Source organism: Coregonus lavaretus (genome assembly GCF_964263955.1).
Source record: "Coregonus lavaretus genome assembly, chromosome: 33".
Taxonomy (NCBI): Eukaryota; Metazoa; Chordata; class Actinopteri; order Salmoniformes; family Salmonidae; genus Coregonus; species Coregonus lavaretus.
The window spans coordinates 19,171,018-19,315,196 of record NC_140020.1 but is presented as its reverse complement, the minus strand read 5'-3'; the positions used below and the strand labels follow the sequence as shown (position 1 = coordinate 19,315,196).

General features: G+C 43.9%; 2 protein-coding genes across 2 annotated transcripts; one reads left to right on the top strand and one right to left on the bottom strand.

Moving 5' to 3' along the window:
• Positions 1 to 55,577: 55,577 nt before the first annotated feature.
• spats1 (spermatogenesis associated serine rich 1) lies at positions 55,578 to 63,840 on the bottom strand (the record flags this gene model as incomplete). The annotated part of the gene is made up of 6 exons (XM_084150840.1): positions 55,578 to 55,695; positions 55,894 to 55,953; positions 58,028 to 58,133; positions 58,556 to 58,723; positions 62,817 to 62,941; positions 63,728 to 63,840. The coding sequence occupies 6 exons, from the start codon at positions 63,838 to 63,840 to the stop codon at positions 55,578 to 55,580; spliced, it is 690 nt and encodes a 229-aa protein (XP_084006966.1).
• A 3,140-nt stretch (positions 63,841 to 66,980) lies between these two features.
• LOC311108172 (protein cornichon homolog 3-like) lies at positions 66,981 to 121,887 on the top strand (the record flags this gene model as incomplete). The annotated part of the gene is made up of 7 exons (XM_084150790.1): positions 66,981 to 67,543; positions 73,075 to 73,143; positions 82,930 to 82,977; positions 109,804 to 109,916; positions 114,212 to 114,355; positions 119,430 to 119,445; positions 121,861 to 121,887. Exons 1-7 carry the CDS (start codon positions 67,466 to 67,468, stop codon positions 121,885 to 121,887), a joined length of 495 nt encoding a protein of 164 aa, XP_084006916.1. The 5' UTR covers positions 66,981 to 67,465.
• Positions 121,888 to 144,179: the final 22,292 nt, after the last annotated feature.

Here is a 144,179-nt window from a genome sequence, read left to right as displayed (position 1 = left end):
TCCTGTTAAGGCAAGGGCTGATTTCAAGGTTTTACTGTTAACCTATAAAGCGTTACATGGGCTTGCTCCTACCTATCTTTCCGAGTTGGTCCTGCCGTACATACCAATACGTACGCTACGGTCACAAGACGCAGGCCTCCTAATTGTCCCTAGAATTTCTAAGCAAACAGCGGGAGGCAGGGCTTTCTCCTATAGATCTCCATTTTTATGGAACAGTCTGCCTACCCATGTGAGAGACGCAGACTCGGTCTCAACCTTTAAGTCTTTACTGAAGACTTATCTCTTCAGTAGGTCATATGATTGAGTGTAGTCTGGCCCAGGAGTGTGAAGGTGAACGGAAAGGCTGGAGCAACGAACAGCCCTTGCTGTCTCTGCCAGGCCGGTTCCCCTCTCCACTGGGGTTCTCTGCCTCTAACCCTGTTGCAGGGGCTGAGTCACTGGCTTGCTGGTGCTCTTTCATGCCGTCCCTGGGAGGGGTGCGTCACTTGAGTGGGTTGAGTTACTGACGTGATCTTCCTGTCTGGGTTGGCGCCCCCCCCTTGGTTTGTGCTGTGGTGGAGACCTCTGTGGGCTATACTCGGCCTTGTCTCAGGATTGTAAGTTGGTGGTTGGGGATATCCCTCTAGTGGTGCGGGGGCTGTGCTTTGGCGGAGTGGGTGGGGTTATATCCTTCCTGTTTGGCCCTGTCCGGGGGTTTCTTCGGATGGGGCCACAGTGTCTCCGGACCGCTCCTGTCTCAGCCTCCAGTATTTATGCTGCAGTAGTTTATGTGTCGGGGGGCTGGGGTTAGTTGGTTATACCTGGAGTACTTCTCCTGTCTTATCCAGTGTCCTGTGTGAATTTAAGTATGCTCTCTCTAATTCTCTCGTTCTCTCTTTCTCTCTGAGAACCTGAGCCCTAGGACCATACGTCAGGACTACCGGGCATGATGACACCTTGCTGTCCCCAGTCCGCCTGGCCTTGCTGCTATTCCAGTTTCAACTGTTCTGCCTGCGGCTACGAAACCCCTACCTGTCCCAGACCTGCTGTTTTCAACTCTAAATGATCGGCTATGAAAAGCCAACTGAGAGACCTGAGCCCTAGGACCATACGTCGGGACTACCGGCCGTGGTGACTCCTTGCTGTCCCCAGTCCGCCTGGCCTTGCTGCTATTCCAGTTTAAACTGTTCTGCCTGCGGTTATGGAACCCCTACCTGTCCCAGACCTGCTGTTTTAAACTCTAATGATCGGCTATGAAAAGCCAACTGAGATTTATTCCTGATTATTATTTGACCATGCTTGTCACTTATGAACATTTTTGAACATCTTGGCATGGTTCTGTTATAATCTCCACCCGGCACAGCCAGAAGAGGACTGGCCACCCCTCATAGCCTGGTTCCTCTCTAGGTTTCTTCCTAGGTTTTGCCTTTCTAGGGAGTTTTTCCTAGCCACCGTGCTTCTACACCTGCATTACTAGCTGTTTGGGGTTTTAGGCTGGGTTTCTGTACAGCACTTCGAGATATTAGCTGATGTAAGAAGGGCTATATAAAATAAAATTGATTGATTGATTGATTGAAATCAATGGACAGATGAGACCAGGAACGCTGAGGCACGGGAAGGGGAAGGAGTTTTCCTGCTGGAGCGTGCTGGCGAGATTTAGATTGAGTACATACTGAGCATGAGTTGACATAGTGTGCAACGTCCTGCGCCAAAGTGGGCCACCAGTATTTCTCAGAAGGGGATTGAGTGGTGCAGGTGATACCTGGGTGTCCAGCGGTGAGGGATGTGTGTGCCCAGGTCAGCAACCAATCTCTGACCCCCGTGGGGTCGTAGATGCGCTCCGGAGGGCAGGTGGCAGGAGCGGGTTATCTCTCCAGAGCCTGGCGGATGTCCACATCTATGTCCCAAAACACGGGGCCAACGATATGGGAGGACCGATTGATGGGCTGGCGGACACTCACAGGGCCCTCCACCGACGTGGAATCACAGGGTGCTGGAAAGCAGGTCCTCTGACATCCTGGTCCCCAAGCAGTAATCCTCCTCTCTGACCAGGAGATGGTGGGATTATGGAGTTGGAGCCACGGGAGGCCAAGGATGACTTTGTGCACGGGTGTGGAGGTGATGAGGAAGGAAAGGCTTTCCTGGTGCTTGGGTCCCACGGTGAGGGTGAGTGGAGCTGTGACGTGCGTAATAGTGCCCAATGATCGCATATCCAACGCTTGGACCGGAAATGGAGAGGAGAGCGGGTTTGAGGTGTTGTGCAGGGAGGAGGCAAGGACCTGGTCAATAAAATTCCCCTCGGCACCGGAATCCACTAGAGCTGTAGAAACAATAGATGAGGGACAACCAGCTAGTGAAATGGATACAAAAAAATGTTTGGCGGAAAGTGATGATGGAGTATTCAAGCTTAACCCAGGAGATGGATGATCACGGGGCCGTCACTCTGTTCTCGTGGATTCCAGGTTGGGATGTACCGAACACCGTTGAAGCTGGTGCCCCTCCTGGCCGCAATAGGAACAGAGCCGTAACTGTCTCCGAAGGCGTCGCTCAGCCGCAGGGAGGCATGTGGCCCCTACCTCCATGGGTTCAGGCTGACTCAGAACGGTCAACGAAGGAGAGAGAGAGGCGATGGGGGTGCCAACACTCCCGAAGAAGGTTATCCAGACAGATGGCCATCGCGATGAGTGTGTCCAAGGTTAGATTGTCGTCTCGGCACGCCAACTCCGTCTGGACCTCTACGCGCAATCCTCTTCTGAATAGGGTGCAGTGCGCTGGCTCCTTCCATCTGCTGGATGCTTCCACTGTCCGAAAGGTGAGCACGTACTCCGCCGTGGTCTGGCCATCCTGCTGTAGTTGCAGTAGGCGCTCACCCCCTTCTCTGCCCTCCGGTGGATGGTCAAAGACCCCCCTGAACAGAGCCATGAACACCTCATAGGAACCCAGCTCCTCCTCTACTCTCTCCCAGACGGCCGTAGCCCACTCCAACGCCCGTCCGGTCAGCAGGGAAATAACCGTGGCAACCTTGGACCTTTCCGTGGTGGGGGCTCCCATCTGATGAGTGAAATAGAGGGAGCACTGGAGTAGGAAGCCACGGCATTTGGAGGGAGATCCATCATATTTGTCCGGGAGGGACAAACGGGCATCGCTGACCTGGGCGGACTGTTGGATGGGCTGGGGTGCTGGCTCGCTGCGTCGACTTGTGGCAGAGAATCCTCCGCTTGTTGGCTGTGACGCCCCTTGGGAAATGTCGAGACGCTGAAGAACGCAGAGGAACGCAGAGGACCTCATCCATAGCCGACCCAGTTGTGCCAGCTGGTCGTGGTGTTGGCAAAGTAGGTGTCCCTGTTCGCTGACCATCTGGGAGATGTCCTGATTAACTGCTGCTTCAATTTGGTGAGGCAGTATTTTGTAACGTCGACGCAGGAAGTCAGGAAGCAGGTGCAGTTACTGTGTTTAATATAAACGAACATAGAACGATACAAAAACAAGAGAAACGTCTGACAAGGACACATAACCAATACTGCCTGATAACTGATAACAAAAGAGTGCTATATAAAGGGTAAGTAATCAGGGAGTAATGAAGTCCAGGTGTGACTGATGATGAGACGCAGGTGTGCGTAAAGATGGGTTGCCAGGATGGAGAATAGTAGACCTGGCGACGTCGAGCGCCGGAGAGGGGGAGCGGGAGTAGATGTGACACAACCACTTTGAATAGAAGGTTGATGACATCCACTCCTCATTCACTCAGCCTATTGAGTCCACTGGTCCCACTCACACAGAACTACCCTACGGTTTGACATCTTTCTCCCCTCTCTCTCCAGATGAAGTCCTGCGACTAGTGAGGTCCAGCCGCCAGGACAACTTGCCCGCTCAACCCCATCCCCTCCTCCATTCTCCAGATAATCCCATTCCTCACTTCCCTTATCAACTTATCCCTAACCACTGGCTGCATCCCCACTGACTACAAAATGGCCAGAGTCGCTCCCCTCCTCAAGAAACCAACACTCGACCCCTCTGATGTCAAAAACTACAGACTGGTATCCCTTCTTTCTTTTCTTTCCAAAACACTTCAGCATGCTGTCTCTGACCAACTCTCTCGCTATCTCTCTCAGAACAATCTTCTTGACCCTAACCAGTCAGACGGGTCACTCAACCAAGGCTGCTCTCCTCTGTGTCATGGAGGCTGTCCACGCTGTCAAAGCTGTCTCTCTCTCCTCTGTTCTCTTCCTCCTAGATCTATCTGCTGCCTTCGACACCGTGAACCATCAGATCCTCTTCTCCACCCTCTCAGGGCTGGGCATCTCAGACTCTGTTCACTCTTGGAGTGCATCCTACCTGGCAGGCCGCTCCTACCAGGTGACTTGGAGTGGATCTGTGTCTGCACCACGTACTCTAACTACTGGTGTCCCCCAGGGCTCAGTTCTAAACCTGTCCTCTTTTCTCTATACACCAAGTCACTCGGCTCCATCATATCCTCACATGGTCTCTCCTATCATTGCTACGTGGATGATACTCAACTACTTTTTTCCTTCCCCCCTTCTGACACTCAGGTGGCGACACGCATCTCTGCGTGCCTAGCAGATTTCTCAGCTTGGATGTCGGCCCACCACCTCCATCTCAACCTTGACAAGACGGAGCTGCTCTTCTTCCCAGGGAAGGCCTGCCTGCTCCAAGACCTCTCCATCACGGTTGACAACTCCACGGTGTCCCCCTCCCAGAATGCAAAGAACCTTGATATGGCCCTGGACAACACCCTGTCGTTCTCTGCAAACATCAGAGCAGTGACTTGCTCCTGCAGGTTCATGCTCTTCAACATCTGTAGAGTACGACCTTACCTCACACAGAAAGCAGTGCAGGTCCTAATCCAGGCACTTGTCATCTCCCGTCTGGACTACTACAACTCGCTGTTGGCTGGGTTTCCCAAACCCCTGCAACTTATCCAGAACGAAGTTCTCCCATGTCAGCCTGCTCCTCCGTACACTCAGTTGGTTTCTAGTCGAAACTCGCATTCACTACAAGACCACGGGACTTGCCTACGGAGCTTCAAGAGGAACTGCCCCTCCCTATATTCAGGCTATGCTCAAACCCTATAACCCAATCTGAGTACTCCATTCTGCCACCTCTGGTCTCTTGGCCCTCCCACCCCTACCCAATGGTGGAATCAGCTTCCCCCTAAAGCTAGGACATCAGAGTCCCTGCCCATCTTCCAAAAACACTATTATAGTAAATAAAATAGAACACATATAAATAGAGAGGATTAAATGAGGTGTAAGTAAAGGGAAATGAGGAGGTACAGGGGGGCAGAAAGTAATGGACGTTGTTGTTAAGAAAAACCACAAGATATAATAAATCTCCCCTGAAGAATCATTTGTTATTCTGGTAACTTCTTACATAAGAGAAGACCAGAGACTTGGATGGTAGTTACACGTACACAACAACTGTAGGTTGTTCCTATTCCATATTGGACTGTATCAGAAACAAGCCAGAGCATATACCTGATTTAATATTATGATCCAGACCTAAATGAGCCCATTTTATGTTTCTTGGCTTAATTACATTGATATGTTTTTTCAGCCAATCCACATCCTGTGATCTTTCCTCAGGTCACGTTGAGGTCAAGCAGAAGTAGCCCATAGCAACTGCCGGACAGAACACTCCCCTGGAGACTCCCATCAGTTCTGGAGCCGTTTCTAACTTCCATATGGCTCATTTCATCACACAATCTGAAGAGAGACAATTTAGAGAAATTGGGAGGATTAAGTGAATATATAAACTTTGGGAAATATGGTTATAGGAGGATATCAGCAGCATCAGTTTTTTAACATTGCCAAGCTTCCACCCACACTAGTGTTCTGAATATATCAAAGGGAATGGGAGAGCGGTGACTTCCTCCATGGATATGGGGGAGGGGGGGGGGGGTTGGGAATGTTGTCCTTATGTACAGGAGCGAGCAGTGGAGATGCGAAGTGGTTTGGGTACCTTGAAGCACAGTTTTTTTTTCTATCAAAACATCATTAACATTTGCTGCATAGCCATTTGTAAGGTCCATCACGAAGACACAACTTTGTTCCGTTTTTTTTGGTTTAATGATAAACATGATATCGATTTTGTTGCCATGGATCCCCAGAGAGGAATTACACATTAAATCTGAGGGGATGTTTCTGCTGCTACCAGAGAGCAGGGACCTACAGAAAGGTTAAGTCTCAAAGACGTTTTAATTAGGAGCACTAATGAGGGAGCAGAATGATATGGGTAAACATTAACTACAGATATACAGTGCAGCCCAAATTCTAACCACCAGTGTCAACACCAGAGGGCCTATTGGTTTCTATCCTTTTTTCCCTATGGTACAGTATATTTGCAACTTCTATTAATTCATATTGCCAATACAATCTATTCCAAATTACCTCTTTTTTCTTTTCTTTTTTTTCTGTTCTGTCCTATCAGAGCTGTTGCTCTCATTTTCTCTGTCTTCTAGCCGCCTAGACGTTTCACCATAATGTTCTATAAGGAGAGGACAGAGTTACTAAAAATGACTCGTCGGCATCCATTTCTGTCAGCCAAGCATGTCATACATAATAAATTACGCTTAGCGTGTATGGAATGGGTTTCCGGACAGGAGAGTCTCTCTCCCAGCCCAGTGAAAGTCTGTGCAGACTGCAGCAGACAGCCAGTGTTACTATCAGGGATGAGTAATTCCCTGGTGGTAATAGTATTCCTCCATTCCTCCATCCCAGCCCATTCTCCTCCAGTCACATCTAGTCATATACATCACATCACCATGCATCCATCTGCTTCGTCTGCTGCCTGCATGGCTGTAGGGGTCTGCCTGCCTGGCAGTGTGAACGAACCAGAGAGAGGAAAAAGTGACAAATTGAGATTCAATGTTGATGGTGGTGAGAAGAACAAATTGTGAAGAGTATAACTGTGGTGGGTTTAGGGGTGGATGTCTTGTGAATGCCAAATGAAAGCTGTGCAGTGTGCAGTATGGCAGAGTGGCCAGTGTTCAACGAGGCATGGGTGTCATTCCACGTTGGCAGAGTTGGGTCCCTGGGCGCCTTGTGTCACGACCTTTTTACACTTCTACAAGATCTGTGCCTTTCCTCTCAGTGGAACAGGTGACAGCTGAGATATACAGTAGTGAAGAACCTGCAGTAAGCTATGCTTCAGTGATTCATTTCATATTGTAACTGTACCCATCTCTCTGCACATGGCTACTGTACATGATGATGTATATGATATAAATCCAATCCAATCAAATCAAGAACAAAAAATGTCACATGCGCCGAATACAACAGGTGTAGACCTTACAGTGAAATGCTTACTTACAAACCCTTAACCAACAATGCAGTTTTAAGAAAAATAAGTGTTAAGTAAAAATAGATAAGTAAAAAATAAAAAATAAAAAATAAGTAAGAGCAGCAGTAAAAAGGTAGAGTTAAAGTGACTATGCATAGATAATAAACAGAGAGTAGCAGCAGCGTAAAAAAGTGTTAAACAGATCAAAATATATTTAATATTTGGGGGGCGCTGTTGGAAGCCAAGGATGTAGCACGCGTCTCCCTATCGCTCCTGAGTTAGTGACCAAATTTATATATTTAACTTTGCAAAACTGCATACATTTCTGTTTGCCCAGGCGTCTGAAGAGACCCATAAACAACTCAGTTCAAGTTTAACAAATTTAAATTCGTAATGACATCAACCCGACCAAAAACAGAGTCTGCAAGAGCAGGCCGCAACAAGCCTGCAACTTCTCCCGACTCACCCCCGCCACCGAACGCTACCAATGCCGGCCCCACGGAAACACTGACTGTGGAGATGCTACAATCCGTGATAGGCACCCTCAAAGCCGACATTTTCGGAAAAATTGACTGTCTCTCTACCAACCTCAGGTCAGAGATATCAACGATCAAAGACGAGCTTAAAAAATCTATCGAGAGTATACAGAATAAGCTCGACGCACATGGGGTGACTTTATCGGATTTGGAGCGAGGGGCTACAGACCACAGCACTCGCATTAGCGAGCTAGAGGCTAACGTCGGCTCATTGACAACTAGGGTGGCATTCCTCGATAATAGATGCGAAGATATGGAAAGTAGAATGCGGAGGAACAACATTCGTCTACTGGGAATACCGGAGGGAGTGGAGGGCCCAAGACCCACGGAGTACATGGCCCAGCTACTTCAGGAGCTGCTCGGGCTAGAGGAGAAGCCACTGCTAGACCGGGCTCACCGCACTCTGCGTAGCCGACCCAGGGATGGAGAACCCCCACGACCATTTGTCATCAGGGTGCATTTCTTTCACGTCCGCAACGACATACTGAGAAGATCGGGAGAAGCATCCCCTCTTCTACATAAGGGTAAAAGAGTCTCGATATTTGCGGACTACACAACAGCTGTGGCTAAGAGGCGGGCTAGCTTTGGAGCTGTGAAACGCCAACTACACACCTGCCCGGGCGTGAAGTTCGGCCTCATCTACCCTGCGGTTTTGAGACTGACTTTACCGGACGGCTCCATGCACAGATTCGAGGACCCGGCTATAGCGGCAGATTTCATCAACAAGAACGTGAAAGCGGCTGTTGTACCGCATGGTTTGTAACAAATGGTTGGCTAGCTGGTCTTCCTAGCAGGCTAGTTAGCAGGCCGAATGGGTGACTAACGAAGCCATCTCTGCTGGGTTCATCGACATATGAATGTCATTCTCTTCTTTATCTCTTTATTTCCAGCCCAGGTTTGCCGCCTCTAATGCCAATATCTGGGGGTCTGCATGGCTGTTTCAGTCTGATCATTTATCATCTGCGTCGAGGTTAAACCTCTCTTAATCGAGGATAGTTTTCCTTAGACTCTATTGGGGACCATTCTATTCATGTTTGGCTTACTCTAGTTAAATGGTCACTAATCTTAGGTAGCACAGAGTAAGAGTTATCATGCTTAGCTCTAAACTTTCTTCGTATTTAGGGTTTTGCTTGCATCTCATTTGGGGAGATGCTTCGGCAAGGGCGGGTGTGAGGGAAGGGTTTGTTCACTCTCTATTTGTATATAGTTTGTATATGTTTTTTGTGCCTCTTCGTTTGTCTTTGTTTTTTACATTTGCGTTTTTAGGTTCAACTAAGATCTTCAGTTTACATTGTACCTTGTCCTTTACACATCCTCTCTCTCTCTTAAGATATGACTCAGCCTAGTGTAGCCCATACTGCTGGAGGGAATGGCTTTAATTTTCTTACTTGGAACTGCAGGGGCATAAATAACCCAGTTAAACGTAGTAAGGTGCTACACCATCTTCATCATTTGAAAGCTCACATCATCTTTCTCCAAGAAACTCATCTGAAGGTATCACAACACTCAAGTCTTAGGTGCAGATGGGTGGGTCAGGTGTTCCATTCCTCATTTCAGAGTAAGGCGAGAGGGGTGGCTATTTTACTTCACAGATCGGTACCTTTTACATGTTCTAAGGTGATCGCAGATCCCCATGGTAGATATATAATTGTCAGTGGTAGGCTGCTCAATACAAAGGTTCTTCTTGTTAATATCTATGCTCCTAATTGGGACAATGGTGATTTTTTCAAATCGGTTTTCTCTACACTCCCAGATATGTCCACCCATATGTTGATTTTAGGAGGTGACTTTAACTGTTGGTTAGACCCACAATTGGATCGATCCTCCACTAAACCTACCACCCTATCAACCTCAGCTAGAGTTGTTCGAACCTTTATGTCTGAATTCGCAGTCTCAGATCCTTGGAGAATGGTTAAACCAGCTGGGAAAGCATACTCTTTTTTCTCATCGGTTCACCACACTTTTACGCGCATAGACTACTTCCTTGTTGATGACCGGCTCCTCCACTCCATAACTTCATGTTCATATAACCCAATTGTTGTATCTGACCACGCCCCTGTTACTATGGAAGTAGCTTTTCAAAATGTTGACAATCAGCGACCGCCTTGGCGACTAAAAACTCAACTGCTCAGTAATGAACACTTTGTCAATTTTGTTTTGAGTCAAATCGACTTTTTCATGATTACAAATAGAACCCCAAACATCTCTGCGTCTACTCTCTGGGAAACTTTGAAAGCTTATATCAGAGGTGAAATTATCTCCTACACCGCACATGAGAACAAATTGAAAAGGAATAGGTTATCTATGCTAACACGCTGTATTGCCCAATTAGATGACATTTATGCCGTTTCACCATCCCCGGATATTTATAAGGAACGTTTAACTCTGCAAGCAGAATTTGACACACTATTAACAGACCAGGTTACTGAAATGCTTGTCAAGTCTAGGAGCACTTACCATGAACAAGGAGAGAAAGCCAGTAAATTATTAGCTCACAAGTTACGTCAACAATCATCATCATCTCAGATTACAAAAATTCGTACATCATCTGGGATATCATTAGATCCTGGGGGGATCAATGAGGAGTTCAAGAGATTTTACCAGTCTCTATATACCTCTGAAAGTAAAGCGGATACACTGGAATTGGATAATTTCTTCCACTCACTATCTGTGCCTTCGGTCGGCCGGGACTTGGTAAAAAAATTAGAGCAGCCGATCACTGTTGAAGAACTGTCTAACGCTGTCAAATCCCTTCAATCTGGGAGAAGCCCAGGACCTGATGGCTACCCGACAGAGTTTTATAAAAAGTGTATCACCAAAATAGCCCCTATTCTAATTGAAATGTACAATGATGCATTTGTAAATGGTGCTCTCCCACATACTCTCACTCAAGCAACCATTTGTGTTATTCTTAAAAAAAACAAAGACCCTCTTGACTGTGCATCATACCGTCCAATTAGCCTGCTAAATGTGGACTATAAAATTCTAGCCAAAATTCTGGCAACGCGGCTAGAAACAGTCCTCCCATCAATTATCTCTCCGGATCAAACAGGATTTATAAAAAATAGACACTCATTCTTCAATCTCCGAAGATTATTTAATATTATATACAATCCTTCTGTCGACAATACCTCTGAAGCCATTATATCCCTGGACGCGGAGAAAGCGTTTGATCGGGTGGAATGGAAATACCTTTTTTACACTCTAAATAAATTTGGCTTTGGCTCCAAATTCATGACCTGGATAAAACTTCTGTACTCATCCCCCCAAGCCTCTGTCAGGACTAATAACACTCAATCAGATCGCTTCCCTTTGCAAAGATCGACACGTCAGGGTTGCCCTTTAAGTCCCTTACTGTTTGCCCTCGCCATAGAGCCACTTGCAATAGCACTTCGCTCCAACCCCCTCATCAAAGGCATAGTCAGATACGGGCACGAACACAAACTGTCTTTATATGCAGATTATTTATTAATATACACATCCAATCTTTCTGTCTCTGTCCCTGCTGCCCTTGCCACTTTCGCATCCTTCGGTCACATATCAGGGTATAAACTAAATCTCAGTAAAAGTGAATTGATGCCACTTAACATGGCTGCAAAAAAATCCCCTTTACATAACTTGCCATTTAAAATAGCTCACAGTAGTTTTATTTATCTCGGGGTACATGTCACAATTAGGTTTGAAAACCTTTTTCAAGCCAACTTTGCTCCTCTCTTAACCCGTACTAAGGACGATTTGGAACGGTGGTCTTTGCTACACCTCTCCTTAGTTGCTAGAATTAACTCTATTAAAATGAATACTCTCCCTAAATTCTTATACCTCTATCAGTGCCTTCCAATATTTCTACCCAATACATTTTTCAAAAAGATCGACGGCCTAATTCTACCCTTTATATGGGACAAAAAGCCTCCTAGGATGCGAAAACAGCTCTTGCAGAGGCCCAAACCAGACGGCGGTCTAGCTCTACCAGATTTCAGATTCTATTATTGGGCCGCTAACCTTAGGATCATTCAGTACTGGTTGCAGAGCAGAGTAATATTCCCACCCCCAACTTGGCTGGAGATGGAGGCTGCCTCGTCTACACCGGCATCACTGTCTTCCCTCGCTCACTCCTCTATTACAGGCCCTTACTCCTCCTTCACCAATAATACATGTGTCAAAACAACATTGAAGATCTGGAATCAATTTAGGCGCCACTTTGGGTTTCAAACAACCTCTTCCTTGGCTCCGGTAGCCTCAAACCCAGCTTTTCCCCCATCTATGATTGATGGTGCTTTCTCAACATGGTCTAATCTCGGTATTAAAAGATTCAGAGATCTGTATACTAACAATACATTTAGTACGTTTCAACAACTATCAGCTAAATTTGGTCTCCCCAGACATCATTTTTTTAGGTTCTTACAAGTCCGGAGTTACATCCGCAGCATAGATCCAGGATTCCCCAACCTTTCTAGTGGAACACAGTTCGACACATTTCTCACCCCACTTCCTAATCAGAAAGGCACATTGTCAATAATCTATAGTCAAATTTGCTCACTACAAGCCATCTCATTAAACAATATCAAATCCTCTTGGGAGGAGGAACTGGGTGAGGAAATATCTGATGAACTATGGGAAGGGGCACTCAAAAGGGTACATAGCTCTTCTATTTGCGCTCGACACGGCCTCATCCAATGCAAACTCATTCATAGGGCCCACTGGACCAAAGCAAGACTATCAAAAATTTACAAGGATGTGAACCCTAATTGTGTTCGATGTAACCAGTCCCCTGCTAATCATGTGCACATGTTTTGGTGCTGCCCATCTCTTGTTGGTTTCTGGAAAGACATCTTTAACACACTCTCAGAATTAAGCGGCACACAGATCGAGCCAGACCCTCTCATTGCATTATTTGGAGTTTCCTTACCCACAATACAATTGACCAAAATGAATAAGGATGTAATTGCCTTTGTCACGTTGTTAGCGAGACGATTAATTTTACTTAGATGGAAATCCTCTGCAGCCCCTTCTCATGCTCTTTGGATTAAATCTATTTTGAATTGCATAAAGTTGGAGAAAATAAAACAGACACTCAATGGGTCTGTAGACAAATTTTATGCAAAGTGGGCTCCCTTCTTTTCTTATGTTAAAAGAATACATTTCCCTGCAGTTCCAGAGTGATGTATATTTATATATTGGTGATGTAAGAAACCTGGTATGTGCATATACGACATCTCGGATGTTAAGGACGGTAATAACTGTGCTAGCTGACCTATAACAACTGGATCAAAACAGATATTCTTCCTTTTATTTATTTTTATTTTTTTTATTTATTTTTTATTATTTTTTTATTTTTTTTGTGTTTTATCTTATTTATGTACTTAATGTCTATTTTTTCTTTCATGTCTGTCTCTCCATGTTTTGCTGTATCGTTGTCTTCAAATTGTTGTTCCATATTCATACCAAATAACTTTCAAGTGCAATTATTTACTAAATGCTGGTACTGAAAATTCAATAAACAAAGTATATAAAAAAAAAATATATATATTTAATATTTGAAATTTTTCCAATAGCCATCCTTTGCCTTTTTATTTTATTTATTTTTATTTCACCTTTATTTAACCAGGTAAACCAGTTGAGAACAAGTTCTCATTTACAACTGCGACCTGGCCAAGATAAAGCAAAGCAGTGCGATAAAAACAACAACACAGAGTTACATATGGGGTAAAACAAAACAAAGTAAAAAATACAACAGAAATACATATATATATACACAGTGTGTGCAAATGTAGCAAGTTATGGAGGTAAGGCAATAAATAGGCTATAGTGCAAAATAATTACAATTAGTATTAACACTGGAATGATAGATGTGCAAGAGATGATGTGCAAATAGAGATACTGGGGTACAAATGAGCAAAATAAATAACAATATAGGGATGAGGTAGTTGGGCGGGCTAATTTCAGATGGGCTGTGTACAGGTGCAGTGATCGGTAAGGTGCTCTGACAACTGATGCTTAAAGTTAGTGAGGGAAATAAGTGTCTCCAGCTTCAGAGATTTTTGCAATTTGTTCCAGTCATTGGCAGCAGAGAACTGGAAGGAATTGCGGCCAAAGGAGGTGTTGGCTTTGGGGATGACCAGTGAGATATACCTGCTGGAGCGCAGACTACGGGTGGGTGTTGCTATGGTGACCAATGAGCTAAGATAAGGCTGGGATTTGCCTAGCAGTGATTTATAGATGGCCTGGAGCCAGTGGGTTTGGCGACGAATATGTAGTGAGGACCAGCCAACAAGAGCGTACAGGTCACAGTGGTGGGTATTATATGGGGCTTTGGAGACAAAACGGATGGCACTGTGATAGACTACATCCAATTTGCTGAGTAGAGTGTTGGAGGCTATTTTGTAAATGACATCGCCGAAGTCAAGGATCGGTAGGATAGTAAGTTTTACGAGGGCCTGTTTGGCAGCATGAGTGAAGGAGGCTTTGTTGCGAAATAGGAAACCGATTCTAGATTTAACTTTGGATTGGAGATTCTTAATGTGAGTCTGGAAGGAGAGTTTACAGTCTAACCAGACACCTAGATATTTGTAGTTGTCCACATACTCTAGGTCAGACCCGTCGAGAGTAGTGATTCTAGTCGGGTGGGCGGGTGCAAGCAGCGTTCGGTTTAAGAGCATGCATTTAGTTTTACTAGTGTTTAAGAGCAGTTGGAGGCTACTGAAGGAGTGTTGTATGGCATTGAAGCTCGTTTGGAGGTTTGTTAACACAGTGTCCAATGAAGGGCCAGATGTATACAAAATGGTGTCGTCTGCGTAGAGGTGGATCTGAGAGTCACCAGCAGCAAGAGCGACGTCATTGATATACACAGAGAAAAGAGTCGGCCCAAGAATTGAACCCTGTGGCACCCCCATAGAGACTGCCATAGGTCCAGACAACAGGCCCTCCGATTTGACACATTGAACTCTATCTGAGAAGTAGTTGGTGAACCAGGCGAGGCAGTCATTTGAGAAACCAAGGCTATTTAGTCTGCCAATAAGAATGCGGTGGTTGACAGAGTCGAAAGCCTTGGCCAGGTCAATGAAAACGGCTGCACAGTACTGTCTATTATCGATCGCGGTTATAATATCGTTTAGGACCTTGAGCGTGGCTGAAGTGCACCCATGACCAGCTCGGAAACCGGATTGCATAGCGGAGAAGGTACGGTGGGATTCGAAATGGTCGGTGATCTGTTAGTTGACTTGGCTTTCAAAAACTTTTGAAAGGCAGGGCAGGATGGATATGGGTCTGTAACAGTTTGGATCTAGAGTGTCACCCCCTTTGAAGAGGGGGATGACCGCGCCTTGATGACAGGTTTGCACACTCTTGGCATTCTCTCAACCAGCTTCACCTGGAATGCTTTTCCAAGGGTCTTGAAGGAGTTCCCACATATGCTGAGCACTTGTTGGCTGCTTTTCCTTCACTCTGCGGTCCGACTTATCCCAAACCATCTCAATTGGGTTGAGGCTGGGGGATTGTGGAGACCATCTGATGCAGCACTCCATCACTCTCCTTCTTGGTCAAATAGCCCTTACACAGCCTGGAGGTGTGTTGGGTCATTGTCCTGTTGAAAAACAAATTATAGTCCCACAAAGCCCAAACCAGGTGCAGAATGCTGTGGTCGCCATGCTGTTTAAGTGTGCCTTGAATTCTAAATAAATCACAGACAGTGTCACCAGCAAAGCACCCCCACACCATAACACCTCCTCCTCCATGCTTTACGGTGGTAAATACACATGCAGAGATCATCTGTTCACCCACACCGCGTCTCACAAAGACACAGCGGTTGGAACCAAAAATCTCAAATTTGGACTCCAGACCAAAGGACAAATTTCCACCGGTCTAATGTCCATTGCTCGAGTTTCTTGGCCCAAGCAAGTCTCTTCTTATTATTGGTGTCCTTTAGTAGTTTCTTTGCAGCAATTCGACCATGAAGGCCTGATTCACACAGTCCTCTCTGATCAGTCTGTTACTTGAACTCTGAAGCATTTATTTGGGCTGCAATTTCTGAGGCTGGTAACTCTAATGAACTTATCCTCTGCAGCAGAGGTAACTATGGGTCTTCCGTTCCTGTGGCGGTCCTCATGAGAGCCCGTTTCATCATAGCGCTTGATGGTTTTTGCGACTGCACTTGAAGAAACGTTCAAAGTTCTTGAAATGTTCCGTATTGACTGACCTTCGTGTCTTAAAGTAATGATGGACTGTCATTTCTCTTTGCATATTTGAGCTGTTCTTGCCATAATATGGACTTGGTCATTTACCAAATAGGGCTATATTTTGTATACCCCCCCCCCCCCCCCCCCAAATTCCACAAATTAACTTTTAAGAAGGCACACCTGTTAATTGAATGCATTCCAGGTGACTACCTCATGAAGCTGGTTGATAGAAAGCCAAGAGTGTGCAAAGCTGTCATCAAGGTAAATGGTGGCTATTTGAAGAATCTCAAATATAAAATATATTTGTTTAACACTTTTTTGGTTACTACATGATTCCATATGTGTTATTTCATAGTTTTGATGTCTTCACTTATATTCTACAATGTAGAAAATAGTAAAAATTAAGAAAAACCCTTGAATGAGTATGTGTGTCCAAACTTTCGACTGGTACTGTGTGTCTCAACAAAGCAATAGAAATCTGCATGGCTCTCTCCATTTAAATCCTGCTCTCATTTCCTGGTTCTGCTGCTCTCTAACGTCCCTGGATGTTTCTGTATTACCTGGTTAGAAAGAAGTCTCTTTTTTAGATTAACACAGGTTTCATAGCATTAGATGGTTGCCTGATAATGAGGTCAGGGAAAGAAAGGGAACGGAAGAGAGGGTTATGGTTTGCATAACGCTGCAACAACACTGTGATAAAATACACTTTCCTCAACAGTGGGGTACTCTTTCATTATCTCGCTTTTCCAACAAGGCGGAATTATTTAGGGAATTAGAATCATAGGAACTGTGTCACTGAGTCATTTTTCAGGGGAATGTTTGGTTGGTAGTCATTTCATAAAGTGCCTCTCATTATTTGAACTATAGTGACGTAAAGATTAGCCACATGTGAGGGCTGGCCATCTGGACAGCGTTGGCATCACTTATGACATCATGGAGGTTAATAGTTAATCGTCCAGGAGAAACACCTCTGATTCAAGCACATTGATTCAAACCTGAGTAGGGTTTCAACTGGGAATTCTGGAATTTTGTGAAAGTTACTTATTTAAGTTATTTTGCAACCCTAAACCTGAGCAAATATCATGATATTTGTTGAGTGGCAAAACTACAGTTAGTGGTGTGGAGGAAGATACCTGCAGGGCATTAGTGTCTGGTATCCATGATTGGGGTTAACCTGGATGACATAGCTAGGGGCCCTGAGTTCTTCCTGATCCTGACTACATGAGCTGATCAGAGGAACTCATGCCCCTACAATAGCCCACCTGGTTCTGTGTATCTGACTATGTCCCCAAAGGAGTCTGATTGTGTCCCCGTCAGTAACCACAGAGTCCCCACACATCTGGCAGGGTGTAACGGCAGTGGATTTAACTGCAGTGTTTATTGAGTGGCCCAGAGGTGCCCGGAGCATTCAGTGAGTCACACATGAAGGTCAGAGTTGATGACCCGGCTCAATCTGGGTCCTGCAGAAGAGGGAGGGATCTGGGAGCCACTGCAGGGCATGTTGATCTTGTCAATATGATCTCACAAATTATTTGAAACATTTTCATATTGTGTTTTGTTCAAGATATGGCCTAAGAGTGTGTATTCAGAAATACAGGTCTTGAACACTGACAACCTGAATTCTACTTCACTAATAAGACTAAACTGAAACACTCCTTTGAGACCAGTTTTAGGGGTGAAACAGAAGTTTCTCAATGTCATTTAAAACCAGCCTACAACACAACCTCTGCTGAGGTGAAGAAAGCCAAGGCCCAGACAATCAGTCCAATAGCGCTGCAGAGCACACTCAGTAATGAGAACAGGGTTGAGGAACTGGCAACAATGGGACTCTTAATAAACTCAATCCCCGGCCTGCATCTAAAGCAGCAATCCTTTGGATCCTATTGTTGTGTGTATAATGTACAGTATTGATTAGCTGTGCATTTACATCAAAGTGAACTCTAGGGACGTTGCTATGTGGACACCAGTTTAGTTTGTCTGACTGGCTAACAATCACATCCTTCTCTGGGATATTTACCAGGCTGATTTAAATGATGCTGACTTCACTGCCCACTAAAGTTAAATTAAAAAGCAGAGCCCTTCTGATTGAATGGCAGGCAAAACTCTTAGTGAAATGATAAAAGAGATAGACAGTGGAAGAGAGACGAGGAGAGGAGAGGAGAGGAGGTGCTAGGTCCAGAGAATAGAGTGGGTTAGAACAAAGCGCTGATCCAGCACACCATGTCCTACACAGATAGGCTGATGCTCGCTGGCAAATTTAGAAAGGCATGCAGGCAGGCATTGTTGCTTATTCCTCAGTGTGCAGAATCACTCTCAGCCAGACTGCTTTGACTTTGCAGCATTCTCTCATTGAGCCAGTGCAGCACAGCGGGCAGCTCTCTCTCTATCTCTTTCATCTCTTCATCAGTCAGGCCTGATGGAGTTCCCTAGACTGACGCATGGTGGCTATTCACAATCAACATCACAGAGCAAAATAGATGAAGTTGAACCTTTACTGAGGAACATTGAGAATCATCCATACTGTAGGCTTCTGTATGTCTTTCAACTGTATACTATGTCCGTTGCAGCAAGAACTCATGCACTGTATATGACTTTGAAAGTGGTCAATTGTTTGTGTAAAATAATTACATTTATTTATTTATTACTTTGCTTTATCTTGGCCAAGTCGCAGTTGTAAATGAGAACTTTTTCTAAACTGGCTTAGGTGGTTAAATAAAGGTTAAATAAACAAACAAAAAAATCAAGTTTTAAAAAGAAAACTATAATTTATACTGGACTGGAGGCATGATAAGATACAACTCCATAAAGGCAGATGGAGAGGAAAGAGGAAAGAAACGAAACACTATCCTCTAGTGGCTTGTCTTTGCAGCACAGTACCAATAGGAATTTAACATGTGTAAATAATTGCATGAACATAACAAGATTCAACAACTGAGACATAAACTGAACAAGTTCCAGAGACATGTGACTAACAGAAATTGAATAATGTGTCCCTGAACAAAGGGTGGGTCAAAATCTAAAGCAACAGTCAGTATCTGGTGTGGCCACCAGCTGCATTAAGTACTGCAGTGCATCTCCTCCTCATGGACTGCACCAGATTTGCCCGTTCTTGCTGTGAGATGTTACCCCACTCTTCCACCAAGGCACCTGCAAGTTCCCAGACATTTCTGGGGGGAATGGCCCTAGTCCTCACCCTCCGATCCAACAGGTCCCAGAAGTGCTCAATGGGATTGAGATCCGGGCTCTTCGCTGGCCATGGCAGAACACTGACATTCCTGTCTTGCAGGAAATCACGCACAGAATGAGCAGTATGGCTGGTGGCATTGTCATGCTGGAGGGACATGTCAGGATGAGCCTGCAGGAAGGGTACCACATGAGGGAGGAGGATGTCTTCCCACCAGCATGACAATAGCATTGAGATTACCTGCAATGACAACAAGCTCAGTCCGATGATGCTGTGACACACCGCCCCAGACCATGACGGAACGCTCATTCCTTCGACGATAAACGCGAATCCGACCATCACCCCTGGTGAGACAAAACCGCGACTCGTCCGTGAAGAGCACTTTTTGCCAGTCCTGTCTGGTCCAGCGACGGTGGGTTTGTGCTCATAGGCGACGTTGTTGTCTGTGACGTCTGGTGAGGACCTGCCTTACAACAGGCCTACAAGCCTATTGCGGACAGTCTGAGTACTGATGGAGGGATTGTGCGTTCCTGGTGTAACTCGGGCAGTTGTTGTTGACATCCTGTACCTGTCCCGCAGGTGTGACGTTCGGATGTACCGATCCTGTGCAGGTGTTGTTACACGTGGTCTGCCACTGCGAGGACGATCAGATGTCCGTCCTGTCTCCCTGTAGCGCTGTCTTAGGTGTCTCACAGTACGGACATTGCAATTTATTGCCCTGGCCACATCTGCAGTCCTCATGCCTCCTTGCAGCATGCCTAAGGCATGTTCACGCAGATGAGCATGGCATCTTTCTTTTGGTGTTTTTCAGAGTCAGTAGAAAGGCCTCTTTAGTGTCCTAAGTTTTCATAACTCTGACCTTAATTGCCTACCGTCTGTAAGCTGTTAGTGTCTTAACGACCGTTCCACAGGCGCATGTTCATTAATTGTTTATGGTTAATTGAACAAGCATGGGAAACAGTGTTTAAACCCTTTACAATGAAGATCTGTGAACTTATTTGGATTTTTACGAATTATCTTTGAAAGACAGGGTCCTGAAAAAGGGACGTTTCTTTTTTTGCTGAGTTTATGTGCTATAGCACACACCATATTTCAGTTTAGCCAGTTGTGTGACAGAGAGTTACTGTACAACCTCAGCGACCCGCTCTACCCCCAAGCCATAAGACGGCTGAACAATTAATGAAATGGCCACCTGGACTATTTACATTGACCCCCCCTCCCCTTTGTTTTTACACTGCTGCTACTCGCTGTTTATTATCTATGCATAGTCACTTTACCCCTACCTACATGTACAAATTACCTCGACTAACCTGTACCCCCGCACATTGACTCGGTACCGGTACCCCCTGTATATAGTCTCGTTATTTTATTGTGTTACTTTATATTTTATTTTTTACTTTATTTTATTTAGTAAATATTTTCTTAAATCTATTTCTTGAACTGCATTGTTGGTTAAGGGCTTGTAAGTAAGCATTTCACGGTAAGGTCTACACCTGTTGTATTCGGCGCATGTGACAAATACAATTTGATTTGATTTGATTTGAATGATGTACTATACATTACCAGTAGGCTACAGTACATTTTCACACAGGTTTGTACTGTGGTTTATTAATTCCTTATAGACTGTATAATCTATTCCATTGTTGTGTGGATGGAGGGACAAAGCACAACTTGGTGCAAGAGGGATGATTAATAAGCAACTTGTCAGGGACGTTCACGTCCCAAGGTCGCTGAGGTTGTACAGTAACTCTCTATCACACAACTGGCTAGACTGAAATATGGTGTGTGACATAGCACATATAAAATGGTGTCCACACATTGACTCGTTTTGCAATAAAACTTCCTGTACATAATTTGCTATGGTTCCTATGCATAGTTGAAAAAGAAAAGGAGAATCGTACACAGTAGGAGCTCAGATGCAATAATGTAATCACCTGATAACCAATGTTTTGACAGAGAAGCTGTCTTCATCAGGGTATAATGACAAACACTGCGGGTCACTAGTTTATATAGTTTCAAAGGACACACACAGGTGTCTGTAATTATGGCCGGGTGTGGCTTGATATCATTGGTTAATTTACAGATATAAATAGAACATATAAAAAACATAAATGGATAGCATATGATCATAGATACAATTTGGAAACTTAGGCCTACAAACATTTACAATGAATAGCAAAATCACAAGAATGGCTTCAGATCGCTTTAACAATAAATTGTCGAGGTCACCCCCTCTCCTAGGGAGGGTGACGTGTTCGATGCCGATATAAAGTATGGACGAAATTGAGCGGTTCGCTTCCAAAAAGTGGTCCTATACATAGTTACCCGCAAAATGCTAAGTAATGCGTATTCACAAGTAAGTACACATCCATTATTCTAAATCTAGATTACTGATTATTGATTTATCTCAAGTGATTGATAAAGCTTTAATGTTCAGGTCTCACCAGTGTGATTCAATATAGGCCTTTAGAGATAAGACTTGAATGGGCTCAGAGAATGATAACCTATTGAATCATACATCATATCGTATTGGGGTGATATCTCACTTCCAAATCAAATCAAATGTTATTCATCACATGCTTCGTAAACAACACATGTAGACTAACAGTGAAATGCTTACTTACGGGCTCTTCCCAACAATGCAGAGAGAAAGAAAATAGAGAAATAATAGAAAATAAAAACACGTAATAATAAAAGTAATAATACATTTACAAGGAGTAACGATAACTTGGCTATATACACCGGGTACTAGTACCGAGTTGATGTGCAGGGGTAAGGTAGATATGTACATATAACTGGGAATAAAGTGACAGATAATAAACAGTAGCAGTTACAGTACCTGTGGGTAAATGTCTAGAATGCATCAAACTCGTCCATACAAAATACATCAGAGTGTTGGGTCATGTAGATACCACCTAGAGATAAGGCCTCTCCACAGGGCAGACTCTCCTGTGAAATGAAAAATGGCAAGAGATTACCATGGATAATAAGTCAGTGTGCAGAATAGATCTAATCTTTTTAACGTAGCCTCCCTGGTTGTGTACAAAACTGCCCTTGGATATTGCCTGAGAACACAGTTGTGAGTAAATTAGCAGCATAAGAGGATGGTTGTGTATGGAGACTCTCTTTGCTCAAGAACCCTATACAAATACTTGGAGAGTGCCCCAGAAAATGAAATCAAAATACTTAAATGCCCAGTGCAGTCAAAAATGTGATTTTCCTGTGTTTTATATGTATTTCGACACTATGAAATTTGAATAATACTGTGAAATTGTGAAAATGATGATAATGCCCTTGTAGTGTAAGAGCTGTTTGAAAAGACCGCCTGAAATTTCAGCCTGTTTTGGTGGGATGAAATTTAGGTGGGATTAAATTTTGATTAGTTAATAGACCAATAAGAAAGAGAGTTCAAAACCTCTCTGCCAATAGCTTTCAGTTGTCCCTCCCCACTAAGACCACTCCCAGACAGTCCTAGCAAAATTCTTGCTTGAGAAATTGACCTTTGCTAAGAAGCTATTTTTGTTTCTTTTTGACCATTTTAATTGAAAACAATCATAGTAAGGTATCTAATTGTTACCCAGAAATTATTTGATATTGAGATAAAAATGGCTGTGTTGGACCTTTAAGGCCTAGTTTATCTTTGTGGCATATTGACAAATTTGGAGTTACTGTCACGCCCTGACTCAGGGGACTCTTATATGTTGAGTCAGGGTGTGTAGATTCTTTGTGGTGTTTATTCAGTATAAATAAACATGTATGCATATCACGCTGCGCCTTGGTCTGACCCGTCATTCAACGAACGTGACAGAAGATCCCACCAAACGAGGACCAAGCAGCGTGTCCAGGCGGAGCGGATGGCCATGTCACAGGTGGCCAATTTGTGGTCATGGGAGGAGATATTCGCGGGGAAAGGACCATGGGCTAAGGTAGATGCCCAGGCAGGAGAGGAGCAACGGCAACACGGAGGAGGCCGGTCGAGGAGGAAGCCCGAGAAGCAGTCCCAAGAAAAACAAATTTGGGGGCACACGGGGTGGTTGGCGGAGCCTAGGGTTAGAGCAGAGCCAACTCCCCGTACTCACGCGAAGAGGCGTATGACTGGGCAAGCTCCGTGTTATGCGGAGCTACGTACTGTGTCGCCAGTGCGCCGGCACAGACCAGTACGTCCTGTGCTTGCACCACGCACGTGCCGTGCGAAGATGGGCATCCAGCTAGGACGGGGTGTGCCGGCTCAACGCTCCTGGTCTATAATACGCCTCCTCGGTCCCGCATATCCTGCGCCAGTTCTACGAATTGTATCGCCAGTGCGCGTGCACAGCCCAGTGCGTCCTGTACCAGCACCCCGCACGTGTAGTGTGAAAGTGGGCAGCCAGCCAGGACGGGTTGTGCCAGCTCTCCGCTCCAGACCTCCAGTCCGCTTTCACAGTCCGGTCCGGCCCGTTCCTGCTCCTCGCACCAATCCAGTGGTGCGCGTCGCCAATTCCGGCCCGGCCTGTTCCTGCTCCTCGCACCAAGCCAGTGGTGCGCGTCGCCAGCCCGGCCCGGCCTGTTCCTGCTCCTCGCACCAAGCCAGTGGTGTGCGTCGCCAGTCCGGCCCGGCCCGTTCCTGCCCCTCGCACCAGACCAGTGGTGCGTGTTCCTAGTCCGGCACGGCCCGTGCCCGTTCCACCGGTGCCTGGTCCGGCACCGGTCAGCTGCTCCACTCCGGAGCCAGAGCAGTCCGCTCCACCGGTGCCTGATTCAGTTCCGGTCAGCTGTTCCACTCCGGAGCCAGAGCAGTCCGCTCCACCGGTGCCTGATCCAGCTCCGGTCAGCTGCTCCACTCCGGAGTCAGAGCAGTCCGCTCCACCGGTGCCTGATCCAGCTCCGGTCAGCTGCTCCACTCCGGAGCCAGAGCAGTCCGCTCCACCGGGGTCCAGTCTAGCTCCGGTCAGCGGCTCCACTCCGGAGCCAGAGCAGTCCGCTCCACCGGTGCCTGATCCAGCTCCAGTCAGCGGCTCCACTCCGGAGCCAGAGCAGTCCGCTCCACCGGTGCCCAGTCCAGCTCCGGTCAGCGGCTCCAGTCCAGACCATGATGTCAGCCCTTCTCCAGGTTCGGGGTCTCCCACACCAGGGTCCAGACAGGGCCTGGCGTATCGTGGGAGGAAGGAGAGGGGAAGCAGCGCGCCGAGGTCCAGACCAGACCAGGGGCGCAACAAGGAGGCGGAGAGTGAGAGGCCGTCACGCCCCGAGCCGGTTCCGCCTCCGAGGCGGAATGCCCACCCGGCCCCTACCCTGTTATGTTTATGTTGTGCAGTCGGAGTCCGCACCTTTGGGGGGGGGGGGGGGGGGTACTGTCACGCCCTGACTCAGGGGACTCTTATATGTTGAGTCAGGGTGTGTAGATTCTTTGTGGTGTTTATTCAGTATAAAAAAACATGTATGCATATCACGCTGCGCCTTGGTCTGACCCGTCATTCAACGAGCGTGACAGTTGAGGGCTGAGAGGGGACATAATGGAAAATGTATGCACTCACTAACTGTAAGTCGCTCTGGATAAGAGCATCTGCTAAATTACTAAAATGTAAAAAAAAAAAAATCTGGTAAAAGCATGCTTAACACACTGCACTTAACTTAAATATGAGCCCTGTATGTCAGTGTCAGTGGATACATACAGTACAGGAGGGTCCCCTTCTATTTGTCTGTGATGGGGTGTATACCACAAGACTAAAGGCCACTTGAAGAAAAAAGCAGTCCAGTTAATAATGTGAGGGTACAGCAGTCCCCCATGCAGTCTGAAACAGATCCATACAGAGTGCTGTGTAGGGTGTTTCTCTGATCAATGTGTGATAATGTGTTAATCAATATGCCCCGAGGCCAAACATACCGGTGCAATAAAAGTAAAACCAAGACTGAGAACTGGAATTGTACTGCCAGTCACATCACTGTGTCATTAGAAATCCGGCCTTGCAAAAATGTGGATACTATAAGGGACATTCTGTATCAAACTAAATTTTATTTGTCACATACACATGTTTAGCAGATGTTATTGCGAGTGTAGGTAGCTTAGTGGTTAAGAGCGTTGTGCCAGTAACCGAAAGGTCGCTGGTTCTAATCCCCGAGCCAACTAAGTGAAAAATCTGTCGATGTGCCCTTGAGCAAGGCACTTAACCCTAATTGCTCCTGTAAGTCGCTCTGGATAAGAGCGTCTGCTAAATGACGTAAATGTGTAGCGAAATGCTTGTGCTTCTAGCTCCGACAGTGCAGTAATATCTAACAATTTCACAACATATACCCAATACACACAAATCTAGTAAGGAATGGAATATATACATACAGTGAGGGAAAAAGTATTTGATCCCCTGCTGATTTTGTACTGTCACGCCCTGACCTATATAACTCTAGTTAGTTTGGTCAGGGTGTGCATGTTTAGTTCGATGTGATGGTAGATCTATGTTTAGATCTAGGTTTTGTGTGTCTATGTTTGGCCGGGTGTGATTCCCAATCAGAAGCAGCTGTCGCTCGTTGTCTCTGATTGGGGATCATACTTAGGCAGCCAGTTTTCCTGCCTGTGTTGTGGGATCTTGTTTGTGTTCCGTGTATAGGCTTGTATTGTGTTTAGCCTGAGGACTTCACGTTACGTTGTTTTGTTGTTTTTGTTTGTGTGTTTATCTTTATAATAAACATGTATGCATTTCACGATGCGCCTTGGTCTGACCCGTCCTTCAACGTCGTGACAGAAGATCCCACCAAAAATGGACCAAGCAGCGTGCCCAGGAGCAGACACCCTGGACACAGGTGGGGATGGATCCCCGTCCTTGGGAGGAGACAGTGGAGGCCCGGGTTAGAGAGGAGCAACTGCAACACAGAAGGCGCCGGCCGAGGAGGAAGCCCAAGAAGCAGCCCCAAGAAAATGTTGAGGGGGGACGAGAGGCAGCAGGAGGCCGGGAAAGGGCTGACGAGAGAGGAGGAGGACGCTATTTTAGAGGTCTTCCAAGACCTGCGGATCGAGAGAGAGGAGCCCCGACCACTGCACCCGGTGGGGTTCCAGTTGGAGTCCCTACGACCATGGGAACAGGAATGGGAACAGTTTTACACTGGGGAGTCGGAGGATGACGACGACGATGAGTTTCTGTTCCCTAACTCGTGGGGGCTCCCGGAGGAGTCCTCACTGGAGGAGGATTGGGTGCTGAGAGAGAAGGACTGAAACGGTCGTACATATTCAACGGCAGTTCCCAGTCCGGCACGGCCCGTGCCTGCTCCTCGCACCAAGCCAGTGGCGTGTGTTCCCAGTTCGGCACGGCCCGTGCCTGCTCCCCGCACCAAGCCAGTGGTGCGTGTTCCCAGTCCGGCACAACCAGTTCCAGGACAGAAACACGCACCTAAAATGGAGACAGCAGGTACAGTCGGACCGTCCAAATCTTGGGAGGAACGTATCCAACGGCAGGCGAGCAGGATCCAGGTGCTCGGTAGCGCAATGGTGCGCATGGTGAGTACATTGGAGCGATGGGAGAGAGGTGGAGTTTCTACACCTCCTCCAACCACACAACTCACCCGACCTCCAGCGACGGTCCCAAGCAGGGAGCTCCTAAACGTGTTGGTGCCCAGTCTGGGGCCGGCAACCAGTCCTATTACAGGGCTGGAATTTTCCTCTGCATCGGTGCCCAGGCTGGGCACGGCGTTTAGTCCTGCTCCAGAGATGGGGATGGATACGGGTCCGGAAGTTTGCTCCACTCCGGAGCCAGAGCAGTCCGCTCCACCGGTGCCCAGTCCAGCTCCGGTCAGCGGTTCCAGTCCGGAGCCAGAGTAGTCCGCTCCACTGGTGCGTGTATCCAGTCCGGCACGGCCTATTCCTGCTCCTCGCCCCAGACCTGTGGTGCGTGTCGCCAGTCCGGCCCGGCCCGTTCCTGCACCTCGCACCAAGCCTGTGGTGCGTGTTCCCAGTCCGGTACGGCCCGTGCCTGCTCCCCGCACCAAGCCAGTGGTGCGTGTCACCAGTCCGTCCCGGCCTGTTCCTGCTCCTCGCACCAGACCAGGGGTGCGTGTTCCCAGTCCAGCCCGGCCCGTTCCTGCTCCTCGCACCAAGCCTGTGGTGCGTGTTCCCAGTCCGGTACGGCCCGTGCCTGCTCCCCGCACCAAGCCAGTGGTGCATGTCGCTAGTCCGGCCTGGCCCGTTCCTGCTCCTCGCACCAGACCAGGGGTGCGTGTTCCCAGTCCGGCCCGGCTCGTTCCTGCTCCTCGCACCAGACCAGTGGTGCGTGTTCCCAGTCCGGTCCGGCCCGTGCCTGCTCCCCGCACCAAGCCAGTGGTGCATGTCGCCAGTCCGGCCAGGCCCGTTCCTGCTCCTCGCACCAGACCAGGGGTGCGTGTTCCCAGTCCGGCCCGGCCCGTTCCTGCTCCTCGCACCAAGCCTGTGGTGCGTGTTCCCAGTCCAGTACGGCCCGTGCCTAATCCCCGCACCAAGCCAGTGGTGCATGTCGCTAGTCCGGCCAGGCCCGTACCTGCTCCTCGCACCAGACCAGGGGTGCGCGTTCCCAGTCCGGCCCGGCCCATTCCTGCTCCTCGCACCAAGCCTGTGGTGCGTGTTCCCAGTCCGGTACGGCCGGTGCCTGCTCCCCGCACCAAGCCAGTGGTGCATGTCGCTATTCCGGCCAGGCCCGTCTTGCTCCTCGCACCAGACCAGGGGTGCGCGTTCCCAGTCCGGCCCGGCTCGTTCCTGCTCCTCGCACCAGACCAGTGGTGCGTGTTCCCAGTCCGGTCCGGCCCGTGCCTGCTCCTCGCACCAGACCAGTGGTGCGTGTTCCCAGTCCGGCACGGACCGTGCCCGCTCCACCGGTGCCTGGTCCAGCACAGGTCAGCTGCTCCACTCCGGAGCCAGAGCAGTCCGCTCCACCGGTGCCCAGTCCAGCTCCGGTCAGCAGCTCCACTCCGGAGCCAGAGTAGTCCGCTCCACCGGTGCCCAGTCCAGCTCCGGTCAACGGTTCCACTCCGGAGCCAGAGCAGTCCGCTCCAATGGTGCCGAGTCCAGCTCCGGTCAATAGTTCCACTCCGGAGCCAAAGCAGTCGGCTACACCGGTGCATAGTCCAGCCTCGGTCAGCGGCTCCACTCCGGAGCCAGAGTAGTCCGCTCCCCCGGTACCCAGTCCAGCTCCGGTCAGCGGCTCCACTCCGGAGCCAGAGCAGTCCGCTCCACCGGTGCCTAGTCCAGCTCCGGTCAGCGGATCCACTCCGGAGCCAGAGCAGTCCGCTCCACCGGGGTCTAGTTCAGCTCCGGTCAGCAGCTCCAGTCCAGACCCAGACGTCAGCCCCTCTCCAGGTTCGGGGTCTCCCACACCAGGGTCCAAGGTGGGAGGAAGGTGAGGGGAAGCAGCGCGCCGAGGTCCAGACCAGACCAGGGGCGCAACGGGGAGGTTGAGAGAATGAGGTCGTCACGCCCCCAGAGCCGGATCCGCCTCCGAGGCGGAATGCCCACCCGGACCCTCCCCTGTTAAGTAAGGTTTGTGTGGCCGGAGTCCGCACCTTTGGGGGGGGGGGGGGGGGTACTGTCACGCCCTGACCTATATAACTCTAGTTAGTTTGGTCAGGGTGTGCATGTTTAGTTCGATGTGATGGTAGATCTATGTTTAGATCTAGGTTTTGTATGTCTATGTTTGGCCGGGTGTGATTCCCAATCAGAAGCAGCTGTCGCTCGTTGTCTCTGATTGGGGATCATACTTAGGCAGCCAGTTTTCCTGCCTGTGTTGTGGGATCTTGTTTGTGTTCCGTGTATAGGCTTGTATTGTGTTTAGCCTGAGGACTTCACGTTACGTTGTTTTGTTAGTGTGTTTATCTTTATAATAAACATGTATGCGGTTCACGCTGCGCCTTGGTCTGACCCGTCCTTCAACGTCCGTGACATGTACGTTTGCCCACTGACAAAGAAATGATCAGTCTATAATTTTAATGGTAGGTTTATTTGAACAGTGAGAGACAGAATAACAACAAAACCCCCAGAAAACGCATGTCAAAAATGTTATAAATTGATTTGCATTTTAATGAGGGAAATAAGTATTTGACCCCCTCTCAATCAGAAAGATTTCTGGCTCCCAGGTGTCTTTTATACAGGTAATGAGCTGAGATTAGGAGCACACTTTTAAAGGGAGTCGCACCAGACCTTCTCAGCTTGTTACCTGTATAAAAGACACCTGTCCACAGAAGCAATCCATCAATCAGATTCCAAACTCTCCACCATGGACAAGACCAAAGAGCTCTCCAAGGATGTCAGGGACAAGATTGTAGACCTACACAAGGCTGGAATGGGCTACAAGACCATCGCCAAGCAGCTTGGTGAGAAGGTGACAACAGTTGGTGCGATTATTTGCAAATGGAAGAAACACAAAAGACCTGTCAATCTCCCTCGGCCTGGGGCTCCATGCAAGATCTCACCTCGTGGAGTTACAATGATCATGAGAACGGTGAGGAATCAGCCCAGAAATAGTTGTGTAGCCATGATTAGCAGTTCATGAGTCTTATGGCTTGGGGGTAGAAGCTGTTGAGAAGTCTTTTGGACCTAAACTTGGCACTCCGGTACCGCTTGCCATGCGGTAGCAGAGAGAACAGTCTATGACTAGGGTGGCTGGAGTCTTTTTTGAAGGCCTTCCTCTGACACCGCCTGGTATAGAGGTCCTGGATGGCAGGAAGCTTGGCCCCAGTGATGTACTGGGCCGTACGCACTACCCTCTGTAGTGCCTTGCGGTCGGAGGCTGAGAAGTTGCCCTACCAGGCGGTGATGCAACCAGTCAGGATGCTCTCGATGGTGCAGCTGTACAATTTTTTGACGATCTGAGGACCCATGCCAAATCTTTTCAGTCTCCTGAGGGGGAATAGGCTTCGTCGTGCCCTCTTCACGACTGTCTTGGTGTGTTTGGACCATGATAGTTTGTTGGTGATGTGGACACCAAGGAACTTGAAGCTCTCAACCTGTTCCACTACAGCCCCGTCGATGAGAATGGGGGCATGCTCAGTCCTCTTTTTTTTCTGTAGTCCACAATCATCTCCTTTGTCTTGGTCACGTTGAGGGAGAGGTTGTTATCCTGGCACCACACGGCCAGGTCTCTGACCTCCTCCCTATAGGCTGTCTCATCGTTGTCGGTGATCAGGCCTACCACTGTTGTGTCGTCAGCAAACTTAATGATGGTGTTGGAATCGTGCCTGGCCATGCAGTCATGGGTGAACAGGGAGTACAGGAGGGGACTGAGCACGCACCCCTGAGGGGCCCCCGTGTTGAAGATCAGTGTGGCAGATGTGTTGTTACCTACCCTTACCACCTGGGGGCGGCCCGTCAGGAAGTCCAGGATCCAGTTGCAGAGGGAGGTGTTTAGTCCCAGGATCCTTAGCTTAGTGATGAGCTTTAAGGGCACTATGGTGTTGAATGCTGAGCTGTAGTCAATGAATAGCATTCTCACGTAGGTGTTCCTCTTGTCCAGGTGGGAAAGGGCAGTGTGGAGTGCAATAGAGATTGCATCATCTGTGGATCTGTTGGGGCGGTATGCAAATTGGAGTGGGTCTAGGGTTTCTGGGATAATGGTGTTGATGTGATCCATGACCAGCCTTTCAAAGCACTTCATGGCTACAGACGTCAGTGCTACGGGTCGGTAGTCATTTAGGCAGGTTATCTTAGTGTCCTTGGGCACGGGGACTATGGTGGTCTGCTTGAAACATGTTGGTATTACAGACTCAGTCAGGGACATGTTGAAAATGTCAGTGAAGACACTTGCCAGTTGGTCAGCACATGCTCGGAGTACAAGTCCTGGTAATCCGTCTGGCCCTGCGGCCTTGTGAATGTTGACCTGCTTAAAAGTCTTACTCACATTGGCTACGGAGAGCGTGATCACATAGTCATCTGGAACAGCTGGTGCTCTCATGCATGCTTCAGTGTTGCTTGCCTCAAAGCGAGCATAGAAGTGGTTTAGCTCGTCTGGAAGTCTTGTGTCACTGGGCAGCTCGCGGCTGTGCTTCCCTTTGTAGTCTGTAATTGTTTTCAAGCCCTGCCACATCCAACGAGCGTCAGAGCCAGTGTAGTACGATTCAATCTTAGTCCTGTACTGACTCTTTGCCTGTTTGATGGTTCGTCTGAGGGCATAGCGGGATTTCTTATAAGCGTCCGGGTTAGAGTCCTGCTCCTTGAAAGCGGAAGCTCTACCCTTTAGCTCAGTGCGGATGTTGCCTGTAATCCATGGCTTCTGGTTGGAGTATGTACGTACGGTCACTGTGGGGACGACTTCATCGATGCACTTATTGATGAAGCCAGTGACTGATGTGGTGTACTCCTCAATGCTATCTGAAGAATCCCGGAACATGTTCCAGTCTGTGCTAGCAAAACTGTCCTGTAGCTTAGCACCTGCCTCATCTGACCACATTTTTATTAACCGAGTCACTGGTGCTTCCTGCTTTAGTTTTTGCTTATAAGCAGGAATCAGGAAGATAGAGTTATGGTCAGATTTGCCAAATGGAGGGCGAGGGAGAGCTTTGTATGTGTCTCTGTGTGTGGAGTAAAGGTGGTCTAGAGTTTTTCTTCCTCTGGTTGCACATTTAACATGCTGGTAGAAATTAGGTAGAACTGATTTAAGTTTCCCTGCATTAAAGTCCCCGGCCACTAGGAGCGCTGCCTCTGGATGAGCGTTTTCCTGTTCACTTATGGCCTTATACAGCTCATTCAGTGCAATCTTAATGGCAGCATTGGTTTGTGGTGGTAAATAGACAGCTATGAAAAATATAGATGAAAACTCTCTTGGTAAATAGTGTGGTCTACAGCTTATCATAAGATACCTCGAGACTTCCTTAGTATTTGATTTTGTGCACCAGCTGTTGTTTACAAATATACACAGACCGCCACCCCTTGTCTTACCGGAGTCAGCCGTTCTATCCTGCCGATGTAGCGTATAGCCCGCTAGCTGTATGTTATCCATGTCGTCGTTCAGCCACGACTCGGTGAAACATAATATATTACAGTTTTTAATGTCCCGTTGGTAGGATAACCGTAATCTTAGGTCATCTAATTTATTTTCGAATGATTGAACATTGGCTAATAGGATTGATGGAAGAGGCAGTTAACTCGCTCGCCGTCGGATCCTTACAAGGCACCCCGACCTACTGTCCACGATATCTCTGTCTCTTTCTCATGTGAATGCGGTAAGCAAATTGAAGTGGGTCTAGGGTGACAGGTAAGGTAGAGGTGATATGATCCTTGACTAGTCTCTCAAAGCACTTCATGATGACAGAGGTGAGTGCTACGGGGCGATAGTTTCGTTCAGTTACCTTTGCTTTCTTGGGTACAGGAACAATGGTGGCCATCTTGAATCATGTGGGAACAGCAGACTGGGAAAGGGAGAGATTGAATATGTCCGTAAACACACCAGCCAGCTGGTCTGCGCATGCTCTGAGGACGCAGCTAGGGATGCCGTCTGGGCCGGCAGCCTTGCGGGGGTTAACATGCTTAAATGTCTTACTCACATCGGCCACGGAGAAGGAGAGGCCACAGTCCTTGGTAGTGGGCCTCGTCGGTGGCACTGTGTTATCCTCAAAGCGGGCGAAGAAGATGTTTAGCTTGTCTGGAAGTGAGACGTCGGTGTCGGTGACGTGGCTGGTTTTCCTTTTGTAGTCCGTGATTGTCTGTAGACCCTGCCACATACGTCTGGTGTCTGAGCCTTTGAATTGCGACTCCACTTTGTCTCTATACTGTTGTTTTGCCAGTTAGTTGCCTATGTAAATGAGAGCCAAAAAAAACAACTTCAAAGGTAATTTACAGTATGCTAAATTTGGGTTGCAGTGCATACCATTCCATTAATTTATTATAAAAACCCACCCTAGCCTTTGAAAGGGAAGCTGAACGTTTTCTCTTCTGTTAAGAACAAAGCTGTGTCCTACAGTATATCAGCCACTTGCCCACTTGCCAATTCTTACCATGAGAGGACGATGGTGATCTGCTTTTCTTCAGCCTATTGTGTGCCAAGGATTTGTCATTGGAGCAGTGACACAAATGTTTTAAAGGTAATCCTCAAAGCTTTGTAATTCTTGACTGAGCATGGCATTCTTCTTAATGAATGTCAGGGGTGTTAAATGTTCCGTCATGAACAAGGCCGCTGCTTTAAATGTCAACATGCACTTTCCCTATCAAAGAATACCCAGTGTTTCTTCAGTTCTACAATACACCTCCATACAGAAAATACACAGCCAACATGCAATACAGGTCAAAATAAATCATATTATCAAAGGAAATAGAGGGACTAACAGTACAGATAGATAGCAATAAAAAACTGTACCATAGAGGCACAGAATACGTTAGAGAAAAGAAAAAAAAATGGAAGAACTTATTCAAGAAAGATCAAGTGTAATATATTATAAAAAAATTAAGCGAACTGGACGGAATATGGGAAAAATGCACCAAATTAATTTTTTATCTTCAACATAGAAATGCTACCAAAATAATTTACTGAAACTTGATTCAAATGACGGAGTCTCCCATGATTCATCAAACTATATTTTGAAAGAGGAAGCAAAGAACTTTAAACATATGTTTTCGTTTCAGTCTCCTCCATCTCCACTAACCAAAGTTAATTGTAAAGATTGTTTTCCTATTAAAAATGTAAAATTAACAGCTGTACAGAAAGACTCATGTCAAGGCTAAATTACATATGAGGAACTTCTTGATACAATTAAAGCATTTAAATCCGGGAAAACTCCAGGGCTGGATGGCATACCAGTTGAGGTACACCAAATCTTGTTTGATGTACTCAAGGGCCGTTATTAGCATGTTTTAACCACTCCTATCATTTTAACCACTCCTATAAAAATAGTAGATTATGAGATACTCAACAAGAAGGTCTGATTTAATTATTACTGAAACAGGACCCACGTTGTAAATATAAAGATCCAGTTAAAAAAAATTGGAGGCCCCTTACACTTCAGTGTTGTGATCATTGACGTCACCAGACCCGGGCTTTCGGGGCTTTAGCCCCGAATTGTTTTGTCTCAGCCCCGAGTATTTTGCCCTGCTGGGATGGTGTAAAACAAACTAGGCTACACTGCATTACACACTTCAATGAATACTCCAAACATGAGCCCTGGCCTGCCCTGCCTTTTTAGTGCTGACTAAAACCAGCATTTCTGTGTACGGTGGCACTTTAGGAGGCAGAGTCAAAGTGGTTTTCCAAAGTCATTTTGATTCGTCCAAAACAATTATATTTTGGTGCGGGCAGGTGACTGTTCATTCTCTGAGGGATAAAGTGTAAAGATAAGAAGGAGAGCCAGAGGTAAACTTTGTTAGCTTGCTATTACTATAGAACATTTTGTTAGCCCATGATGATGTTATTCAGAGTTATCGACCTCACAGTAAACCAGATTTGAGTAACTTACATTTCAACATGTTGACTCAAAAGCTGCACTGACAGATAACGTTAAGCTAACTAACTAACGTGAGGGACTACCCAGTCTAGCTAGCAGTGCTGCTTCATTAGCAACCTAGCACATTTTATGAGCAGGTTTTTGACAGTACAGTTATTGATTAGCTATCTGGACACTGAATCCAACTGTTCACCACCCGACAAAGTATCACTAACTAACCAATTACTGTCTAATCAAGTACTGTCCAAATATTCTAAAAATTACTAATAAAGATAGCTAGCTAACTTAAGGCTAACATGACGTTAGCTACTTTTGGTAACGTCAGCTCAATTAGATAGCTTTCTGTTGAAAAAACAGTGCTGGATAACTGAGTTAACCAATTTCTAGAAGATGGGCATACGGAATTGAAGGTGCAGCTCAGCAAACACAGAGACGGTTGTTGTATTTGCAGTAGTAAGTGAATACATGTGCGTGTGTGTTTACAATTCAATTATTTAGCATCTAGCTACATAGATGGGTTGGCTGACAACATCATGAAAACGATGTGCGCGCTACCATGGGGCAGAAGTCAGCCTGTTGTGACTGGATGGCCAGATTGCTAGCAAGAATGACACTGCCATGTGGGGAATCATAAGCAGCTTTTTTCAGCATGTTTCATAATGTTATTGATACCATGTCTTGTTTTGAGGTGTTTTGACTTATTTCATGTCAATGCAAATATGGCTAAAATTCGCTACCTAGCTAACCAACAACTGTAACGATGTGTTTGAAACAAGTGGTCATTGTGCGAATGTATTTGTTTTCAATAAACATTGGAGACGAAATATAGCTTACATGTTAATAATCTAAGCCTGTTTTGCCCCATGGTTGCACGTATTTCGATTTTGTTGCTAAAGCGTCATAGAGAGAACACAGGTTTTGTGGTTAGTGAAGGGTAAGACAGTTGAATGTTAATCAGGTTTAAGATTGAGTGTACTGCTAATATCATTAAGGAACAGAAATGAACCCGTAGCTCAATTCAGGTAAGCATTATTTGCGCGTATATTGTGTGTGTGTGTGTGTATATTGCTTCTGTGTGCGTTTGTGTCACGATCGTCTTGACGTGAAGGAGTAGACCAAGGCGCAGCGTGTGAAACGAACATGACTTTAATTAGTAAAGCACAAGTACAAAACAAAACACGATCGTGAAGTCCACAGTAACACTGACTGAACACGGAACAAAAACCCACAAACACAAGGTGAAAACAGACAGTTTAAATATGGCTCCCAATCAGAGACAACGAGCCAACAGCTGACACTCGTTACCTCTGATTGGGAGTCACTCATCCAAACAAAGAAATACAACCACATAGAACAACCCAACCAAACAGAACACCACGAAACGAACACACCCTGGCTCAACATACAAAGTCCCGGAGCCAGAGCGTGACAGTTTGTCTGTTCAGAATACTCCATACTGCTACGGCACTGATACTATGCCGTCTCTGTAATAATATAGGAGATCCAGGAAAGCAGAACTTCAGACAGCAAGGAAGAGAGGGGAGCAGACAGGACAGAGCGAGAACACAGGAGAACAAAGAGAGAGGGGAGGCCCACACAAGACAAACTTGGCATATTCCTCTCAAGCCAGAGGAAGTAGTCCTTGCTAAACATAACCTCTCAAAAAAAGAAAGATGCCACTTCTGACATGTCCTGTGTGTATAAATTGTTAGACCCTGATATGTTCCCATTACTGAAGGTAATCATACAGGCCACGCTGACCATCGCAGTTAGCAGCTGTGAGAGATCTTTTAGTGCATTAAGACGTCTACATACCTGGCTTAGGAGCCCAATGACCCAAGATAGAATGCATCTCTACAATTGACAAAAATATACAGTTGAAGTCGGAAGTTTACATACACTTAGGTTGGAGTCATTAAAACTCGTTTTTCAACCACTCCACAAATGTATTGTTAACAAACTATAGTTTTGGCAAGTCAGTTAGGACATCTACTTTGTGCATGACACAAGTAATTTTTCCAACAATTGTTTACAGACAGATTATTTCACTTATAATTCACTGTATCACAATTCCAGTGGGTCAGAAGTTTACATACACTAAGTTGACTGTGCCTTTAAACAGCTTGGAAAATTCCAGAAAATGATGTCATGGCTTTAGAAGCTTCTGATAGGCTAATTGACATCATTTGAGTCAATTGGAGGTGTACCTGTGGATGTATTTCAAGGCCTACCTTCAAACTCAGTGCCTCTTTGCTTGACATCATGGGAAAATCCAAAGAACAATTGTAGACTTCCACAAGTCTGGTTAAACCTTGGGAGCAATTTCCAAATGCCTGAAGGTACCACATTCATCTGTACAAACAATAGTATGCAAGTATAAACACCATGGGACCACGCAGCCGTCATACCGCTCAGGAAGGAGACGCGTACTGTCCCCTAGAGATGAACGTACTTTGGTGTGAAAAGTGCAAATCAATCCCAGAACAACAGCAAAAGACCTTGTGAAGATGCTGGAGGAAACAGGTACAAAAGTATCTATTTCCACAGTAAAACAAGTCCTATATCGACATAACCTGAAAGGCCGCTTAGCAAGGAAGAAGCCACTGCTCCAAAACCGCCATAAAAAAGCCAGACTACGGTTTGCAACTGCACATGGGGACAAAGATCGTACTTTTTGGAGAAATGTCCTCTGGTCTGATGAAACAAAAATATAACTGTTTGGCCATAATGACCATCGTTATGTTTCGAGGAAAAAGGGGGTGCCTTGCAAGCAGAAGAACACCATCCCAACCGTGAAGCACGGGGGTGGCAGCATCATGCTGTGGGGGTGCTTTGCTGCAGGAGGGACTGGTGCACTTCACAACATAGATGGCATCATGAGGACGGAAAATTATGTGGATATATTGAAGCAACATCTCAAGACATCAGTCAGGAAGTTAAAGCTTGGTCGCAAAAGGGTCTTCCAAATGGACAATGACCACAAACATACTTCCAAAGTTGTGGCAAAATGGCTTAAGGACAACAAAGTCAAGGTATTGGAGTGGCCATCATAAAGCCCTGACCTCAATCCTATAGAAAATGTGTGGGCAGAACTGAAAAAGCGTGTGCGAGCAAGGAGGCCTACAAACCTGACTCAGTTACACCAGCTCTGTCAGGAGGAATGGGCCAAAATTCACCCAACTTATTGTGGGAAGCTTGTGGAAGGCTACCCAAAACGTTTGACCCAAGTTAAACAATTTAAAGGCAATGCTACCAAATACTAATTGTGTGTATGTAAACTTCTGACCCACTGGGAATGTGATGAAAGAAATAAAAGCTTAAATAAATCATTCTCTCTACTATTATTCTGACATTTAACATTCTTAAAGTGGTGATCCTAACTGACCTAAGACAGGGAATTCTTACTCTGATTAAATGTCAGGAATTGTGAAAAACTGAGTTTAGATGTATTTGGCTAAAGTGTTTGTAAACTTCCGACTTCAACTGTACATACTAACACATAGTCATAGACAGGTTTGCACCTACAGTTTCATTTTGTTTAATTTCTAATCTTTATGGATGGACATCCTAGTACTGTGTAATATAACTCGCAAACATTGTGAATATTTAGTTGGAAAAAGGATTGTATGCTGGTATGTACATGTGTGTAAAATGATGAAGTGTTGTTACTACAGGGGTGTTGGAGGGGGTGTATTTGTGTAATTAATTAGGTATAAATATTGTCCTGTAGCTAATTGACCTTGGAATCTGTGATGTATTACCACAAATACAGTGGGGAGAACAAGTATTTGATACACTGCCGATTTTGCAGGTTTTCCTACTTACAAAGCATGTAGAGGTCTGTAATTTTTATCATAGGTACACTTCAACTGTGAGAGAGAATCTAAAACAAAAATCCAGAAAATCACATTGTATGATTTTTAAGTAATTAATTTGCATTTTATTGCATGACATAAGTATTTGATACATCAGAAAAGCAGAACTTAATATTTGGTACAGAAACCTTTGTTTGCAATTACAGAGATCATACGTTTCCTGTGGGTCTTGACCAGGTTTGCACACACTGCAGCAGGGATTTTGGCCCACTCCTCCATACAGACCTTCTCCAGATCCTTCAGGTTTCGGGGCTGTCGCTGGGCAATACGGACTTTCAGCTCCCTCCAAAGATTTTCTATTGGGTTCAGGTCTGGAGACTGGCTAGGCCACTCCAGGACCTTGAGATGCTTCTTACGGAGCCACTCCTTAGTTGCCCTGGCTGTGTGTTTCGGGTCGTTGTCATGCTGGAAGACCCAGCCACGACCCATCTTCAATGCTCTTACTGAGGGAAGTAGGTTGTTGGCCAAGATCTCGCGATATATGGCCCCATCCATCCTCCCCTCAATACGGTGCAGTCGTCCTGTCCCCTTTGCAGAAAAGCATCCCCAAAGAATGATGTTTCCACCTCCATGCTTCATGGTTGGGATGGTGTTCTTGGGGTTGTATTCATCCTTCTTCTTCCTCCAAACACGGCGAGTGGAGTTTAGACCAAAAAGCTCTATATTTGTCTCATCAGACCACATGACCTTCTCCCATTCCTCCTCTGGATCATCCAGATGGTCATTGGCAAACTTCAGACGGGCCTGGACATGCGCTGGCTTGAGCAGGGGGACCTTGCGTGCGCTGCAGGATTTTAATCCATGACGGCGTAGTGTGTTACTAATGGTTTTCTTTGAGACTGTGGTCCCAGCTCTCTTCAGGTCATTGACCAGGTCCTGCCGTGTAGTTCTGGGCTGATCCCTCACCTTCCTCATGATCATTGATGCCCCACGAGGTGAGATCTTGCATGGAGCCCCAGACCGAGGATGATTGATCGTCATCTTGAACTTCTTCCATTTTCTAATAATTGCGCCAACAGTTGTTGCCTTCTCACCAAGCTGCTTGCCTATTGTCCTGTAGCCCATTCCAGCCTTGTGCAGGTCTACAATTTTATCCCTGATGTCCTTACACAGCTCTCTGGTCTTGGCCATTGTGGAGAGGTTGGAGTCTGTTTGATTGAGTGTGTGGACAGGTGTCTTTTATACACGTAACGAGTTCAAACAGGTGCAGTTAATACAGGTAATGAGTGGAGAACAGGAGGGCTTCTTAAAGAAAAACTAACAGGTCTGTGAGAGCCGGAATTCTTACTGGTTGGTAGGTGATCAAATACTTATGTCATGCAATAAAATGCAAATTAATTACTTAAAAATCATACAATGTGATTTTCTGGATTTTTGTTTTAGATTCCGTCTCTCACAGTTGAAGTGTACCTATGAAAAAAAATTACAAACCTCTACTTGCTTTGTAAGTAGGAAAACCTGCAAAATCGGCAGTGTATCAAACACTTGTTCTCCCCACTGTATGATAAAATCATGATTTTCAAGCGTGTTTGTTGCCTGCATTTGTACATATTATTTGCAAAAGTTGTGTCCCCCCCACTCACAACTCTACAGTTCGAATACAAGCCTACTGTTAATGTGAGTTTGAGCAGTTCCAACATAATCCATACTTAAAAATTCATGCACACATGACTGTAAGTCGCTTTGGATAAAAGCGTCTGCTAAATGGCACATTTATTTATTTATTTATTTTTATAAATCAAAGGATGGCAGCCTGAAATCCCAATCCTGCTATATTGCACGTAACTACAAAATGTTTTCATGCAAAACATTAATTAGTGGTTTAGGCTGCCACCACTTGGATTATTTTGGAACTGCACAGTGCGCGCAGCATGACTAGCTCACATTAGTTAGCAGTGTTTTATTGCCAATCAAATATAGGACATGGTTTATGAAAACATTGCAAGAAAATGCTAAATAATGTTTTCAAAAAAAATTCTACATGGAAAATTACGATATAGATATGCACTTGTCATTTGTACTTGCTAATAGATTTTTTACAAATATTATTGACACCATATTCCATGGGTTTACTGACCACAATCCATTTAATTAATATTAAGAAGTGTTAATTATTTGGCTTCAGGAGATCACAGTGCATGGAAGAAAGCAGTGTGACATTGCGTTTCTGCAAAATGTTCACTGCTAGCGTGTGGGGCGCTTCATTTCGGTCGTGCAATGCTGACCGGTGGCGGTCAGCGTTGGCCTTCTGGCGACACACAGCGCGCTGTAGGTGAACGTGGGCAGCGTTCCACGTCTCCTCCGCGTTTCCCGAAACCAGTCATCCACCGCAGGAGCTTCGTTCTGGCTCTAATGCCACGGTGCCAGGACCGGCTGATAACCTTAAACACATTGAAATGGAGATAGGTTAGTGGCGGAGAGAGTTCTGGGCATATTTGGCCCATGGCAAGAACACCGACCCCTCCCCCGGCCGGTCCTGGCCATTAGATTCGGGGTGTAACCCAGAGGTCAGGCTGACCGAGACCCCCAGACGTTCCATGAACGCCTTCCAGACCCTGGACATAAACTGGGGACCCTGGTCAGACACTATGTCCTCTGGAGTGCCGGAAGACGTGAGTAAACAGGGCTTCCGCAGTTTGCAGGGCCGTGGGGAGACCGGGCAGAGGAAGGAGGCGGCAGGCTTTAGAAAAGTGGTCCACAACGACCAGGATGGTGGTGTTACCCTGAGAGAGGGGAAGATCAGTTAGGAAGTCAATTGATAAGTGGGACCATGGCCGTTGTGGAGCTGGTAAGGGATGTAACTTACCCGCTGGAAGGTGCCTAGGTGCCATACTCTGGGCGCACACCGAGCAGGAGGAGACATACACCCTCACGTCCTTAGCCAAGGTAGGCCACCAGTACTTCCCGGTCAGGCAGCGCACTGTACGGCCGATGCCTGGGTGACCAGAGGAGGGGGACGTGTGTGCCCAATAGATAAGAAGATCACGGACAATAGATGGCACGTACCGCAGCCCAGCTGGGCACTGAGGTGGAGATGGCTCTGTGTGTAACGCCCGCTCTATGTCCGTGTCCACTGCCCACACTACCGGAGCCACAATGCAGGAGGCCGGGAGTATGGGGGTGTTGTCTATGGGCCTCTCCTCTCCTCTGTGTCGTACAGCCGTGACAGTGCATCTGCCTTCACGTTCTTTGTGCCTGGTATGTAGGACCGCGTGAAGTCAAACCGGGTGAACAACAAGGCCCACCTGGCCTGCCGAGGGTTGAGTCTCCTCGCTGCCCGGATGTACTCCAGGTTACGGTGGTCAGTCCAGATGAGGAAAGGGTGTTTCGCCCCCTCGAGCCAGTGCCTCCACGCAGTCAGGGCTCTGACAACAGCCAACAGCTCCCAATCAGCAACGTCGTAGTTCTGCTCCGCCGGGCTGAGCTTCTTAGAGAAGAAGGCACAGGGGCGGAGCTTGGGTGACCGGCCCGAGCATTGGGATAGGACAGCTCCTACCCCTACCTCGGACGCGTCCACCTCCACTACAAACGGCAATGATGGATCGGGATGGGCCAGTACCGGGGCTGAGGTGAACAGAGCCCTCAGGTTACTGAAAGCCCTGTCAGCCTCAGCAGACCAGCGGAGCCAGGACGGCCCACCCTTCAACAGAGAGGTGATGGGAGCTGCGACCTTGCCAAAGCCCCGAGCAATGCGTAAAACACTACAGTGCGGTATAACGGCGCACAGGTGAATATCCCAGCGATACAAATATATAAAGCTCCACCGATGTATCGTCACCACCACAATAAACAATCACACACAAAGACATGGGGGGCATAGGGAATACATACACAGGTACTGATGAGGGGATATGAACCAGGTGTGTGTAAAAACAAGACAAAACAAATGGAATGATGAGATGAGGAGCGGCAGTGGCTAGAAGGCCGGTGACGACGAGCGCCGAAGCCTGCCCGAACAAGGAGAGGAGGCAGCTTCGGAGGAAGTTGTGACAACCATGTAGTTTACCAATAACATGGTCTGACAGTGAAGTGGACATACTCAGTATTCATATCCCAAAAGAAAGACATTATCTCACCACAATAAATGTTAATAGAAAGTTAGCAAAAATATATAAGATCTTGCTACCATGGAAAGGAAAATACCTGTCTATTTGTTTTAAAATCACCCTGATTAACTCTTTAGTTATATCCCAGTTTCCCTATTTGCTTATGGCCTTGCCTACACCTAGCGATTCGTTTTTAAAATATATGAGCAAAAAATATTCCATTTTATTTGGAACGGCAAGCCAGACATTATTAAACAGGCCTATTTATATAATGAAATTATTAAATATTAAAGCATTAGACCTCTCACTAAAGGCTTCAGTCATACAAAAGTTATACTTAAATCCGAACTGGTTCTCTAGCAGATTAGTAAGATTGTCTCACCCCATGTTCAAGAATGGCCTTTTTCCCTTTATTCAGATTACAACCTCTCACTTTCGGTTATTTGAAAATAAAATGATCTCCAAAATATTGCTATTTTTAAAACAACCCATAGAAAGTTGGTTGCAATTTCAGTTTAATCCACCAGAAAAGACAAAACAAATATTACAAGTATTATGGTTAAACTAAATATACAAATTGATTTTTTTGTAAACTATATTTTTGGATGTTTGATGTTTAAAAACAGTATAATCTTTGGAAATTATATCATAAATAGGACTGGTGGAGTTATGTCACACATGCCGCTAACAAAACATTTATGGAAATGTCTGCTCTCCTCAAAATTAAAACCAACTAATTGCAGCATTACCGTAAAATGGAAGAGGCAAGTGGAAGGAGGAGAAAGTAAGGAACTTGTCTGTGGGCCCTGCATTAAAGAACAAAATTGGTTAAAGGAAATTGTGATAAATAAAAAAGTATACTAGTTTCATTTAAGGACCAAAACATTTACAGCTGTGCCATATAGATTGCAAAATAGTTGGGAAGAGATTTTCGATGTACCGTTTCCATGGCACATGGTTTTTGAACTTATACACAAAATGACGCTCGATTCAAGTTTTTTTATTTAAATTATTATACAAAATTCTTGCAACCAATAGAATGTTATATACAGTATCTCACAAAAGTGAGTACACCCCTCACATTTTTGTAAATATTTGAGTATATCTTTTCATGTGACAACACTGAAGAAATGACACTTTGCTACAATGTAAAGTACAGCTTTGTATAACAGTGAGTGTACAGCTTGAATAACAGTGTAAATTTGCTGTCCCCTCAAAATAACTCAACACACAGCCATTAATGTCTAAACCGCTGGCAACAAAAGTGAGTACACCCCTAAATGAAAATGTCAAAATTGGGCCCAATTAGCCATTTTCCCTCCCCGGTGTCATGTGACTCGTTAGTGTTACAAGGTCTCAGGTGTGAATGGGGAGCAGGTGTGTTAAATTTGGTGTCATCGCTCTCACACTCCCTCATACTGGTCACTGGAAGTTCAACATGGCACCTAATGGCAAAGAACTCTCTGAGGATCTGAAAAAAATTATTGTTGCTCTACATAAAGATGGCCTGGGCTATAAGAAGATTGCCAAGACCCTGAAACTGAGCTGCAGCACGGTGACCAAGACCATACAGCGGTTTAACAGGACAGGTTCCACTCAGAACAGGCCTCGCCATGTTCGACCAAAGATGTTGAGTGCACGTGCTCAGCGTCATATCCAGAGGTTGTCTTTGGGAAATAGACGTATGAGTGCTGCCAGCATTGCTGCAGAGGTTGAAGGGGTGGGGGGTCAGCCTGTCAGTGCTCAGACCATACGCCGCACACTGCATCAAATTGGTCTGCATGGCTGTCGTCCCAGAAGGAAGCCTCTTCTAAAGATGATGCACAAGAAAGCCCGCAAACAGTTTGCTGAAGACAAGCAGACTAAGGACATGGATTACTGGAACCATGTCCTGTGGTCTGATGAGATCAAGATAAACTTATTTGGTTCAGATGATGTGAAGCGTGTGTGGCGGCAACCAGGTGTACAAAGACAAGTGTCTTGCCTACAGTCAAGCATGGTGGTGGGAGTGTCATGGTCTGGGGCTGCATGAGTGCTGCCGGCACTGGGGAGCTACATTTCATTGAGGGAACCATGAATGCCAACATGTACTGTGACATACTGAAGCAGAGCATGATCCCCTCCCTTCGGAGACTGGGCCGCAGGGCAGTATTCCAACATGATAACGACCCCAAACACACCTCCAAGACGACCACTACCTTGCTAAAGAAGCTGAAGGTAAAGTTGATGGACTGGCCAAGCATGTCTCCAGACCTAAACCCTATTGAGCATCTGTGGGGCATCCTCAAACGGAAGGTGGAGGAGTGCAAGGTCTCTAACATCCACCAGCTCCATGATGTCGTCATGGAGTAGTGGAAGAGGACTCCAGTGGCAACCTGTGAAGCTCTAGTGAACTCCATGCCCAAGAGGGTTAAGGCAGTGCTGGAAAATGATGGTGGCCACACAAAATATTGACACTTTGGGCCAATTTGGACATTTTCACTTAGGGGTGTACTGACTTTTGTTGCCAGCGGTTTAGACATTAATGGCTGTGTGTTGTGTTATTTTGAAGGGACAGCAAATTTACACTGTTATACAAGCTGTACACTCACTACATTACATTGTAGCAAAGTGTCATTTCTTCAGTGTTGTCACATGAAAAGATATACTCAAATATTTACAGAAATGTGAGGGGTGTACTCACTTTTGTGAGATACTGTATATGGGGGACACAACCATCCCAGCTCTGCAGATTTTGCTGCGAAGAGACAGAATCATTAGATCATTTGTTTTGGTACTGTCCATATGTAGCTTGTTTTTGGTCGCAGGTTCAGGAATGGCTGAAGAATTGCAACATTTACCTGGAGCTAACTCTGCAAATAGCACTGCTGTGTGATTTAAAACGTCATAGTCAATCGATCAATAATATAATAATACTCTTAGCAGAAATGTTTATCTTTAACTTACAATATGTAGAATCTATGAGAATAGAAAGGTTTAGAACTTTTGTGAAACATCACAGCACAGTTGAAAAATTTATGGCAAATAGAAATCAAAACTGGATGGTGTTCAGAGATAGATGGGAGGGTTTGAGTGGAGCTGAGGGATGGGACTAAAAACAAACAAAAGATAACTATTGTAAAATATATTTTACACAAAAAATAAATAAATATATATATATATATATATATATTTCATATATTTTCCTTTATTATTTCCCCCTAACTCTACCACCACTTCCCCTATTGGAGTAAACTAATGGACATGTCACGCTCTGGCTCCGGGACTCTGTATGTTGAGCCAGGGTGTGTTCGTTTCTTTGTGTTCTGTTTCTTGGTTGGGTTGTTCTAGGTTGTTGTATTTCTTTGTTTGAGTGACTCCCAATCAGAGGTAACGAGTGTCAGCTGTTGGCTCGTTGTCTCTGATTGGGAGCCATATTTAAACTGTCTGTTTTCACCTTGTGTTTGTGGGTTTTTGTTCCTTGTCAGTCATTGTCACTGTGGACTTCACGAATCGTTATTTGTTTTGTTGTTTCGTGTTTCGCTTTAATTAAATAAAGCATCATGTTCGTGCAACACGCTGCGCTTTGGTCTACTCCTTTCCAAGACGATCGTGACAGAAAAACCCACCAACACAGGACCAAGCAGCGTGTCCAGGAACAGGCAGCCTGGACGTGGGAGCAGCGTCGGAGGGTCGAGAGGCAACCCCAAAAATTTTTTAGGGGGGGGCACACGGCAGGGGCGACTGGGCAGCAGGAGGCTGCCACAGGGCGATTAGGTGAGGAGGCCACCAGGTTAAGGGAGCTACTGGCGAAGAGGGAGCAGGAGTTAATGTTGCAGAGGATGGAGCTATTAGAGGCGATTAGGGAAAGGGTGAGAAATGAGGCACGGCGAGAGGAACTCGGTAGGCAGCTGAGGGAGCGGAAGGTTATGATGAAACCCAGTCCCGCTCCTCACACCAAGCAAGTGGTGTGCGTCACCAGTCCGGTCCGGCCCGTTCCTGCTTCCCGCACTAAGTGTACGGTGCACGTCGCCAGCCCGGCCCGGCTCGTTCCTGCTTCCCGCACTAAGTGTACGGTGCGCGTCGCCAGCCCAGCCCGGCCTGTTCCTGCTCCTCGCACTAAGCCTACGGTGTGCGTCGCCAGCTCTGCCCGGCCTGTTCCTGCTCCTCGCACTAAGCCTACGGTGTGCGTCGCCAGCTCTGCCCGGCCTGTTCCTGCTCCTCGCACTAAGCCTACGGTGCGCGTCGCCAGCCCAGCCCGGCCTGTTCCTGCCTCTCGCACCAAGCCTACGGTGTGCGTCGCCAGCCCTGCCCGGCCTGTTCCTGCTCCTCGCACTAAGCCTACGGTGTGCGTCGCCAGCTCTGCCCGGCCTGTTCCTGCTCCTCGCACTAAGCCTACGGTGTGCGTCGCCAGCCCAGCCCGGCCTGTTCCACGCACAAAGCCTACGGTGTGCGTCGCCAGCCCAGCCCGGCCTGTTCCTGCTCCACGCACCAAACCTACGGGGTGCGTCGCCAGCCCAGCCCGGCCTGTTCCTGCTCCTCGCACTAAGCCTACGGTGTGCGTCGCCAGCCCAGCCCGGCCTGTTCCTGCTCCACGCACCAAGCCTACGGGGTGCGTCGCCAGCCCAGCCCGGCCTGTTCCTGCTCCACGCACCAAGCCTACGGGGTGCGTCGCCAGCCCAGCCCGGCCTGTTCCTGCTCCACGCACCAAGCCTACGGGGTGCGTCGCCAGCCCAGCCCGGCCTGTTCCTGTTCCACGCACAAAGCCTACGGTGTGCGTCGCCAGCCCAGCCCGGCCTGTTCCTGCTCCACGCACCAAACCTACGGGGTGCGTCGCCAGCCCAGCCCGGCCTGTCCCTGCTCCACGCACAAAGCCTACGGTGTGCGTCGCCAGCCCAGCCCGGCCCGTTCCTGCTACTCGCACCAAGCCAGGGGTGCGAGTCGTCAGCCTGGTCCAGCCCGTTCCTGCTACTCGCACCAAGCCAGGGGTGCGAGTCGTCAGCCTGGTCCAGCCCGTTCCTGCTACTCGCACCAAGCCAGGGATGCGAGTCGTCAGTCCGATGAGGCCCGTTCCGGCTCCACGCACAAAACCAGGGGTGCGAGTCGTCAGTCCGGTGAGGCCCGTTCCGGCTCCACGCACCAAGCCAGGGGTGCGTATCGTCAGCCCGGTCCGGTCCGTTGCTGCTCCACGCACCAAGCCAGGGGTTCGCATCGTCAGCCAGGTCCGGTCAGTTCCTGCCTCACGCGCCAAGCCAGGGGTGCGCGTCGTCAGTCCGGTGCCTGATCAGGTACCGGGCAGCTGCTCCACAACGGAGCTTGAGCAATCCGCTCCGTCGATGTCCGGTCCAGATCCAGCCAGTGGGGTCAGACCGGACCGGGGGCGCTACGGGGGAATTGTGGAAGGGTGGTGGTCAAGCCCGGAGCCGGAGCCGCCTCCGAGGAGGAATGCCCACCCAGCCCTCCCCTGTTTGGGTTTTGTTAAGGCGCGGTCGCAGTCCGCGCCTTTAGGGGGGGGTACTGTCACGCTCTGGCTCCGGGACTCTGTATGTTGAGCCAGGGTGTGTTCGTTTCTTTGTGTTCTGTTTCTTGGTTGGGTTGTTCTAGGTTGTTGTATTTCTTTGTTTGAGTGACTCCCAATCAGAGGTAACGAGTGTCAGCTGTTGGCTCGTTGTCTCTGATTGGGAGCCATATTTAAACTGTCTGTTTTCACCTTGTGTTTGTGGGTTTTTGTTCCTTGTCAGTCATTGTCACTGTGGACTTCACGAATCGTTATTTGTTTTGTTGTTTCGTGTTTCGCTTTAATTAAATAAAGCATCTTGTTCGTGCAACACGCTGCGCTTTGGTCTACTCCTTTCCAAGACGATCGTGACAGGACAATAACACTTAGGCATCTACTTCCAGCGTATACATACTATATATACAGTTGAAGTCTGAAGTTTACATACACCTTAGCCAAATACATTTAAACTCAGTTTTTCACAATTCCTGACATTTAATCCTAGTAACAATTTCCTGTCTTAGGTAAGTTAGGAACACCACTTTATTTTAAGAATGTGAAATGTCAGAATAATAGTAGAGAGAATGATTTATTTCAGCTTTTATTTCTTTCATCACATTCCCAGTGGGTCAGAAGTTTACATACACTCAATTAGTATTTGGTAGCATTACCTTTAAATTGTTTAACTTGGGTCAAACGTTTCGGGTAGCCTTCCACAAGCTTCCCACAATAAGTTGGGTGAATTTTGGCCCATTCCTCCTGAGAGAGCTGGTGTAGCTGAGTCAGGTTTGTAGGCCTCCTTGCTCGCACACGCTTTTTCAGTTCTGCCCACAAATGTTCTATAGGATTGAGGTCAGGGCTTTGTGATGGCCACTCCAATACCTTGACTTTGTTGTTCTTAAGTCATTTTGCCCTAACTTTGGAAGTATGCTTGGGGTCATTGTCCATTTGGAAGACCATTTGCGACCAAACTTTAACTTCCTGACTGATGTCTTGAGATGTTGTTTCAATAAATCCACATCATTTTCCTTCCTCATGATGCCATCTATTTTGTGAAGTGCACCAGTCCCTCCTGCAGCAAAGCACCCCCACAGCATGATTCTGCCACCCTTGGGATGGTGTTCTTCGGCTTGCAAGCAACCCACTTTTTCCTCCAAACATAACGATGGAGACCAGAGGACATTTCTCCAAAAAGTAAGATCTTTGTCCCCATGTGCAGTTGCAAACCGTAGTCTGGCTTTTTTATGGTGGTTTTGGAGCAGTGGCTTCTTCCTTGCTGAGTGGCCTTTCAGGTTATGTTGATATATGACTTGTTTTACTTTGGATACAGGTACTTTTGTACCTGTTTCCTTCAGCATCTTCACAAGGTCTTTTGCTGTTGTTCTGGGATTGATTTGCACTTTTCGCACCAAAGTACATTCATCTCTAGGAGACAGAACCTGTCACCTTCCTGAGCAGTATGACGGCTGCGTGGTCCCATGGTGTTTATACTTGCATACTATTGTTTGTACAGATGAACGTGGTACCTTCAGGCAGTTGGAAATTTCTCCCAAGGATGAACCAGACTTGGCTGATTTCTTTTCATTTTCCCATGATGTCAAGCAAAGAGGCACTGAGTTTGAAGGTAGGCCTTGAAATACATCCACAGGTACACCTCCAATTGACTCAAATGATGTCAATTAGCCTATCAGAAGCTTCTAAAGCCATGACATCATTTTCTGGAATTTTCCAAGCTGTTTAAAGGCACAGTCAACTTAGTGTATGTAAACTTCTGACCCACTGGATTTGTGATACAGTTAATTTTAAGTGAAATAATTTTTCTGTAAACAATTGTTGGAAAAATTACTTGTGTCATGAACAAAGTAGATGTCCTAACCGATTTGCCAAAACTATAGTTTGTTAACAAGAAATTTGTGGAGTGGTTGAAAAACGAGTTTTAATGACTTCAACCTAAGTGTATTTAAACTTCCGACTTCAACTGTATCTATGAAAAATGATCTGCAGTTTGCATAACAATGCAGTTGTAAAGCAGTCATTTGTATCCACATTACAAATGATGTGCTGACAACACAGTTTGTCAGTAACTCGAAATGGGAGGCTTTCACATTCAGCCCATTGAAAACAGTAAAAGATGGATCCGTTTTTAGGAGCCATGAATGGCAGGCTTTCTTTCTGTGATTAAATCCTAATCAATACAACAACAACAAATTCTAATGGGAAACCTTGGGAATTAGGCCTACGTTGTTGTTACATTACATTCTTGCCTTTTTTATATATAGTAGTTGTGTAGGGTACTTATTAGCAAATTCTCTGAAAGACACTCTCTGGCAAACCGATTTCCAGAGCATGTTGGTGTTTTGGAAAAGGTAAACGTGTTTATCGTCTTGGTCTTATGGGCAGGCGGGCAGTAAGCATTTTTTGTTTTATTCACAAAATAATTGTAGGCCGAGACACGCGCCGACAGAAAGACGCATCAATCTCAGATAAAGCATCCGAGCGTGCCAAACAGTCTGGACAAAAAGAGTATGGCATGTCATACTTTTTCTGGCCAGATGGCATGAGACACATGGGCTACATATAGTAAGACAGAGAGGGGTGCTGTTTCCCTCGCTAGTTTCAGCAGAGAGGAAGTGGTGAAGCCAGAGGGCTCACTCTCAGAGACATGAGCATCTTGTCATTATATACAGATCTCTGGTTTCAGCCACTTGCGAATTAAAATAAAAGTTGACGGGTGCACAGTTTGGATGCTGGCTTCCCCTAAAGTAAATTGAGGTTTTGCCAAAATTATATAATTACTTCTGTCTAAATAAAATAATTCAAAATACTTTACCAGAGAGCTTGAGTTAGCCACAGAGGATCATTACGTTATTTAAGAAATAAAAAAATAGCTGTGGATTGTTTCAAATCACAAGTGCAAAGGCCTATGCCTATTTGGGAAGCCAACAATTTGGGCAGTGCGCGTGGCAATAGGCCTAGCTGATTATTGAGTTGCAACTGTCAGTGAAAAGTCTCTAAAATGTGTGAAGATAATGTGTCTCGAGTATAATTTAAAATATTGAGACAAGAAGAAGGGGAGGGGTGTGTGGAGAATACAGTGCATTCGGAAAGTATTCAGACCCCTTGACTTTTTTCACATTTTGTTACGTTGCAGCCTTATTCTAAAACTTGATTGGAGTCCACCTGTGGTAAATTCAATTGATTGGACATGATTTGGAAAGGCACACACCTGTCTATATAAGGTCCCACAGTTGACAGTGCACGTCAGAGCAAAAACCAAGTCATGAGGTCGAAGGAATTGTCCGTAGAGCTCCGAGACAGTATTGTGTCAAGGCGCAGATCTGGGGAAGGCTACCAAAAAATGTCTGCAGCATTAAAGGTCCCCAAGAACACAGTGGCCTCCATCATTCTTAAATGGAAGAAGTTTGGAACCACCAAGACTCTTCCTAGAGCTGGCCACCCGGCCAAACTGAGCAATCGGGGAGAAGGGCCTTGGTCAGATGGTGACCAAGAACCTGATGGTCACTCTGACAGAGCTCCAGAGTTCCTCTGTGTAGATGGGAGAACCTTCCAGAAGGACAACCATCTCTGCAGCACTCCACCAATCAGGCCTTTATGGTAGAGTGGCCAAACGGAAGCCACTCCTCAGTAAAAGGCACATGACAGCCCGCTTGGAGTTTGCCAAAAGGCACCTAAAGGACTGACCATAAGAAACAAGATTCTCTGATCTGATGAAACCAATATTGATCTCTTTGGCATGAATGCAAAGCGTCACGTCTGGAGGAAACCTAGCACCATCCCTACGGTGAAGCATGGTGGTGGCAGCGTCATGCTGTGGGGATGTTTTTCAGCGGCAGGGACTGGGAGACTAGTCAGGATCGAGAGAAAGATGAACGGAGCAAAGTACAGAGAGGGCTCTGACATGCACTGTCAACTGTGGGACCATATATAGACAGGTGTGTGCCTTTCCAAATCATGTCCAATCAATTGAATTTACCACAGGTGGACTCCAAGCAAGTTGTAGAAACATCTCAAGGATGATTAATGGAAACAGGATGCACCTGGCGCTCAATTTCGAGTCTCATAGCGAAGGATACTTATGTAAATAAGGTATTTCTGTTTTCTGTTTTCCGAGTGGTGCAGTGGTCTAAGGCACTGCATCGCAGTGCTAGCTGTGCCACTAGAGATCCTGGTTTGAATCCAGGCTCTGTCGTAGCCAGCCGCGACCGGGAGACCCATGGGGGGCGCACAATTGGCCCAGCATCGTCTAGGGTAGGGGAGGGAATGGCCGGCAGGGGATGTAGCTCAGTTCGTAGAGCATGGCGTTTGCAACGCCAGGGTTGTGGGTTCGTTTCTCACGGGGGATATAAAACATTAATAAAAAATAAAATAAAAAAAGTAATGTAGGCACTAACTGTAAGTCGCTCTGGATAAGAACGTCTGCTAAATGACTCAAATGTAAATGTGATACATTTGCAAAAATTTCTAAAAACCTGTCTTCGCTTTGTCATTATAAGGTATTGTGTGTAGATTGATGAGGAAAATGTTTTATTTAATCCATTTTAGAATAAGGCTGTAACGTAACAAAAGTCAAGGGGTCTGAATACTTTCTGTTTATTGTCACACTAATAAATTGTTGTATTTCATCTTAAATTATGTAATAATATTCCAACCTTGTTAATCCTTATTTAGTGCAAATATGGCATGATTTCACTATTTGTATCCGTTTGCTTCACTTTCAATGAGGGACTTTGATTTTGTAGGCGAAACGCAAATTCCCCTATTGTGGCTAATCCTTATTGTGGCTAGCTTCACATACGTAGTACAAGTGGGTACAAATGATGTATATAAACCCTGGATTGCTGATGCTATTTATTGGCCATTGAGAGGCTTTGAAGGCACCGGTCGGCCGTATTGGCACTCCCCAGTAGGAGCAGCCCTCCATAGGAATGAATGGAATTCTACAGTATTTCAATTAAATGGACAAAATTACATGTATATATACAGGTAAAAGTCAGTAAATTAGAATATTTTGAAAAACTTGATTTATTTCAGTAATTGCATTCAAAAGGTGTAACTTGTACATTATATTTATTCATTGCACACAGACTGATGCATTCAAATGTTTATTTCATTTAATTTTGATGATTTGAAGTGGCAACAAATGAAAATCCAAAATTCCGTGTGTCACAAAATTAGAATATTGTGTAAGGGTTACATTTTGAAGACACCTGGTGCCACAAAATAATCAGCTGATTAACTCAAAACACCTGCAAAGGGCTTTAAATGGTCTCTCAGTCCAGTTCTGAAGCCTACACAAACATGGGGAAGACTTCAGATTTGACAGCTGTCCAAAAGGCGACCATCGACACATTGCACAAGGAGGGAAAGACACAAAAGGTTATTGCAGAAGAGGCTGGCTGTTCTCAGAGCTCTGTGTCCAAACACATTAATAGAGAGGCAAAGGGAAGGAAAAACTGTGGTCAGAAAAAGTGTACAAGCGATAGGGATCACCGCGCCCTAGTCAAGATTGTGAAAAAAAAACCATTCAAAAATGTGGGGGAGATTCACAAGGAGTGGACAGCTGCTGGAGTCAGGGCTTCAAGATCCACCACCAAGAGACGCTTGAAAGACATGGGTTTCAACTGCCGCATACCTCGTGTCAAGCCACTGTTGACCAAGAAACAGCGCGAAAAGCGTCTCACCTGGGCTAAGGAAAAAAAGAGCTGGACTGCTGCTGAGTGGTCTAAAGTCATGTTTTCTGACGAAAGCAAATTTTGCATTTCCTTTGGAAATCGAGGTCCCAGAGTCTGGAGGAAGACAGGAGAGGCACAGGATCCACGTTGCCTGAAGTCTAGTGTAAAGTTTCCACCATCAGTGATGGTTTGGGGTGCCATGTCATCTGCTGGTGTCGGTCCACTCTGTTTCCTGAGATCAAGGGTCAACGCAGCCGTCTACCAGCAAGTTTTAGAGCACTTCATGCTTCCTGCTGCTGACCTGCTCTATGGAGATGGAGATTTCAGGTTCCAACAGGACTTGGCGCCTGCACACAGCGCAAAATCTACCCGTGCCTGGTTTACGGACCATGGTATTTCTGTTCTAAATTGGCCAGCCAACTCCCCTGACCTTAGCCCCATAGAAAATCTGTGGGGTATTGTGAAAAGGAAGATGCAGAATGCCAGACCCAACAACGCAGAAGAGTTGAAGGCCACTATCAGAGCAACCTGGGCTCTCATAACACCTGAGCAGTGCCAGAAACTCATCGACTCCATGCCACGCCAACCAAGTATTGAGTATTGTACATGCTCATATTTTTCATTTTCATACTTTTCAGTTGGCCAACATTTCTAAAAAATCCCTTTTTTGTATTAGCCTTAAGTAATATTCTAATTTTGTGACACACGGAATTTTGGATTTTCATTTGTTGCCACTTCAAATCATCAAAATTAAATGAAATAAACATTTGAATGCATCAGTCTGTGTGCAATGAATAAATATAATGTACAAGTTACACCTTTTGAATGCAATTACTGAAATAAATCAAGTTTTTCAAAATATTCTAATTTACTGACTTTTACCTGTATATATTTTTTTGTTTGTTTGTTTGTTTTGTTTGTTTGTTTTTGTGGGACAGTAACATTAGTAATCTCAAAAAAATTATACTGTAAAGAATGTAAAATATTTTTCCATGTTTTATTTTATTTGTATGTTTAACTCACATAGCATCATTTAAAAGTATGCATTAAGGTGTCTGTAATAGAATAAATGTGGCAAAAACGAATGTAGACATTAATAAATGCTTTTCTATAGCTTCCATATTTTGCCCAGGCAAACCCACTGAGCTATACGAACCCCGCTCTGCCTATCGCTTGTCTGTCTGGAAAGCCTCCACAAATGAAAACGTACCTTAACACATATGCTGCATTCATCACAAGCCGGAAACTCCAAACCTCAGAATTAAAATTAATGCAAGTTATTTGTGTGGAGCTTCCTATTGGTTGATTCTGATACTTTCCAATTGGGAAGCTCGGGTAGGCCTACCGCCTATCATCTTTCTACAATGAGTTTCCATGTCATAAAATTCTGAGTTTCCTTGATCCAACATGTCATGAATGCATAGACACAAGGGACCATTATTAAAAACTTGTACACCCCCCCCCCTCCCCCTTCCTAACCTTGAGGCATCCTGAAGTGACTAAGCAGATATAAATGGCCGCCCTAGTTGTCCCGGTCTATCCTGAACGGGATCAGCAGTGTTGTTTTGCTGAATGAGGGATTGAGCCCACCACTTATCTTCCCCTGGGAATTAAGGAAGTCTATGTGATGCACCTCTGCCAGACTATAAGGCAAAACAGAGGTCAGGTTATTAACTGTTGCTGACCTAATGGCTTTTGCAACTCAGCAAAGTCATGCCACCTGGGAACTGTTTTTCCCTGCTTGAAATTGTATTGTTGTTTATTTCCCCTCAGCAAATTACATAACCCAATTGCTAAAATGTGCATAGTGATGATGTCAAAAGCTCAAAACGATTTCATGACAATTAGTCGGACTTTATTACATCTTCGACCCCCCCCCCCCAAACTTCAAAATGATCATAATATACAGTTTGGAATTGTAATCCATTTCTCCTCATTCATCCAAAAAACATTTTGACATGTCAGTTGTCCAGCACAGTTTTGAATATGACTGGTGCAGGCCTCCATTTACTCAGCTTCTTCACTTCCAGGATGTCTGCCTCCCTGTCCTCCATCCTCTTCCTCGCTACATATGGAATACTGTGGAAAGACATCACACACACCAGCCACAAATAAATGGCAAAACATACTATACATCTGGAATGCCTCTTCATCTAAACCTTGCATCAATCATGTACATATGCATAAATAATATAACTTGTTAAATACAATTCTACTTCCCCAGGTCTCCAGAAGTGCAGTAGTTTAAAAGTGATCTTAATTGGTTTTATGTCTCACCATGTCTTTTTTGGAGGTGGCTGAAGAGGAACAAATGTGTCTGCACTGAAGGTCAGTGACCTACAGAGGAGGACAATTTCACTGTGAGTATGAAACCACTATCACACATCACTGAGCATGCTGATACGCATCTTTTCACAAATGTGAAACTGTGGTTGTCTCAATTATCTCTCCTTCCTCCCAAAGTGTGCACTTGTCCGCTCCACTTCAATGATTTGAAAGGATATCACTGAAATATGGTGGAAACAGCCACTGCCCCATGACTCCACCAACCTACTGCTTTTATATTGGTTGGAAGTAGTGAACGACTGTACACTTCAGGAGAAAGGAGAGATTATTGGGATGCCCACTATGTGCTAAATGGTTGTACACTTGCTGGTTGTTCATTGAAACTGGGCAATATAAAGACCAATAGCACCATCTGTTAGCCATCTGTAGTACTTCATGTCTGAAAAGAAGACAGAGCTACTGTGTATAGTGCATTCGGAAAGTATTCAGACCCCTAAGACTTTTTCCACATTTTGTTACGTTACAGCCTTATTCTAAAATGTATTAAATTGTTTTATTTTCTCATCAATCTACACACAATACCCCATAATGACAAAGAAAAAACAGTTTTTTAGAAATTTTATCAAATGTATAAAAAAAGAAAAATGGAAATATCACATTTACATAAGTATTCAGACCCTTTACTCAGTACTTTGTTGAAGCACCTTTGGCAGCGATTACAGCCTCAAGTCTTCTTGGGTATGACGCTACAAGCTTGGCACACCTGTATTTGGGGAGTTTCTCCCATTCTTCTCTGCAGATCCTATCAAGCTCTGTCAGGTTGGACGAGGAGCGTTGCTGCACAGCTATTTTCAAGTCTCTTCAGAGATGTTCGATCGGGTTCAAGTCCGGGCGCTGGCTGGGCCACTCAAGGACATTCAGAGACTTGTCCCGAAGCCACTCCTGCGTTGTCTTGGCTGTGTGCTTAGGGTCATTATCCTGTTGGAAGGTGAACCTTCACCCCAGTCTGAGGTCCTGAGCAGGTTTTCATCAAGGATCTCTCTGTACTTTGCTCCGTTCATCTTTCCTTCGATCCTGACTAGTCTCCCAGTCCCTGCCACTGAAAAACATCCCCACAGCATGATGCTGCCACCACCATGCTTCACCGTAGGGATGGTGCCAGGTTTCCTCCAGAATTGACACTTGGCATTCAGTCCAAAGAGTTCAATCTTGGTTTCATCAGACCAGATAATCTTTTTTCTCATGGTCGGAGAGTCCTTCAGGTGTCTTTTGGCAAACTCCAAGCGGGCTGTCATGTGCCTTTTACTGAGGAGTGGCTTCGTTTGGCCACTCTACCATAAAGGCCTGATTGGTGGAGTGCTGCAGAGATGGTTGTCCTTCTGGAAGGTTCTCCCATCTCCACAGAGGAACTCTGAGCTCTGTCAGAGTGACCATCGGGTTCTTGGTCACCTCCCTGACCAAGGCCCTTCTCCCCCGATTGCTCAGTTTGGCCGGGTGGCCAGCTCTAGGAAGAGTCTTGGTGGTTCCAAACTTCTTCCATTTAAGAATGATGGAGGCCACTGTGTTCTTGGGGACCTTCAATGATGCAGACATTTTTTTGGTACCCTTCCCCAGATCTGTGCCTCGACACAATCCTGTCTCGGAGCTCTACGGACAATTCCTTTGACCTCATGGCTTGGTTTTTGCTCTGACATGCACTGTCACCTGTGGGACAGGTGTGTGCCTTTCCAAATAATGTACAATCAATGGAATGTATCACATGTGGACTCCAATCAAGTTGTAGAAACATCAAGGATGATCAATGGAAACAGGATGCACCTGAGCTCAATTTTGAGTCTCATAGCAAAGGGTCTGAATACTTATGTAAATACGTTTTTGTTTTCTACAACAATTTCTTAAAACCTGTTTTCGCTTTGTCATTATGGGGTATTGCGTGTAGATTGATTAGGAACATTTTAATTTAATCCATTTTAGAATAAGCCTGTAACAAAACAAAATGTGGAAAAAGTCAAGTGGTCTGAATACTTTCTGAATGCACTGCATCTACTGCACTGGAGCCTACTGTATATATCGTATTTCAATCCAATTTAATATCAACACAGCTGAGGGAAAACAAAAACCTCACCCAAAATGTGTTGTTGGTAATGTTGATCCAAACTTGTGAAAGTCAGGACTGTACTCAGGTGTTAGATAGGGTCTAGAACCAGGTGCAGAATGGCAGGTAAACTTGACTGGAATGGAGGAACAAGCGGTTACATTATGATTCATTTATTCTCTCGTGGACAGACTTCGTAAACGTAATCGAGCATCTGACCAAATTATGCACGATTTTAGATCTGGGTTAACCGAGATTATGATACATTTAACACTGAGCATAATCTTGGTTAACCCAGAAATAAAATTGTGTGTAATTTTATGTTTACTTAGTCTGTCCACAAGAGATTACACCGAGCATAGCAGAGCTAGAATGTATTCTTCTATTAACCTAAATCATGCATTCCAATTTAACATCAGATAGCCTAAACATAACCGCAGATAATCATAAACTACTTATCAACTTTAACACGATAGCCTTCATCGGATAATCATGTTTCAATAATAATTTGGCAAAACGTATGAGTCTTCACTACTACAGAATATTTGCTGTACATACCTTGTTTTTTCCTCCCGATGGTGGCCTCCAGAGTTCTCTCTGAAGAGCACCGTATGGTCCTATAATGGTGACCTCCCTCCAGCAAACAGCGTTTGCCAACATGGAAGGTTCTGGGCTGACCAAAGTTGGGATAAAACGTCCACTCAGTCTGGGACACCATGTTGGCCTCTACAAAAATAGATAAAGAGGGTAAAATAAATGTAAATACAGAGGTTTGCAAAACATCAGAGTTAGTGATCTAATAATGAATGACGTCACACAGTTATATTTATGATGTAGTACTGTACATTCAATAGGGGTTACTGACGTGGTACCGTTTCTGTCAGATTAATGGCACTTTATACACGGAGTGTACAAAACATTAACAAAACATTAAGAAACCCCTTTTTGACCTCAGAACAGCCTCAATTCGTCGGGGCATGGACTCTACAAGGTGTTTGTATTTTGTATTTATTAAGGATCCCCATTAGCTGCTGCCTCTTCCTGGGGTCCAGCAACATTAAGGCAGTTATATACAATTTAAAATATTACATGACATTACATTTCATAACACATTAAGTGTGTTTCCTCAGGCCACTACTCTACTATCACATATCTACAATACAAAATCCATGTGTACGTGTGTGTAGAGTGCGTGTCTTATCATGTGAATGTGTGTCTGTGCCTGTGTGTGTGTCTCTTCACAGTCCCCGCCGTTCCACAAAATGCCTTTTTATCTGTTTTTAAAAAATCTGATTCTACTGCTTGCATCAGTTACCTGGTGTGTAATAGAGTTCCATGTAGCCATGTCTCTATGTAGAACTGTGCACCTCCCATAGTCTGTTCTTGACTTGGGGATTGTGAAGAGACCTTTGGTGGCATGTCTTGTGGGGTATGCATGGGTGTCCGAGCTGTGTGCTAGTAGTTTAAAACAGACACCATGGTGCATCCAGCATGTCAACACTTCTTACAAAAACAAGTAGTGATGAAGTCAATCTCTCCTCTACTTTGAGCTATGAGAGATTTACATGCATATTATTAATGTTAGCTCTCTGTGTACATTTAAGGGCCAGCCGTGCTGCCCTGTTCTGGGCCAATTGTAATTTTCCGAGGTCCCTCTTTGTGGCACCTGACCACACGACTGAACAGACAAAACTAAAGCCTGTTGGACCTGCCTTTTTGATAGTGTTGTTAAAAAGGCAGAGACTGCGCTTTATTATGGAGAGACTTCTCCCCATCTTAGCTACTGTTGTATCAACATGTTTTGACCATGACAGTTTACAATCCAGGGTTACTCCAAGAAGTTTAGTCACCTCAACCTGATCAATTTCCACATTATTTATTACAAGATTTAGTTGAGGTTTAGGGTTTAGTGAATTATTTATCCCAAATACAATGCTTTTAGTTATTGAAATATTTAGGACTAACTTATTCCTTGCCACCCATTCTGAAACTAACTGCAGCTCTTAAGTGCTGCAGTGATTTCACTCGCTGTAGTAGCTGATGTGTATAGTGTTGAGTCATCCGCATACATGGACACACTGGCTTTACTCAAGGCCAGTGGCATGTCATTAGTAAAGATTTAAAAAAGTAAGGGGCCTAGACAGCTGCCCTGGGGAATTCCTGATTCTACCTGGATTATGTTGGAGAGGCTTCCATTAAAGAACACCCTCTGTGTTCTGTTTGACAGGTAACTCTTTATCCACAATATAGCAGGGGGTGTAAAGCCATAACACATACATTTTCAATCAGTTGACTATGATCGATAATGTCAAAAGCTGCACTGAAGTCTAACAAAACAGCTCCCACAATATTTTTATTATCAATTTCTCTCAGCCAATCATCAGTCATTTGTGTAAGTGCCGTGCTTGTTGAATGTCCTTCCCTATAAACGTGCTGAAAGTCTGTTGTCAATTTGTTTACAGTAAAATATCATTATATCTGGTCAAACACCATTTTTTCCAAAAGCTTACTAAGGGTTGGTAACAGGCTGATTGGTCGGCTATTTGAGCCAGTAAAGGGGGCTTTACTATTCTTGGGTAACGGAATAACTTTTGCTTCCCTCCAAGCCTTGGGGCACACACTTTCTAGTAGGCTTAAATTGAATATATGGCAAATAGGAGTGGCAATATCTTCCGCTATTATCCTCAGTAATTTTCCATCCAAGTTGTCAGACCCCGGTGGCTTGTCATTGTTGATAGACAACAATTATTTTTTTCACCTCTTCCACACTCACTTTATGGAATTCCACAGGGAGCATTCCACAGGGATGCTGGCCCATGTTGACTCCAATGCTTCCCACAGTTGTGTCAAGTTGGCTGAATGTCCTTTGGGTGGTGGACCATTCTTGATACACACTGGAAACTGTTGAGCGTGAAATACCCAGCAGCGTTGCAGTGCGCCTGGCACCTACTACCGTACCCCGTTCAAAGGCACTTAAATATTTTGTCTTGCCCAATCACCCGCTGAATGGCAAACATACACAATCCATGTCTCAATTGTCTCAAGGCTTAAAAATCCTTATTTAACCTGTCTCCTCCCCTTCATCTACACTGATTGAAGTGGATTTAACAAGTGACCTCAATAAGGGATCATAGCTTTCACCTGGATTCACCTGGTCAGTCTATGTCATGGAAAGAGCAAGAGTTCTTAATGATTTGTACACTCAGTGTATGTTGAGAATCCAAAGAAATGTGTAGGCTAACATCAAACAACAAATCATCTGTAGATGTACATGTACAGTGAGGGAAAAAAGTATTTGATCCACTGCTGATTTTGTATGTTTGCCCACTGACAAAGAAATGATCAGTCTATCATTTTAATGGTAGGTTTATTTGAACAGTGAGAGACATAATAACAACAACAAAATCCAGAAAAACGCATGTACATTTTTTTATAAATTGATTTGCATTTTAATGAGGGAAATAAGTATTTGACCCCCTCTCAATCAGAAAGATTTCTGGCTCCCAGGTGTCTTTTATACAGGTAACAAACTGAGATTAGGAGCACACTCTTAAAGTGCTCCTAATCTCAGCTTGTTACCTGTATAAAAGACACCTGTCCACAGAAGCAATCAATCAGATTCCAAACTCTCCACCATGGCCAAGACCAAAGAGCTCTCCAAGGATGTCAGGGACAAGATTGTAGACCTACACAAGGCTGGAATGGGCTACAAGACCATCGCCAAGCAGCTTGGTGAGAAGGTGACAACAGTTGGTGCGATTATTTGCAAATGGAAGTAACACAAAATAACTGTCAATCTCCCTCGGCCTGGGGCTCCATGCAAGATCTCACCTCGTGGAGTTACAATGATCATGAGAACGGTGAGGAATCAGCCCAGAACTACACGGGAGGATCTTGTCAATGATCTCAAGGAAGCTGGGACCATAGTCACCAAGAAAACAATTGGTAACACACTACGCCGTGAAGGACTGAAATCCTGCAGCGCCCGCAAGGTCCCCCTGCTCAAGAAAGCACATATACAGGGCCGTCTGAAGTTTGCCAATGAAGATCTGAATGATTTGGAGGAGGAGGAATGCTGCCTATGACCCCAAGAACACCATCCCCACCGTCAAACATGGAGGTGGAAACATTATGCTTTGGGGGTGTTTTTCTGCTAAGGGGACAGGACAACTTTACCGCATCAAAGGGACGATGGACGGGTCCATGTACTGTCAAATCTTGGGTGAGAACCTCCTTCCCTCAGCCAGGGCATTGAAAATGGGTTGTGAATGGGTATTCCAGCATGACAAGGACCCAAAACACACGGCCAAGGCAACAAAGGAGTGGCTCAAGAAGAAGCACATTAAGGTCCTGGAGTGGCCTAGCCAGTCTCCAGACCTTAATCCCATAGAAAATCTGTGGAGGGAGCTGAAGGTTCGAGTTGCCAAACATCAGCCTCGAAACCTTAATGACTTGGAGAAGATCTGCAAAGAGGAGTGGAACAAAATCCCTCCTGAGATGTGTGCAAACCTGGTGGCCAACTACAAGAAACGTCTGACCTCTGTGATTGCCAACAAGGGTTTTGCCACCAAGTACTAAGTCATGTTTTGCAGAGGGGTCAAATACTTATTTCCCTCATTAAAATGCAAATCAATTTATAACATTTTTGACATTGTTTTTCTGGATTTTTTTGTTGTAATTCTGTCTCTCACTGTTCAAATAAACCTACCATTAAAATTATAGACTGATCATGTCTTTGTCAGTGGGCAAACTTACAAAATCAGCAGGGGATCAAATACTTTTTTCCCTCACTGTACATGATCTAAGCCCAGTGACTCACGTGGGAAGGACCTCAGCAGTCTGGTCTCCTCAGGGAACTTGATCAGTTTGATGTGAGGGAGTGGAGCATCACTGTAGCGAGGCGCAGGCAGCCACCGCAGACCAGAGCTCCAGTCAAGGTCACACCTGGAGAAGTACCTATCAGTACCCAGTCACCAATCCGTGTGCTGGACAGCTACTTGGTGTGCAGGCTTTTATTCCAGCTCAGCACTTACACACCTGACAGAGTTTATCAGCTAATCATCAACTAAGTATCAACTAACAATCAATACCTTGATTAGCTGTCTTAGGTTAAGGGTAAGGTGCCGTAAACATTTGGCATCATGAAATTGGATTTAAAAAATATATATTGCAGATAAGGAGAGAGGTAGGCTGAGCTGCGGTGTAGAAGTAGCACTGCAGGATTACTGGTTGCTGGCTTGCTGCAGCTTCGTCTGCTCTGACATTGTGACATAGCTAATGATGAGTCAGACAGCCCTGTCAGAATGCCATTGTGTCAAGCCAGTTCCAGAGACATGTGAGTGGTGTGAGTAATCACTTTCTCACTTTGTCTTTGTGTTCATCCTACAGTAACTCTGTCATTGACGTATCTTGGTATGTCAATGAATGAATGAAGTTAAATTATAAAGGAATGCTATTGCCTACAGTCTGGTGTTCTTAGATCTGGACTTAGCTTGCAACGGTCACTGTGCCTGCTCTGTATCTTAGCTACCCTACAAACAAACAGTGTAGAAAAAGATAAAGCACAGAAAATAAAGTGATTGGTAGGGTGCAAAGCTTTAACCTCTAGACTATACATTCAGTTGTTTGTAAAGTAACCCTTTATCCCTGTACACTTCTTAAAGATGAATACCCTTTAACAACTTTGTTGATGTTCATACAGTGTATACAATAGTCTAGACGATCACTTACTCTGTCAGGTTGGGCACTCTGTGCCGAATGTGCGGTCTGTATTTTTTCTCTCCTCCATGTGAATAGTGTCTGCCGTGGGGTCCGAGCTTGTCCAAAGCGCCAAAAGAACACATGCTGGATGGGAACCACCTTGTGCACGAGTTTATTGCTTCATATTTCAAGGAAGCGTATCCTGACAGCGATTTTACGTTGACCCTGGTTGGCAGCGATCATTCATGTTATCTAGACCAAGTTTAATGCGTCTCGTCCAAAAAAGTTGTTGGAAACAACAGGCCTGTGAGAAAAGCTTGTAGCCTATTGGTTATAAGGACTCTACACTCATCAAATGTACAAGCTGTTGCTAGGAGAGAATTACAAACTTCTCTGAGAGGGGTGGGTCGTTCCACCAATTAGGTGCCTTTTGGGGAGTGTTACTTGGTGAGAAAAAATAACGTTTTATTTCTCCTAATTTTAACATTCTGTCATAAAGAGCAAATAAAACTTAATAAACAACATGTTTTCCCTTCTCAAGAGGTTAAATAAAATATTTACTAAAGTAAGTGCCTATTATATTTACATTTAAGTCATTTAGCAGATGCTCTTATCCAGAGCAACTTATAGGAGCAATTAGGGTTAAGTGCTCAAGGGCACATTGACAGATAACAGGGTTGACCGTGAAGGCGTCCGCATACATAGGTTTGGTTTGCTTCTAGCAAAACACAGCTAGGCGAAACGAACATCTGTGCTTGCATACTCCCTAAAGCCCTTCGCTTGAAAAACAGAGGCAATATTGCTGTTGTTTGTCCCTCTTGAGCCACCGTAGCAACAACATAGTCAGAAACACTTCCACAAAATAGTCAGAATTAATCAATAAAATCTGTCATTCATTTCAACGTTTTTGCCAAGGAAGCTTAGTAGCGCAATTTTACATCTAACTACAATGTTTGGTGCAATATTTCTCAAGTGAAAAAATGTCCATTAAAACTAATCTCTCATTGAATGACAACAAACACTTAATGTTCCCACTCCTACTAGGAGTAGTACTTTTGACCAATCACTGACGAAGGGGCGTAGACTTCGACTTCGACTTGCGCTCAAAACAGTCGAAAACAAACCTGCCGAACACCAAAATGAACAAAAACGTCACAAAATTTCGTCATAATATATGTGCAGTTTTGGAAGCATTGGTAAGCTTTACAGGGTTGACGATTTCATCTTAAATCCAAAAAAAAATTCTAGCCTGTCTATCTATGGGTAACAGGGTTGATGTGTTATGAAAATTGCCAAAAATAGTAGAACCAGCTCACTTGCTTTTACACTACGATTTGACTATTAGATGTTCAATGTTTCTTTAGATGTTTTTTTTAAAGGAATAGTTTCACCATATTAAAACAAGTGTTCAGTTCACGTAACAGGGTTGACCTTAAAATGTGGGATAAATTGTTGTTTTTTTTACCTTAAAATGAATCACATGAAATAAATAATAATCTTGAGAAATGAGGGCTTTACAATGATGGTGAAAGCTTGGAGAAATGTTGGTGTTAAGTGGGTTAAAATCTTCCTGGAAGTCACCCGAGGAACATTTCAAAATGCTGAATTTTGGCACTTCAGCAAGTCTTTATTCATTTTAAAAATCAGATTGGTTGACTTGTCAGTGCGTCAATCTAATTACATAATTTTCAAAATCCCCATCAAAATCCATCTGTTTAAACTAGAGATAGCTGTTTTTTTTCAAGGAACATTATTATTTTCTTTGAAATAATTTATCCTGTCTTATGTTTGACAAGGTGGAGGCAAATAGTGCAAATAGCTCAGCTTCAAAATGTTAGTGTTCAATTTAGTGATAGCCGAGCCCTGCCCGTACCCTAGTTATTAATGAAAAACAGCCCTGACCCAGCCCTAACCCAATATATGTCGGGCCTGTCAGGCTAGGGTCCGGTAGCAGAGCTCTAACCCCACCACCCCAAAGGCTTAGACTTTGAGGTGTTAAAGGAAACTTCATTTAATTTAACAGGATTTTAAAATGTAATATTTGTGCACAATTTCTACTTAAAATATCATAGGCACTCATTTCGTGGAACGACCCAGATATGAAAATGAGAGGTGATGGGAGGGTTACTTGTGCAAAGCATGGAAGGGTTAGGCCTATAACACATTGACAAAGTGTCAGATGTATGACCTGTTATAATAACACATTTTAGTATGAATTTGCTTATAGATCATTTGTGAAGGATCTATGTAGGCATTGTAAAGGTTTTCTGAAGACAAATTTCGAAATTTGGTAGTGCATCAGCAGTTTTCCACTTATTTTGTCAGTCACTGACAGTCACTCAATTAGCCCATGTCAGCTAAAAAAATATATATTGCAAAGTAAGGTAGTCTAGCCAGCCATCCAATAGTACTGTTGACCAAGTGCCTTTTACAAATGTAGACCTATTTTGTAGGCTACTATTTTAAAACGGCATAATTTGAAGCGAGATTTGGTTGTTAGCTGACATGGGCTAAAAATGTTAGCTGACATGGGTTAATTGAGTGACTGTCAGTGACTAAAATAACAAGTGGAAAACTGCTGATGCATTACCAAATTTAGAAATTGCACCTTGTGTATTCTAATTTTCTAACTCTCAGCAGTAAATTGAGTCCCCGAGTGAGTTCCAAAAAAAAAAAAAAAACGGGCAGATTATGGTGTCATTATCTGTCACAACAATTTATCAGTGTCATGTTTTTTTGTATGTTCAGACAAGTAGGCTATACTATGTAGGCATATGTCACTAGATGGCGCCATCCGATCATTTACCAAGCCTATGCGTGGATACTAAACGTTTTATCTAGTCAAGACCTAAACTTGACTTTCTCATAATGGTGCCCTGATGTGCCCTAGTCTAGATACATATGTCAAAGGCTTTGGCAGAGTAAATTGCAATTTGTAATGCTATCCCAATAAATGTATCGGAGCCACACTCAAAATGTAAATAATCTGTGGCATCCTTTTACTTAGGTGTACTTTGATTTTTAAACCCTCTCTATGTAGCCTAAATGTAGAATGTGTCTTATTATTTGGGATAATCTGTCGACTCTTCACTTGCTTGAAAACAATAGATTACATAAATTTATATTTGCTAAAACTACAAAATCCTAAAAAGCATTTGCTTTTGAATGGGAATTTGGAATATATATTAGATAAATACTACTGCTTGAACGCTGGCCCTTTAAATCCACCTGTTGGGGCGCAAGACTCTGCGCCTTCGGTATCGTGGAGCTATAGGTTAACTGTGATTTGAAGACGCCGTTTATTACGAGTGCCAGGAGTGTTGCGGAGCTCCTATTTTAATACGGTCATATGGTAGCCAAACAGATTCTCTTTAGTCGCTCTATGGATTACATTTGCCTGTCCAAAGCATCTTCCTATCCGGGATGTTTTAGCGCATAATTTGGATCTCTTGATATCCATTTCAAGACATCGCTTGGATTTATATGATTTTTATTCTTATTGAGTAATCTCTGCATTGAAATGTCTGTCGTTTTCATAATGTCTAGGCCACTGGTCTAATTTCCAATTAAGAAATTGCGCCCCAAAACGTTTAGACTTCAAAGTCAGACCGTGGATGCGCGTTTTGTTGGAGACGTTCTGCAACAATTTGTTGCAAACATTCAGAGCAAAGTGATGGTGTCGTTATCACCTCGGTTTGCCATGACACCATAATCATTTAGTTTTTTTAAATGTAATTCATCCGAGTCCTCTTTTCGTGTTATTCAATTATGTTCACTTTCGCTGCCTTTTGCTATATGCTGTCACTCGTCCTCTGTGCTTCCCTGATCTTCTTTGCGATATGGCATGTAAGTGGGTGTTTTATTACTTGTTTTTGTTGGGGTTATACGTTTTTGAAGTTGCAAAATTTGCTTTTTATATGATTATGAATTATTTTAGTTATGGACAATATTCCATAATGGTGCGTAATAGCCTAGTCTATTTACCTGCTCACAACCCCTTTGCCTTGTGCGCAAGATAATTCATACAGTATTCGATGTATGCAAAGGTGCAGTTTCAATGCCCAACCTTTCACTTGAATTATAATGTTATTAAGATCCCCATTAGCTGATTCCACCAGCTCTAACGGGTAGAAAAACAATGTACATCCCAAAATTGACAGATGCGCACCTGTATCTTGGACGTTTAGCCTAAAACACCACTCTTGGCTTGCATTTCCACTTCATTGTACTAAATGGTCATATCGGTTTTATTTTGTTATTGCAGATTTTTTTGCTATGGTTTCATTGACTGGGCATCATGCACCTCTGTGCAATCGATTGGGAAATATGTTAGAGACGTTGGACACACTGTTCTAACCCACTGAGACGAATTCTCCCCCCACACAGTTTTATCTGTGTGTTATTGTCTTTATTCAAACCAACCGGGTACGCCAATAAGAACGCATTACAATATTTTGATAATATAATGATTTACTCTGAAAGCCCTTGCGCCCTCCTGCGGAACTTTATGTAAAGGAATATTTGGGTCTGGTCACACAGCACTTGGCCCCCGGCGACCGTCGCGCCTTTGCATAGCAATAGACCTGAGACTGAAGGGGAGCTTCAGGTTGACTTCTGAGCCCAGGCTTACTGGAGGCATGGTATATGTCTGTCTGTCTGTCTGTCAGGCCCATGTGGTGTACAGAGCATTGGACAGATCCCATCTAGTCTATAAGGAGACTGCCTACAACTCAGGAATAGAATAACATAGGGCTTATGCCATTCATTCTGTTGATATTACTGTAATATACTGTAATGGGGTAATTTCACACACACACTGTTATCCAAAATAACTTACAGCTCATACATACAGTACATTCAATATATCTGGCCCAACTGTGGTCTTGTAAAGCACCATGTTCCAACCAACTGAGACTTATGGGAACCGCAATGCTTCTGATGGCAGGGTGGCGATATCTCTAGCAGCCTGATTTTCATTCACAAAGACAGGCAAAAGCTACAGAAACAGCTACAGAACTCACTGTAAGTGAGCATACTCAGAATAGCCTGTTATGCAGTCTACATGGCATGAGGGCACATGCATAGTCAAATAAATGGGTTTTAATTACCAGCCCTTTTCACATGACAGCATGCCTGTCATCCAGACATCATCTGAGTAATTGTAATACATGATCCCATACACTCTGACATTGAAATGTGCCCATACATGCTACAGTAAATATCCATCCCACTGGGCAAAAACTGGTTAAATCAAAGTTGTTTCCAAATAATTTCAACCAAAAATGTCAATGTGATGATGTTGAATCAATGTGGAAAACTGATTGGATTTGCAAAAAGTCATTAACATAAGGGAATGTAGTATTTTATTCACCCAGCCTTTAACCTAAATCCAATGACATGGTGACATTTGTTATTGATTTCACATTGAATTCACAGTTAGTTGACAACTCAACCAAATGTAAATCAAAACTAGACGTTGAACTGACGTCTGTGCCCAGTGGGATTTTATTAATTATCTTACATCTAATTCTCCTGCCAATTATCTTCTCCCTCTACTTGACAGGTGTATGACAGTTCTGCTTTTTCTTTGTGGACCTGTCTGGTGTAACATGCCCTGTAACATGTAACGGCAGGTACCCCGGCAGGTAGGAGCATTGGGCCAGTAACCGAAAGGTTGCTAGATTGAATCCCGGAGCTGACAAGGTACAAATCTGTCATTCTGAGCAAGGCAGTTAACCCACTGTTCCCCTGGCGTCGATGATGTGGATGTCATTTAAGGCAGCCCCCCACACCTCTCTGATTCAGAGGGGTTGGGTTAAATGTGGAAGACACAGTTCATTTGAATGCATTCAGTTGTACAACTGATTAGGAATCCCCTTTCCTTACATATCTTCCTATTTACTCTCCTGACAAGCTTGAAATTCCTCTGTCTAAGCTCTCATATTTAAACTGTATGTGTCCCTCAGAGAGGAAGGTAGTCAGACGGAATGACGTTTGGAATATCAGGACATGTCTTGTCATTAATCACTGCCTGTTAACAGGTGGCCTCATCTCTCACAGGGCATGTACTGTACTATGGGCTGACTGATGAGAACCCTATCAGACACTACATTGACTGATGGATATGATTGGTTGAGCTGTCGTTTCAGTGATGATGCTTCTTTACATGTCCAGACCGCACAGCACTCCCCCTTCTGGGCTTTGGGGGACTCTGAAAGGTTGTATCTATAGCAGTGAAAGATACTTTTATGTTAGTGACAAAGACAAGCTGACGTTCAGTCGTCAAGTTCATTGACTAAGCTGAAACCCTCGACTCTATCTAGCTTAACACATGTTCAAGGTTGATCAATGACAAGATAATCTCATTCAATGCGCTTAAAAGTCACTCTGTCTGTGGAAGGAAAATCCCACCTCACTGGTTAGCTATCTAGCTTCTGTCCAGATTGAATGATCAGTAATCAATGATGTAATCTCGGTTACACCATCACTCCTGGGACTGCTTGTAACTGATTAGGGGGCATTTAAATTAACATACCAGATGAACTGTGTTCTCCTGCGCTCTGCTCAGCTCCTCACTCACCGACACAAAATGGTTGAGTGATTTCCCTCCATGTAGCAGAGCCCCTAATGTATTATGAGTTTCATTATCGCGATGTGAAGGACTCCTGTGAATCCAGTGATTTATGGGAAAACCCCCCATGCCCATATGATATGTAGAGAGAGTCCCATTGGCAAAGAGGGCATATGTTAAGTTAACATCATTCACTTTCATTGTGGCTATACAGTATATTGTTGTTTTAGTTTTTCTGATGCTTTTAGTGGATGGCGGTTACATTACAGTAAGCATAGTAGGAAACTATGAAGGAGTCATATGTATGCATGGTTTCTGTCCTGCTGCTTTAATGTGTGCCTCATGCTGGTTCCTCCAGCAAATACAGAACATTCACAGGTCTAATGATCCTTCACACTGACTCCCATGCTCCTCCACTCAATGCTACTGTCCTCAGAGCATGCTATTATGTGTCTCCTGAGTGGCGCAGTGGTCTAAGGCACTGCATCGCAGTGATAGCTGTGCCACTAGAGATCCTGGTTCGAATCCAGGCTCTGTCGTAGCCGGCCGTGACCGGGAGACCCATGGGGCGGCGCGCAATTGGCCCAGCGTCGTCCAGGGTAGGGGAGGGAATGGCCGGCAGGGATGTAGCTCAGTTGATAGAGCATGGCGTTTGCAACGCCAGGGTTGTGGGTTCGATTCCCACAGGGGGTATGAAAAAAAATAATGTAAGTCGCTCTGGATAAGAGCGTCTGCTAAATGACGTAAATGTAAATGTTGAAAGGACATCTTGCTCCAAATTTCAATCTATGTGCAGTTTAAGAACATTTCTCTTGATCTTTGAGGCTGTGAGTAACATAAGACATAAGAGTCAGCTTGGGTTTAGTTCAGTTGGGCTGCGCTTAAACAGGTAGCCGAATTCTGATATCTTTTTCACTAACTAGTCTTTTGACCAATCAGATGAGCTCTGAAAAAGATCTGATGAGAAAAGATCTGATGTGATTGGTCAAAAGACCAATTAGTGGAAAAAAGATCAGAATTGGGCTGCCTGTGTAAACTCAGCCTTGGTGGTTGGTTGCACATAGTCCCACACGTTCATTAATCCCTCATAGGTTGTTCATCCATCAATGTGACATCAATTACATTAAGTTACATTGTTTCTCACTGTATGTTATATTGCCTTGTATATATGAAATTGTTGTGATTATGAAACCCATTTTCCTGGCAAGAGGAGGTGGGGTTTTGTTGTTCTTAGCCAGGGGGAAAAAACTAAAATGTTACTTGCCATGCTGGTCTTTGGAGATATACTGTAGGCCTATACAGATGTGAGCATGTTTTTAAGGCCAGTCAACCATGAAGAAGCAGAAACGTCCAGTCCCACATATGGAGCCAATGCCATAAAAAAAAAAAATCTTGATAGGAATCTTCAGGAAATAAATAAAAACACACAGTATAAAGTGCATTTCCCTCATGTAGTTCTGCTGCCTGCAGCCACTTCAAAAAGAGCAGCAATCCCCAAATGGGCAATCTCCACCCACCGAGGAACCGTTTGTGAAGCTTCCAAGCGGTTGCACTGGGCACGTCAGACATTTTGTTGGTATTCAGTTTAGTGAGTTGATTTGGGGCATCAGCCTGCAATGAATGTGACTGTGAGCAGACCAGACCAGACCTGTCAGTCCATGATTTCCTTTCCAGTCATAGAGATGTACTGCACCCAATTATCAACCCATTTAACTTTATTCTGCACAGGGTTGATGAGAAAATTAACCCATCTCAGGCGGTTAAAAATCCTCCTGAATAATTAACCATAGCTGCTCAATTATTAACATTGAACTTGTAGTCTTTTTCATCAGAATTGATGTTCTCCGCATCGAGGTTGAGGTGTTATTTTTAATGTAATTATTTCTATATGAATGCCTAAAGTAGAATGGCAGTGACGTAAGGTAGGGAATGTGTTCAAAGAGGGTTAGGGTCTTCCACAAACAAGCAGATAACAGTTGAGTTGCCAGTCGACCATAGTGTCTGTGGACCAAGCGTGGCCAGCCATGCTTGCCATGTATGAATGTATGTTTACACCTGGTCAGCAGAAAGTGTTACTGTGCCAGTTTAGTCAACATTGAATTCAAAGAGTTTTGAAACCAGCCAAAGGTGGCATGATGTCAACCGTGTGCTTACAGGACGTCACCTCATATGATGAGGATGATAAGCATGAATATATAGCGTGGATTTCCAGAATATTCCATCCCTTCATCACACCCCACTGCCCCAGGTGATTACAAACAGTCCATCCATGTTGTTTGCCATCGGCCCGTGAAGAATTGAGGGAGCATCAACACACAGTAGAGCCTGCCAGAATCACACCACAGGGAGATATGGCTGGCTGGCTGTGTGTGTGTTTTTGTATCACCAAAAATATATAAATACACATGATCCTAAGGACTTACATACATGCAAACACATCCACTCTCTGCCTCTGCTGTGCCGCTGTATGGTCACAGGGAATAGACATGTAATGACAGCTGTAGGACAATACCCTCCTATGCGATTACTAGCACTGCTTCTAGTCCTAGTCCTAATGCAGCTCTGTCTGTCTGATTGATCCGGTTTGTCATGCTGTGCTGTGATCGCTGTACTAGCTTCCAGACAGCCTATACAACCACTGACACAGCTACATCCACTGACACAGCCACAGCCACTGTGAGTGATAAACACTGATGCAGGCAGAGAACTAAAACCATTTTTATTTCTCTCTCTCTCTCTCTCTCTCTCTCTCTCTCTCTCTCTCTCTCTCTCTCTCTCTCTCTCTCTCTCTCTCTCTCTCTCTCAGATAACAGCCTTTGATGAGCTGCAGGCAGACTTTAAGGTCCCCATCGATCAGGGCAATCCACTCCATGCGGTACGTATGTTTCTCTGCTGTGCTAGTACCCTTACATATTCCTCATGTATTACTGTCAAACATGCTCTCTCACTCCAGTAGTATGTTCATTGTGGCGAATGTGTCTGGAACATGTGAGCGTGTGGTGACTGTAGGATGTGCTCGTGGTGAATTAGTGTATGATGTGTCATGAGTGTGGTATCTGGAATATGCATGTGTAACCAGTGTGTTTAGAGCATGTGAGTGTGTGTGCTGATTGTTTTGGGCATATATGTGGTGCGTGTGTGTCGGCGTGCCTGATGCGTGTTGCTCTGCGTGTGTGTGTGTGTCTGTGTGTGTGTGTGGGGGAAGGGCTTGGCAGAGGTGTGTAATCAGTACCAGGGGCCGCAGCCAGATGTGGTGTCCAGCTTGCTGCTCCAGAAGATCTCCCTCAGTCATCTGCATCTCTGCATTAATAATGCAGGAACCTGCTGGCTGCATGGTGTTCACTTCCTCCTTTCCTCCTCCTCTGGACTTGGACTGAGTGACTAACAGGCATCTCACATCACAGGTTTAAAGGCCACAAAACCCTGACTATGTCTGAAATATAGTGCACTACTTTTGACCAGGGCCCACATACTGTGTAGTGCCATTTCAGGTGCACACTCTGTATCAATTATGTCCCATTCATCAGAGAAGAGATGGGACAGTGAGGTTGATAAAGGACAGGTTCCGCTCCTTGAATGCCCTCTGGGGTTTCTCGGTTTTTATTCCCTCTGGGGTTTCTCGGTTTTTATTCCCTCTGGGGTTTCTCGGTTTTTATTCCCTCTGGGGTTTCTCGGTTTTTATTCCCTCTGGGATTTCTCGGTTTTTATTCCCTCTGACTCCTTAATAGAGTATAATGATTTGAGCAGTTTAGGTATGATGTCCCTGGGACAACATAGTTTAGAGGTGACTTTGACTGTACTGTCGCAGCACTTGAATGTTGACAGCTGTTTGTCCTTTGGGATGACTAGAGAGAAAAGGTGGATGGAGAGGCAGCGTATTCGAGGAACAGGATTGCTGAGCAGTTTCAAATGCAAATGGATTAATTACTTTTTTCAAAGTCATTGTCGTAGCTTTGAAAATGATCTCAAAGTACAGCGACACTTATTTTTTGTTGCATTTGCTTTGCATGTAATTATGAACAGCACCTGGATACTAAACTTGATGCTAATCCATCTGATCTCAGAGAGAGAGAGAAAGAGGCTGAATGTTCAGTCTTTGCCACTTAAACAAAAGGTGTCGTTATCACTGTGCAGCTTTTTTTTTCCAAAGCCATTTTAGGTGTCACACTAGCTGTTCGGTAAAAACAGATTCCCAAATCATGAGAATTTGTCAGGCTATGCAGACGTTGCCTCCCTCCGAGGCACATGTTGCTAGGCAACCCCCTTGGACTTGCCCAGGCAGGCTCTGGCTCAAGCCAGTTTGAAAGACTTGCTAGCAAACATTTGTGCTATGAAACTAAATAAATACTGCGCTCTGACCACAAAACTGAATTTGCTAGATTCATTCATAGTGTTTTTATTAAAGCAATGAAAGTGAACTTTAAAACGTGGTGTAGTTTTATTGAGATTTGCAGCTGTTGTTGGTAAGAAGTGAATCTTCTAGCTTCTGATATTACTTACTCAACCTTTAAATACTTTGAAATAAAAATGTATTTAGTAAAATCCACTGCACTACTTTATAGTCTCTCACTCCCCATGGCCTCCATCCTCTATCTGTCCCTTCCACTGTGACATGGATACCACCCTCCCTTTTTCTCTCCCTCCATCTCTCTTCTTCCCACCCTCTCTCCCTCCCTCTCTCCACCTCGACCACCTCATGAGTCCTGATTGGAGATTGATGGCTTCCTTCCTGGGCACCACCCTGCTCCCCTGCCACCCTTGCCACCTCTGCCACCAGAGGTGTCATGCCCACAGGGAGCACAGGGGCATGTGCCCCCTCAGATTTGTTTTTAAAGATAATTGTTTATCTTTAAAACTACTAGCCATCTAGCAATTTTATGAAGTTGGCTTTAGCTAGCCCAGATACTGTAGGTTCCCAATCTCCCAACCTCATAACTAGCTACCAAGAAGCCATTTCAGGCTATCAATCAAGTTGGAGTAGCTATCGTAGCTTGCATGTCTGCTGGCAAGGTTGGCAGACTTTAGAAAAGCAAGCAATAACTAAATGTACTGAATAAGACTCCCAATCCTCTCAATCTTTTACCCAGATTTTAGCAGAGATGCAGAGAAGCATATTTAGTTTATTTAATAAAGAACCACCAGTCAGGAGGATACAGACAGCTCAAGAGGTATGCTTAGATGGGGCGGCAGGTAGCTTAGTGGTTAAGAGCGTTGTGCCAGTAACCGAAAGGTCGCTGGTTCTAATCCCCGAGCCGACTAGGTGAAAAATCTGTCGATGTGCCCTTGAGCAAGGCACTTAACCCTAATTGCTCCTGTAAGTCGCTCTGGATAAGAGCGTCTGCTAAATGACTAAAATGTAAATGTAATAAATATATATATACTTGTTTTTTTACATAGAATTAAGCATCATGATTATGGCTCTAGAGTGCAGGAACAAGCTGTTTCAGGTGTTTGAAAAATGCAAAATTCTCCACCCCCAGCCATCCTCACGGACTTTGTGCCCCCTCAGATTTTTGGAGTGCATGACACCCCTGTCTGCTACATCAGCCTCACACCCAGGCAGCAGGCTAATTAGTGGCTGACTGTCATCTGCCCCTCCCCGAGGGGGCTCTCTGGGAGTCAGGGCTCACCCTAGAGCAACCGCCGTAGGGATCCACAGACACACAAACACGCACACAGAATCCAACACACACGCACATATAGAATCAAACACGCACACACAAACATACACACACAGCTGTGAGTCTCTGGTTCTGTGGCTACAGGCACAGATATAAAGACAGGGCTTATTATCATAGGGAGGAATGCCAACACAGAGAACAGTGGGCTGAAAAAAGTAGGTTTATTCCTAGAAAGTGTGTGTTCGAGAAGGGGGTGGACATGTGTGTGTGTGTGGTTGTGTGTGTGTGTGGTTGTGTGTGTGTGTGAATGTGTGTGTGCGTGCGAGCCTGTGTGTGTAGTGTATAAGTCCTCTGGGTCTATGGGGAGGTACACTCAGGCCCAGATGTATTTCAGCACTGCCAATGTTGTTTATTTTGAGGAGATCAGTGCCTATCTGCCTGTCTCTTCTGAGACTCTCAGATGACACACCATTGCAGAGCCTGATGAGAATACATTATGCTTTAATACTTTATTCCCCACAGTGCTTAGGGCCCTGCTTGTCCTTTGTGATGCTGATGGCATCTGTTGCTTCTCCGACTCTGAACTAAGGTTCTATCAGCTAGGGATGGCCTGAAGCAAAGAATATCATCTTACTCTTGCATTAAAAATCAGCTGATAAAACAGTGAATAAATTAATGGAAGGAAAGGGAAGGAGTTACCATAGTTTAATTATATTGCAGAGAGAGGGGTATTACTTGTGTTATGATTTTATTTCCCTAGACTGATCATGGAATTGCATACTACCCATGTGCTCATACTACTGTATAGGTTACATTTTAGTTAGATCTCTAGTAAATTAGTACTATAAGTTCTATGTCAGTGTACCTCCAAAGGGTGAATTGGCGAATTGGCATAATACTGGGTCCTGGCTAAAAACATTGTTGTTGTTGTTGTTACAAGAATACTCAGAAAGCTTTACAGTAGGCCCATGTAATCGGCCAGATATCAAACCTGGGATGACGGCTCACTGGGTAAACCCTAGGTATTAGCTCTGGGAGCCTGAGATCTCAGGCAAGGTAAGTCATAATATAAAGCCAGCTTGGAGAACAATCTGCACTATACTGACAGTACATCAGCCTCCACTACTGGATTGTCACATTTCTCCTCTCATTATGAAAAGTATTGACGTCAAACGGGAGGACCAAGGACACGGGTGGTTCCTAATGTTGTGAGATTCTCGTTAGTGTTGACACAACAACTGGTTCTGAGAGATTATGATCAGGACTTGCAATTGTAACAGTAAGCAACTGTAACAAAATGGATGACTGCAGTGTAGCCGTTATTATGAGTACATATTCCAAATCAAATCTAATTTTATTTGTCACATGCATCGAATACAACATGTGTAGACTTTACCATAAAATGCTTACTTACGAGCCCTTTCCCAACAATGAAGAGTTAAAAAGTAAGAAAGATGTGCAATAAAAAGAAGGAAATAGTAACACAATAAAATAACAATAACGAGACTATATACAAGGAGTACCGGTACCGAATCAATGTGCAGGGGTACGAGGTAGTTGAGGTAATATGTACATGTAGGTAGAGGTAAAAGTGACTAGGCAATCAGGATAGATAATAAACAGAGTAGCAGCAGCATATGTGAAGAGTGTGAAAGTGTGTCTATTTTTGTGTGTGTGTGTGTGTCTGTGTCTGTGTCTCTGTGTGTGTGGACATGTTTAACTATTCTTGTGGGGACCAGAAGTACCCACAAGAATATTAAGCAAACAAAAATGTGAACAACTGGGGACATTTTGTTAGTCCCCACAAGGTCAAATGCTAGTTCTAGGGGGTTTAGGGTTAAGTTTAGAATTAGTGTTAGGGTTAGAATTATAATTTTGTCGTCGATATGCATGTATGTGTGTGATTTGTGTGTGTGTGAGTATGTAGTCTATGTGTGTGTATGTGTGTGTTGGAGTGTAAGTGTACAGTGCCTTCAGAAAGTATTCACACCCTTTGACTTTTCCCACATTTTATTGTGTTACAGCCTACATTTCAAATTGATTAAATTGAGATTTTATGTCACTGGCCTACACACAATACCCCATAATGTCAAAGTGGAATTATGTTTTTAGACATTTTTACAAATTAATTAAAAATGAAAAACCTGTGTCAAAAAGTATTCAACCCCTTTGTTTTGGCAAGCCTAAATAAGTTCAGGAGTAAAAATGTGCGTAACAAATCACATAATAACTTGCATGGACTCACTGTGTGCAATAATAGGGTTTAACATAATTGTTTTACGACTACCTCATCTCTGGACCCCACACACAATTATCTGTAAGGTCCCTCAGTCGAGCAATGAATTTCAAACACAGATTCAACCACAAAGTACAGGGAGGTTTTCCAATGCCTCACAAATAAGGGTACCTATTGGTAGATGGGTAAAAAAAAAAAGCAGACATTGAATATCCCTTTGAGCATGGTGAAGTTACTTCACAATACTAACCTAAATGACAGAGTGAAAAGAAGGACGCCTGTACAGAATACAAAATATTCCAAAACATGCATCCTGTTTGCAATAAGGCACTAAAGTAAAACTGAAAAATATGTTGCAAAGAAATAAACTTTCTCCTCATATTTTCAAGCATGGTGGTGGCTGCATCATGTTATTGGTATGCTTGTCATCGGCAAGGACTAGGGAGTTTTTCAGGAACGGAATAGAGCTAAGGAAAAATCCTAGAGGAAAACGTGGTTCAGTCTGATTTCCTACAGACACTGGGAGATAAATTCACCTTTCAGTAGGACAATAACCTAAAACACAAGGCCAAACACTGGAGTTGCTTACCAAACGACATTGAACGTTCCTGAGTGGCCTAGTTACAGTTTTGACTTAAATTGGCTTGAGAATCTATGGCAAGACTTTAAAATGTCTGTTTAGCAATGATAGAGCTTGAATAATTTTTTAAAGAATAATGTGCAAATATTGTACAATCCAGGTGTACAAAGCTCTTATAGACCCAGAAAGACTCACAGTTGTAATTTCTGCCAAAGGTGATTCTAACATGTATTGACTCAGAGGTGTATATACAGTACTTACGTAAATGAGATATTTCTGTATTTAATTTCAATACATTTGCAAACATTTCTAAATACATGTTTTCACTTTGTCATTATGGGGTATTGTGTGTAGATGGGTGAGAAAAAATAAACATTTAATCCATTTTGAATAGTGGCTGTAACACAACACAATGTGGAATAAGTCATAGGGTATGAATACTTTCTGAAGGCACTGTAGTATGTGGGAGTGTGTGGGTAGGGTGCAGTGAGTATGCATAGAGCCAGTGCAAAAGGCATAAGAATATGAAAGTGTGTATTCTTATTTTACATTTATGTAGTTCTGTACCTGTCTATTAATGCTATGTAGTTCTCTACCTGTCTATTAATGTTATGTATTATGTCATTGTATGTGGTTCTGTCCTTTAGCTGTAATTGTCTATTCATGTGTTGTATTTTGTCATGTTTTGTGTGGACCCCAGGCAGAGTAGCTGCAGCTTTGGCTGTAGCTAATGGGGATCCTAATAAAATATTATCTCCAGAAAGTGAACTAGTAATTAGCCCATATTCATTCACTCCTCCGACAAACCACTGTGTGTACTGTGTACTCTACACAGTGAAGGTATACACTCCAGAGAAGGCCTTCTCACCCGTCAAACACTCCTCTTCTTCTCTCAACAGTTCCTTGACCTCTCCAGCTCTCCTCTCTATTCTCAGCCTGAGCCTCAGTTTACTTTTGTGTACAGTGCTTTGCAAAAGTATTCATCCCCCTTGGCATTTTCCTATTTTGTTGCATTACAACCTGTAATTTAAATGGATTTTTATTTGGATTTCATGTAATGGACATACACAAAATAGTCCAAATTGGTGAAGTGAAATGAATAGAATTACTTATTTCAAATAATTCTAAAAAATAAAAACGGAAAAGTGGTGCGTGCATATGTATTCACCCCCTTTGCTATGAAGCCCCTAAATAAGATCTGGTGCAACCAATTACCTTCAGAAGTCACATAATTAGTTAAATAAAGTCCACCTGTGTGCAATCTAAGTGTCAAATGATCTGTCACATGATCTCAGTAATATACACCTGTTCTGAAAGGCCCCAGAGTCTGCAACACCACTAAGCAAGGGGCACCACCCAAACTCAAGGACCAGGCAAGGAGGGCATTAATCAGAGAGGCAAAAAAGAGACCAAAGATAACCCTGAAGGAGCTGCAAAGCTCCACATCGGAGTTTGGAGTATCTGTCCATAGGACCACTTTAAGCCGTACACGCCACAGAGCTGGGCTTTACGGAAGAGTGGCCAGAAAAAAGCCATTGCTTAAAGAAAAAAATAAGCAAACACGTTTGGTGTTCGCCAAAAGCCATTTGGGAGACTCCCCAAACATATGGAAGAAGGTACTCTGTTCAGATGAGACTAAAATTGAGCTTTTTGGCCATCAAGGAAAACGCTATGTCTGGTGCAAACCCAACACCTCTCATCACCCCAGGAACACCATCCCATGGAGGTGGCAGCATCATGCTGTGGGGATGTTTTTCATCTGCAGGGACTGGGAAACTGCTCAGAATTGAAGGAATGATGGATGGTGCTAAATACAGGGAAATCCTTGAGGGAAACCTGTTTCAGTCTTCCAGAGATTTGAGACTGGGACGGAGGTTCACCTTCCAGCAGGACAATGACCCTAAGCATACTGCTAAAGCAACACTCGAGTGGTTTAAGGGGAAACATTTAAATGTATTGGAATGGCCTAGTCAAAGCCCAGACCTCAATCCAATTGAGAATCTGTGGTATGACTTAAAGATTGCTGTACACCAGCGGAACCCATCCAACTTGAAGGAGCTGGAGCAGTAATGCCTTGAAGAATGGGCAAAAATCCAGTGGCTAGATGTGCCAAGCTTATAGAGACATACACCAAGAGACTTGCAGCTGTAATTTCTGCAAAAGGTGGCTCTACAAAGTATTGACTTTGGGGGGGTGAATAGTTATGCATGCTCAAGTTTTCTGTTTTTTTGTCTTAATTCTTGTTTGTTTCACAAAAAACAAAAACATTTTGCATCTTCAAAGTGGTAGGCATGTTGTGTAAATCAAATGAAACAATCCCCCCAAAAATCCATTTTAATTACAAGTTGTAAGGCAACAAAATAGGAAAAATGCCAAGGGGGGGTGAATACTTTCGCAAGCCACTGTATATTATTTACAGTACCCCAGCACACTTGCTTGTCAAGCAAATTCTCACTGAGTAACATTTCAAAGCGAGCCCTGTCTAATTGCTTGCTAATGAGAAGTGTTGATACGTCGGCAGTTATCTGGCGTCTCCATGGCTACCACTGGAATATATTAGCATGGCCTCGTTCATACTCCTCAAGATGAGAGAGGAGAGGAAAACGTGTAGAGGCAAATTCAGTTTCGTCCAAATTAGGTGCTGCAGTCCCAAAATAGGGCTAATTTATGGTAACTTGTCATAGATGTTGTGGTTTCTTATGTTGATGTACTGCAGTGGGTCGTGAGAGGACATGGGGAGGAGGACGCGACGCAAAATGTGCTTGGACATGAATATTCTGCAGATTTGAGTTCATGTATGTATATGAGACTATCTGCAGCTCAATTTCACGTCTCCTCAACCCCAACCTCTTTCCTACCTCTACTCCTAATATAATAGCACATTTCCCTCAGTGGCAGGGGACTTAATTAAAGTGAAACTTTCAAGTGCATTTAAAACATGTCAATACACTTTGCACTTTTAAAATAGAAAAACAGTACAGTAAAAGGAGGTAATTTAAGACATTTTCCACCGTCTTTACCCAGAACAATTCAAAGCGGACTGATGTGTAGATTATGTGTTGTATCAGATTTTGAGATGAGAGATAAAAACGGCAAAGAAAAACTATCTGATGCTCAAATGGAGATTAGCCACCAGACTGCACATTTCCACCACAGAGCCTGTAGAACCGTTACAATGGTCTTAGTTCCAAAGTACGCTAGACTGGCTTTCTACAGTAGTGTTACCTCAGATTACATTATTTAGAGGCGTACAGGCGACTCCATGATTAATTATACATCCCATCAGAGGAAGTTCTTCTGTAGTGTTTTTTTCTCTCCAAAATACTAATCAAATATGTATGTTTAGTTTTGATGAATGCAGCTTTTGGGAAATAACATTCAACCCCCCCTCCCTGTTTTAGGGTACTTTTCACTAGCACTCTGCAGAGTAAGATAAGCCTGTTTGGGTGTCATTCATATATAATTTATCCTCAAGATAGCACATCAGTCCAAGTACGACAATTTCGCACATCAATCAAGTCAATTTGGTCTGATAGAGACACGTATACAGACTGTGACTCTCAGGGCGAGGTATCCATCCACAACAGGCATAGAAACAAGCACTGCCCAAGATAGGGAACGTTTCTATGTAATCGCCATATGCCATGCTGCTCACATGCGCCATTCAAGAAATGGTGTCCGCCTCCTCACCTCGCCTGGCATTGGTTTTTCTAAATATGGCTCTTGATGTCCTCGCCAGTTTCTGGTTACACTGTAATTCTGCAGAGAGAGGAGTGCTGGGCCAAGAAGTGGGGGGTAGACAAGTGCTATAGGCAGTGCTGGGTTGACTCCACAAAGCCCCATCACCACACACAGACAGACACAGGCAGAGGAAGATGCAGAGTCTGCTTATAGCTCAGCAGAGGTGGGAAGGAAGGAACCAGTATCATCCATGTCTCACTGTCGGCCTACACAGTGCAAATCCAGCTTCACAGGCCAGTGGCATCATGCTACCCAAAACACTCCTGTATACCTTACACACTCCTGAAACATTCCTGTTTCTCCACAGCTTGTTACAAGTGTACTACGGGCCTTAGTGACTAGACAGTTGTACTTACTACTAGTCACTAAGGCTTGTAAAATACCCCTATTTGTGGACTGCTGCACCTCATCAGAAAAACTGTTGTGTTTCCATATGTATATTTAATGCAGGGGATGTAACTGTTTCCTGTTTGGCTCCAACAGAGAGAGCGACTCCGGAACATTGAGAGGATTTGCTGCCTGCTGAGAAAGGTAAATAGCCACTGAACACTGTCCTATTTAAAACATTTCCTTTATTACTCATTTGCATATGTCATTTAGCCTATATTTTAAAGCCAGCAAATGATCACAATCTTCTATATATAGACTGGTGGCCCGCTAGTTTGTGAGAGTTAGAATAGTAGAATACACCAGGTGCAATTTTGAAATGTGGTTGTGCATCAGCAGTCCTGTTATGTCAGTCACTGACAGTCACTCAATTAGCCCATGTCAGCAAAATTGTTTTAGATTGGTAAGTTAGTCTAGCTAGCTATTTAAACTTGTAGTTATCATGGTCAAATTACCGACCAGGGGGCCCCACATTGATTTTGTTAGTCACTCTCACTCAGATATCATATAAAAAAACATTTATCTCATTCTAAAACTAACTGGAGCTCTATGTTAAGGGTGTCAGTTATTTATTTTACTGTCGTAGCCGACGGGTATACTGTTGAGTCGTCAGCATACATAGACACACAGGCTTTATTCAAGGTAAGTGGAAGGTCATTAGTAAAAACAGAAAACATTAATGGCCCAAGCCAGCTGCCCTGCGATACACCACACTCAACCAAATTTGCATTAGAGAGGCTTCCATTAAAGAAAACCCTCTGTTCTATTTAGGGTGACCACTTATCCTGAATTGTGCGGGACAGTCCCGCACTTTGGCCCATTGTCCCCTGTCCCGCAAACAAACAATCATGTCCCACATTTCTATCAACAAATTCAAACACCACTAATTTAGAAAAAAAAGGTTGATTTGTCCCGTATTTCAGTCAGACATTCCAACCTGTCTCTTGCGGTCACGTTGCACTTATGAAAAGATATACACTATATACAGTATACATAAATATGTGGACAACCCTTCAAATTAGTGGATTCGGCTATTTCAGCAACACCCGTTGCTGACAGGTGTATAAAATTGAGCACACAGCCATGCAATCTCCATAGAAAAACATTGGCAGTAGAATGGCCTTACTGAAGAGCTCAGTGACTTTCAATGTTGCACCGTCATAGGATGCCACCTTTCCAACAAGTCAAAAATAATCGTCTGTCCTCGGTTGCAACACTCACTACCGAGGTCCAAACTGCCTCTGGAAGCAACGTCAGCATAAGAACTGTCTGTTGAGAGCTTCATGAAAAGGGTTTCTATGGCCGAGCAGCCGCATACAAGCCTAACATCACCATGCGCAATGTCAAGCGTCGGCTGGAGTGTTGTAAAGCTCGCCGCCATTGGACTCTGGAGCAGTGGGAACGCGTTCTCTGGAGTGATGAATCATGCTTCACCATCTGGCAGTCCGACAGACATATCTGGGATTGGCGGGTGCCAGGAGCTACTGCTCGAATGCCCAGTGCCAACTGTAAAGTTTGGTGGAGGAGGAATAATGGTCTGGGGCTGTTTTTCATGGTTCGGCCTAGGCCCCTTAGTTCCAGTGAAGGGAAATATTAATGATACAGCATAAAATGACATTCTAGACGATTCTGTGCTTCCAACTTTGTGGCAACAGTTTGGGGAAGGCCGTTTCCTGTTTCAGCATGACAATGCCCCTATGCACAAAGCGAGGTCTATACAGAAATGGCTTGTCGAGATCGGTGTGGAAGAACTTGACTGGCCTGCACAGAGCCCTGACCTCAACCCCATCGAACACCTTTGAGATGAATTGGAACGCCGACTGCGAGCCAGGCCTAATCATCCAACATCAGTGCCCGACCTCACTAATGCTCATGTGGCTGAATGGAAGCAAGTCCCCGCAGCAATGTTCCAACATCTAGTGGAAAGCCTTCCCAGAAGTGTGGAGGCTGTTATAGCAGCAAAGGGGGGTAATTAAGGTAATTTCGTCATACTTGTGAGGCTCTCCATGCTCATTAGTTTCTCATTCAACATATTTGCTGCTACTTCACTCAATCTCAATCCCGCTTGAAAAGCCTCCCTTCCTAACTGTTTTACTAAAACCAACCAGAAATGTTTCCTTGGCCAAATATTCCCAGATTTTCATAAAACGGCCACACATGTGGTCTCTCGTTTCTGCATCACCAAGTTTTGCGCAAGGCAAGAATTAGAGTAGTATAGTTGCGCCTAGGGCTCTGCAGTGCGGGTGTAGTGCAGCACTTCTCTCAATGGTGCTCGTTCAGTAAAGTTAGATCAAAGCTAAATCAAGGTCTTGGAAGATCACATAATGATTCATTAGTATTCTACATAACATAACCAATTATATTAGCTTAGTATAATGTTGCTGTTACATCAAAAACACCACCTAATTTCTTATGAGATTTTAGGATGGTTAGCTGAATAGTCCCCCAAAAAATCTCACACAGCCAAATTCTCAAAACAGTGCGCCACTAGGCAGAATATGCTTTGATTGAAACAAAACACAGGAAGGCTCTATAGTTTGTTAACACCATCTGCTCTAATTTGCTCACGAAACAGTAATTCAAGAAGATGTAAATGCATATTCCCATGAAACTGATTGATATCAAATTATTGGCATGCAGACACAGTTTGGACATTTTCACTGGGCTAAAATGTGAAGAATTGTCATTCAGGATTTACAGTGATGATGCTATGGCCTATTTTGAAATGGTGTTTGAGGGTATTAAAAATAGAAACATTTCTTGAGACAATATGTGTGGGCATAGGAAGACGTTGCAATTGGAGGATGCATTTTATGCATATTTTATCATGATATTCAATAGGGTACATCTGTCGGTACAAACTTTGAGAAATTATGAAATAATTTACATTTTGATTGCTCTCCGGCACTTAACAAATTTGCACTACACCATGAGCGGGATTTGTGTGTGTCCCACGAATGTCCAGCAAAACCATCCTGTTGTCCCACATTTGGGTATTTTAATGTGGTCACTCTAGTTCTATTAGATAGGTAACTCTCAATCCATGAAAAGGAAGAGGATGTAAATCCATAACACCTATGTTTTTTCAGCAATAGGTTATGCTCAATGATATCAAAAGCTGCATTGAAGTCTAACAAAACAGCTCCCACAATCTTCTTGTTATCAATTTCTTTCAGCCAAACATCAGTCATTTGTGTCAGTGCTGAGCATGTTGAGTGTTCTTCCCTATAAGTATGTTGAAAGTCCATTGCCAATTTGTTTTCTGTAAAATAACATTGTATTTGGTCAAACACTGTTTTTTCCAAACGTTTGCTAAGTGCAGGTAACAGGTTGATTGGTCGCCTGTTTAATGGTTTAAAGGGTGCTTTGCTATTCTTAGGCAGCGGAATGACCTTTGCCTCCCTCCAGGCCTGAGAGAACACACCGTCTTCTAGGATTAAATTGAAGATGTGGAAAACAGGAGTCGCAATGTATTCTGCTTCCAACCTCAGGAATTTACCACCCAGGTTGTCAGTTTGATTTATAGATAGCAACAAAAAAAATCTCCTCTTTCACACCAACTTTGCGGAACTCAAAGCTACAGTGCTTCTCTTTCATTATTTGGTCCGATATGCATGAATATGAAGGCTCAGCATTTGTTGTTTGCATGTCATGCCTAAGTTTGCTAATCTTATCAACAAAAAAGTTATAAAAGTGGTTGGCAATAATTAAAGGGTTTTGTTAAGAACAAGCCATCTGCCACAATGAAGGATGGAGCTGAGTTCACTTTTTTGCCTAGAACTTCTTTTAAGGTACTCCAGAGATTTTTACTATCATTCATTATATAATTTATCTTTGTTCCATAATATAGTTTCTTCTTCTTTTTGTTTAGTTTAGTTATGTGATTTCTCAATTTACTGTATGTTTGCCAATCTGCTGTGTTCTCAGACTTATTTGCTATTCCCTCATCCTTCTCAGCCATACAGTTTTCCAATTCATCATCTATCCATGAGGATTTGGTAGTTCTAACAGTCAGTTTCTTGATGGGCGTATGCCTATCAGTAACCGGAAGAAGTGATTTCATAAATGCTGCAAGTTCGGCATCGGACCAAAAACTATTTCTCACAACTTTGACATAGGAATCATTGCAAAACCTCTTGTATGATCGCTTATACACAATTTTAGGTCCAGTCTTTGGAACTTTGTTTTTTCTATATTATGATCACTACAACAAAATTTCACTTAGGGCTAGGGCCGGCTCTGACTGCATATGTGGGTATAGATGTGTGTACGCAGACCCGCCATTGTGCTAACGCTAGTTAGCATTGGCTCGCGGAACTACCTCTAACTTCCTTCATATTGGACGCAGAGACATACAAATTGTATCCATGAGTTCATCTGACTCTGGGGAAGTAGATCAATTTCCACAATCTCTCACTTTCCTTTAAAATTCCTGTTTTGTCAACTGACATTATGAATGAGGAAACTTTACATTTTTGGTAAGGATTAAAGCTTGCCCTTGCATTCAGAAAGCTGTCTTGTCTTTATAATAGACTGTGTCTGTCCAATGTCTGTGGTATGTGAGCCTGTTACTGTCGGGGACTCGGAGACAAAAGGCTTCTCTTTCAATTTCTTTCTCAGTATGACATCTGTTTCAGTGGCCGTTGAGGCTTCACTCTACCTCTGCTCTGCTACTAGAAGGATTGTGCATGTGTACGCCTCGGGCTGGTGGAGTGGAGGCCGTTGTTGTTCTTTATCTGTGTTGTCAACACTGCCTGAGGCTCATCTGTCACTCCTGGGGACTACTGTGTCCTTGAGGTACTGACCCAGTGAGAGTGTTGAGCTACACCAACACCACATCAGAATTTAATTTCCTACCCTGCCTGGAGTCATAGAGCTTATTCATTAGATGTCATTGTTTCTCGAAGATCTTCAGCAGTACATGCAGTGGCGGCTCCTGAAAAAATCCTCAGGGGGGGCAATTTTTCTGATGATTTAGGTGACCTACACACATTTTTAAAAAGATATGTCCAGCAACAACATGAAGACAGGGGCAGCATATAAGTCAATACCAGAAGCATTTATTGACTGATCTCAAAAGTGTTGGCTTACAAAATCAAAATAAGTTATCACAGTAAAAATAATCAAGGGTGTTCTTTCACATTCCTCAACACTGCATAAACAATATGCATTTCCATAAACAAATGAAATATCAGCTGAAAATACAGCATCTTGGTATTTGTTCAGATTGCAGGATCAACAAGAGCTTTTACCACATTTTTTGCCTCATGGTTGAATTGGAAATATGTGCACCTGAGCATAATTCACAACAAGCAAGCAGGAGCTTTTGATAGAGGCTACTGAAAACATTGATGCAAGTTATTGGTAATAAGACATTTTTATAGACTTCCATATTCTGCCCTCTTGTATAGATTTGTGAAAATGAACAGTGATAGACATTTTGCCTGAAAACAGAATTTGAAAGTAATTTCTAGAAAAGGTAAACACAGCTATCTGTATGGCTTTGTAAAAATGAACAACCATATTCTGGCCAATTGTATAGATTTGTAAATATGAACAACCATATTCTGGCCAATTGTATAGATTTGTAAAAATGAACATGAACAGATTATATATTTTTTTACTTTTTTTTAAATGAAAAATAACTATTTTAAACAACATCAACTGTGAACTGATTTGGGCGTGTGTGTGTTAAAGAGACAGACAGGGAGGGACAAAGAGAGAGAGAGGCTACATTACTTGTACTGAAACTGTTCTCTTCTCTGTTTCAATACAGCAAAGCGTTCAATGACTTTCTCATTGAAATCAGGCATGCTGAGGACTAGTTCCCTCTCCATGGAAAGCATGGCCAGTGCATTCAGACGTTCCTGGCCCATTGAATTTCGCAGGAATGTCTTAACTCGTGTCAAAGTTGAGAAACATCTCTCAGCTTCAGCTGTTGTCATGGGAGTAGTTATGAGGATGTTCAACAGAGTCACAGTCTCAGAGAACGTCTCCTGGAGGTTGTAGCTCATGAGAACCTGGTACAGTGCCAGTGCACCACAGCATCCCTTGAATTCAGGATTCTCATAGATCAGAGATAGTTCTGTCTTGAGCTTTGCCTTGCTCAGCATGGGGTATGCATTCACAGTGGCATTCAGAGCCTCATCAGGAAATGAATGGCAGTACCTTTCAAACATGTCTGCTTGCAGTAAGGTAGCACTCACAAGGTGGCCAGAGAAAGAGAACCTTTCTTTGGTGTGATCCAGGATGGTGTTGCAGACCTCTTCAGACAGCCTCTGCTTCTCCTCTTCTCTCAAAGCTGTTCTGGGTCTTTTGGCTCCTGTTGCTTCTTGCAGCTGCTGTTGAGAGGAGTCCCTGAAGGCAAACAGACCAATGTGTTTGTTGGCTTTGTACAGTATTGTTGTCTATGTGATGCACAGGTATATGCAATGTATCCATGTATAGTACAAATACTTCAGTTCCACTTAAAATGGGCAGGGATGCATAAAGTCTTTAGTGTTTAAGTTAGCCTTTGTGTCTCACATAGCCTGGACGTTCAGCACAGTATACAGTGGTGCTCATAAGCTTATGATCCCATGCTAAAGTTGACTAAAAAGAGGAATAAAAAAGAAAAGAAAATTGGTGTCCTTAAAGATTGGATTTTCCAACTTTTTTAATTAAGTCATTAAGATCAATTTCCAAAAGATGATTTTTTTATTTTTTTATTCCTATTTTTAGTCAACTTTAGAATGTGTTCATACACTTATGAGCACCACTGTACAGTACACATAGTATATAAAATAAGCTAGATTACACCACTGGCCATATATAATGAGAATAATGTAATTTCAAACACAAATGCAGTCTCCTTTCATGCATACATTTTCAAATAAAGCTCTGCTTTGAGAAAGATCGAATGATATTGTTTAATCTTACCTTATGGCCTGCACACTGCTTGTGAAGCTGTCGAGGGCACGTTTGATAAAGACAGCATCGATGTCCTTCTTCTGTAGCTTCTGGTACAGAATGTCGACGTGGGGCATGATTTTGTGAAAAAGCCGCAGGAAACAAATAAAATCTTCATCATGTAGCATCCTCACGTAGCCAGATGCCTCTCTCACGGTGGGCTGGTCAAATGAACCCAATGAACCCGTCCGAATGGCTTCAAAACATTCTATGAGGTCGTCTCGATTCTCGTAGACAGTGTTCACGACTCTGCTTAGTAGAAACCTGTTGAATTATTAAATTTGGTCTGGGAGGTCCTAATTGTTTCGTTGCCAATTTATCTTGATTTGTTCGCCGACAAAAAGGAACTTCTTTCAAAGAGACAATCGAGTTGCACTGAAGGCTAGCCATTTTGACAGTAGTAGTGAATTGATTGATGAGGCTACCCGCTCTTTTCTTAGTTACGTTCATGGTTATGTTACGTATGACGAAAGCGTGTAAGTGCAAGCCCTCAGAAACCCATAGAGATTGTATTGAAAGCTCTGATATTTGAAAAAAATTGATTTTACATTAGAGGCTATGAGAGACTTCTGGGCGATTTTCAACCTGACTGAAATCGCCCCAAAACGGGCGGGGACATTTGAAGCACGACTTTAGCCTGATTGGACATTTAGTGGCAGATCAGACGTCTAGATTAGAACACTGATAACTACTGTTGCCGTGATATAATTGATTAGAAAAAAAATCCCTTCCTTTTCCCGTTTGGCAGTGCGTCGCCCATATCGCCCTAATGAACACACCGCCCCTGAGTACATGGACTATGTTACTGTAGAAATTGTTATTGTGTGTTCCTTGTCTGTTCCAAATGCATTCTCTCAGTATTTGCGGATGTGAATCACCCCATACAATATTACACAGAAAATTATCTTCATCTTGTTTTTGATAGATTGTGGGGTTTGTGTTATGGCAGCAGGTGCTGTACATTGCAAGCCAGTCACAGAGGAGCACTAGCTGGTGGTTTTATTTCTCCCGCCCAGTTCGGTTTGGGAGTGCAAAACGGCGGTGTTGTCACAGCAACAGAACCAACCATGGAGTGCTGCTCATCTATCTTTTTTGTTGTTGGTCCCATTCTCCCTACCCAGTCCCCACACACCTCTGGAAGTACAGCAGCAGAAGCACAGAGGCAGCTAGGCCAGCGTGTTCATTTCCAAGGCAGTGGAGCCTGCATCCCTGCTCCATTCCTTCTCCTAAAATACACAGGAGTTCCATTTTCTCCCTCCCCTATCATTTGAAGGGAGATAGAGAGAGAGAGAAACAGTAGATGAGAGAGAGAGGCGGAGAGATAGGAAGAGATGGAGAGAGATGTGGGAGGTCTGCTGCTGCGCTCCGGTGATTCAGAGCCAATCAGAGCATTTCTGTATGCTGTTGAGTCATGGAGGATTCCACTCCCCCCCACGGTGCCTGGCTGGACCCACGCCATGCCACAATGTCTGACTATACAGACAGCCTCCAGTCTTTCAGGCTGCACTCCCACAGACAGAACAGACAGCCTCCAGTCCCAACTCTCCAGACTGCACTACCACGCACCGTTTAGCTCAGCAAACTAGACTTCTCACAACACTTCAACATGTTGTTTGGCAATGGATGGGGAGTGTTATCCTGACCTGCTGTATTACACTCAGGCACAGTTCAGCTCATGGAGAGTTAACAGAACACCTCGTATGCTGTTTCCCAATGTAAGGGGTTATGAAGTGATAAGGAGTGTAATCCTTCTATATTACCACCAGGCACAGTTTAGCTCATCAAGCTATACACTGAGTGTACAAAACATTAGGAACACCTGCTCTTTCCATGATATAGACTGACCATGTGAATCCAGGTGAAAGCTATGATCCCTTATTGATGTCACCTGTTAAATCCACGTCAATCACTGTAGATGAAGGGAAGGAGACAGGTTAAAGAAGGATTTGTAAGCCTTGAGACATTGGAGACATGGATTGTGTATGTGTGCCATTCAGAGGATGAATGGGCAAGACAAAAGATTTGTCCCTTTGAATGGGGTATGGTAGTAGGTGCCAGGCACGCCAGTTTGTGTCAAGAACTGCAACGCTGCTGGGTTTTTCACGCTCAACATTTTCCCGTGGTATCAAGAATGGTCCACCACCCAAAGGACATCCAGCCAACTTGACACAACTGTGGGAAACATTGGAGTCAACATGGGCCAGCATCCCTGTGGAACGCTTTCGACACCTTGTATAGTCCATTCCCCGACGAATTGAGGCTGTTCTGAGGGCAAAAGAGGGTGCAACTCAATATTAGGAAGGTGTTACTAATGTTTTGTACACTCAGTGTCGTTTGCACTGCTGTTTCCCAATCAAAGTCAAAGCATACATCCTCTTTGTGTGTGTGTGCATGTTTCAGTGTTTACTATTAATGGAGCACAGTTGTACTGTATGTCGCACACAGATATGATGATGAAATATGAATGTAAATGATGACACAACCAAGGAAGAGAGGATTACCATGGATTAACATTAGAGTGTCTTAGTAGATAGCTGTGTGTGTGGATCTGTCTTCACAGGATATTGAAAATGGATTTGTACCTGATATTCCTAGATCTCTCATGCTTGACTGTACTATAGTCCCTTGTCTTTCTAACAGCTCATCCCAGTTCCTAGCCCCACATAATTACACTACAGAAGGAGATATAAAAATAAGTCAATAAAAAAAAACACCTCTTCCTCACGTCCTGCATGTGGAAATGCATCATCCTGACAGAACAAACAACAAATCCTTGTGAGCTCAGCACTGATAAGGAATAAGACTGAGTGTATCCTCAACTCCCTCGCTCCCTCACCCAGGTGCGTGAAATTGCCAACTTCTCCCCTCGCCAGAATATTTAGAGCTTAGGCAGTGGGAGAGAGGAAAATAACACTCAACTGGCGATTGACAGCCACCGCTAAGCAATTGGAATTAATATTAATCATGCCAGTGCAGTGTGTTTGCCATTGGAAATTGAACTGGGAATTGAGGAGTAGGGAACATAGTGTTATTTAAATGTTGTGGTTGTTGTATACTTGCAATGAAGTGATTGTACATTATAACAGTAGCATGAGTTTTGCATTCATCTAATAATTAATTGAAAGACTCATATTGTACGTTTAATCTTGGATCGATTCATTCATGTTTGCATTGATTATTTCTTTAAGTCATTCATTGATTTGGGTAACTTATGCAGGAGTTGCTCATGTAGCCTCCAGTATTTTGATTGGGGCACTGCTTTAGTGCTACTCTACTCCTCTGCTTTGATGCTCAGGCTGTCGAAGAATAAAAACTTCCCAGCAGGAAGACTTGGATACCTGCCTTGACCTCCCTCTCATCCCTTGTTCATTCCTCCTTTCCGCCCTAATCAAGTAGGGTTAATGTCCCAGTCGCACAAAACCTCCTGGATGAAGAAGCATTTTTATTGATTATTTTCAATGTGAGTGTCAAGGTGAATCTCCCTCACAGCCAATCACTGCCCAGCGAGCAGAGGAGCACACAGAACAGTCCCCGGTGGTTTCCGTAGCGCCTCGTGTTTATTCTTCAAACGAGGAGCTACTTTTGATGTTTCAGTACAGAGGTTTCTGTCCTCTCCATCACACCGACTCACGCCGCATTCATCTCTCCAAAGCCATTTGCATAGGATTTTCAGTTAGCAGAGAAGCTGGGAGGGAGGTAGGGCGGGTTGGGCTTGACAGATGAGATGAGTGCTTCACGTTGGGAAAGTAGATGGTACCAGGGTACAGACACAAGCGTCTGGTGGTGTAGTCAGATGATATAGCTACAGTGTCTGATGTAGGCCACAGAGGAGCTGCTGGTTTGATGAAGCTCCTATAAGGACTGTTGATGTGGAGCAGGAGGTACAACATGGTTAGGTACACTGCACTGAGGCCCTGGTGCTATACTATACTGTGATTATGGGCTTGCTTGTCACACTGGGACCTTATGTTGGGTTATTTCAAGTGTATGATGTCCAAACTGTTGCTGCTTTGATGTTATGGTTGGATAGTGAGATGCATGTTCACTCTCACGGTAACGCATATACATTAAGATATTTGCCCAATTGAGTTACTATAAAAAATACATACTTGTAAAGGACCTGGAGCTGCATATACTGTATACCAAATTAGGCTACTTCATTTACAATGTACTGATAGAGACAGGCACATAGACATCGTTAGACAGAGCGAGACAGTCTTTCTGGAAATCCCCCAAATCATTAGTTCAGACTGTAGAGCCCGTTAACTTACTTTGGTGGATATTGTGACCTCTGCATAAAATCCATGTTCATCTCACTATCATTACCCTGTGCATGATTTGAGTGTGCAAAGAGCAGCACTCGCTCAACATCAGTACAGTATAACGAAGGAATTCCCTTCAAGACAGGAATGATATTTGTTAGTCTGAAACCCTGCAGTAATTCATTAAAGTTTCCTGTTTTATTTGTCACATGCACAAGTACAGTGACATGCTTAACTTGCAAGCCCTTCCCAACAATTCAATATCAAAAGTGTAATTTTTTACAATAAAATATAAATAAGAAATAAGAAAGGAAGAATAAAAGCAACAGGATAGTGTAAGCTATATACAGGGTCAGTGCCAGTACCAAATGTACAGTGTGCAGGAATATTGGAGTAGTTGATGTAGCTAGAGAGTAGATATGTACAGGCAGGGATTAGGAGAAAGAGACTAGTAGCAGGATAAATAATAATAATAACAACAGCTGGTAGCAGGAATATATAAATACTATTTTATATATATATATATATATATATATATATATATATATAAATAATTATAATATATAATTATAATATAAATGGTAATATACACATGTAAACATTAGTAATATTGACCAGTAGCAGGATAAATAGATTGATACTAATGGTAAAGGCAATCAATAATCAATTAACAGCAGCCTAATGGTAGTAATAAATCTAATCAATAATCATTTTAGCAGCAGCATATGTGTGAGGGGCTTTGCCTGTGGGTCTAAGTGTGTGGGGTCAGTAATGAGTGTGTGAGCGGGTGTGTGTGTGTGAGTAAGAGTGGCAGTGAAGGTGTGTATGTCTGAGTGGGTAGAGACCTGTGGATGGGCATCGAGTCAGTGTGGATAGTCTGTGAGAGAGGGAGAGCAGTAGTTATTAGCCATTTAACAGTCTTATGGCCAGGGGATTGAAGCTGTTTGGGAGTCTGTTGGTCTGAGCCTTGATGCACCGGTACCGCCTGCCGGACGGGAGCATGGAGAACAGTCCATGTCTCGGGTGGCTGGAGTCTTTGGCAATTTTTCGGGCCTTTCTCAGACACCGCTTGGCATGTATGTCCTGGATGGCTGGGAGCTCACCCCCTGGGATGCGCTGGGCCGTCCGTACCACCCTCTATAGGGCCTTCAGGTCGAGGGCGGTGCAATTGCCATACCAGACGGTGATACAACCACTCAGGATGCTCTCAATGGTGCAGCTGTAAAAGTCCCCCCCCGTTTCCTGTAGTCCACGCTCAGCTCCTTAGACTTGCTGACGTTGAGGAAGATGTTGCAATTCATTCCAGTTGTAATGGTGCTGTGCAGGCACTGATGTACTGTAGGGAGACTAGTGAATCAAGTTGAGTTTATGTTTGCACCGTATACACTACAAACTCTCTGTATCGCCTTACTACCGTACTACAGGGCCACAGAGAGGACCTTTACTTTCCTCAGGCACTGTGTCACAGCAGCAGTGAGCTGCTTGTGTTGTCTCAGAGAAACCTGATCTACACCTTCTGTGCTGTAATTCACTGTGAAGGAACAACCAGTACTGCCTGGAGCCTTTTGCCTTTAAAGTGCCGTGGCCAAGGAAGAGAGGAGGAGAGAAGGAGGGGAGAGTCTCTCTCTCTCTCTCTCTCTCTCTCTCTCTCTCTCTGTCTATCTCTCAGTCTATCTCTCTCAGATGCTGGGATGAGTCCCGGATAGGCATCAGGCAGTTTGGCAGGCCACTGCTGAGTTGGACTATTGTGAATATGCATGAGCAGCCACGACGTACAGCTGGGAAAACAATGAGAAACAGCATGGTAGACCAACATTAGTGGCTTTTTAGCTGTACATGTAATGCTAAACTGGCTTTACCCAAATTTGAGACATAAAAAATAAAGCAACTCTTATACCTTAGTGTTTAAATTCCCCTTCTAGCTCTCTGTCATAGAAAAATACATTCTCGAATCTCTATGCTTTTAAAAATAGAATAGGAGTGTATGCAGGATGTAATCAGCTGATATGTCTTGCCAAGGCCTGATGCGGCTGGGTTAGTGTTGGGTGCGTGGCGGGGGCTGGACTGAGCCATTAGTGTGTCACGCGTCGAGTCAATGTGCAGCCAGTCGAGGTGTGAGATCGCCTCGCAGGACTACTGCATGTTATCATTAGTTAGCACCGAGCTGAAACACACTGTTCTACATCTAGCCTGTGTCTTGATCAATACGATCCTCTAGTACACAGTAGTCTACCCATTATCTCCTCACTTTGCCCCTGCTTTTTCTGTCATTGTATCTTGTTCTACCTCTCTTAGTAGGCTATAAGAGTGAGTAAGGCATGTCTGAACTCTGTGTTCATGATCCCATTACTCTTCCAGACGGGGTGTGTGGAGCAGAGCAGGTCCCTGCAGATTTCTGCTATGTCCCTGGACACTAGATCAAAGGGGGCTAGCAGCAGCATTCTGCAGCAGCATACTGCCTAGATACCTGCACTTCATTAACAAGAGTGTTGAGATGTCCCTGGATACTCAGGATCAAAGGTCTAGTAGCAAAATATTGCAGAGATACCAGTCTCCTACTTTATTGTCAAGTGTCATCTGAAGTCACTCTAGCTCCTGCTATATGGACACTTGGAGAGTGGCCATGGCTTTCACTGGAATGGATTGGAATGGATGTACAGTATACACTCACTAACTGTAAGTCGCTCTGGATAAGAGTGTCAGCTAAATGACTAAAATGTCAATGTAAAATGAATGGAATTCAAAACCCAATACATTTATTATTTTCATGTGTAAAAACAAGAATGGTCAGCAGACTTTTATCTTCAGAACATTAACAATGTTTAACCTGATTAGAAATAGGTTTTCCTGATTAACTCTATCTTCAAGCATGTCAAATATCAGAGTCTGCAGAAATGTTTTCAGACAAGACTTTGGAGCTACTGTATGACTATCAAAGGAGTAGCAATTCTGTATGCTTGTAATGAAATTACACCTTTCTGTGAAGTCAGTTGGAAATAAATGTATGTGAAGAACATAAAGAACAGAGCATATACAAACGTGTAGCCTAATATTCTACAGAGGCCTTCCAGTCCAGCCTTTGGGGCCAACTTTTCATCTATCCACAAAGTTTGACGAACTAAATGTACTGTGGACTCATGTGCTATTGGGTCTCAGAGGAATAAGTATATTTTAAAGAGAAAATATGTATAATTATTTGCTGCACTTAATTATTGTTGCTGCTGTAACGAGAGAGAGAGTAATTGGAGAGTAGGAGCTCTTTTGATCTCTGGTGGCAGCAGAGGAAATTTGCTGCTGCTAAAATGAGAGCGATATCCAGATTAGTCACGAACACAAATGAGCGAGGCGGAGAACAGTATTGCATACGTGATTGCATATATGTTACAGGCGTTTCATATGATGAGCGCCTGGAGAGGCCACTGGTTTTGCTCGACCAGATAAACCAGTTAGTTTCAAGCCCTTTTCTGCTTCAAGTTAATTCAAATAATTTAATGATTCCTTCTATAATGGACAAATGCTAATGTATAATTATAAACTTACTGTACCATAGCCATTAATGGCAGCAACACTTGGCACTGTCATGGCACTTGTAGAGAGATGGATTTGCTGGGTTGGTGCTATGGTTGCAGACAGTTAGTAAATATAGTTTACTTTTCATACCATTTGATCCTCTGGTTCCATTGTATTGGGAGTGTACTGAAGGCTACATATACTCCCCTCCCCTCCCCTAACCTCCCCTCCCCTCCCCTCCCCTCCCCTCCCCTCCACTCCACTCTCCTCCACTCTCCTCCACTCCCCTCCCCTCCACGTATTTGGACAGTGAAGCATTTTTTTTTACATTTGGCTCTATACTCCAGAAATTTGGATTTGAAATAAAATGTGTCATATGAGGCTACAGTACATAATGTCACCTTTTATTTGAGGGTATTTTCATACATATCTGTTTTACCATTTAGAAATGAAGGCACTTTATGTATCTAGTCTCCACATTTTGAAGAAATTATGTTTATTTGGACAAATGCACTTATAGTGTATTAAAGTAGTCAAAAGTGTAGTATTTGGTCCCATATTCCTAGCACGCAATGATTACATCAAGCTTGTGACTCTACAAAGTCATTGGATGCATTTACAGTTTGTTTTGGTTGTGTTTCGAATTATATTTATATTATAGGAACTGAATGGGGAATGATGACTGCAGTCATTTTCTTTCTAATTGAGTAGATAAGATGTTTCCAAACACTTCTAAATTAATCCTGATTATGCCATGATTAAGACAAATCATGAATGAATCATGAATAATGATGAGTGAGAAAGTTACGGTCTACAACAAAGCATGCTAACCTCTAACCATTACCAATAACCGGGGAGGTTAACATTTTTGGGAGGGTATGATCTTTGTTCCTCTGTAACTTTCCCACTCATCTCATCGATGAGTCCATGTACCGTGGAGAGGTCGACCGGCTTGTGTCCTGGTGCAGTCGCAATAACCTGAAACTCAACACAGACAAAATCGTGGATATGGTGTTTGACTTCAGGAAACGCCCCCCCACCATCTCTCCCATCGAGATTGATGGCTCAGCTGTTGGCACAGCTGAATCATTCAAATTCCTGGGGACCATCATCTCCGACAGTATCAAGTGAGAGGACAACATCACATCGGTCACCAAGAAGGCACACCAGAATGTACTACTTTGAAGAGTCACAAGCTAGCATTAGTCAATGAGCGCAAGGAATATGAGAACAAATACTAAACATTTGACTACTTTACTACACTATAATTGAATTTTTCCAAATACTTATGACTTCCTCAAATGGGGGGACTAACTTAATACTTAATATGCCATTTAGCAGACGCTTTTATCCAAAGCGACTTACAGTCATGCGTGCATACATTTTTTGTGTATGGGTGGTCCCGGGGATCGAACCCACTACCTTGGCGTTACAAGCGCCGTGCTCTACCAGCTGAGCTACAGAGGACCACATAGGACCACAGAGGACTAGATACATAAAGTGCCTTAATTTCTAAACGTTAGAACAGATATGTATGAAAATACCCTCAAGTAAAATGTGACATTCTGTACTGTTGCCTCATGAAACGTTTTATCTCCAATCCAAAATGCTGGAGTATAGAGCCACATTTAAAATGTTAGCTTCACTGTCAAAAGATATATGGAGGGGAGTGCATGTCTTAAGGGCCTTTGTCCTGTTGAGGGCTGTATCACTGTTAAGTGGTGTTAATTGGCTGTTGCAAGCGATCCGACATCGAGCGGCAGAGAAGGAGTGAAGGACTGTCGAGGAGAGAGATAGAGGAAGAATGGAGGGAGTGGAGTAGAGGAGAGTGGGCTATTGCTCTGTAGATCACCAGAGTGGAGTAGAGGGGAGTGGGCTATAGCTCTGTAGATCACCAGAGTGGAGTAGAGGAGAGTGGGCTATAGCTCTGTAGATCACCAGAGTGGAGTAGAGGAGAGTGGGCTATAGCTCTGTAGATCACCAGAGTGGAGTAGAGGGGAGTGGGCTATAGCTCTGTAGATCACCAGAGTGGAGTAGAGGAGAGTGGGCTATAGCTCTGTAGATCACCAGAGTGGAGTAGAGGGGAGTGGGCTATAGCTCTGTAGATCACCAGAGTGGAGTAGAGGGGAGTGGGCTATAGCTCTGTAGATCACCAGAGTGGAGTAGAGGAGAGTGGGCTATAGCTCTGTAGATCACCAGAGTGGAGTAGAGGAGAGTGGGCTATTGCTCTGTAGATCACCAGAGTGGAGTAGAGGAGAGTGGGCTATAGCTCTGTAGATCACCAGAGTGGAGTAGAGGGGAGTGGGCTATAGCTCTGTAGATCACCAGAGTGGAGTAGAGGGGAGTGGGCTATTGCTCTGTAGATCACCAGAGTGGAGTAGAGGAGAGTGGGCTATAGCTCTGTAGATCACCAGAGTGGAGTAGAGGGGAGTGGGCTATAGCTCTGTAGATCACCAGAGTGGAGTAGAGGGGAGTGGGCTATAGCTCTGTAGATCACCAGAGTGGAGTAGAGGAGAGTGGGCTATTGCTCTGTAGATCACCAGAGTGGAGTAGAGGAGAGTGGGCTATAGCTCTGTAGATCACCAGAGTGGAGTAGAGGAGAGTGGGCTATAGCTCTGTAGATCACCAGAGTGGAGTAGAGGAGAGTGGGCTATAGCTCTGTAGATCACCAGAGTGGAGTAGAGGAGAGTGGGCTATAGCTCTGTAGATCACCAGAGTGGAGTAGAGGAGAGTGGGCTATAGCTCTGTAGATCACCAGAGTGGAGTAGAGGAGAGTGGGCTATAGCTCTGTAGATCACCAGAGTGGAGTAGAGGAGAGTGGGCTATTGCTCTGTAGATCACCAGAGTGGAGTAGAGGAGAGTGGGCTATTGCTCTGTAGATCACCAGAGTGGAGTAGAGGAGAGTGGGCTATAGCTCTGTAGATCACCAGAGTGGAGTAGAGGAGAGTGGGCTATAGCTCTGTAGATCACCAGAGTGGAGTAGAGGAGAGTGGGCTATAGCTCTGTAGATCACCAGAGTGGAGTAGAGGAGAGTGGGCTATAGCTCTGTAGATCACCAGAGTGGAGTAGAGGAGAGTGGGCTATAGCTCTGTAGATCACCAGAGTGGAGTAGAGGAGAGTGGGCTATAGCTCTGTAGATCACCAGAGTGGAGTAGAGGAGAGTGGGCTATAGCTCTGTAGATCACCAGAGTGGAGTAGAGGAGAGTGGGCTATAGCTCTGTAGATCACCAGATTGGAGTAGAGGAGAGTGGGCTATAGCTCTGTAGATCACCAGAGTGGAGTAGAGGAGAGTGGGCTATAGCTCTGTAGATCACCAGAGTGGAGTAGAGGAGAGGCAGTCGCTCTGCAGCAGCAGTCCTCTCTCATTAGCTCTGTGCTGTGGCTGCCTCTCCTCTACTCCACTCGAGCCTGGCTCCACGTGTTGCTCTGCTCTACCTCCCAGGGGGCTGCCTCAAGTCACACTTGAAAAGCACTTTGACACTCAAGCCTCTTAAACTGTGGCTGAGTGGGGCCCTCGCAGGAGTCCGCTCTAATTGGCCGACAGGTTGAGCCCTGCCTCGCCACCGGCTGGCGTGTGTGTATGTGTGCCCTGGGGTGGTCAGATGTGGAAGACAGGGAGGGAGGAACCCTTCAGGGCTCAGAGCCCAGAGACAGATCCCTGATCCTAGCCTCGCCCGGCCCAGATGAGCCCCGAGCTCCACACAGCTGGATCAATCCTATACCCTCAATCAACACAGTGCATCAGTGTTACTCTCCCCTCGTTGTTAGGCCTACAGTATCATGTAGCTTTGTTGCTCTGTGTGCCTCTGCCTCGCAACCAAACCCTTTGTCTTACATCATGTCACTGTTTTAGTCATGGTTGGTGTGATGACTACTACTAATTTATGTGCTCACAATGCATTTTAGGTTGTAGGTTGAATTTACACTGCTCAAAAAAAATTAAGGGAACACTTAAACAACACATCTTAGATCTGAATGAATGAAATAATCTTATTAAATACTTTTTTCTTTACATAGTTGAATGTGCTGACAACAAAATCACACAAAAATTATCAATGGAAATCAAATGTATCAACCCATGGAGGTCTGGATTTGGAGTCACACTCAAAATTAAAGTGGAAAACCACACTACAGGCTGATCCAACTTTGATGTAATGTCCTTAAAACAAGTCAAAATGAGGCTCAGTAGTGTGTGTGGCCTCCACGTGCCTGTATGACCTCCCTACAATGCCTGGGCCTGACCGTTTGAGCAGACACATGCACATTTGTGGCCTGCTTGAGGTCATTTTGCAGGGCTCTGGCAGTGCTCCTCCTGCTCCTCCTTGCACAAAGGCGGAGGTAGCGGTCCTGCTGTTGGGTTGTTGCCCTCCTACGGCCTCCTCCACGTCTCCTGATGTACTGGCCTGTCTCCTGGTAGCGCCTCCATGCTCTGGACACTACGCTGACAGACACAGCAAACCTTCTTGCCACAGCTCGCATTGATGTGCCATCCTGGATGAGCTGCACTACCTGAGCCACTTGTGTGGGTTGTAGACTCCGTCTCATGCTACCACTAGAGTGAAAGCACCGCCAGCATTCAAAAGTGACCAAAACATCAGCCAGGAAGCATAGGAACTGAGAGGTCTGTGGTCACCACCTGCAGAACCACTTCTTTATTGGGGGTGTCTTGCTAATTGCCTATAATTTCCACATGTTGTCTATTCCATTTGCACAACAGCATGTGAAATGTATTGTCAATCAGTGTTGCTTCCTAAGTGGACAGTTTGATTTCACAGAAGTGTGATTGACTTGGAGTTACATTGTGTTGTTTAAGTGTTCCCTTTATTTTTTTGAGCAGTGTAGTTATGCAGAAGCCTGGTACAGTAGCATAGGAGTGGTTCATAATGTTTGTCTGCATTCAGCAGGAGTTTAGCCAGTGACAGCAAGGGTAGGATTGGGACTTGATGGAAGGGGGGCTGAGAATAAGTAGGGGTAATAAAAAGTTTAGCGTGACTATTTGTATTTTAATGAGCATGGCGCAGTGTTGTGTTTGTATATAGATCTGTTTGAGCAGCAGTTTCTCCATCACCTGCTGTTAAGGAGCTTCTCCCCTGTGATCCAATGTGTGTTTATGTTATTAGGGAGAATGTAGCACTGTGAATAATGTATAATAGAGCAAATGCACATCGTGTACAAGTCCAGGTGTTTCAGACAAGGCTCCAGTTGTGCCTTTAGCTTGTTAAATATACATGAACGTGTGGAGGGCTTCGGGAATAGCATTAAGCATACATACAGTAGTTTAACTTGGCCTGTGCTTCTCTCCTTCTGCATCTCTGAAAGCTTTTTTTATTTTTAAATGGTTACATATTTTTGAGTTTTCAACAGGGTACATATGTGCCGCTAAGGAGCACAGATCCTGGTATTGTTGGTATTGCCTAGGATAAAACCTTCTGAATGAGTCAAACATAATAACCTAAAACCCATTTCAGGTATATCTCACTGGTCATCCCCAAAGCCAACACCTCCTTTGGCCGCCATTCCTTCCAGTTCTCTGCTGCCAATGACTGGAACGAACTGCAAAAATCTCTGAAGCTGGAGACTCTTATCTCCCTCACTAACTTTAAGCATCAGTTGTCAGAGCACCTTACCGATCACTGCACCTGTACACAGCCCATCTGAAATTAGCCCACCCAACTACCTCATCCCCATATTGTTATTTATTTTGCTCATTTGCACCCCAGTATCTCTATTTGCACATAATCTCTTGCACATCTATCATTCCAGTGTTAATACTAATTGTAATTATTTTGCACCATAGCCTATTTATTGCCTTACCTCCATAACTTGCTACATTTGCACACACTGTATATATATTTTCTGTTGTATTTTTGACTTTATGTTTTGTTTTACCCCATATGTAACTCTGTGTTGTTGTTTTTATCGCACTGCTTTGCTTTATCTTGGCCAGGTCGCAGTTGTAAATGAGAACTTGTTCTCAACTGGCTTACCTGGTTAAATTCAGTGTGTTTACACAGACACAGAGCTGGAAACAGGGCTTACACTGCGAGCATTCAGGACTCAAGACATTGTATTTATTTTACATTTTTAGTCATTTAGCAGACGCTCTTATCCAGAGCGACTTACAGTTAGTGAATACATATTATTATTTTATTTTTTTATACTGGTCCCCCGTTGGGAATTGAACCCACAACCCTGGCGTTGCAAACGCCATGCTCTATCAACTGAGCTACATCCCTGCCGGCCATTCCCTCCCCTACCCTGGACGACGCTGGGCCAATTGTGCGCCGCCCCATGGGTCTCCCGGTCGCGGCCGGCTGCGACAGAGCCTGGATTCGAACCAGGATCTCTAGTGGCACAGTTAGCACTGCGATGCAGTGCCTTAGACCACTGCGCCACTCAGGAGTTTTATTTATCAGCACTGTGGTGGCAATCGCATTGAATTTCAGGTTGAATACACACATGAATACAACTACTAATCCTGCTGTATTACCGTATGGATATCCTAAGTCTTCCACCATTATGTGCCAATATAATCAATGGGATACCCTAATGGCTAACACACCTGACTCGTACCATAATCATATCCACAAAGTTATTTAAAAACTATTCAGAGCAGACGCAAGTTAAACTAAGGCTTTCATTTTTGACTTGACGCATTAATGTTTATTGGGTAGGCTCCAAACGGCCTCCAAATGTTTTATTTCACACAGCGTTAATTTCACCACATGAAAGATGAGGCTTGGCTTTGCGCTGACGCTGTACAGTGAGGGAAAAAAGTATTTGATCCCCTGCTGATTTTGTACGTTTGCCCACTGACAAAGACATGATCAGTCTATAATTTTAATGGTAGGTTTATTTGAACAGTGAGAGACAGAATAACAACAACAAAATCCAGAAAAACGCATGTCAAAAATGTTATAAATTGATTTGCATTTTAATGAGGGAAATAAGTATTTGACCCCTCTGCAAAACATGATTTAGTACTTGGTGGTAAAACCCTTGTTGGCAATCACAATGGTCAGACGTTTCTTGTAGTTGGCCACCAGGTTTGCACACATCTCAGGAGGGATTTTGTCCCACTCCTCTTTGCAGATCTTCTCCAAGTCATTAAGGTTTCGAGGCTGACGTTTGGCAACTCAAACCTTCAGCTCCCTTCACAGATTTTCTATGGGATTAAGGTCTGGAGACTGGCTAGGCCACTCCAGGACCTTAATGTGCTTCTTCTTGAGCCACTCCTTTGTTGCCTTGGCCGTGTGTTTTGGGTCATTGTCATGCTGGAATACCCATCCACGACCCATTTTTAATGCCCTGGCTGAGGGAAGGAGGTTCTCACCCAAGATTTGATGGTACATGGCCCCGTCCATCGTCCCTTTGATGCGGTGAAGTTGTCTTGTCCCCTTAGCAGAAAAACACCCCCAAAGCATAATGTTTCCACCTCCATGTTTGACGGTGGGGATGGTGTTCTTGGGGTCATAGGCAGCATTCCTCCTCCTTCAAACACGGCGAGTTGAGTAGATGCCAAAGAGCTCCATTTTGGTCTCATCTGACCAGAACACTTTCACCCAGTTCTCCTCTGAATCATTCAGATGTTCATTGGCAAACTTCAGACGGCCCTGTATATGTGCTTTCTTGAGCAGGGGGACCTTGCGGGTGTTGCAGGATTTCAGTCCTTCACGGCGTAGTGTGTTACCAATTGTTGTCTTGGTGACTATGGTCCCAGCTGCCTTGAGATCATTAACAAGATCCTCCCATGTAGTTCTGGGCTGATTCCTCAATGTTCTCATGAACTCCACGAGGTGAGATCTTGCATGGAGCCCCAGGCCGAGGGAGATTGACAGTTCTTTTGTGTTTCTTCCATTTGTGAATAATTGCACCAACTGTTGTCACCTTCTTACCAAGCTGCTTGGCGAAGGTCTTGTAGCCCATTCCAGCCTTGTGTAGGTCTACAATCTTGTCCCTGACATCCTTGGAGAGCTCTTTGGTCTTGGCCATGGTGGAGAGTTTGTAATCTGATTGATTGATTGCTTCTGTGGACAGGTGTCTTTTATACAGTTAACAAACGGAGATTAAGAGCACTCTCTTTAAGAGTGTGCTCCTACTCTCAGCTCGTTACCTGTATAAAAGACACCTGGGAGCCAGAAATCTTTCTGATTGAGAGGGGGTCAAATACTTATTTCCTTCATTAAAATGCAAATCAATTTCTAACATTTTTTACATGCGTTTTTCTGGATTTTTGTTGTTGTTATTCTGTCTCTCACTGTTCAAATAAACCTACCATTAAAATTATAGACTGATCATTTCTTTGTCAGTGGGCAAACGTACAAAATCAGCAGGGGATCAAATACTTTTTTCCCTCACTGTATGTGGCGCAGCTAGTGCTAGTGACTACTCTGTAATCTCGGTACTCACTCTTTGGAAGACTCTAACCATGTTTGGAGCTCTGCTCTGATGACTAGTAGCTGCTGATGATGGATTCATTAAAGTGACTGATGGCAGTTTGCCACTATGTGTTTGACCCCACTCAATTTGAAAAGCTTATGTACAGTAATGCTATCAAACACATGACATGGCACAAGATCAGTGTGTAACATTTATGATAATTGCCGATGTATTTACAGGCTAGCCAGTTGCTCCATGACATTGTGAAGCCCTGTGGGTAATTGTTTGGAGCTATCTATGATTGACGTATTTTACTGAGTTACAGTTCATATAAGGAAATCAGTCAATTGAAATAAATTAATAACGCCCTAATTTATGGATTTCGTATTACTGGGAATACAGATAAGCATCTGTTGGTCACAGATACCTTAAAAAATAAAAAGGGGTGTGGATCAGAAAACCAGTCAGTATCTGGTGTGATCACCATTTGCCTCAAGCAGCGCAACACATTTATTTTGCAAAGAATTGATCAGGCTGTTGATTGTGGCCTGTGGAATGTTGTCCCACTCCTCTTCAATGACTGTGCGAAGTTGCTGGAACTGGAACACACTGTCGTACACGTCGATCCAGAGCATCCCAAACATGCCCAATGGGTGACATGTCTGGTGAGTATGCAGGCCATGGACGAACTGGGAAATGTTCAGCTTCCAGGAATTGTGTAAACGGGGCCTTGCATTATCATGCTGAAACATGAGCTGATGGCAGCAGATGAATGGCACTACAATGGGCCTAAGGATCTCGTCACAGTATCTCTGTGCATTTAAATTGCCATCAATAAAATGCAATTCTGTTCATTGTCCGTAGCTTATGCCTGCCCATACCATAACCCCACCGCCACCATGTGGCACTCTGTTCACAACGTTGACATCAGCAAACCGCTCGCCCACACAAAGCCATACACGCTGTCTGCCATCTGCACGGTACAGTTGAAGCCAGGATTCATCCGTGAAGAGCACACTTTTCCAGTGTGCCAGTGGCCATTGAAGGTGAGCATTTGCCCACTGAAATCGATTATGATGCCGAACTGCAGTCAAGTCAAGACCCTGGTGAGGGCGATGAGCACGCAGATGAGCTTCCCTGAGACGGTTTCTGACAGTTTTTGCAAATATTGTTTGGTTGTGCAAACCCACAGTTTCAGCTGTCCGGGTGGCTGGTCTCAGACGATTCCGCAGGTGAAGAAGCCGGATGTGGATGTCCTGGGCTGGCGTGGTTACACGTGGTCTGCGGTTGTGAGGTCGGTTGGACGTACTGCCAAATTCTCTAAAATGACGTTGGAGGTGACTTATGGTAGAGAAATTAACATTAAATTATCTGGCAACAGCTCTGGTGGACATTCCTGCAGTCAGCATGCCAATTGCATGCTCCCTCAAAACTTGAGACATCTGTGGCATTGAGACAAAACTGCACATTTTAGTATGGCCTTTTATTGTACCAAGCACAAGGTGCACCTGTGTATTGATCATGCTATTTAATCATCTTCTTGATATGCCACACCTGTCAGTTGGATGGATTATCTTGGCAAAGGAGAAATGCTCACTAACAGGGATGTAAACAAATTTGAGCACAACATTTGAGAGAAATAAGCTTTTTGTGTGTATGGAACATTTCTGGGATCTTTTATTTCAGCTCATGAAATATGGGACAAACACTTTATTATTTTTTTCTGTGTATATTTAGGGCTCTGTTTTAACAAACCTAACGCAATGGTAAATCTAAGCGCACGCGGTAGCACTATAGGTTCAGGGGTGTGTCAGAAATAATTTTGCTATTTTCACTGTCACAATTATCGGCACACTTGCTGGTTCTGGCGGAAAAGGGCTGGGTTTTTATGAATAAACAAGTTGTGGGTGTGTTGAGGCTTGGCCCCTCTCTGGTCGATCAGGACGTGCTCCATGGTGAAATATATGGTTGCTTCAGGTTGTGTATTTACGGTATTTTATGTATTGCCTTGGAATCAACTCCAATTTCAATGTTAGTCCGTAATAGTTTATCAAATGGCTTACAGAAACGAAATACGAAACGACCTATCCCACCTTTGCTAAATAGGTTAACTTGAACCCATTTGCAGTCCACATTGTTCTAAGTAATTGCATTGCTTCAATAGCATTCACACTGATATAGGGGCTAGGCCTACTGTAAATTGCATTATGGCTGAGCATGGACATGCCAAACATTGTCAATAAGCAAGATTACATTCATTATTGATAAGGCCTAAAAAGAGAACGAATAATTCGAATCAAATTCTAAACAAAACGAAACAACAACTTGTTTTAAATAGGCTATGTCACACTTACAGCCAGGCACTATCATTTCTCCCCGTGGGCATATAATATTAAAACAACTCAGACTATGGAGGATTTTATGCACATCCAAAACGGGACCTGCATGGCTAAAATAATGTGGTCCTGCCTACAATGCATAGATAAAAATGGAATGTTAGCTCACTGTTTCACTCCTCTTAAACTTTATATTTTAATAAAGCTTTGATGATTAAGATGTATTTCCAAGCAGCCTCAGGAGCCAAACCCTTTATTGACAGTCTTGACTATTTCGCGATTGCACCAATTCACATTAGGCTTCTCTTGTTCCATGCGCATATGGGCAGTGTGCGTCACGGCTGAATAGGCTGCGTTTCTGCTGTCAAAATTCATGACATAACCAACTGCGTTACGGCTAAAACCAGCTTTTGGTTGGTCTTAAATATTCCTATCAGCGCTGCCTGAAATTAGCACTTTGGATCATGTTTTTAAGGACACACGTCAAATATTTCCACCCCGCCCATCTGAGCGCAAGCGAGCTGATATAAGACAGGGAAATTGGCGAACCTGACGTTAGGGCGGGAAAATGCGAGTGGGCCAGTTTTTGCCTTTCGAAAGTATTTGAAAGCCAAGTTAACAAACAGATCACCGACCATTTCGAATTCCACCGTACCTTCTCCGCTATGCAAACCGGTTTCCGAGCTGGTCATGGGTGAATTCTGCCACGCTCAAGGTCCTAAACGATATTATAACCGTGATCAATAATAGACAGTACTGTGCAGCCGGCTTCCGACTCTGTCAACCACCGCATTCTTATTGGCAGACTAAATAGCCTTGGTTTCTCAAATGACTGCCTCGCCTGGTTCACCAACTACTTCTCAGATAGAGTTCAATGTGTCAAATTGGAGGGCCTGTTGTCTGGACCTATGGCAGTCTCTATGGGGGTGCCACAGGGTTCAATTATTGGGCCGACTCTTTTCTCCTTTTATATCAATGATGTCGCTCTTGCTGCTGGTGACTCTCAGATCCACCTCTACGTAGACGACACCATTTTGTATACATCTGGCCCTTCATTGGACACTGTGTTAACAAACCTCCAAACGAGCTTCAATGGCATACAACACTCCTTCAGTAGCCTCCAACTGCTCTTAAACACTAGTAAAACTAAATGCATGCTCTTCAATCGAACGCTGCTGGCACCCGCCCACCTGACTAGAATCACCACTCTCGACGGGTCTGACCTAGAGTATGTGGACAACTACAAATACCTAGGTGTCTGGTTAGACTGTAAACTCTCCTTCCAGACTCACATTAAGAATCTCCAATCCAAAGTTAAATCTAGAATCGGCTTCCTATTTCGCAACAAAGCCTCCTTCACTCATGCTGCCAAACATGCCCTCGTAAAACTGACTATCCTACCGATCCTTGACTTCGGCGATGTCATTTACAAAATAGCCTCTCTCAAGAGCATTTCTCTTTCACTTTACATCTTCTCCCCCCCTCCCCCCCTTGCTCTCTTTCCCTCCCTCCCTCCCTCCTTCTCTCCCTGCCAGTTGGTGCTTCCAGAGTACTCTATCCATGGGCTGTTCTGTATCATGTTCCTGTGTGCCCAGGAGTGGCTGACAGTAGGCCTCAACATCCCGCTCTTCTTCTACAATACATGGAGGTAACTATCGAAGCTGGACTAGTCCATCTTTGTCTTTCATTTTATAAGATGTCATGAATTCATTATGGTGCCCAGAAGATAAGCACTGATATTAAAATATTCACATGGACATTCATTGGGTGTAATAAGAGTACACAAACAAAGGCCAACATAAAACATTGACATACATTTTGCTGAGGAAGTGCAGTACAGTCTGCAGTGATTGTAAATATGATAACAGATGGTTTTGTCTCCATTCAACAAAGGGACAAACACTCTTTCAAGACCTTGCCTTGTGGTTTGAACTCCTTTGTAATTTTTTGTTTAAAAAAATCAAAGGAGCTTTTCAAAAGATACCACAATAAAGAAAAAGTAGGTATTTATTTAATGACTTGAGCATTTGTAATGTGGCAGACAGGCTGTGTGTGACTTTGGTTATGATACCCTGAAATCCCACCCTGAAAATTGGTCACCTGTCAAGGCTTCCTCCCATTAATATGTTGTTTTCTCCCTTCTTTGGGATTGTTGTTGTTTCGTTATTGGATGTGAATCACTTGCAGAACTCTGTGATTGTTTTGCTCAGGCGGTTGAAGTTACACAGCAGCACTCACTGTCTCATTAATTGCAGACTCTGCCAGATGCCCAGTGGCTATAGATGCTGTTCTCTTTACACAGCTGAGGGGAGACAGGGAGAGAGGGAGAGAGAAAGAAAGAGAGGCACAGAGAAAACAACAGAAGGATGAAGACATAGAGAGAGAGATACAGAGATATGGGGGAGGGTGACCCACAGCAGCCACAGATCTGTCCATTTCTGTTTTCCTTCCCAGTGAGCACAGCTGATGCCTGATGTCTTCAGCTCGTCCCCCTCCTCTCCTCTCAATCAGCCCCCACTGGCTCTGCCTCTCTGCCAGCCTCTCCTCCCCACGTCCACATGCAGCAGGGGCTCAGTGAAACACAGGATACTAGAGAGGTTTAGATGTAGGTTTAGCAGCAGCAACACGGTGGAACGGAGCACCACTTCCTGTGTAGAGCAGATACATACTGTACATGCCGATGTAAAGCAGTGGCTACATTTCTGAGAAAGACGTCTCAGTTTAAGGCCAATTCCATAGCCTCATCAAAAGAGGAGCATCGCGCTCTCCCAAAAATTTGGTTGGCTTCCATTGCCTCCAAAATGTGCCAGTGAACAGTCACCTTCTCTTCTCAGAGCCAAGCATAGTGCCTCGATAGTCAGACTGAGCTGGTCCTCTCTCCCTCCCCAAACCCCCAGTGTACCCATCTCCAGTCTCTGCTACCTGGAGGGCAATGAAGCTGGGTCAACTGGAAGAACCCTGCTACACACACACCATTTATTTTTCTAAATAGTACCAGATAGGGGTTCTTTAGCTTGTAACCATAGCGGAACCCTTTTTTGGTGCAATATAGAACCCTTTTTTGAAGGTTCAATAAAGAACCATGCTCATAAGGTTCTAAATGGAACCTGTATGGTGCAATAAAGAACCATAAAAAAAAAAATCTATATAGCACCAAAAACAGTTCCGCTATGGTTACAACCTTTTTTGGGGCTATATAGAACCATTTTTATGGTTCTTTACAGAACCTTTATGGAGAAGGGTTGTATAAATAACCTTTCTCAATCTTAAAGGTTCTTTGTAGATTATTTTGAAGAACCACAAAGGGTTTTATATTCTGGTCAGCCATATTATATGGTTAACATTTAATTATTATTATTGTGTTAATTGACAAGTTGAATCAAGTGAGCTCCCTCTAGAACAGCTGGGGGTCCCTGAGGAGAGAACCACTGACTGATTTAGCCAACTGTTCTCAATTGACGCAAGGCCTAGATGAGTATTTTACAAGACACCGTCACTGGCCATAGTCATATATCATTATCACTTGTAGACTTCGGTGCAAAACACAGCAGCTGTCTGTGACATTTACATTTACGTTTACATCATTTAGCAGACGCTCTTATCCAGAGCGACTTACAAATTGGTGCATTCAATTTATGATAGCCAGTGGGACAACCACTTATTTTATTTTATTTTTATTTATTTTTTTGTGGGGGAGGGGGGTTAGACGGATTACTTTTATACTCTTCCAGGTATTCCTTAAAGAGGTAGGGTTTCAAGTGTCTCCGGAAGGTGGTCAGTGACTCCGCTGTCCTGGCGTCGTGGGGGAGCTTGTTCCACCATTGGGGTGCCAGAGCAGCAAATAGCTTTGACTGGGCTGAGCGAAAAGAAAAAAAAATGTCATACCATAACCGCTACACACAGCCTACATCGTTGTCACCATATTTACATTTACATTTTAGTCATTTAGCAGACGCTCTTATCCAGAGCGACTTACAGTTAGTGAATACATATTTTTTTATACTGGCCCCCCGTGGGAATTGAACCCACAACCCTGGCGTTGCAAACGCCATGCTCTATCAACTGAGCTACATCCCTGCCGGCCATTCCCTCCCCTACCCTGGACCAATTGTGCGCCACCCATGAGTCTCCCGGTCGCGGCCGGCTGCGACAGAGCCTGGATTCGAACCAGGATCTCTAGTGGCACAGTTAGCACTGCGATGCAGTGCATTAGACCACTGCGCCACCATATGAGCTAACATCATAGTCAACATAGCTACAATAACTAATGCGTTAGTAAACCCACAATCCAATCCATGTGTATAATCACTCAGTAGTGTACAGCAAGCAGTTTAGCAGTTACACCGACGGCCCCCGGTGGCAATACATTTATAAAACCGAAAGCTTACCTTGAATTGGACGTGTTGGATAGCCTTAGCCAGCTAGCTAACATAAATATAATTCCTCTCTTTTTGAGTCAGGATGTTGAGTAGGTTAAATTAGCTGCATTAGCTAGCATAAGTGAAAGTAAAAAAAAATCTCTCTCTGCTGCTTCTTCTTAATATTTGACAAAACTTTTTGAGTCAACTACACCACATTTTATGCACTGCAGTGCTAGCTAGCTGTAGCTTATGATTTCAGTACTAGATCAATTCTCTAATCCTTTGATTGGATGAACAACATGTCAGTTCATACTGCAAGAGCTCTGATAGATTGGAGGACGTCCTCCGGAAGTCATCATAATTACTGTGTATGTCTTTGGAAGGGGGTAAGAACCATGAGCATTTTAATTATCACTAAAAGAGCAAAGAACCGTTTTGTGAACTGTAACGAACCATTAAAGAGCTCAAAGGGTTCTTTATGAATCCCCATTTTTTTGTGTGTACAGTAGACGGGATCCCGCTCTCTCTGTGTGTTGAGCTGAGCTCATCCTGTAGCACACATACTGTACAGACAGCTTCTCCCTATCCCCTACCACGCCCCCCTCACTGTCACAGAGAGGGATTACATTTACATTTTACATTTTAGTCATTTAGCAGATGCTCTCATCCAGAGCGACTTACAGTTAGTGAGTGTATACATTTTCCATACTGGCCCCCCGTGGGAAACGAACCCACAACCCTGGCATTGCAAGCGCCATGCTCTACCAACTGAGCTACAGGAGGGATGTGTTTCTCTACCTCAGGTGCTGTGAGAGGTAGTGGTGCCCCACAGCCTATCAGGTGGAGTCAGTCAGTGTGTTGTAGAAATATAGGCCACCCCACAGCAATGAGTTATGGTGTGCTGTGAAATAGGTCACCACTGTCTCAGGTGGTGCTTGTCCTAACAGTAGAGGTACTATATGATGCAGCTGTGTTAGTGGAGTGACTCACCAGGTGGTAGTAGTAGTAGTAGTGGGTTGAGATTCAGGTTCAGCTGTTGTTACGTGTTTGTTTTTTTCAGGTATTACAAGGTGCATTAGTAGAAATGGAATGGGCAGAATGGTTATGATTTTGTATTATTTATGATTGACTAACCTTTATTTTATCATCAGGTACATTAAACTGGCGGGAAACACATTCTCACACACATTCTCATTTACAGCAATCTTGTTCCACATGAATTTTAAAAACCCTGTCACAATTTATTTAATAGTCTGTCTAGTACAAACGACTTATAAACCATTACTGAATAGTTTGTTAGTCATTAGCAAACTATTGGTAAATCATTATACACCATGTGTTCATGTATCTATTAACATAATTAAATGCATGTACCTATATGCATAAACCATGCATTGCAATTACTATAACCTTTAATCATGTACAACTTAATCATACTAATCATGAACAGTCAGATGTTTCATGTAAAGAGGGTGTCCCCCCTACTCATCCTCCATTTCTCCATTCTTCCTTCCATCTTCCCCTCCGTCCCTCCATCTCTACGGGTCAACTACCCCTCGTGTGTCGTGTCCCTATTCGGTAGGTACTTCCACAGCCCCACAGACACTAAGGAGCTCCTTTACGACCCAGCCTCAGTCATGAACGGGGACACACTCAAGTTCTGCCAAAAAGAGGCCTGGTGCAAGATGTCCTTCTTCGTCCTCTCCTTCTTCTACTATCTGTACTGGTGAGTGAGAAATGCACAATCTTTTTTTTTTACCCCCTTTTTCATGGTATCCAATTGGTAGTTAGTCTTGTCCCATCGCTGCAATTCCTGTACGGACACGGGAGAGGTGAAGGTCGAGAGTCGTGCGTCCTCCGAAACATAACCCAACCTAGCCGCATAGTGCCCGCTTAACCCGGAAGCCAGCCGCACCAATGTGCCAGAGGAAACACCATACACCTGGCGACCGAGTCAGCGTGCCACAGGAATCGCTAGTGCGCGATGGGACAAGAACATCCCTGGCCAAACCCTACCCTACCCTGGACGGCGCTGGGCCATTTGTGTGCCGCCCCTATGGGTCTCCCGGTCAAGGACGGCTGCGACAGAGCCTGGAATCGAACCAGGATCTCTAGTGGCACAGCTAGCACTGCGATGCAGTGCCTTAGACCACTGCGCCACTCGGGAGGCCAGAAATGCACTTTTGTTGTTTGGTAATGTGTTAGGATACAGACAATGCTCATCGTTCACCTCAAAGTGACTAACAACTATATACAGTACATCTAGCCTAAGTAGAGTAAAGTTGTTACTCCTCTTGTAACTTTTTCATGTGTTTAGTACAGGCTTTACATGCCTTTACACAGTGGTGTAAAGTACTTAAGTAAAAATACTTTACATTACTACTTAAGTAGTTTTTTGGGGTATCTGTACTTTACTATTCTTATTTTTGACAACTTTTACTTTTACTTCACTACATTCCTAATGAAAATAATGTACTTTTTACTCCATACATTTTACCTGGCACCCAAAAGTACTAGTTAGATTTTGAATACTTAGCAGGACAGGAAGATAGTCAAATTCACGCACTTATCAAGAGAACCTCCCTGGCATCTCTACTGCCTCTGATCTGACGGACTCACTTAACACAAATGCTTCATTTGCAAATGATGTCTGAATGTTGGAGTATGCCCCTGGCTATCCGGAAATTTTTTAAAAAATAAAATAAAAATGGTGCCTTCTGGTTTGCTTAATATAATGAATTTGAAATGATTTATACTTTTACTTTTGATACTTAAGTATATTTTAGCAATTACATTTACTTTTGATACTTAAGTATATTTAAAACCAAATACTTTTAGACTTTTACTCAAATAGTATTTTACTGGATAACTTTCACTTTTACTTGAGTCATTTTCTATTAAGTTATCTTTACTTTTACTCAAGTATGACAATTGGGTACTTTTTCCACCACTGCTTTTACATGCTTTTTCCAGACATGCTATGTCCGTATTGATTTGTATTGCTCGGTATTATTACTGCACTGTCAGAGCTAGAAGCACAAGCATTTCGCTGCACTTGCGATAACATCTGCAAATCTGTGTACACGACCAATAAACGTTGATTTTATTTGACCAGTGTGTTTATGCTGTATTGGATGTTTAAAGACTCCAATAATGGAATTGTATTGTGCCTAAACCAGCATCTGAATTCACAAGGACATGATGCCCTTTCAGTATGCCATGCAGCCAGCAGTGGGCCTCCTAGATACCGGCTCTTTTTTCACAACGTCAACTTGTTTATGTTAACATAGCCATACAGTACAGTCGTGGTCAAAAGTTTTGAGAATGACACAAATATTAATTTTCACAAAGTCTGCTGCCTCAGTTTTTATGATGGCAATTTGCATATACTCCTGAATGTTATGAAGAGTGATCAGATTAATTGCAATTAATTGAAAAGTCCCTCTTTGCCATGAAAATGAACTTAATCCCCCAAAAACATTTCCACTGCATTTCAGCCCTGCCACTAAAGGACCAGCTGACATGTCAGTGATTCTCTCGTTAACACAGGGGAGAGTGTTGACGAGGACAAGACTGGAGATCACTCTGTCATGCTGATTGAGTTAGAATAACAGACTGGAAGCTTTAAAAGGAGGGTGGTGCTTGAAATCATTGTTCTTCCTCTGTTAACCATGGTTACCTGCAAGGAAACACGTGCCGTCATCATTGCTTTGCACAAAAAGGGCTTCACAGGCAAGGATATTGCTGCTAGTAAGATTGCACCTAAATCAACCATTTATCGGATCATCAAGAACTTCAAGGAGAGAGGTTCAATTGTTGTGAAGAAGGCTTCTGGGCTCCCAAAAACGTCCAGCAAGCGCCAGGACTGTCTCCTATAGTTGATTCAGCTGCGGGATCGGGGCACCACCAGTGCAGAGCTTGCTCAGGAATGGCAGCAGGCAGGTGTGAGTGCATCTGCACGCACAGTGAGGCAAAGACTTTTGGAGGATGGCCTGGTGTCAAGAAGGGCAGTGAGGAAGCCACTTCTCTCCAGGAAAAACATCAGGGACAGACTTCTTGAAAAAGAAGGGTCAATGCTACAAATATTGACACTTTGCATAAACTTAATGTAATTGTCAATAAAAGCCTTTGACACTTATGGAATGCTTGTAATCATACTTCAGTATACCATAGTAACATCTGACAAAAATATCTAAAAACACTGAAGCAGCAAACTTTGTGAAGACCAATACTTGTGTCATTCTCAAAACTTGTGACCACGACTGTACATTACATGGTATATGCTATAGTCACAATGTATTGGCCCTGCAGCCCTAAGGGCAGCAACCAGGGATGGGGTCAATTCCATTTCGGTTTAGCCAATTCAGGTAGTGATTGGTTAATTTTCAATTCCCGAACTAAAACGTTTTAATAAAAGGTTTTCATTAATCACTTTCATTGACTAAATTGAAATGGAATGGACCCCACAGCCCCTGGAGTACTAGTAACCTCTCACCAGAGGCACAGAGCGTTTTTAATTGACCAATCAGAAGTGTTGAATGTGGTCATGTGACTCTCCTCCTCTCGGCTGTAGCGTGTGCTGGACCGGACCTTCCTCTAGTAGTGAGTCTCTCTTCAGTGTGTTTGTCACCTCGTGATACTGACCCCCTCACTGCCCCACGGTGCCCTGTCCCCTGCACACACCACTGTACCACACCTGTGAATCTTTCCCGCTCACTGTTCCAGCCTTGTCTGGAGAACGGGCCTCCTCAGGGAGATAACCTTTAACCCCTAACCTCTGACCTCCGTTACTTCCGCCCGCCCTGACCTACTGGTGTTTGTCACAGGGGAGGCAGTCACTCTAGTGGAGTCCAATATGGAGTCCAATATAACGACTGGCCTCCATTGTTTAACCTTGATGAGATGTGCATATTCTCCTGATGTTTAACCACTGCTATGGATGTTATGTAACGTTACTGTATATGAATGCTTCCCTCTCTTTGTCTACTAAGTAGCACTCCTAACCCGTTCTCACCCACTTCTCCGCTTGTCTTTGGCATGATCTCTAACCCTCTCCTTGCACACACACACTTACACAGACTCACTCTCGCTCGCACGCACACACACACTTACTGTACAAACACGCACACACACACACAGTCTGAAGCTATCGAGCATCAGCTGAATAATGCTCTCCCACTCACAGATTGATGGGAAATCAAAGATTGACTCTGGAGGCCTAATCCTCCCAATTACAATGGCCAGGTTTGCCTCGGCTCATTAGCTCAACAGCCGTTTAAATCGAATGGAACAAGAAATGACTGTATGGCTCTGATAAGGAAGCAGAGCTCCATTTAAATGTTTATGACAAGCCCTCAGTGAGGAATATGCTATATTCGCCTGTGGAAGTCAAGCTACTGGTTGAATTGAAACAACCTCGATGACAGACCGATGACAAGCTGACAGCAAGGACATATGTAGCATCTCTGTCCCCTCTACCATGAAGAGCAGTTTAGAGATGAAATGTGATCTCATTCACATCGCATGCCGTAATGAAATATAATGATATAATGTAATGTTATGTTAATGCAGTAACAGTAACCTCTTGTCAAGCTGAATGTAGATTCCAAGTACGGGGCTTGTTGTTACACTGAAGGTTTTTTACAGAACCAGTAAGTGGGAGATCCAATAGCTAGAGAGTGTCTGTCCCACACATTTCCTCAGCTGTTGTTCAGCTTGCTGTCTTACTGTTTGGTACAGTGTTGAATACTAGGCTTGGTCTTCTTCAAGTGACCAGGTGATTAAATCAGTCGTTTTCACCTTACAGCTGAGTAATAATGGAGATGTTTGTACAGTAGAATAGGCCCAGTGATCATGTGATGAGCTACGATGAGTAGATACAGGCTACTAACTAATCTAGCTACATCTCTGAGGGGTGATGGAGCCTGGGCCTGATGGAGGTCATCATCTGTCTAAGCTGCCTCTGGTTTCCCTGTGTATGACACCTCCAGGCCACCATACGTATTGTGCCTCCATTACATTAGGAAACATGGATATTGATAACTCAGACAGACAGGTGAGCTCAGGCTTCACCACAGCAGCAGGGATTAGTGCCTCACAGGCCAGAGGATAGCAGAATGAATGCAAATGTCTCCATTTGGGAGTAGCTAAGTGATCGTGATTAGTTAAAGCAGTAAATGTGCTATTATGGTACAGTTAGCTAGGAAGCTGAATTAATTTAGAAGATAACAATAAACCATCAAATTGTATATTTCATTAGCAGTGTTGTCCGCGCTAAGACATAGGCCTACCTCTTAATCCGAGCCCAGTTCTTCAAATACATATTACATATTTAAGTTTGGTTTATCGACAAGATTAATCAAGCATAACATTACAGCGACCTCACATCAATTTCTTGCTTATTTAGTTGCTTGTGTTTTGAATAGGCAAAATGTTTATCCTTTCTAGTTGAGAAGCCTGTATGCACAACATTAAAGGGTTATTTTAATTGCAACTTCAAATAAAGAAACACCAACAAAGTCAGTGAATCTAGCAGGCACCCAGGCATGGGCCCTAAGAAAGCCTGATCACACTACTAAACCATGCATGGATTAATCAGTCATTTCTTAAACACTTTAACACAACACTTGAATACTCCTTTCTTGAATGCTTAATAATTCCAGTGGACCAGTTTATAATGGAATCATTTTTGGCACTGTTGATAGTTATTGTTGTTGGTTTTACTGTTTGGTCCAATCATGTACTGTAGTCTCAGTCATTGATTTGTATTCTTGTGTTTTCCCCCCTCTCTTGTCTTCCAGTATGGTCTACTCCTTGGTAACCTCATAACAGCAGAACTCTCAGTATTTGAGCCATCCTCCAGATATCAGAGACTGTTTTCTGGAATTCAAACTAGCTAGCTCAAAAACCAACTTTGCAGCAAAAAATAGCACTTTTCTGTCACAACTTTTCTGTTTCATCAGGAGAAGGACAGTCGGTGGGTCTGGTCTGAGGGGAAAGAAAGAGTTTCAGCTCCAGTCCCCATTTTCTCCTCAAAGTATGTAAAGGGACATTACTGTTTACAATTCACTATAGGTCAAAAGTCCATGATGAGTCACAGTGAGCACCATATTTTCTTTTGTCCGTCACTGCCCGGCTAATGTCTGTACTCACAGCCTGTCCTGTCCTGGAGCAGTACAGTAGCATCACCACTACCATAGTAGGGCACACAGTAGTGTTTGCACAGTTTGTCTCAGGCACAGCACAGAGAAAAACAGCAGAGTCGTGGTTGTCATTGGGACAAACATGTCTTCATCTTCACCCATCTGCCCTTAGAGTCTCACCGATAGTAGCTTCTTCTTCACTGGTGGGAAGGGGAGATGACACATCCTGTACAGAGACATGGTGAACATTCTGTTCAGGGACAAGGAAACCGGGTCAACGAATGTTGCATTTTTACCTGCTGCAATACAATACATGGCCTGTGTGTTTATATACATTACATATGTGAATGGCTTTTGTGATGTGTGCATTTTGTGTATTCTTAACAAAAGCATTTCGAACGGAAACATGATCTACGAAGAATTATATACAAATGGAATATTGTGTGATTCTCTGTGGTTATAGTGTTGTTATTTGGTAGAGAAATTAAAGCTTGTTTTCTAGAACTAGAAAAGCAGTAATTCTTTGCACAATAGTGTAGGCCTATATAATTTTTTGCACAATATTTGCAATGTTTGGTTGTGTTTCAATACTCTATAGTCTACCCAAATGAGCAAAGGTATCACTGTTTCCATAATGGACCAAATGTGGTACTTATTAATTTACTTAAATTATTCATAGTCATTTAAATTGAATTGTTAACTGCTTTCCTTCACACTTTGTCCAAAATACTTTTCAGCAAATATAAGTGAATCGCATACCAGCCTTCACTGTAAGATGACTGATATATCAAATTAAAGACACTGTTAAAGTTCTAACTGCCCTCACTCTGCCATTACCATTAGCTAGCAGATGCTGCCAATAATGAATCTGTGTCTGAAAACAGCTATGGACTTCAGAGCTTTTGGCAATGCTGTTTCATTTCATTGTCTTTCAGAGAATTCATTATACCAATGCTGTCAGTTTGCTGCATAGTTCGTAATCATGCATCTTTGTGCAGAAGTTTTGCATCATCCTCTACTCAAGGACAAGACAGGAATGTCCACATTGTTGTTTTGTTATTTAAGAGCATTTTGTATGTTTACTGTGTATCTGTCCACCCAAGATGAATTTAGATAATTGTTTATGAAATAAAGTATGACTATTTTAAAATGTGACATCAGAGGCTTTCTCTTTTTTACATTTAATGTGTTTATTTTTTATTTATTTATCTTTTCCTGTCATGGTGTAGGTTTTTCAAATGGCTAAAGGACCATAACTGTCAATGGGAAGAAATGTTTTGGTCCGCTGAAGAAAGAAATGTATTTATTCCCCTAAAGATGTATATCTACAGTATATATTACAGTAAACTATATGTTCGGTAAAGTATAACCTATTTATGCACACATTCATTTGTTGTTTCCTAATCTCAGCACCTAAAACCAAATCTATCAGCAGAGACTAGTTGTTTCCTGGTAACAATATTTGATGCAGTGACACTGTCAGAGTCCTACAGTTTGCCCTACTACCACGTCTCCTGTCTCCTCCTGCTGTATCATGTCCACCTGTCTGCCATCTGTATCCGTTCCTTAATGTGGTTACAGAGAGGTAGGATCCCTTGTTCTTCTGGGATGATTTGTGTGAAGTTGCAAGGGAAACTGTGATTCCTGCTGTTGTCATTTGCAGTCCTTACCTGTGTGATTATACAACTCTGTGTGTGTGTGTGTGCGTGCGTGCTGGCTTGCAAATATGCTTTCATGTGTACAGTGTGTGTGCATGTGCTTTCATGCATGCTTTCAGAGCTGTGCCCATGTCGCCATGCGACGTGAGGGCGGTGACAGATCGGTGACAGCCTGTCCTCCCACGGTGCACCTGGGCACTCTCCAGATCACTACCACATGCCTCATAATTAAACTGCACTCAGACTGCCGTTACCCTCAACGTTCCTGTCTTCTCCCTCCCCCCACATTCCCCCCTCGCTCCCTCTCTGCTCCCCTTGGCAGCATCTGACACTCCTCACTTATAGCCGTGAAATGGCATTCAGCTCATGTCGAACGGCTCTGGCACTCAATCTCAAACTCTCTTAACTGATTCTATGCCCCCACTCCGAAGACGCCCCTTACCCACCTACAGAGATAACTGTGTTGTACAGTAGATGTGATGTACTGTATGTGCTAAGAGCCTCTGTACAGGACATCTAATTTTTTATCTTTCATTTTAGAGAGTGATCAGGTGACTGAGATGTTAATGTCATGTCTTGCTACTCCGTAGTGTCTCACCACCTCCCTCAGCAGTGAGTGACAGATTCCAGATCCCAGCTTTTCTCTAAAGCCTTATGACGTCTGGATTTCCGTTTTCTACCTACACAGCCAGTCTGACCTAAAAATACCCCCTAAGTTTAAAGCCAACAGAATGCTTTTTTCCTAGTAAGGTGAATTATAGTTTTTCCTCCCTCCATCCTGCACTTTTCTGCTTCCGTTGCACTTCCCTCGGCGTTGGTCACTGTCCTCTCCTGTGATATCCTTATCCTTAGACTGGAGAATGTTGCTAAGCATTATGGGCCTTGACGTGTGTGGTTGTGACCCCCACCGCAGCAGACGGGCAACCTGTCAGACTCCTGGCTGTTTCAGATGCCCATCCTGTCAGCTCGCATTACCCAGCAGCCACTGGGAGAGAGGATTTCACCTGCCTGTTCCTTCCACTCCCTCTATCCCTGGATCTGAACACATATGACACCCTGTGCTGTATATCCCGTCATAACTCACCCCCGGTCCTGATCAGACACTGTCATGTACTGTCCATTCCACTGACTTTGTTTTACATGGGATACCAGACACAGTAGATGGGAGTCCGAAACAGTCTTATAAGTTATAACACTATGTATTTTTCAGAAGGAGTTTAAATAGTTAAATAGTTGAAATGCTAAAATAACTCTTGGCCTCAGAGCTGTAGAACAAAACACAAATCTGAATGTGACATTATATGGGCATATACAGTGCATTCGGAAAGTATTCAGACCCCTTGTCTTTTTCCACATTTTGTTACGTTACAGCCTTATTCTAAAATGGATTCAATTGTTTTTTTTCCTCATCAATCAACACACAATACGCCATACTGCCAAAGCAAAAACAGATTTGTATCAATTTTTGCAAGTTTATTAGAAATTAAAAACAGATATCACATTTACATAAGTATTCAGACCCTTTCCTCAGTACTTTGTTGAAGCACCTTTGGCAGCCATTACAGCCTTGAGTCTTCTTGGGTATGACGCTACAAGCTTGGCACACCTGTATTTGGGGAGTTTCTCCCATTCTTCTCTGCAGATCCTATCAAGCTCTGTCAGGTTGGATGGGGAGCGTTGCTGCACAGCTATTTTCAGGTCTCTCCAGAGATGTTTGATCGGGTTCAAGTCCGGGCTCTGGCTGGGCCACTCAAGGACATTCAGAGACATGTCCCGAAGCCACTCCTGTGTTGTGTTGGCTGTGTGCTTAGGGTCATTGTCCTGTTGGAAGGTGAACCTTTGCCCCAGTCTGAGGTCCTGAGCGCTCTGGAGCAGGTTTTCATCAAGGATCTCTCTTTAATTTGCTCCGTTCATCTTTCCCTCGATCCTGCCTAGTCTCACTGTCCCTGCCGCTGAAAAACATCCCCACAGCATGATGCTGCCACCACCATGATTCACCGTAAGGATGGTGCCAGGTTTCCTCCAGACGTGACGCTTGGCATTCAGGCCAAAGAGTTCAATCTTGGTTTCATCAGACTAGAGAATCTTGTTTCTCATGGTCTGAGAGTCTTTAGGTGCCTTTTGGCAAACTCCAAGCGGGCTGTCATGTGCCTTTTAATGAGGAGTGGCTTCCGTCTGGACACTCTACCATAAAGGCCTGATTGGTGGAGTGCTGCAGAGATGGTTGTCTTTCTGGAAGATTCTCCCATCTCCACATAGGAACTCTGGAGGTCTGAGTGACCATCGGGTTCTTGGTCACCTCCCAGACCAAGGCTCTTCTCCCCCGATTGCTCAGTTTGGCCGGGCGGCCAGCTCTAGGAAGAGTCTTGGTGGTTCCAAACTTTTAAGAATGATGGAGGCCAAGAATGATGGAAGCCAATGTGTTCTTGGGGACCTTCCATGCTGCAGACATTTTTTGGTACCCTTCCCCAGAGCTGTGCCTCGACACAATCCTGTCTCGGAGCTCTACGGACAATTATTTCGACCTCATGGCTCTGACATGCACTGTCAACTGTGGGAACTTATATAGACAGGTGTGTGCCTTTCCAAATCATGTCCAATCAATTGAATTTACCACAGGTGGATTCCAATCAAGTTGTAGAAACATCTCAAGGATGATCAATGGAAACAGGATGCACCTGAGCTCAATTTTGAGTCTCATAGCAAAGGGTCTGAATACTTATGTAAATAAGGTATTTCAGTATTTGCAAAAATGGATAAAAACCTGTTTTTGCTTTGTCATTATGGGGTATTGTGTGTAGATTGATGAGGAAAAACAATAATTTAATCAATTTTAGAATAAGGCTGTAAAGTAACAAAATGTGGAATAAGTCAAGGGGTCTGAATACTTTCTGAATGCACTGTAAATCAGCATTAACCAGACATACGGTATACAGTATTTGCTATTTGGGTAGAAAGTTTCAGCAATCGTCTTGTCCGAGGTTATACAGTAATAGTCATTGCTAGTTTTAGGGAAGGCTATAAGAATCACATATTCAGATTACAGAATCATCCCATAATAACAAGTAATTGTCTTGTTGCCTCTTTAAATGATCATCATCACACCAAAGATGATATTAATATCCAGCTAAGACTCTCCTGATGCTTCAAATCAACCTCTGAATGTTCTAATAGTTTAGCATTCTAGTAACATCGTATTGTCTTCTAGGAAAAGAGCCTACAGAGTTCAGATGCAGAGACAAAAAGCTGGATTAATTAGGAAATAATATGCGCCGGTTGGGAGACTTATTGTTAATCACTTTACAACACTATCTGGCTCAGTGTTCAGGATGAGCTAAATTACCAAAATGTTTTTCTCTCCTATACTCTCTTTGACTGAGATCTCTCTTTATATAGTAGTTTCTGCCAGCAGTAATGATGAAGTCAACTGGGTCAAGTTAAAGTACACTCTCTCGCTTCAGTAATTAGCAGAGTGAGTGTCTGTCCGTGACACCCTCCAGGCCTGTCGCTAAGGGGTTTTCTCAAACACACAGTGATGTACGGCTCATTAGTCAGTGGTGAAGCAAGCAGACACAGAAAAATACTACTGGAAGGTGCCTGACTGCACCAGGCTTTCACTGTTGGTTTGTCTGAGATACAAACACAGAGGTCATTAATATACTGTATATTGAACCACATTAGTGCCTCTATGTAGCTTGAGCATTTCATGAACCCAAAAAGGAGACGCCTCTAGAATAATGATTGTTCTCATGCTCTAGACTAGACCTATATCAGAGTCATAGTCAGACAGTCAGACCGTTCGCTAAAGCCCATCCAGACAGATCTGGAACCAGGATAAGAGGGCAGTGAGTTTGGTTTCCTTCCACTGTGGATCGGCTGGTGTGAATCAGATCCATTCCACAGCCCACCAGGCCCAGTAAACGCACAGTGTTGAGCACAGAGATCCTATTAAATTAATATGTAATTCTATGTTGCTGAGAGACCACCACAATGGCATCAGATTAAAAACACAGCCTATGACTCTGCACCAAATAATTATCCATGAACTTCCCACCACCTACAGAGAGCAAACTGTTGTCTAGAATATCCCACTGTCTTTCCCATTGTGCTCAGTGGGCTCAGTTATGGGCTGCTACGCTAACCTAACTAAAATAGGTAGCCCACCACCTTTTGTAGGCCCGCGGATCAATTCCCCCCGCCACAAAAAAAATTGGAGTCTCTATTTACTGTTGGGAGTTAGACTGAAGGTGCAATTTCGAAATTTGGTTGTGCATCAGCAGTTTTACTCTTATTATGTCAGTCAATGACAGTCACTCAATTAGCCCGTGTCAGCTAACCTACAGTATTTGGGGTAAGTTAGTCTAGCGGCCAGCTTTCTAAACTTATATTAATCATGGTGGCATTACCGACCGGCGGGCCCCCATTGATTTTGTTTGTGATTCTCACTCAGATATCATACTAAAATCTGAACCTTTTTCTCTCCACCCCTTGGCAAAATTTGTAGAATTGCATGAAATTAGTTATAAATTGCTAAATCTTCTCTCTCCCCCATGACAAAATATGTAGAATAGCAGTAAACTTGCTTTAAAATGGCAACATTTTCTCGACGTCCATATGGCTCTCCACTGTCAGGAGAGGGCCCGTTAAAATATTTTGCTCGCAAAAAGCACACCACTGATATCACACTCTCTCACACACACACACACACACACACAGCTTCTCTCAGCAGGAGCACAGTGGGTCAAAAGCCACTCCTTTCCAAGAAGATGCCAATTCTCATTGTTCCTGACCTTTCCTGATAACCTGTTCTGTTGTGGATCCTAATAAAATACTAATACTTCTAAGAAAAGCAGCAGCTTTAAAATAAGACACTGGCTCATAACTGTGGAGCTCTGTCGGGTTGTTATCGGCTAGTATTCAGATTGACTACAGCATGATACCACTTGTTCACTGTCTGTGGCATTGCTCACCGTGTGTGTTCGCTTGCTTTTCTATGTCCTTATCTCCCACCTGTTCTAACGCATGCTGTCTCTCTCTCTCTTGCTCTCTCTCTGTGTGGGTATGGATGTGGGTATACAGTCACTGCGGCCCCTCATGATGATTTCAGATTGTTTGTTGCCCCCACCCTCATCAAAGTTGCCCTTCCCTGATCTAGACAAAAGGTCAGAAGACAGGCGAGCCGTGCCACAAACACACACACAGACACAAACACACACACACAGAGCTGGGCTGTTTTTAGGAAAGACTAGATTCGTGACTCTCTGAAGATTACTGTATATAACTATCTGACTCATTGCAGTCATAGGCAGTGGATTTACTCTATGATCTAACAGTAGTGAAGCCATTGAAACAGAACTACTTTTAAATGTTCTACTCTTCACAAGAGCAGATATCCTCTATTGATCCTTATCATAGCAAACTTTGGGCCGTGGATGATCAACACTATGTGATATTACTTCTGAGGTTTGATATAGATCTGAGAGTGGATATGCTGAGAAAGAAGTTGTGGGAAAGGCACTTTCTTGCCCCTTACGCCTATTGACTTCAATGACAATTAGTGATGGTAACTGAGATGCTTGTATAGCCAGCAGAAGTCTAGATTAGCATCCATCAGAGCAGAGGCATATCTCGGTGACACGTAGGTGGATTCTGTGTGTTTGTGTGTGTGTGTGTGTGTGTGTGTGTGTGTGTGTGTGAGTGTGTGTCCTGCGGCTGGCTGAGACACAGATGCTGGGCTCTCAGTCAGAGTGCTAATTACCACCGATCTGTGTTTCTCCTCGGCACTGAGATGACCTTCATCACTGTTCCCTCATCCAGTGCTACTGTATACACCGGAGTTTACACACACACACCATAATGCTGTGCATAGAAAGCACACCGCTGATATCACACTCTCTCTTTCACACACACACACACAGCTTCTCTCAGTAGGAGCACAGTGGGTCATAAGCCACTCCTTTCCAAGAAGATGCCAATTCTCATTGTTCCTGACCTTTCCTGTTGTGGATCCTAATAAAATACTAATAGAAAATCAGCAGCTCTAAATAAGACACTGGCTCATAACTGTGGAGCTCTGTCGGGTTGTTATCGGCTTCTATTCAGATTGACTACAGCATGATACCACTTGTTCACTGTCTGTGGCATGGCTCACCATGTGTGTGTTCGTCTCTCTCTCTCTCTCTCTCTCTCTCTCTCTCTCTCTCTCTATGTACTACTCAGCCCTACAAGTCCATGGACACAGAGATGTATGTTAGTGGTCTTTCCACACTCACCCCTGCTCTCCTGTGTTAAGTCACAACATTTATTCCCCTCCAGTATCTCTAAGTGGTTTATTGGTGGGGTTCCCACAGTGATGATAAATGTGATAGTGGTTGTGTATCAGGCTGTATTTCTGGGGAACGGGGCTAGCCTGCTGCCTCATGGGGAGAGGGAGTGAAGGGAAGCTTGCAGGGAGTCAACACAATGGACTGTTTGGCACGGACCACACAACAAACCTGGAATGGATCTTTGTCTATTTAAAAACCATTAAGATTTCAATTAGACAGACATACAATGCCCTATAACAAAGACCAAACTATGTTAGAAGGAAGTGGGGTTAGTACCCTGAGAGCCCTTTAATCCACTGAGGCAGTATTGTGTCTGGCAGCCCATGGCTGTCCCTCTACATCAGGTATGTCAGCATGTCAACAGCCTGGACCATGCCACTGCCACTGAAGGCTGGCCAACACAGGGCTTCAGCACCGCAATGGAGCTACACACATAGAGTAGAGAGGTGCACACCAACACACACACCCACATACTGCACACATGCTCAACCCCCCTGATGTTCACCATACAATAACCTCACACACACACACAGACACACACACACGTATCTGTTAAACACACACAAATGTTGGCCCACTTAGACACTGTATACACATACTCAGTCTCTCATGTACACACAAATACACTCGCCATACAGAGAAACTAACATACACTTTGTGAAACAACACACTCAAATACCACACACTGTGCACTGGAGGAGCCAATGCGAGGGGGCTGTGTTTACGCATAAACAAATCTACAGTGGGGAGAACAAGTATTTGATACACTGCCGATTTTGCAGGTTTTCCTACTTACAAAGCATGTAGAGGTCTGTCATTTTTATCATAGGTACACTTCAACTGTACCCTTAAAACAAAAATCCAGAAAATCACATAGTATGATTTTTAAGTAATTAATTTGCATTTTATTGCATGACATAAGTATTTGCTCACCTACCAACCAGTAAGAATTCCGGCTCTCACAGACCTGTTCGTTTTTCTTTAAGAAGCCCTCCTGTTCTCCACTCATTACCTCTATTAACTGCACCTGTTTGAACTCGTTACCTGTATAAAAGACACCTGTCCACACACTCAATCAAACAGACTCCAACCTCTCCACAATGGCCAAGACCAGAGAGCTGTGTAAGGACATCAGGGATACAATTGTAGACCTGCACAAGGCTGGGATGGGCTACAGGACAATAGGCAAGCAGCTTGGTGAGAAGGCAACAACTGTTGGCGCAATTATTAGAAAATGGAAGAAGTTCAAGATGACAGTCAATCACCCTTGGTCTGGGGCTCCATGCAAGATCTCACCTCGTGGGGCATCAATGATCATGAGGAAGGTGAGGGATCAGCCCAGAACTACACGGCAGAACCTGGTCAATGACCTGAAGAGAGCTGGGACCACAGTCTCAAAGAAAACCATTAGTAACACACTACGCCGTCATGGATTAAAATCCTGCAGCGCACGCAAGGTCCCCCTGCTCAAGCCAGCGCATGTCCAGGCCCGTCTGAAGTTTGCCAATGACCATCTGGATGATCCAGAGGAGGAATGGGAGAAGGTCATGTGGTCTGATGAGACAAAAATAGAGCTTTTTGGTCTAAACTCCACTCGCCGTGTTTGGAGGAAGAAGAAGGATGAGTACAACCCCAAGAACACCATCCCAACCGTGAAGCATGGAGGTGGAAACATCATTCTTTGGGGATGCTTTTCTGCAAAGGGGACACGACGACTGCACCGTATTGAGGGGAGGATGGATGGGGCCATGTATTGCGAGATCTTGGCCAACAACCTCCTTCCCCCAGTAAGAGCATTGAAGATGGGTCGTGGCTGGGTCTTCCAGCATGACAACGACCCGAAACACACAGCCAGGGCAACTAAGGAGTGGCTCCGTAAGAAGCAGCTCAAGGTCCTGGAGTGGCCTAGCCAGTCTCCAGACCTGAACCCAATAGAAAATCTTTGGAGGGAGCTGAAAGTCCGTATTGCCCAGCGACAGCCCCAAAACCTGAAAGATCTGGAGAAGGTCTGTATGGAGGAGTGGGCCAAAATCCCTGCTGCAGTGTGTGCAAACCTGGTCAAGACCTACAGGAAACTTATGATCTCTGTAATTGCAAACAAAGGTTTCTGTACCAAATATTAAGTTCTGCTTTTCTGATGTATCAAATACTTATGTCATGCAATAAAATGCAAATTAATTACTTTAAAATCATACAATGTGATTTTCTGGATTTTTGTTTTAGATTCCGTCTCTCACAGTTGAAGTGTACCTATGATAAAAAAATTACAGACCTCTACATGCTTTGTAAGTAGGAAAACCTGCAAAATCGGCAGTGTATCAAATACTTGTTCTCCCCACTGTATTAACAAAGAAGCCACGGGCTGATCAGACGGAGGACCTCCTAAAATAGCCGAGCTCCTGTGTGACTACTGGGATGACTCCAGCTTCTGCCTGCCTTCTGAATGCTACAGCTAGCTAGCTACATCCGGCCCACCGTCTGTAAGCGGAGTGTGTTCAAATACTCACGGGAGTCCTGCTGCAGTCCTGAGAGAGGAGAGGAGAGGAGAGGAGAGGAGAGGAGAGGAGAGGAGAGGAGAGGAGAGGAGAGGAGAGGAGAGGAGAGGAGGGGAGAGGAGAGGAGGGGAGAGGAGGGGAGAGGAGAGGAGAGGAGAATTCTCTCACAGGATGTTGGTTTAACATTCCCGCAGCAGTTTGACTTATTTTTACATGATAAGAGAAAAGAGCTGTTTAAATGTTGTAGCTCTATACAGTAGTTCTGTACTGTATGTCCCCCGTTCTTGCTTTGTGCTCTTTGGAAATGGAGGAACATATAGGCAGTGACAGGATATCTAATGTAAACATAAGGGTATAGGCAGTGACAGGGTATCTAATGTAAACATAAGGGCATTGTCAGTGCAGGATATCGAATGTAAACATAAGGGAATAAGCAGTGACATGGTATCGAGTGTACACATAAGGGTATAATAAGGGTATAGGCAGTGACAGGGTATCTAAGGTAAAGAGAAGGGTATAGTCAGTGACAGTATATATCGTAAACATAAGGGTATAGGCAGTGACAGGGTCTCTAATGTAATCATAAGGGAATAGGCAGTGACAATATATCTAAGGTAAACATAATTGTATAGGCAGTGACAGGGTATCTAATGTAAACATAAGGCTATAGGCAGTGACAGGGTATCTAACGTAAACATATGAGTATAGGCCGTGACCGTGTATTGAATGTAAACATAAGGGTATAGGCAGTGACAGAATATCTCATGTAAACGTAAGGATATATGCAGTGATAGGGTATCTAATATAAAGAGAACGGTATAGGCAGTGACAGGATATCTAATGTAAACATAAGGGTATATCAGTGAAATGGTATCTAATGTAAAGAGAAGGGTATAGGCAGTGACAGGGTATCTAATGTAAAGAGAAGGGTATAGGCAGTGTCAGGGTATCTAATGTAAACATAAGGGTATAAGCAGTGACAGTATATCTAATATATACATAATGGTATAGGCAGTGACAGGATATCTAATGTAAACATTAGAGCATAGGCAGTGAGAGGGTATTTAATGTAAACATAATGGTATAGGCAGTGACAGGATATCTAATGTAAACAATAGAGCATAGGTAGTGACAGGATATCTAATGTAAACATAATGGTATATGCACTGACAGGGTATATAATGTAAACATAATGGTATAGGCAGTCACACGGTATATAATGTAAAGAGAAGGGTATAGGCAGTGTCAGGGTATCTAATGTAAATAGAAGGGTATAGGCAGAGACAGGATACCTAATGTAAACATAAGGGTATAGGCAGTGACAGGGTATCTAATGTAAACATAATGGTATAGGCAGTGACACAGTATATAATGTAAAGAAAAGGGTATAGGCAGTGACAGTGTATCTAATGTAAACAAAAGGGTATTAGTAGTGACAGTATATCTAATATATACATAAGTGTAAAGGCAGTGACAGGGTATCTAATGTAAACATAACGGTATAAGCAGTGACAGGGTAACTAATGTAAACATAAGGTTATAGGCATTGACAGGGTATCTAATGTAAAGAGAAGGGTATAGGCAGTGACAGGGTATCTTATGTAAAGAGAAGGGTATAGGCAGTGACAGGATACCTAATGTAAACATAAAGGTATAGGCAATCACAGGGTATCTAATGTAAACATAAGGTTATAGGCATTGACAGGGTATCTACTGTAAAGAGAAGTGTAAAGCAGTGACAGGGTATCTAATGTAAACATAAGGGTAAAGGCAGTGACAGGATATTTAATGTAAACATAAGTGTATAAACAATGACAGGGTTTCTAATGTAAACTTAAGGTATAGGCAGTGACAGGGTATCTAATGTAAACATAAGGTTATAGGCATTGACAGGATATATAATGTAAAGAGAAGGGTACAGGCAGTGACATGGTATCTAATGTAAATATAAGGGTATAGTCAGTGACAGTGTATCTAATGTAAAGAGAAGGGTATAGGCAGTGACAGGGAATCTAATGTAAATATAAGGGTATAGTCAGTGACAGAGTATCTAATGTAAAGAGAAGGGTATAGGCAGTGACAGGATACCTAATGTAAACATAAGGGTATAGGCAATCACAGGGTATCTAATGTAAACATAAGGGTATAGTCGGTAACAGTGTATCTAATGTAAAGAGAAGGGAATAGGCAGTGACAGGGTATCTTTTGTAAAGAGAAGGGTATAGGCAGTGACAGGATACCTAATGTAAACATAAGAGTATAGGCAATCACAGGGTATCTAATGTAAACATAAGGGTATAGGCAGCGACATGTTAAATTATGTAAACATAAGGGTTTTGACAGTGACAGGGTTTCTAATGTAACATAATTGTATAGGCAGTGACAGGATATATAATGTAAACATAATGGTATAGGCAGTGACAGGGTATCTAATCTAAAGAGAAGGGTATAGGCAGTGACAGGGTATCTAATCTAAAGAGAAGGGTATAGGCAGTGACAGGGTATCTAATGTAAACATAAGGGTATAGGCAGTGACTGGATATCTAATATAAACATAAGGGTATAGGTTGTGACAGGGTATATAATGTAAACATAAAGGTATAGGCATTGACAGTGTATCTCATGTAAACATAAGGGTATAGGCAGTGACAGGGTACCTAATGTAACATAATTGTATAGGCAGTGACAGGATATATAATGTAAACATAATGGTATAGGCAGTGACAGGGTATTTAATGTAAACATAAGGGTATAGGCAGTGACAGGGTATCTAATGTAAACATAAGGGTATCGGCAGTAACAGGGTATCTAATGTAAACATAAAGGTATAGGCATTGACAGGGTATCTAATGTAAACATAATGGTATAGGCAGTGACAGTGTATCTAATGTAAACATAAGGTTATAGGCAGTGACAGGGTATCTAATGTAAAGAGAAGGGTATAGGCAGTGACAGGATCCATAATGTAAACATAAGTGTATTGGCAGTGACAGGGCATCTAATGTAAAGAAAAGGGTATAGGCAGTGACAGGATCCATAATGTAAACATTAGGTATTGGCAGTGACAGGATATCGAATGTAAACCTAAGGGCATAGGCAGTGACAGGGTATCTAATCTAAAGAGAAGGGTATAGGCAGTGACAGGGTATGTCATGTAAACATAGGTGTATAGACAGTTACAGGGTATCTAATGTAAACTTAAGGGTATAGGCATTTTTTGCCACTACCAAAGTTTTTGGTTAAAAAAGACTTAAATCACCAGGAATCATTTAAAAAAATTAACAATTTAGGAATTATGTTCCCAAGTATTCCCACAAATTAAAAAATTAGACATATGTGATCGTGTGATGTAATCAAGGTGTGTAATCTTTTGGGGCTTAGTTGTGTTCAATTTGCAGTACACAAATTATTATGATTATGTTCTGTTATTATATATGTGTGCATGTGTGTGTGTGCTTCTGTGTGTTTGTGTGTCTGTATGTGTGTGCGTTCATGCCTGTGTGTGTGTGTAATGAGTCAATGGCAGTCAGAGACTGGCTCCTGCCTCTCTTTTCAGCGCTTCCATGTTGGGAGGGATTAAAGCCTCTGCCAGACCACAACATTTCCACAAGCACTCCTTTTTTGCTGCATAACATCCAGCAGGAAGGAAGGAAGGGCTTAGCTTTCAGTTAGGTCAAATGGTCTTCATGCAAACAATTGAAGACTTATGCATCAAGATGTACACTTACATTTACATTTTAGTCATTTAGCAGACTAAATTGCTTACAGGAGCAATTAGGGTTAAGTGCCTTGCTCAAGGGCACATTTACGTCATTTAGCAGACGCTCTTATCCAGAGCGACTTACAAATTGGTGCATTCACCCTATAGCCAGTGGGATAACCACTTTACAATTAATTTTTTTTTTTTTAAATTTTTTTTTTGGGGGGGGGGGGGGGGGGGGGGTAGAAGGATTACTTTATCCTATCCCAGGTATTCCTTAAAGAGGTGGGGTTTCAAATGTCTCCGGAAGGTGGTGAGTGACTCCGCTGTCCTGGCGTCGTGAGGGAGCTTGTTCCACCATTGGGGTGCCAGAGCAGCGAACAGTTTTGACTGGGCTGAGCGGGAACTATGCTTCCGCAGAGGAAGGGGAGCCAGCAGGCCAGAGGTGGATGAACGCAATGCCCTCGTTTGGGTGTAGGGACTGATCAGAGCCCGAAGGTACGGAGGTGCCGTTCCCCTCACTGCTCCATAGGCAAGCACCATGGTCTTGTAACGGATGCGAGCTTCAACTGGAAGCCAGTGGAGTGTGCGGAGGAGGGGGGTGACGTGAGAGAACTTGGGAAGGTTGAACACCAGACGGGCTGCGGCATTCTGGATGAGTTGTAGGGGTTTAATGGCACAGGCAGGGAGGCCAGCCAACAGCGAGTTGCAGTAATCCAGACGGGAGATGACAAGTGCCTGGATTAGGACCTGTGCCGCTTCCTGTGTAAGGCAGGGTCGTACTCTCCGAATGTTGTAGAGCATGAACCTGCAGGATCGGGTCACCGCCTTGATGTTAGCGGAGAACGACAGGGTGTTGTCCAGGGTCACGCCAAGGCTCTTCGCACTCAGGGAGGAGGACACAACGGAGTTGTCAACCGTGATGGCGAGATCATGGAACGGGCAGTCCTTCCCCGGGAGGAAGAGCAGCTCCGTCTTGCCAGGGTTCAGCTTGAGGTGGTGATCCGTCATCCATACTGATATGTCTGCCAGACATGCAGAGATGCGATTCGCCACCTGGTTATCACTGTCGCTTTTTTATTTTTACATTTATCAATTCTGTTTTACGTTTTACTCCATCGACTAGAGTCACTTTTTCCTAGAGTCCTCAAACAGCCTAAATCTTTGAAGGTCTTAATGCAGTTGTGTGCTTGCATGTGTGTGTGTGTGTGTGTTGTCCTGGACTTCACACTTGACATAGCTCCAGCGGGACTGGAGTGGGAAATGCTGCCTCTGGGGAGGCTGGGGTGAGAAGAGAACACCGGCTCTGCAGCCAGCTCAGCAATGATGCTTACTGCTTATGCATGGGGGTGTTTATCCTCCCTCTCTCCTCCCTCTCTCTCTCCTCCCTCCTTCTATCCTCCATTCTCCATCCTTCCTTCCTTCCTTCCTCCCTCCCTCCCTCCCTCCCTCCCTCCCTCCCTCCCTCCCTCCCTCCCTCCCTCCCTCCCTCCATCCTTCCTCCATCCTCCCTCCCTCCCTCCCTCCCTCCCTCCCTCCCTCCCTCCCTCCCTCCCTCCTTCCCTCCATCCTCTATCCTTCTCAGTCTGTTCCATCCTCCTCAGCAGATCTGTCCACAGTGGAGGAAAATAATAGTTCCCAAACCCCCACATCAGGAACTATAAATGGCTTCTCGGACCAAATGTGACCGACCGGCTCGATTGGTTTTTATTTGAAATTGTGTTTTTTACATTGGATAAAAGTAGAGACTCAGAGCTAGAAAATGGTATATCATACACTACAGTTGAGGAACAATGGGAAAGTAATTCTGCTTTGAAAGTTGATAAACTTTTGAGAAAATGACCCTTGAATGTTTTGGTACACGTACTGGAGAGCTCTTCTTTGTCTACACTCATTCAGCATCATTCACACCCTCTTAAGCCTTAGCCCCACCCATCTCTTTAAGGATTCACATGTGAGGCCATGTACTAAACAACAAAAGATTTCAAGACTAAAGGCTGGTTTATACTACGTCTATCGACAGTTGTCATGTGACGATGAACATTCATGAACATTCTATTGTCGTCCGACATCAAACAAAATAGCATAACTAGTGAGTTTTAACACCAATAAACCCACTCGTTTAAAAATGAATTTAGTATATGTCAATCTAGCAAACCAGGCAACTAAAACCAACTTTCTAAACAACGTTTTGGTTCGTTTCTAGCTTGTTAGCTAGCTAGCTAATGTTAAGTTAGCTGGCTAGCTAGTTCAAATAATGACCATATCATATAGCTGACAATGTCTAGCTAATTTGTCTTCATTTCTACAGGAAAATAAACTCACGAGATAATTATTTACAAGTTAATGGCGAGCCAATTACAGAAAATAGCTTACGGTTGTGAGTGTGACTAAATAAAAGCAGGGCATTCTACCGGAGAATCTTGGTAGAACTTGGACACTGTCTTGTAGGCCTAACGTTATATCCTAATTTGACATTGTTGCAGGTCATGTTCTTCACATTACCGTCTCTGGTAAACACATACTTTATCAAATCAAATCAAAGTTTACAGGACTCAGAAGGTGTAGTGAAATGGTTACTTGCATAGTGAAGTCTTTTTTTATATACATGTAGCTAGCTAAACAATGAACCATACTCCCAACTCATAACATTACTACCCTGCATGAATCTTCAGGTAGCTAACCAACAAGGTTCAATGTTAGCTAGCTAGCTAACATTAGGCTATAAGTAGAAATGCAAATGGCTCTGAGATACGAATAACGTTACTACACAGATCATACATGTACCGTTAGCTAGTGAGCCAGCCAGCTAACGTTAGCTAGCTAGCTAACAGTACACTTTAACTTGAAATGAAAATGACTTTCTGCCAAAATTAGAAATGTATAATATCTGAAAAATGTAGCTTCCTAGACTATCTTACCCGTATACATGGATGGACACTTCTCCCTTTCTGTCACAGATGCCATAGTTGCCCTTAGTTTAAAGATGTAATCCGGAGACAGGTGTTTTATACAACAGCCTTCTGTGTGTTCTCTTTTCAACTCCCTCTGCATATTTGCAATCAAATGCCAGAATTTTCTCCATCTCCTTAGCTATCATACACTAATTCCACCGGGCATTCCCCTGATTTCAAAACTCGGTCCTCCAGAAAGTGGAGAGCAACACTTTTGCAGTTCTACTACGTAATATTTTTCAAAAAAGCTTAGAAAGTATTACGTATTACGTACACATACTGACCAGCTCCTGTCATAGACAGAAGCGTGCTACATGGCAGACCAATCCGAACTCATCTCTCGGCATGTCCAACCCATCCATTATCTCAGCCAATCATGGCTTGCGGGAAGTTTCCTGTCTTTTTCCGTGGCTAAACCAACAAGGCTCGTAATTTTACAAGTTTGTTATTGAGGCACATGAAAGTTCACATGTCCCAGAAGGCATTTCTGCCAAAAAACGAATTTTGAGAAATAAAGAAAGTTTACATTCAAATGCCTCTCATGTGAAGTAGTGACGCGCGACATACGCCTAGTTTCCTGAAACGAGTCACAAATTTTATGACAAGGTGGCGAGGCATTACTGTAGTGATTAAAGGTCTTTAAAAAGTATCTCAATTGATCACCCTGGAGCCATTTTCTTTGCTTGGTCCCCTAAAGGGAGAGGCGGTTTGAGCGTGGAGTTTTTACAGACGCTAGCTGTTGACCTTGCATGGCCTATTGTTCTGAAGCACCGCACTCTGAGAGACAAAGCCTGTATTTTCACAGTGCTTTCTCATTCATGTATGCACCAAACAGCATTGCTGATGTGATGTTTGACTCTCCTGTTGAGCGTATAATGAGAGTGCTCTGTAGTCCTGTTATTACCTGTGACACCCACTGTAGTGGAAATATAAAGCTGTCAGGGCTCAGTAGAAAGAGAAGCCAGATGTCAACGCTCACAGAACCTTTTGATTCCCACCACAGGTCCTGTCTCATTAGATATCAACTAGAATGTTTTAGCATATCTGTCTGTATGGATGGTGTCTATTCTCATAATCTAAAACTTTATGGTGCACCTTCCAAATGCTTTTTAATATGTTGGCTTTTTTAGGTGTCATTAAATTGGGAATTCAGAGGTGGCTGAGCCCTATTTGGAGAGGTAAGGGTTAAGCCAGGGTTGAACATAGGGCTAAGGTTAGGGTTATGCCAAGATTAGCGTTAGGGTTAGTGTTAGGGTTATGGCTATGGTTAGGGTTGAGCCGGGTTGTGGAAATGAAGCTAGGGTAAGGTTATGCCAAGATCAGGGTAAGGATTAGGGTTACCATTGAGAGCAATAGTAATGGCGTCTTTTCGTAGGCACAAACAGAGGCTAACTCCGCTATGGCTCATGGGCCAAAGTCTATGGGGAACACCTCACTATCGCTTTTTTGTAGGTTTATATTCAGAATTTTTTATCAATTCTGTTTTACGTATTACTCCATCGACTAGTCACTTTTTCCTAGATTCCTAAAATAATCAGTGAAGTTCTTAATGCAGTCGTGGGCTTGCATGCGTATGTGTGTGTGTGTGTGTGTGTGTGTGTGTGTGTGTGTGTGTGTGTGTGTGTTGTGTATGTTGTCCTGGACTTCATGCCTGATAGAGCTCCTGTGGGACTGGAGTGTGAAATGCTGCTTCTGGGGAGGCTAAAATAGCCTGGGTGAGAAGAGAACACCGGCTCTGCAGCCAGCTCAGCACTGATGCTTACTGCTTATGCATGGGGGTGTTTATCCTCCCTCTCTCCTCCCTCTCTCCTCCCTCCTTCTATCCTCCCTCCTTCCATCCTCCCTCCCTCCATCCTCCCTCCCTCCATCCTCCCTCCATCCTCTCTCCCTTCATCCTCTCTCCATTCTCCATCGTCCTTCCATCTTCTCTACATCCTTCCTCCAATTTCCCTCCCTCCATCCTCCTTCCCTACATCTTCCATCCTCCCTCCCTCTATCCTCCCTCCTTCTATCCTCCATCCTCCCTCATTCCATCCTCCATCCTCCATCCATCCTCTATTCTTCTCAGTCTGACATCTTTATATTTGTGCTTCTCTATGTGACACCTGTCCCTGTCGACCCTGCACTGTTGTGTTCCGTCCTCCTCAGCAGATCTGTCCACGGTGAAGGAAAGAAGAGTTCCCAGACCCCCACATCAGGAACTATAAATGGCTTCTAATACCAAATGTTATCACAGGACGGAGAGGCATTACTGTGGTGATTATAGGTCTTTAGAAAGTATCTCAATTGATAACTCTAGAACCATTTTCATTGCTTGATCCCATACAGGGAGAGGCGGTTTGAGCGTGGAGTTTTTACAGTTTTACAGCAGACGCTAGCTGCTCACCTTGCATGGCCTATTGTTCTGAAGCACCGCACTCAGAGCCAAAGCCTGTATTTTCACAGTGCTTTCTCATTCACGTATGCACCAAACAGCATTGCTGATGTGATGTTTGACTCTCCTGTTGAGCGTATAATGAGAGGGCTCTATAGTCCTGTTATTACCTGTGACACCCACTGTAGTGGAAGTATAAAGCTGTCAGGGCTCAGTAGAAAGAGAATCCAGATGTTAACGCTCACAGAACCTTTTGATTCCCACCACAGGTCCTGTCTCATTAGATATCAACTAGAAAGTTTTAGCTAATCTGTCTGTATGGACGGTGTCCGTTCTCATAATCTGGTTTTACTCACTGAATTTTGTGAAATCTTTATGGCAAAACCTCCAAATGCTTTTTAATATGTTGGCTTCTTTAGGTGTCAATAGGGGTTAAATTGGGAATTCAGAGGTGGCTGAGCCCTATTTGGATGGGTTAGGGTGAGAGTTAAGCCAGGGTTGAACTAGGGCTAAGGTTAGGGCTATGCCAAGATTAGGGTTAGGGTTATGGCTATGGTTAGGTTAAGCCGGGATGTGGACATGAAGCTAGGGTTATGCCAAGATCAGGGTAAGGGTTAGGGTTACCATAAAGAGCAACAGTAATGGCGTCTTTTCGTAGGCACTAATGGAGGCTAACTCCGCCATGGCTCGTTGGCCAAAGCCTATGGGGAAATTCATGTTTTTTTTTTAGGGGTCTGTGGTAAATACAGGCTTAGGAGTTCTTATAAGTTGTTGTAGTATGATATAATCTCATCAGCTAACATCGCTTTTTGTGAATTTTGAAGCATTTATGTGATGTTAACTGACTGATATTATCTCATAGAACAAAACTGATAAAATCTCCTAAGCCTGTGTTAACCTCAGACCTTATTTTCAGCATTTCCCAAAACCCCATTCTTTCCTGGCCCCCATAGGAATGCCCAATGAACCAGAGGTAGAAAATTATAACTCATTTCAGTTTTTTAGGACTACAAGCTGGCGAGCTCTATTACAGCTGTAGGTGCATTGTATGACCATGTTAGGGTTAGGGTCACTGGCGTAAACCCGTTTCTCTGGAACCCCACCACACAAACACACACAAAGTCAGAGTTCGGGCCCTCCCCTCCCCAAATTCTGTTGGGGGAAGTATAGGTTTTACCAATCGCTGTCCATTGTGATGATATTGTTAAATGTATATGCGGCTGCATGCCGATCGAATTGATGATATGCTTTGTGTGGTGCCAGGGCTTTGCTTTGCTTTAGCTAAGGGAAAAATGTTTATTGGTAGGCCTATTTGGTCGTTATTTTCTCATGTTAAGCCTAACATTTCACGAAGCTATACACGGTGTCGCAATGCTGCCATTTTTAGACTGCTGGCTGGTGGCAATAATGTAATTACTTGATCAGTAATTAAAGTTGGAAATTCAAACATTGCAGATTGTAAAATAAATGTTCGATGCAACAGCATACTAAATCGCAAAAAGCTTTTTTTGTTCAAGCCCTCAAGAAGTGTTGTCTGCTAAAGATGATAATCGGTTTGCATCTGCCAATTTACTGTCTGTCCAGTATCCAGACGACCTGTCCTCAGAGCTTCCTATACAGTTTACACTGTCTAGTTGATTTCCCCAAGTTGCTTTTTTGTGTAGTAAACAGTTTAGTTTAGGGCATTTCTGATTCAGGAAATCCAGAATGTCAAAGAAAATAACAACACACAGTTGAAACCATTTCTTTCTCTCCAAATTGGCTTATACTCCACTAGCATCTTGGCGATCTCACTGCAGAGTGAGAATTGTTAATGAAGCAAGACAAAAAACAAACAAACAAACAAACAAACAACACAACAACAGCAATACTAATTCATATAAAACTAGAGGTGGGGAAAACTTCAATCCATGTGAACAAAATCAATTTGCTTATTTACCAAAGGACCCCAGGTGACTGGTAATTCCCCCTTTGGACACATGACTCACATCATGATTAATTGGTCCAAAAAAACAACAACACTGCCTGTTAAATCAAAATAAACAAATTAGAATAACAAATCAGATTAGAATTACCACTCTTGATAACTCCATAAGGAAATAATTGTATCCCATAAGGTAATGGTCTCTCTCTGTCCTTCTCGTGGTCCGAATCACACATGGGACTATTGATAAATTATAAACTTATTTTATTAATTAGTGTTTACATAGCCCATTTAAATCTCACTCAATGTCTCCAGTCTTTCAAGTGAGGGTGAACAGGCCTCACCAGGAAGTCATAACAGAGATCAGAGGTCAGTCAGCCCTATTAAGTGAGTGTTTGTTTTCCTGTACCTCAGACATTATTTAAAGATATTTAAAACATTTAAAACATTTTGTGTATCAGGTTTACGTTGGGTTTTTCAGTACATTTCTTCTAATCAAGAGAATTTACATGTGTGCAACCAAAACTCTGACAATATAAACTTTTATTTGTGTACAACATCCTTTCTAACCTGTGAAAAACCCACTAAAACGAAAACAAAAAGACCCCACACTTCTAAATCAAACAGAGTATTAACCACTAACAAATATTCATTAACAGGTGGGTTGTGTGTGAGTGCTGGCGTGTATATAGTAAAAATCGTAGGGTAAACACAAACAAAATGGCCTTTCTTAATTTGGGAGGTCTCTTAACAGCTGGATCCGGGAACTTTTAACTGCTCTCCCAAGGCACCTGCCTCAGGAAGCCTTTCAAAGGGAGAGATACAGAATCATTGATAAAGGTGTAAAAAAAAAAAAATGGTAGCAGACATTCCATCAGTCCTGGAAGAAAGAAAATAAACATAATCGAGTTTACTGCATCTTGGGCAGGAAGTCTTAATAAACCCACGTGCATACAGAATTATACTTCAGACACATTTATACTTCAGAAACATCAGCTGATATGGTCCTCTGTAGCTCAGTTGGTAGAGCACGGCGCTTGTAACGCCAAGGTAGTGGGTTCGAGCCCCGGGACCACCCATACACAAAAATTAAAATGTATGCACGCATGACTGTAAGTCGCTTTGGATAAAAGCGTCTGCTAAATGGCATATTATGGTGTCCCTTAAAGCTGAGTTAGGCACCTTCTAAAGTAAACAATCGCAGAGCCCCTCTTAAATCCCTGGTGCTACCCAAACTATAGAATTCAGAAATAAATTGTTAAAAACATGTCTTATTCAATTATTCATCTCTGTCCCAAATTTCCCACTGTCTCTCTTACAGCCTGTTTGAGTTCAGTGTGTACTGGTGGCTATCTATTGTTCTACAGGAAGCTTATCTCTTAACCCACACACCAGATGGCTTAAACACGAGAGCAGTGGACCAAGCCTTGAAGAGTGAGCGGCCTCTAATTTAAGTCGCAATGCTCAATACCTCTGTCTTACTTCTTCAAATTACTAAGATATTGCATTATTGGATTGCTATCTGAAAACCAATTACCATTCACTTTGTTACTTTCACTGTTGTTCTGCTCAGCTCACATGGAACTGGTTGGGTATTCATTCACCTCTTTCACATGTGAGCTAGTCCCCTGACAGCTCTCATTCACTCAATCATTTATAGCTACATTTCATTCTCTTATTATCCACATTTCAATCAGCTTATTATCCATATTTCAATCTTGTCATCCAAATTTCAATCAGCTTAATATCCAAATTTTAATCAATCTTATTATCCAATCAGCTTAACCTCTACTGGATGGGTGTTGCTCAATACGGATAATGTGACTACAATGAAGTTGTAAACAAAAGTACATTTTCACGGACATGTATATCTGATATGGGCAGAAAGCTTCAATTATTGTTAATCTAACTGCAGTGTCCAATTTGTTTGAAGATAGTGCACAACAACAAAACACTTTTATCAAGGCCACTGGTTTGATACATTCACCTCTGAAGGTAAATAATGTACTTACATTCAGTAATCTTGCTCTGATTTGTCATCCTGCGGGTCCCAGAGATAAAATGTGGAATTGTTTTGTTTGATAAAATCCATTTTTATATCCTAACATGATCCATGTTGTATACAGCGTTTCGCCTGAATTCCGACTCATTCAACTTGCAACAAAACATTTAGACATAATATAAACGCTACACCTTGTTTCACCCAGTAAAGTTCAGTTTATCTACGATCCTCAGATACAAGAAGGCAACCAAACTTTGTCCATCATTCTGCATGACGTATAGGCTACACAAAAGCTATTTGAGCCCACCAAGAACTGACATGACTACACACCAATGACACAGCGGTGTTCACTTGATTGACTGTATATTGGTCCAATTACCACCTATCATTTTGAAACGTAGCTAGCTAGATAGCCAATGAGCTGGGCTTTACAGGAGTACGAGATGGTCCTTTGTCTGAGGAAAGGCCTGTGTATTCAGCACGCGCGCAATGCGGTTTAGTTTCCATTGGAAATCTAAGTGGCGCTTTACACACAGCTAGATTTAGTGAACAAAGTTTTCTGCAAATTTTGAAAGTACAATATGGCTACTAATACTGGAAAAGCTAAATCAAAGTCCAGGTATACAGATTTGGATGACATTATAGCAGAAATCGACCGGGAAAGTGTCACAGAACTAGTAGATGAGGACTCAACATCTGAAAATATGTTTTTGGTAGGAGAGGATGCCACTTTAGACTGGTAAGTGAAATACGTTTTTTCTACTCATGCTAATGCAGTTGTTTGAATGGTTGCTTATTATTCATTTGAGAGATTTTTGAGATTTTTTCTTTGATTGTTGTATATACAGTTGAAGTTGGAAGTTTACATACACTTAGGTTGCAGTCATTAAAACTCGTTTTTAAACCACTCCACAAATTTCTTGTTAACAAACTATAGTTTTGGCAAGTCATATTTCCAACAATTGTTTACAGACA